Source organism: Cervus elaphus, chromosome 14 (genome assembly GCF_910594005.1).
Source record: "Cervus elaphus chromosome 14, mCerEla1.1, whole genome shotgun sequence".
Classification (NCBI taxonomy): Eukaryota; Metazoa; Chordata; class Mammalia; order Artiodactyla; family Cervidae; genus Cervus; species Cervus elaphus.
This window is the reverse complement of record NC_057828.1, coordinates 51183508-51299514: the sequence shown is the minus strand read 5'-3', so window position 1 is coordinate 51299514 and position 116007 is coordinate 51183508. Positions and strand designations below refer to the sequence as shown.

Sequence of the window (116007 nt, the reverse complement as noted above, 5' to 3'; positions counted from 1 at the left end):
TAAAAAGGAAGGGAAGTCTGATCACAACTTGAACATTAGCAGACCCTCTCTATTTAAAGAGCTCTCTGGAAAGTGAATGACTACTTTTGCATGGCTGGGAAATGTCTTAGCAGGGTTAATCCCTGCCAGGCTTAAAACCAGGGATCTGTTTACAGAAAGAAAGGAATATTGGATAAGCAGCTGCCCCATTGGTGATCAGCTCCTATTTCTAGATTCTGAATGAAGGATACATTCATGGGTCACAGTTGAGTAAAATAAAGGTGAAGACAAAATATTTCAGGCCAGGGGCTAATCTCCAAGGGAACAGATGTCTCATTTTCACCTTACTATCCCTGGCACCAGAACAAGCCTGCTGTTTTTTACTGGTTGGCCTTAAGTATTTACTGACTTAAAGTTTGAAAACAAGCTGGAATGTCATCAGCTTTTAACTGCATTTTTCATCAGAAATTCTCATAAGACAAAACTGATCATTCGTGCATTCTATCAAATACTGCTACATGCCAGACACGTTTCAGGTGGCCCGAGGCTGGGGAATCTGGACTGGAGAGCACTCTGCACTTAACATTACTGATGGGGGGAGTTGTTATGGGTTGAATCTTGTCTCCTAAAAAATTCATGTGTTGAGGTCCTAACCCCCAGGACCTGTGAATGTGACCTTATTAGGAAACAGGGTCATTGCAGATGGTAAATGGTTGGGTTAAGGTGAAGTCACGCTGGAGTCAGGCCCTTAGTCCAATAGGACTGGTGTCCTTATAAACAGGGGACATGTGTACACAGGCACACCACATGGGGAGGTGTCATGTGAAGACGAAGCAGAAGACGGGGTGATGCTTCTAACAAGCTGTCAGCTACACACTGGCACTTGCCATTGACCTCTGCAAGGACTGGGCCATATGCTGCTGCAACTGCTGACCTTCAACAGGCCCTGAAGGGATTTCAGGGTGGAGAGCAGGAATGAGGCACTCAGGGCTCTGGGAAAAACTGGCAGAACAGGTCTTTGGATAGTTAGGTATTTTGTGAGCCCTATCCTCATAACCAGCAAAGCACTACATCCCTTCATGGTGACATCAGCTCCCTGTGACTCACAGAAAACCTTTTTGCAAAGATAAGTGCTTGATAACATGAACTCCCCCTTCATCAAAATCACATATATATTGACCTTCCCCTCCCTCAGCCTCTTTGGAGCAGTTTCTCAGAGCTCTCTGAGGTGCTGTCTCCTAGGCTGCAGTCCTCATCTCACCCCAAATATAACTTAACTCATAGCTCTCACGTTGTGCAATTTTCTTCTAAATTGACAAAGCCAAGGAGCCCCAGGGGACTGGAGGCTCAGTGAGAGGCCTGGAGGCACCTCCTCCACAGCCTGAGAAGGAACCAGCCCTGCCAACATCTTGGTCTTGGACTCCTGGCTTTCAGAACTGGGGAAGTGACTCTGCTGTGTGAGGCCAGCACCTGGGAGACCAGGGCAGTAGTAGCTGCCACTGGGGGTTCTGGCTCTGTTAGGGGAAACACTGACTTGAACCGGCCACCCTGGCCGGGCACCATGTAGTAGTAACCATCTACATGAGTTATGTTACGACAGGAGGTCCTGGTAAGGAACACGGAACTAACAGGCCATCACCAACCGGAAGAGTTCAGGAAAGGTTAAGAGGAGACACCACGTGTCCGACCACCTCCTAGAATCCTCCTCACTGGCACCCTTCTTGGCTGAGCAATGCATGCGCCACCAGGAAGGACTCTGAATCAGAGTGATTGGCCAAAGACAACCCAGAAACTAATCCCATCATCATAAAAACTGGAGACTGTGAGCCCCATGGCAGAGCAGTTCTCCTGGGTTTCCTTACCCTATTGCTCTCCACCCGGGTGCCCCTTCCCAATCAAGTCTCTTGCTTTGTCAGCTTGTGTGTCTCCTAGACAATTCATTTCCAAGTGTTAGGCAAGAGCCCGCTTTCGGTCCCTTGAAGGGGTCTCCCTTCCTGCAACAGCTCCAGCCCAGATCTCTGACATTGTCCTAGTGGTCATTCCGCATCACAAAGAGCACAGGCCCCAAGGATCTAGCCTCTGCTGCTCTTGAATAAGCCCCCCTGGCTTCCACCCCTGATGCCAAGCAGGGCTCTGTGCAGCTCCTGGGCCTTTCTGTCCCCCATTTCTTGTAGGCAAGACTCCAGCCTACATGACCTTCCCTGACTTCCAAAGGGCAGATTCAAACTGTTGCTAATCAATGGAGGAGCAGCAGCTAGGAAACCACCTGAGGCAAGATAAAAGGGACCAGAGGAGCTCATCAAGATTAGGAGACTCTCAGTTCAGTTCTGACTCTATGATTCCCTGGACTATACAGTCCGTGGAATTCTCTAGGCCAGAATACTGGAGTGGGTAGCCTTTCCCTTCTCCAGGAGATTTTTCCAACCCAGGGATTGAACCCAGGTCTCCTGCATTACAGTTGGATCCTTTTCCAGCTGAGCCCCAGTTCAGTTCATTTCAGTCGCTCAGTTGTGTTGCACTCTTTTCCACCTTGTGAACCGCAGCACTCCAGGCTTCCTTGTCCATCAACAACTCCTGGAGCTTACTCAAACTCATGTCCATTGAGTCAGTGATGCTATCCAACCATCTCATCCTCCATCATCCCCTTCTCCTCCTGACTTCAATCTTTCCCAGCATCAGGGTCTTTTCTAGTGAGTCAGTTCTTTGCATCAGGTGGCCAAATTATTGGAGTTTCAGCTTCAGCAACAGTCCTTCCAATGAATATTCAGGACTGATTTCCTTTAGGATTGACTGGTTTGATCTCCTTGCAGTCCAAGGGACTCTCACACCACAGTTCAAAACAAGGTGCTCAACCTTCTTTATAGTCCAACTCTCACATCCATACATGACTGCTGGAAAAACCATTGCTTTGACTAGACAGACCTTTGTCAGCAAAGTAAGGTCTCTGCTTTTTAACATGCTGTGTAGATTTGTCATAGCTTTTCTTCCAAGGAGCAAGCATCTTTTAATTTCATGGCTGCAGTCATCATCTGCAGTGATTTTGGAGCCCAAGAAAATAAAGTCTGTCACAGTTTCCATCATTTCCCCACCTATTTGCCATGAAGTGATGGACCGGATGTCATGATCTTAGTATTTTGAATGTTGAGTTTTAAGCCAATTTTTTTCAGTCTCCTCTTTCACTTTCATCAAGAGGCTCTTTAGTTCCTCTTCATTTTCTGCCATAAGGGTGGTGTCATCTGCACTTCTGAGGTTATTGATATTTCTCCCAGCAATCTTGATTCCAGCTTGCGCTTCATCCAGTCTGGCATTTCGCATAATGTACTCTTCTTATAAGTTAAAGAAGCAGGGTGACAAGATACAGCCTTGATGTACTCCTTTCCCGATTTGGGACCAGTCTGTTGTTCCACGTCCAGTTGTAACTGTTGCTTCTTGATCTGCATACAGATTTCTCAGGAGGCAGGTCAGGTGGTCTAGTATTCCCATCCCTTGAAGAATTTTCCAGCTTGCTGTGATCCACATAGTCAAAGGCTTTGGTGTAGTCAATAACGCAGAAGTAGATGTTTTTCTGGAACTCTCTTGCTAACCATACTCTTTATGAGAGATACACTTTAAATATAAGACACAAATAGATTGAAAATGAATGGATGGGGGGAAATAGAAGCATAAGAAGTTAAGACTATCAGATATCAGATAAAACAGACTTTAAGGCCAAAAAGATAAAAGAGAGAGGTCTTTCATTAAGATAAATAATTGACTCATGAGAAAGAGATGACCATCTTAAATGCATATGTGTCCAGCAATAGATCTCCTGAACACATAAAGCAAAATTTATAGAACTGAAGGGGGAAATAGTTCTGCACCACAGTTGGAAGATTTTGATAACCCTTTCTCAGCAGATGATAGTGGTAAAAATCACCAAGCCAAAGAGGATCTGAGGAACTCCTTGGTGTTAGGACTCAGCACTTTCACGGTTGTAGCCCACATTCAGTCCATGGTTAGGGAAATAAGATCTCACAAGCTGCACAGTGCAGCCAAAAAAAAAAAAGAGAGAGAGAGAAAGATGATCTGAATAAGATCATGGGTTCTCTTTACCAAAGTGCTCTATATAAAACACTACACCCAACAGCAACAAATGAAGCAGGGTGGAATTGGAGGCTGCCCCTACCCCAGGGCTGAACCACTCAACAGACAGACTTAAGACACTAGTACCAGAGAGATACCAAAACAGAAGAAGAAGAAACTAGAAAAGAATTTAATAGATCCCAAAGAAAGCATTGGCTCAGTGGGTAAAGATTCTGCCTGCACTGCTACCAAAAAGTCTACAAACAATAAATGCTGGAGAGCATTTGGAGAAAAGGGACCCCTCTTACACTGTTGGTTTAAATGCAAACTAGTACAGCCACTGTGAAGAACAGTATGGAGAGTCCTTAAAAAACTGGAAATAGAACTTCTATACAACCCAGCAATCCCACTGCTGGGCATACACACAAAGGAAACCAGAATTGAAAAAGACACGTGTACCCCAATGTTCATCACAACATTGTTCACAATGGCTAGTTCATGGAAGTAACCTAGATGTCCATTGGCAGACGAATGGATTAGAAAGTTGTGGTACATATACATGATGGAATATTACTCAGCTATTAAAAAGAATGCATTTGAATCAGTTCTAATGAGGTGGATGATACTGGAGCCTATTAAACAGTGAAGTAAGTCAGAAAGAAAAACACCAATAGAGTATATTAACACATATATATGAAATTTAGAAAGACAGTAACAACGGCCCTATATGCGAGATGGAAAAGAGACACAGATATAAAGAACAGACTTTTGGACTCTGTGGGAGAAGGCGAGGGTGGGATGATTTGACAATAGCATTGAAACGTGTATATTACCATGTTTATAATAGATGACCAGTCCAAGTTCAATGCATGAAACAGGGCACTCAAAGCTGGTTCACTGGGACAACCCAGAGGGATGGGATGGGAAGGGAGGTGGGAGAGGGGTTTGGGATGGGGAACACATGTACACCCATGGCTGATTCATGTCAATGTATGGCAAAAACCACTGCAATATTGTAAAATAATTGGCCTGCAATTAAAATAAATTAATTTTTTAAAAAAGATAAAAAGAGGTAAAAAATCTGGCAAAAACAAATAAAGTCTGGATTTTAGTTAAAAAAAAAAAAAGAATCTGCTTGCAATGCAAGAGACACAGGAAACCCAGGTTCAATCCCTGAGTCAGGAAGATCTCCTGGAGAAAGAAATAGCAACCCACTCCAGTATTCTTGAGAAAGTCCCGTGGACAGAGGACCCTGGCGGGCTACAGTCCATGGGGTCACAAAGAGTCAGGCAGGACTGAGCACACACACACATAAAGAAAGCATTAACATAACCATCTGGGAATGACTGATATTTGATTTTCTTACATTTGTTTCATGATTCAGGATTACCCTTGTACTGTCTGTATCTCTAGTGACATGGGACAGGCACCAAAGCCTTTGCAGTGTTGCCCCTCATGCTCTCATTGACACATTTGTTCCTACAGGTCCCTCCAGGATGGCACACGGGCCCCTGCTGGCTCTCAGAGCCTCTGATTCCAAGAGGGACCCTCTCCTTTTAGACTCAAGATAACAGTCAGGAGTGGGAACCAAAATGGCAGATTCAACCTTCTGTGAAATGCAGAACCCAGAGCTTCATGTCTAGACATGTCCCTCGAGGGGGCCGGAGAAAAAGCAGCAACATGTGACAGTGAAGCAGGCAGGAGACCGCAACTCAAAACAGTGTTCCAGTTTCCTTTGAAAGTCTGAGCTGGGCCAGACCAGCGGATGGTATGGGAGTGAAGACCATGCTGAGCCGTAGGACACATGGGGTGACCCAGAGGGGACTGGACTCTGGGAAGACACCTTGGTTCCCTTGAAAGAGAGTGAGACTGCTTAAAAACACAGCTCTGCCTGCTGCTGGCAGGGGCTGGCATCTTCCAGCTCCCTGAAGGAGGGACTGAAAAAATGTAGCCTCAAACTATTGGCGATTTTTAACTTAATTTTTTAAAAAAACTGTAGTTTGAGCCTACATTCTTTCAACCCATCCTTCAGGGAGTTGGAATATGCCAGTCCCTGCCGGCAGCAGGCAGAGGTGTGGGTTCGATCCCAGGTCTGGGAACTAATGTCCCACATGCCAAGCAGTGTGGCAAAAAAAAAAAAAAAAACTAAAAAATAATATGTCTAAAGTGTGGATTTTAACCGAAAAAGTTAAATTTTCACATCAGAGCCATTGATGTAGTGTCAGATTTTTAAACAAGGGGAAATACTAAAGATGGTGAAAAAAAGGAAATAGGAGAATGGGTGGCTAGTGAGTCAGGGCACTTGCCTGTGATTGTAACATCCTGATATTGTAGTGGAAGCAGCTTCTTCTTCCCCTTCCCAGCAGAAAATTAAGACAGATGACAGGCCCTGTCTCTATGGAGACATCTGTGATGCCACACACTGCTCCCAGGACCCCTTAGGACGTGGAGCTTGGGAAGCTGGTCTTCTGCCCACCTGTGTTTGGACCTGCATGTCCACGCTTGGGGCTGCAAACCCCTCAGCACCCAGCTCCAGACTCAAATCCCACAGGATTGATCCGAGTCATCCTGCAGGTGACCAAACTTGGTCCTTCACTCCACACTCCTGATGTTACCCATCAGAGCCAGCGGGCCCAAGAAAAAAAGTCTGGTGCCCAACTTGATAGAAAAGGGCCTGATTGTCCTCCGGAAGGTGGCCAGCCGGGACGAACAGGCCCCAGAATGGAAATTCAGCCAACAGCAGCGCTCCCACAGCAAGTCGGCTCAGGCCATCTGCCACTACTACAAGAAGCTGGTACGGGGTCTTGGGAGCAGGGACGGCCCTGCCACACACAGTCATCTGGAGATGATGTGCTTCTCCACTGGATCAAAGGCCTTGAGGGTGGAGGGCCGATGGGGCATCCTGAATCAGCTCGGGTGGTGGGTTGTGATGGAGAGATTCTGGGGGTGGATGGGGCCTGGGAGAGAAGATGCTGTGTCTGCGTTGAGCCTTCCTTAGGGGCATTTTTGAGAAGGAGGGAAAGGGGGAAGAGAAAATAAGGAAGAGAATGTGCAGGCAGCAAGTTTCATGTGGGTGCTTTGTGTGGTGGGGGGCGGGGGGAGACTGGGGAGCCAGCCCCACTCCCCAGGGGCCCTCTAAGTGGACAGCAGCTCTAGGCTCAGCTGACTGCAACTTCCCAAGCAGGGCTCCCACGGCCCTCATCGAGTGGCCAGCTTTCGGAGAGGAGACAGCCTGCGTGGTTGGCACACAGAGCCAGGCCCTGGAGCTCCACTGGTGGATGGGGTGGAGGGCTTCCTGGGCCCCTCCTTTCCTGCTGGTCTCATTCTCCCCGCTCCCCAGAGAGACTTCAACCAGGATGCCAGCCCCCAGGACAGCGGCTTCATGTCCGAAATGGAGGAGCTTCGGCGCAAGTTCCTCAAGCGTCCCGGCTGCCCGCAGTTCAGCACCAGGTCCACATCCATAAGCCACTATGGTGAGTGTGTCCGACGGGGCCCTGTGTGCACACCCACCCCCATTCCATCTAGCCCACCTGCTGGAGTCCAGGACAGCCTGCGGGTGTGGCCAGAGGAGGGGGCTTGTGTGGTGGCCGCAGCTGCTGCTTCTGAAACTGGCTCTCAGCTAAGGCTAGGGTTGTGCCTCGGGGAAGGGAAGGAGGGAAGGTCCTTCTTCCTTCCAGTGGGCACATTTGTATCATTGGTCTCATAGCCCACTTGCTCTCTCTGGCTGTCAATCACCAAGATTCAGTAGGGTTGGGACACGGGAGGAGGAGGTAAAGACTCCGGAAGCTTCAGTGACGAGGTCCATAGGTCCAAAGGTGGGTCATTAGGGACCGAGCCCTATAAGGAGCCGCAGAAGCCTCTTGTCTAACCCCACGGTGCTCTGATTCAGTCAAGAGGCTCTGAGAGGGCAGCTAAGGTGCTCAGCCATCACCCGGCGGCACTGATCAGGCCAGGTGCCACCCCAGGCTCCCCCTCCAGGTACTGGGCTGCTTTTGTTCCCTGACACACGACATTATCCTCACAGTGGTGACAGCAAGGCTGAGTGCCTGCAACCAGCAGCTGGGGTCCTTTCTGTGGATCTCAGGTGGCAGTCAGGCAAAAGTGGAGGCTCACCCTACTCGGCAGGCTCTAAGCCTTCCTTTCTCAGTGCCGGGGCCTCAGAGAGTAGCCAGCACTCCAAGACCAGGAGGGTGGGGGTGTCTGGGGAGGGTGGGGGGACCACAGAGCATCCTGGGTGCAGGGCTGAGCCCACATACTGCTCCTAGGGCACTTGCCACCATCTGATTTTTGCCTGCTTAGAGGACGCGGGTCTGACTCTTGGGGTGAAGGGCATTCTGCAAGATTTTGAGGAGGAGACAGTTTTACAGGAGGAACGGGGGTCATCCTCTGGGGAAGAGACGCACTGATTTGCAGTGACTAAGTTGCACCTGGTCCGTTTTGGGGGGGACATGCCAGGCGGGCAGGGGGACAGAACCACGTTTCCATTCGGTCCCGTAGTCCAGTCCCATGCATCCACTAAGCAAAGGCACCTTGAACTCCACCCAGTGTTTCAAAGGAAATACAAGTCCTTGCCCAGTGGTCTTGGGGAGACTTGGCCTCAGCTGTCCTCCACTTGTCATCCTGCAGGTTCAGCCATGACCCTCTCTCTGCCTGAAGACACAGGTGTCAGCCCTGAGACCTGGAAGGGGGCCGAGAACCTGCTCTCCAGCCAGCAAGGCTTGGACGTGAAGGTGGACGGTGAGGGCGGGCCGTGTGGGACACTGGGGTGTGCATGGCCCATGGGGTTCTTTCCTTTGCACCCCAGCTCTGAGGGCCCCTGTTCCCTCCATTCCTATGGTGCCCCGTGGAATTGCCTTCCCAGGACCACTTGCCTGGGCCCATGTTCCTCACACGGGCCCTGGGATGCGCCTGTCCTTGAGTAGAGGGACACCCATGCGCCGTTCCTACAGACACATACTTTTGTTTACCCAGAGATGAAATCCACACCCAGAAGTCTGCCTCACTTCAGAGGTGCCCCCTGTGCACAGGCGGCATCTTGTCCTGACTCCAGCTCTGGGACCCTGAAGGGGGCTCGGATGCCGCTTATGCACACTGGGCTGGGGGTGGTGGGGATGAGTGCGGGAGAACTGGGAGCTGGAGAGGAGCCCAGCCAGGCAGGGAAGGGCTTCCGGCAGAGTCTTAAAAGAGGGACGTTACAGAAGATCCAGGGTCGCTCAGCACAGGAAGAGTCTGACCGCCCCCCACCCCCCACCTCCCCTGTTGACAGGCCGCCTCCTTCCCCTTAGCAAGAGTGCCTGTGAATTCAACTACCTGCAGAAGAAGAGCGAGTCCCAGGTGCTGAGCCCGACCTCCAGCAGCCCCGATCTGGGGCAGAGCTACCCGAGGAAGCGGGTACCCTGGTACATCTCCGTCATCCATGAGAAGGTATGGCCGGGCACGGAGCCTGGGCACAGATCCTGGTCCTCTTGTCCCGGCTCTTCGTCCTGCCAGAGGGGATGCCTGGCCCTCGGGGCTCTTGTTCTAGTCTCTGGTCCCAGACGCAGTCTCAACTGACCTTCAGACCCTCTCTCATGGCTTCTACAGGCCAGGTTCCTATCTGTCTTCTTCCTCATGGGGAGAAGTTTAGGCTGGCCTGAATGTTGCCCCCTCTTACACAGCTTTGCCCCATGTGTCAAGACCTTCAGCATCCATAGGCTTTCAACCCAGTCATTCCACTTGGGAGACTGTATTCCTTAACACAGTAATAACAATCAGCTTGATGGGCAAAGATCTGCCTATGGGTTCATTCATCATGATATCATCTTTTTCATCCTCATTTGTGAGAGAGGCTGGCCCGTAATTTACCAGCCTTGTCACCCCATTGTTTGCTTTTGAGGTCAGAGTCTTCTGGCCGAGCAACAAGAGCAAAAGTTGAGAAGCGTTCCTTCTTTGTCGATTCTCTGGAAGAGTTGACCTAAGGTTGTTGTTGTTTCTTTATTAAATTCTGAAGATTTCATTATTGAAGTCATCTGTGCCTGGTGATTTCTTACAGGGTTGGTTTTTTTTTTTTTAATTAATTCCTTTTAAAAATATTCAGATTTCCTTTTCCTGCTTGTTCCAGGTTTGGAAAGCTATGTTTTTCTAAGAAGGTGTCCAACTCATGTCAGTTTTCAAATCTAGGAGCCTCACTCTGTGCACAAGACTCTCTTAGTATCCTTCCAGTGTCTGGAGAAGATTCTGAAGAAGACTGATTTTTTGTTTCTGACATTGCTAATCTGTGTCTTCTCTCTTTTTCCCTCCACCAGTCTTATCATCAACGTAAAAAGTCTCTTAGAGTCAGTTTCAGGTTTTTTCAAAAAAATTTTTTTAAGTTCATGAAGCACTAACAACTGTGGAAATAAGTCACACAAGATGCTGGATGATTCGTCATGAGCACACAGTGGGGACTCATGAGCCCTGATAATATGGGTCCATGAGTATTCATTTTATCTTTATTCCCAAAACTGTACCTGTAATTTTATGATAGATTTCACAATTTGGTTTTTAAATTTTTTTAATTTTTAGATTTCACAATTTAAAGAGCATTGATACCATTTGACCAACAATTCCACTTTCGGAAAATAGCCTGAGGATATAATTAGATATAGTTACACAGACATACTGTTCATGGGGTTCTCAAGGCAAGAATACTGAAGTGGTTTGCCATTCCTTTCTCCAAAAAACTGTGGAAAATTCTTCAAGAGATGAGAATATCAACTGACCTCACCTGTTTCTTGAGAAATCTGTATGCAGGTCAGGAAGCAACAGTTAGAACTGGACATGGAACAACAGACTAGTTCCAAATAGGGAAAGGAGTATGTCAAGGCTGTATATTGTCACCCTGCTTATTTAACGTATATGCAGAGTACGTCATGGGAAATGCCAGGCTGGATGAAGCACAAGTTGGAATCAAGATTGCCAGGAAAAATATCAATAACCTCAGATATGCAGATGACATCACCCTATGGCAGAAAGCGAAGAACTAAAGATACTCTTGATGAAAGTGAAAGAGGAGACTGAAAAAGTTGGCTTAAAGCTCAACATTCAGAAAACTAAGATCATGGCATCTGGTCCCATCACTTCATGGCAAATAGATGGGGAAACAGTGAAAACAGTGAGGGACTTTATTTTTTGTGTTTCCAAAATCACTGCAGGTGGTGACTGAAACCATGAAATTAAAAGACACTTGCTCCTTGGAAGAAAAGTTATGGCCAACCTAGACAGCTTATTATAAAGCAGAGACATTACTTTGCCAACAAATGTCCATCTAGTCAAAGTGATGGTTTTTCCAGTAGTCATGTATGGATGTGAGAGTTGAACTATACAGAAAGCTGAGTGTTGACGAATTGATGCTTTTGAAGTGTGGTGTTAGAGAAGACTCTTGAGAGCCCCTTGGACTGCAGGGAGATCCAACCAGTCCATCCTAAAAGAAATCAGTCCTGAATATTCATTGGAAGGACTGATGCTGAAGCTGCAATACTTTGGCCACCTGATGTGAAGAACTGACTCATTTGAAAAGACCCTAATGCTGGGAAAGATTGAAGGCAGGAGGAGAAGGGGATGACAGAGGATGAGTTGGTTGGATGGCACTAACGACTCAATGGATATGAGTTTGAGTAAACTACGGGAGTTGGTGATGGATAGGGAGGCCTGGTGTGCTGTAGTCCATGGGATCGGGAAGAGTCAGGCACAACGGAGGAACTGAACTGAACTGAACTGAACATAGACATATGTAAAAGGATGCTCTCTGCAGTTTTGTCAAGAAAGGGAATTCCCGGGGAAGGACTGCAGGCTGGGCTGTCTCCAGGGGCTCACACCGTGTCTTCAGGGTCTTCTTTCTTTCACCTCTGTCTTCGTTGGCCCTGTCGTAGGCAGCATCACTTGCAGCAGCAAGTATGTGCTGTTGCAAAGTTAGCATCCCCACTGGAAACCAGCATCGCCTTCTAGGACCTGCGTCTGCTCTGGACACATTTGTTGTTATTGTTCAGTCACTAAATCGTGTCTGACTCTTCATGATCCTGTGGACTGCAGCACACCAGTCTCCTCTGTTCTTCACTATTTCCCAGAGTTTGCTCAAGTTCATGTCCATTGAGTTCATGATGCTATCTAACCATCTCATCCTCTGTCACCCCCTTCTCCTCCTGCCCTCAATCTTTCCCAGCATCAGGGTCTTTTCTAATGAGTTTGCTCTTTACATCAGGTGGCCAAAGTATTGGGGTTTCAGCATCAGTCCTTTCAATGAATATTCAGGGTCAATTTCCTTTAGGATTGACTGGTTTGACCTCCATGCTGTCCAAGAGAAGACTCTCAAGAGTCTTCTCCAGCACCACATTTCGAAAATATCAATTCTTTGGTGCTCAGCCTTCTTTATGGTCTTACATCCATACACGACTGCTGGAAAAATCATAGCTTTGACTATACAGACCTTTGTTGGCAAAGTGATGTCTTTGCTTTTTAATACGCTGTCTAGGTTTGTCACAGCTTTGCTTCTAAGGACCAAGTGTCTTTAAATTTCTTGGCTGCAGTCACTGTCCGCAGTGATTTGGGAGCCTAAGAAAATAAAATCTGTCACTGCTCCCACTTTTTCCCCTTCTATTTGCTGTAAAGTGATGGGACAAGATGCTGTGATCTTAATTTTTTGAATGTTAAGTTTTAAACCAGTTTGGTTCCCCAACCAGGGATTGAACCGATGTCCTCTGCATTGCAAGGCAGATTCTTAACCATTGGACCACTGGGGCAGTCCCTCTATGACTATTTTAACTTAATAGTGTAAGCAATTCCCATATACCCTCCAGATTCTCCAAATGTTAAAATGTTGCCAATTTGCTCCATCCTCCTCTCCTCCCTCCTTTCTCTGTTTTCCTTTGTCATTCATTCATTAAAAAAAAATTTTTTTTTAAATTTATTTGTCTGCACCTGGTCTTATTTGTGGCACAGGGGATCTAGCTCCCTAATGAGGGATGGAACCTGGGCCCCCTGTATTGGGAGCACAGAGTCTTAGCCATTGGACCACCAGGGAAGTCCCTATGTCACACTTTCTTGCCTTGATTTTTGAAAATTCCCTTTTTGCTATGTTCTTTAAGTGAAGTTTCCAGTTCTTTTTTCTGAATGTTTGAGATAGATACTTAGATCATTGATATTCCATTGCTTCCCCTAATTATTGCATTCGAAGCCTATAAATTTGCCCTTAATCACAGTTTTTGCTACGCCCCATGTCATGCCATGTCCAAGTATTTGTTATTGTTCTGTCTAAAATACCTCATAATTACTTGTGTGGCTTCTTCTTTGACTCGTGGGCTCCATGAAACCCTATCATTTAACTCTTAGATATCTGGACAACCTCCTAGTTATCTTTTCCTCAGACTCTATCTGGGACCATCTCCCTCTTGCCTGAAGAATCCCCTTTGCATTTCTGTCAGTTGTTCAGCTCTGATGATGACAAATTCTCTCAGTGACTGTCCAAAATCACCTTTATTTGGTCTTCAAGTTGGAATGATTGAGGGCTTTGAGACTCTGAGGGGCAGTAGACCCAGCCCAGACAAGCCCCTTGGAAGTGGTCTTAGGAGGGTGGTGCTGTTTATGTGTCCTCGATCACACCTGGGGGCTGACTGGGCCCAGGGCCTGGAGGGGAGGCTGCCAGGAGATCCCGGGCAAGGATGGCCCTTAAGCAGGAGGGGGCTGCAGGTGAGAAGCCCCTCACCTTGGGCTGGGGTCGCGGGGTCCTCCTGGGCCCAGAGCTGCTGCTCTAGGGGGCCAGGGAAGGGTGTTGGCAGGGGCGTCTGAGTGGCTAAGTGGTTCCCCGGGCTACCCCATTTCTCCTCAGAACCAGAGCCTGTTGGCACTGGGGGAGGAAGTCCAACGCCTCTTGGAGATGGAAGCGCAGGTTCAGAAGAGACAGGAAGAGATCCTGGCTCTCCAGGAGGAGAGGGAGGCCCTGAGGAAGCAGCTGAAATGCCTCCTGAAGAGCAAGAGCCTGGAGGCCGTGCCCAGCCATGTCTTGCAGGTGAGCAGCGGCAGGCGCTCCGTGGACTAGCCTGGCCTGCTCTGGTTCTGGGACGGGGCTTTGCCTGTAACGTGGGCATGGCATGCTGATCCCCTCTACCCTAGGTGTAGGGTGGGCACTGGAGGAGGCAGGGTAGGGTGGGGACCCGGGGGCCGTCACCTGGTCTGAGACCTGGTTTCTTTCGCATCTGAGGATACAGCCTGCATTTACGCTGGGTCCACACTTGAAGTGGGGGTAGGGGCTTCAGACCCCTGCTGGATCCTCTGGACGCCTCCAGAAAAAGCTACCCAGACACTGATGGTGGGGGACTGGTGGGCAGGGAGGCAGCAGGAGTCTGGAGAGCCTGGAAGCATGGTCCTGTGTCCCCCGTTCCCCAGCCTCCCAGGGGCTGTCAGCGAGCAGGCAGTTGGGGGCAGTGACCTGTGGGAGTGTTTGAGGTTGGCCCCCCTGGACTCTTCCAAAATAGTATGCTTGTTACTGCTGGGCCGCTCACCAGGGCTACCCCCAGGGCTGTCAGCTACATGGCATGGCCCGCTGCCCGCCGACAGGGCAACCCCACTGGGGGAATGGTGGGCCCCCTTCAGGGAGGACAGGTCTCAGCGACATGGGCCCTGGGGGAGCCGAAAGCCCAGGTTGAAACCCTGAGGCTGCTGTGGGCATCTCTCAGGAGTGGCCGTCAGAGTTTGTGCCGAAGCTGCAGGGGAGACAGAGCACCCTCAGAACCTTCCGAGATGAGGAGGACGCGGAGCACTGGCGGCAGGTGTGGGCTGGCTGGGGCTGGTCCCCCAGGCTGCCTGGGAGATGCCCAGGCCACAGCGTCCCACCAGCTGTCCTAACCTGTTGGCCCTCACCCAGGCTGAGCCCTCAGCCACATCAGGGGATGGGTGGTGGGGTGGATCCTGGAGATGTAACCCGAGAGGAGCTGGCCAATGGCCCTGCAGCACCCTCCTCCCAATGCCCCCATGAAGGTTCAAGCCTCCCTCCCCGGGCTGTCTGCAGCCCTGTCCAGCATCCCCTCCCCTCCCCTCCCCCAGCTGCAGGAAGAGTGCGACAGAGGCAAGGAGCTGGAAGGAGGAGACTACGAGGAGGAAGAGCATCCGGAAGGGCAGGCCAAGAGGGCAGCGGACAAGGGGGCGAGGGCTAGAGCCAGCAGGAGGGAAACTCTACAGGAGAACAGAAGCGAGGAGGAGGCAGTGGCCGTGGTAACCGCGCAGGAGGATGAGGACGAGGACAGGGCCGGGCCCGGGGCCGGGGAAGTGGAGGAAGAGGACAAGGAGGAGGTGATAGAGCTGGATGAGGAGAAGGAGCTGCAGGAGGAGGAGGCCATGGCCAGGAGGCGGGGCGGCTTCGTGGACGACACCTTTGAGGAGGAGCTGATGGCCCAGCTGGAGGAGTACGAGCAGGTGATCCAGGAGTTCCAGTTCCAGCTTGAGATCACCAGGACCAGATACTCCCTGGCAACAGGTGGGGTGCCAGAGGAGGCCGAGGTGGGACCCGCAGCGAGGATGTCCGGGACCACCCACTTTGCCCTGGGTCCCTCTTGGCTGGGACCATGCGGGGGCAGCACTGGACCCCTGGGATGGGAGCAGGCAGCCACTCCTCAGCTTGGAGCTCTGCGGAGCCCTAGGGATGGTACAGTGACTGGCCCCCTCCTTCCTTCTTGCTCTCGCCTCATGCAGGAGCCATCAAGTCTTTACAGCGACAGGTGGAATTCCAAGAGTCGCAATTGCTGAAAATCAACACGGAGAATGAGATGCTGCAGAAGGAGCTGCGAGAGCGGAAGAAACAGCTGCAGGCCATGTCTGACAAGGTGACGGCGTCCTCTGTCGTGCTGGGACACATGCCATCCATCCCCGCCCCCACCCCCTGACAGAGACGCTGGACTCAGGAGCTGAGAGTGGTGGGCCTGGGGTTCACAGCACATCATGCTCTACGCTGGGCTGCCCTCTGGCCCCAGTGGTCATCTCTGTCTCCTGGACCACTAGGCTTCTGGCCATTTCTCAAGCATCTCCCAGTCCATGGTCCCAGGACTGAGAACACCACGACCTTAAGTCCTTGTGAAGTACTTTTATTATTTTATTTTTGGTCATGCTGAGTGTCCTGTGAGTTCTTAGGTTTCCCGATCAGAGATTGAACTGGCATCCTGGGCAGCGAGTCCTAACTACTGGTTGGCCAGGGAATTCCCTGAAGCACTTTTAGTTTTCATTTTTATCCAAGTTTTCCATGCACAAAGCTACATAGTTTAAGGAACCAAGCAATTCCATAAGCTTATTATGTAAGACAGGAGTCCAACCCTTTTCTTTCTCATTTGCCCATTCCCCAAGACAAATGCTTTCAACTCTTCTAGCTAATTCTTGACAACTGGCTCTCCATGTTTCTAGACAGCATGCTTATAAGACATTCTAGATATTTCTCCATCTTGGCATTATCTAATGCTTCCCTCTTTCCTCCCCTGCCTCCCCACCCCCAGGAACTCAGCTCTCAATACTATTTCCTCACAGCATTAGTAAGTGGACACAGCATTTATATCACTGAGACAGTTATTGGGCCTGTGATATATGACAGAAACACAAATCTTGTGAAACAGTATTAAGATCCATAAACCACTTTTTTAAAGCTGCTGCCATCAACATCTTTGTTTCTTGGTCTACCGTCACATTTCCACTGGAGCACATCCTTCAGTAGTTTTTTGAGAAAGAGGAGTGGAGGTAAAATTTGGGAGATACCATATTCTGCAAATGTCCTTACACATTAACAGAAGTTGGTTGGAACAGAATTCTGGTTTGGCAACTGCTTTTCCTTGGCAGTGTGAAGGCATCACTTCATGTCTCTGAGCTTCCAGAGTTCCTAGAGGGAAGCACAAACTCAACCTGATTCTTGAGCTTTCTTATGACATAGTTCTTGGTGGTGGTTGGTTCCTCTCTGCGAAGTTGCAAGATCCCATGTTTATCCCTCATGTTCAGAAGCTTCCATGAAAGTATTAGTCGCTCAGTTGTGCCCAACTCTTTGCGACCCCATGGACTGTAGCCCGCCAGCCTCCTCTGTCCATAGAATTCTTCTCCAGGCAAAAGTACTGGGTTGCCATTCCCTTCATTCAGGGAATCTTCCCGACCCAGGGATGAAATTCAGGTCTCCTGCATTGCAGGCAGATTCTTTACCATCTGAACCACCAGGGAAGCTGCCATAGGTGGACCTTATTAAGGGTCTGTTCTCATTTGTCCTGGGCACTCAGTTGCCAGCTAGAAACTTGTATCCTTCTGTTCTGAAACTGTTCTCTGTTTACATAGTTTTTAGTCCCTGTCTCTGTTTTCTCTGAACTCTCCTTCTAGCAACCCCATCAATCAGCCAGCAGACCTCCTCTTTGGGGCTCTTTCTCCTTCCTGTCTGTTCCTTTCACTGTCTTGTCATTTTGTTCTACTTTTAGATTTCCTTACCTTTATCAGCAGTCCTCTTCCTGAGGTTTTTTTTTTAAATAATTTTATTTTATTTGTTTGTTTAATTTTTGGCTGCACTGAGTCTTCATTGCTATACAGGCTTTCTCTAGTTGCAGTGAGCAGGGGCTACTCGCTAATTGCAGTGAGCAGGTTTCTCATTGTGGTTGTGGAGCCACAGGCTCTAGGGCCCGTGAGTTTCATAAACATGTTTACTGAAACATGAGTTTCAGTAGTTGCAGCTCCCAAGCTCCAGAGCACAGGCTCAATAGTTGTGGTGTGCAGGCTTAATTATTCCCCAGCATGTGGGATCTTCCTAGAGCAGGGATCGAACCCACGTCTCCTGCATGTAGGCAGATTCTTTGCCACTGAGCCAGCAGGTAAGCCCTCCTCTTGAGTTTTAACTTTGTTTCATTTAGTTTCTAAGATGCTGCTTTTGTTCTCTGAATTTTCCTTCCCCACTCCTTTTATTTAGAAGCACACTCATGTTTTATTTCTTAATGGCCATATGTCTCTGACCTCCTTAACAACTTAAGTGATAGTTATGGGAGATGCCAAAGGGATTTGACTTCTTGTGCTGTTTCTATTTCCTATAAGCTCCTTTTGTAAGTCTGCTTTCAGTTTCTGTTACTCCTTCAAGAATTTTGCTCCAAGGTCAGAGCTGCCTGGAGTCTCTCAAACTGTGGGTGATCATTTTGGGTTTCACGGCAGAGAACTGTGCTTGGGTACATCAATGGAGAGTTAGTTCAATGGTCCTGCCGTTGGCGCCTTCCCCTTGGTTTGCTCAGATTCTCCTGGAATCTGGGAAACTGGAAGAATTCCTTGCCCAAGTGTAATGGTCCAGCTCCTGGTGTTTCAGGACAAAGTAGGGCAGAGGCTGTAGTCTCCACGTTCAGCCCCACATCCTGCATCTGTCGCCAGGGGTCTCCACCGCATGGCCTGGCATCTCCCAGGCCAGAGATCCTCTCCCCACCCACCCCCACCCCCGCTTCCAGTCTCCTGACAGATGGAAAAGGGGGCAGGTGCCTGGCAGCTCCTGGTAAGGGCTGAGCCTGCGGCTCCTGATTTCTGATATGATGTTCCTCCTCGTGTCGGCCTCCACGTCCAGAAGAGCCTGGCACCATCCCCCACTTCTGAGATTTCCAGGGACTCTGAACTGTGAACTGGGCTTGTTTGCAGCTCTCCCCGCTGCTGGCTTGGGAGTCTGCTTCCTTGGGTCTGCCTCCCAGCTTCCGAAGTGTGTTTGATACCTTCCCCTCCTCCCTTCCCACTTCATCAGAAATTCCGATGCTTCCCTTCATCTTACTGAGGTTCAGGGAGGAACGTTCAAGGAGGCAGTCATCTATCTCCCCCCACCAGCCCCTGAGCGAACCCCTGTTGCCTTGCAGTTCTCCAACCTCCGGGAAGACAAGAAGTACCAGGAGACGATGGGCCTCATCGAGAACGACAACCTCCTCCTCAGACAGGTGCCCTTGGGGTGGCTGGGGGGGGGGGGCGGGCAGCCAGAAGTCCTGATGGTGGCAGGGAGAGAGGCAGCTGGGTGGGGGCCCCTCATTTCAGATGGTACCCTGTTCAGTAAATCTGGAGCCCCGGACACCCACTGGGAAGCTGGCCACAGCCGGAGCCAGGCTGGTTGGAGGAACTCAGGGAAAGGTGGCTGCCTCTGGGGGAAGGAGGGGTGGGCAAGTGGACCTACTGCTCCCTGCCCCCCCAGCAAGTGTCGGAGCTGGAGAGTGAACTGGCCAAGAGGGAAAAGACCATCTTGGAGCTGGAGGCCAAGGTCAACCAGCTGCAGGACCAGGTGAATCAGAGCCAGAACCACCTGCAGAGGTGGAAGCAGCTCCAGGAGGAGATGCAGAACAAGAATGAGATGATCCAGCATGCAGAGCAGCAGGCCCACGAGGCCCTGGAATATACCCAGGCCAGGGTACGCCCGACTCTTGCCTCCTAAGGGCCTGCACTGGGGCCCTTGCCCACCACTGCCATCCCTGGGAATCGCCACCCTGGGGACTGTGCACCAAGTGCTCTGAGCACCCCTCTCGCTGTGTCCAGAAATGCTGGTGGAGGAGGGGGTGAGGGTGTGATGTGGCCATCTTGGTCAGCTGAAGTGGCCGGAACGAGCTGAATGCAGGGGCTTCATTTATGGAGGAGCCCCTTGAGTTGTGCTGTGAAAGAGACCCAGGGATGTGGTGGCCAGCCAGGGAGGGTCTGAGGTGGGAGGGATGTAGTAGTAATAATGCCATCTATTTATAACTTAGAGAACATTTGCTGTGGGTCAGGTGCTGTTCTGAGCATTTATTAAAGTCATTCAACACTGTTAACAAAGCCATGACGTGGGTACCGCTGGTGTTCTGGCACCTGCAGCACAGAGAATGAACAGCCCATCTGAGGTTCCAGAGCTGCGTGGAGGCGGTGCTGGGGTGTGAGGTCTCGGGTCCTCACTCTGAGCCCCTGATAGATGTGAGCAAAGGTACAGCAGGAAACCATCAGTCAAGAGCTGACTTGCTTTAGAATCTAAAACCAGCAAAGGCAGAGGCCCTGAGTGCGTAGGCTTTTGAAATGACATTTTCCCCTCTGGCCAACCAAGAGTGCTGGCTCTAACCAGCTGTGTTCTCCCTCCTGCTGGGGCCAGCCTCCTGCTATGCACGAGGCTGCCGATGGCCGCCAAAGACTAGACAGGCTCGGTGGCTCAAGCTGCTTAACTCCTGGCTAATGCCTGGTTAGTGCGGATGTCCACAGCATGGAGTGCTTCTAGGTCACTTAGAGAAGGAGGATGGGCTGGGAGTATAATGCCCATCACAGGGCTGGCCAAGTCTGCAGGTTGTCTGCTGTGGGTCATTGGGAGACTGTGGCTAAAGATCCTCTGGGGGATGGAGTATGGCCTGGGGGGGTCATTCAGAGTTTTGTTTTGACCATGTGCAGGTTTTGCTTTTTCAATTAAGAAACAAGCAAACAAATATGGTGTAGTAGAGAGTGTTTGGGTTTTGGTGTTAGGCCTCCTGGGTCTGGGTTTTGATCAGGTCCCTTCCAGCTCGCAGGAGACCATGCTGACCACTCGCACGCTGTTTCCAGCTCCTGAAGCAGGAGAATTGAAGCCAGGTCCAACTCTCCTGGAACCTCAGAGAGGCGGCAGGTGTGGAGAACACTGTCTCCCCGCTCAAGGCGAGCTTGACTGTTTCTCCTCTGTGCTCACAGCTTGAAAGACTGAGGAACAAGATCATCCAGGCCACCTTCAACACCATAGGGATCAAGAACTTGGCCACTGAGATCTCTGACAATGACATCCTGGAAGGCTTGCAGGTATAAACAGTGCTCAGAGGCCTCCTTGTGCCTGGGGCCCCATCTCTAGGCCAGAGCTCCTGAATCTGCAGCTGGGAGCAGAAGGGAGAAGACTGGATGGGAGGTTAGGAGCCCCCATTCTTGTCCTGGTGGTGTCTTGCTTTCACCATAACCCCAGCATGGCCCTTTCTCTCTGCTCAGGCAGAGGGGACTAGATTTCCCTAAGGGGTTAGGGAACAACATCCTGGAGCTGTTGTCAGCGTTCAGCAACCATCAGCAGCTGCCGAAAACCCACCTGGTGTGGTAGGGAGGGAGCCAAACAGCTGGGTCCTGGGTTTTCCTGCAGTGGGAGCCCAGCCCTAGGCTCTGCCCAGCCCAGCTCCCCCAAGGATGCTTCTTTGCATCTCAGCATAGCCTCAGCTGGAATCATTGCTGAGCTGGGAGCCTGGTATGGACCCCCTCCCCGGCCTCAGCCCACACCAGCTCCTCACCAACAAACAGAGGTTTCAGAGGGGCAGGGAGGTTTAGGAGAAATAATATGGCTTTGGGGCTGGCAGGAGTGTCACCACCCCGGGACCTTGGCTTCACAGCTGTGGGCTGGTCACTTGACTTGCTGAGCCCTAGAGCACCCCCTCTGTACCAGGGAGAGGGCGCCTGCCTTCCAAGCCTCCTCCAACAGCATGGCCCTTGACCCCAGCAGCTACCTGTGACCTGCCACTGGCCCATTTGTCCCTGGGGCCTGGTTCCTTTCTTTTGTGAGGCTGGGTGGGCTCCTGGTTAATAGCACTCTTGTAGGGTGGCCAGTCCTCAGGGCAGAGGGGGACCCCTGCATGGAGACCTGGGGAGAGGTCTCTGTGACTACTATTGTTTGGGGCAAGGGAAGGAGGTGGGGGGTGGGAAGGAGAAAGAGGAAGGGGAGGGATGGGAGTAGGAAGGAGGAGAGAGATTATGAGAGGGAGGGAGGGACAGGGGATGATGGGGGTGGCAGAAAGAGAGTGAGGGAGAGGATTATGAGGAAGGGAGGGAGGGAGGGAGATAGGAGGAGTCATCACCACCCACCAGTAGCCAGGGAAGAACTCCTTCCCTTGCCAACACCTGCCCCTCCCCACCCCGCACAAACCAGCAAAAGGCCAGAGAGAAAGAAGGAGGCTAAGGAGGGTGCAGGGCAGCTTTCCTGCACAGAGGGTAGAAGAGACTTTGCCCTGAGGGTCAGACTTGACAGCCTCTGATGTCTCTGGGAGTCTAGGCTCCTGGTAATTCCCAGAGGACGAAGAAGTGGATCTGGCCCAGGCTCCAGGAGTGAGCTGGCCTGGATGGTGGGCATCTCTACCCAGCTCTGAGTTCTCTGGCTTCACCCTGTAGCTGGATCAGCCTTGGTGGGAGTAGTTTCAGCACAAAAATTGGCAAATGCTACAAACCAGAGCTTTTTTTCCCCTCCTGGAAAGGTTGTAAATATTCCCCAGCACAGCACTGTGGCAGCAGGCCCTTTTCGGGGAGAACAGGGTAGTGTCCCAGGAGCTGGCAAGGCCTGTGTGGACACTGCTGGGTGTCTTTTCTAGAGGATCATCTCAGACAGAATAGACTACTACAACCAGCTGAAACAGAAGGGGGTCAAGGTGCCCCCCCTGCAGCAGATGGAGATCTTATCCTCACCCAACAAGTCCAAGAAGATAAGCTCCAAGGAGGCCCAGCTCAGACCCTAGGTGCAGCCAGCACAGCAGAGGCCAGGGCCCAGCCTGGGTGCACCCTGGGTGTCCCCTTTCCCTCCATCACCCCCTCCCCCACCTGTGGCCCCACCCTGGCCCTCTGATTCAGAATTACACTTGCTGCTGGCCGTGGTCTCACCTTCTCCTTCACTAGGACACAGAGGGGAGGTTGGGTTACATGAACACCCCTTCCCACTCCACAGCTCACTGGGGGTCAGCACAGCAGCTTGCACCCATGGCTCCTCCCTGGGGACACCCCACACTGAACAAAGTGCCCTCTGGTGGTCCCAGGTGTAGGAGGCCTGAACTGGGCTCCTGTCCACCGCATTTGGTTCACACCCCCACAGGGGTCCTTTTCTGACGCCAGCTGCACACACCTGCGGGGCTCTCCCGCTGGGGTGCCCCGCCGGGGCACTGCTCTGCTGTTGCGACCCTGCGGAAGGAGGAGGGTCGGCCTGCGCACTCCTCTGACCGTCCATCGCTCTGGTGATGACAGCTCTGCAGAGCACCGGCTCGCCTGTCTGTGCTGTACACAGAGGTCTGTGTCCCGCACACAAACACGTGCTGAGCGGACTGGGTCCTCTGCCTCTTCTCTTTGCTCTCCACCCCCACCTGTCCACGCATCTTTTCGTTCCTGCAGCGCCCGCCCGCTGAGGGCGTCAGGTGCGTGGCCGTCGGGCCCAGGCCTCTAGCCTCTCTGAGAGAGCAGAAGGCCCCCGAAGACCGGCGCCTAACTGCACACGCCCCGGGAGCCTCCTCGAACCGCCTAGTGCCTCGGTTCTAGCCCGGCAGGTGCGCCCGGGACCCGCTTTTGCGCTTGAGCCCGGCTCCCGGCAGGGAAACTGCGACAGTGGGGAGACGGTCCGGAAATCCCGGCCGCGTCTAGGCACCGCCAAGGGGTGCGCTCAGGCCCCTGCAGCCCGAGGAACGCGACTCCTCGAAGGCCTGGGGCTCTGGCTTGCTCCGCCCCCGCCACGCCCCCGGGAGGCGCCCCGCTCCTCCTCCAGGCCCATCCGAGGTTTAAGAGTCCTGCGGCCACACCCACTCACCCACGGCCCCAGGTACTTCCCCGATTAGGCACCGCCCAGCGAGCCAACGCCCCGCCCCCTGTCCAGATCCCACCACCCACCGCCTCCCCCAAGGCCCCGCCCCAGCTCAGGCCCCGCCCCGCCCCCCGCTCAGGCCCCACCGCCCACCCGACCACGCCCCCTCTAAGCCCCGCCCGACTCCGGCCCGGGACACGTCTGCGGCGCGGAGCGGCTGGGGGCTGTCGAGCCAGGTGAGACGCGGGGTCGGAGTGCAGCTTCCTCGAGTAGCCAGTGGGAGGAGGTGGTGGGCTTGGTTTCTGCAGCCCCCCGCGCTCGGGGCCGCGGTCTCCCTGGCCTGCGAGCGGCCGGCCCGGAAAAGTGGAGCTGCTGGGTGGGGGCGGGGTTGAATGGTCCCCCGGCCCACAGACCCCCGAGGCCAACTGCCGGGCGAGCTCCTGCTTGCCACTTGGGACACCCCAGCATCCCAGAGCCCCTTTCCCTTCCTTACTCTTGCTCCTCTTCACTTTTTCTTTATTTTCTCTTTCTTTAAGGTTGGAGAATTCTCAGACTCCCCAGACCCGGAACTGCGAGCTGGGAGGTGAGATTCACTGACCCGAGCTCTGACCATCTTCCTGGATCGCAGAGGCCTCAATCCCCGACGTCAGGACTCTCCCCTTGTAAGTCGTGGGCTCCTTGGAGGTGCATTGGGGTGAGGGGGTCTTAATGTATGTACAGTCCCTGTGTGCCCAGAGCTCTGTCCCCACACACTCCCAAGAGGCAGTGGTACCCCTGGGAGTGAGGCTTCCAGGGTTCAGCAGGTGTCCCTGCCAGGCAGCACAGCCCCAGGGTCCTGTGACACTGTGGCCATCAGGTGTGGGTTGGTCAGGTTGCTACAGATGAGTGAGCAAAGCCTTCAGACCTTGGCTCCAGCACATCAGCAACTTCTGGTGTCTTTGTCCAGCCAGGTTGACTTGAGGGCCACAGTCCACATCAGTCAGGAACCCGTTCTATCACAAACACCAGGACCCCACTATCCCAGGCTGGAGCAGATTGGGCTGGCCCTCCTCACACCAAGAAACCCACAGGTGGGCAGTGGGTGTGCATTTGAAGACTCAGCACCACCAGGTAGTGTTGCAGGATATCCATACTGCAAAGTGGCTGCTCAGTTCCAGCCATCACATCAAGGAAGAGAGAAGGAGGTGGCTATTCTCTTTCACAAAAGCAAAGCCTCATGCTCCTGCTGCTCCCCAGCACCTTGCTCATATATAGGTGTCATGGGAAGTTCAGTTAAGTTCAGTCACTCAGTCATATCCAACTCTTTTCAACCCCATGGACTGCAGCACGCCAGGCTTCCTTGTTCATCACCAACTTCCAGAGCGTGCTCGAACTGATGTCGGTGATGCCATCCAAAGCAGCAATCAAAGCTTGTCTTAGCCCATGAGCATCACTTGGGGCTGGGACACTGCAGCCTGGAACAAGACAGGGGCCCTGGTCACAGGAGGGAGGGGTGGACATTAGGTAGCTCACAGAGCCGGCTCAAAGCCCCTTTGCTGGACACACTGTGGGAAAGCAGAACCCACAGTCAACAAATGTTTGGCCTCCCTGGGGCCTGAGACCTGGCCTGCATGGCTGCCCCCAGAGCACAGGCTCCCACGGGAAGGACAGGCTTTGTGGCTTTGAGACAAGCTCCCTTCCTTCATCCTCTGAGTCTGAGATTTGGGAAAGGGCAACTTGGAGGGGGTTGAAGGGGGTTCAGAACTGCCTGGTTTCGTGAATTTCTGGGTTGGCTTCTTGCTAAGTGGCTCACTGTGCCTTTAAGCCTCTGTCCCAGATTACCTGGAAGACAGGTCAGGTTTTCGCAGCAAAGTCTCAGGCCTCTAAAAGTGAGGGGCCTTTCAAGCCCCTTGACCACCAGCAGGGCATAGCAGCAGGTGAGGGAGGGGTTGCAACTGTGACAGGCCAGAATTCACAGCTACTGCCACTGCTGCCAAGACCTACCAGCTGCCTGCAGGCCTGCCGCTCTGCAGGCCCCAGCCCTTTGCCTCCCAGCCTCCAGGGAAGGCCCTGGGGTCTTATCTGGCAGGAATGGGAGGAGGTCAGGCTGTTATCAGGCTTGGTGACCTGACCCCAGCCAAGGGCCCTGCAGGGTTGCAGCAGCTGTGTCTGCCTGACCCCCAGGAGGGAGCAGCCTGGTGGAAACACAGCCTCTCACATTCCTGAGGGCAGGGTTTGGCAGACTTTCAGACTCTATTGGAATTCCCTCTTTGCCTCCTCCCACGTGACCCTGGGCAAGTGGCCTAACCACTCTGCACCCCTAAAGCCAGATGAAAGGATGTGGGAAGAAATTCTCAGGTGGCACAGTGGTAAAGAATCCACCTGCCAATGCAGGAGATGCAGATGTGTGTTTGATCCCTGGGTTGGAAAGATCCCCTGGAGGAGGAAATGGCAGCCCACTCCAGTATTTTTGCCTGGAAAGTCCCATGGACAGAGGAGCCTGTTCATGGGGTCGCCAAGAATTGGACATGACTGAGTGAGCACACAAAGGAGCCAGCCCACCTCAGTGCCTCTCTGCCCTGGCCCCACCCACAGGCAGACCCTCACCCTAAAAGCAATGGCACATGGAATCGGACCACTGGCCCCCTGGGGGTAGAACAGGCCTCAGGAGGCCTCAGCCCACCCTCTGTCTCTCCTACCAGAACCCTGTGCCCCCATGATGGAGCCCCAGGAGAGTAGCATCAGGTACAGCAGGTGGGAGAATAGCCGCCCGGATGAAGTCCATGTGGCCAGCGGGCCCAGCACAGAGGAGGCCTCAGGCTGGCAGAGGTGAGGGGCCAGGAAGGAGGGGCCCCGCCTCTCCCTATGCAGACCCCTCCTGTCCTTCCTGGCAGCCACCACATCCGCAGACCCGGGCCCCACACTTTCCCTGACTTGTTCCTTCACTTGCTCCCTCCTGTCTTCCGAGTTCAGAGTGCCCAGGCTGCCCTGCTGCCCGGGGCCTGCTCCTCCTCCTCCCCCAGCTCCCATCCCTACTCCAGTCAGGGCTGCCTGGGGGTCATGTGCCTGTGGTTCTCACCCTAGGGTCTCCCAGAAGCTGTGCTCGGGCAAGCTGGGCATCGCCATGAAGGTGCTGGGGGGCGTGGCCCTCTTCTGGGTCGTGTTCATCCTGGGCTACATCACCGGCTACTACGTGCACAAGTGCAAGTAAACGCTGCCCAGACACGCCCCCAGGAGCAGGGCTGGAGGGACACCCTGTGTGCGAGAACCCTTCCATGTGCATGGACCCACCTGCCTACACAGACCACAGTGTACTCCAAGTCCTGTATAACAGCCCTGCTGTCTATACACAGCCCCCGTGTTTATACACAGCCCCCACCATGTATACACAGCCCCCCCATGTATACACAGCACCCCCGTGTATACACAGCACCCCGTGTATACACAGCCCCCCCGTGTATACCCAGCACCCCCGTGTATACACAGCCCCTCCGTGTATACCCAGCACCCCCATGTATACACAGCCCCTCTGTGTATACACAGCCCCCCCCGTGTATACCCAGCACCCCCGTGTATACACAGCCCCCCTGTGTATACACAGCCCCCCCGTGTATACCCAGCACTCCCGTGTATACACAGCCCCCGTGTATACCCAGCCCCTCACCATGTATAGAGGTATTCCTTGCACCAATGCACAGATTCCAGGGACTTGCATGGACACCAGTGTGCACAGCAGTCACAGGCACCCACAGACATACAGCCAAACAGGGACACGGGTACATGGGGGCGCACACATGCACGCTTGGCACATACCCACCCAGGGGCCCACGTGACTGGGAGACCAGTCCCAACCTGACTGCAGGACACGCCCAGGCTAGGCCTGCAGCCCAGGGCCCCCAAACCTCCCTTCTCTCCCTACTGGGGTCCTCCCTGGGTGGGCTCTGTCCCGCCTGGCAGGCTCCTCCCCTCTCTAGCCCTTCTGACTCCCACTGTGGAAGGATGCCTCTAAGGGCAGGGGTATGTATGCCTCTCTGTCCATCCACCCTCCCCAGGGACTGAGTCTTTTCCTGGGAAGAGGGGGGAGAGGGGCCTCAGCCCTTGTCCAAGACCCACTGCTGTGTCTTCCCTCCAGGACGTGAGCGTGTTCCCCGGGGCTGTCCACCCTGCCCCGGGGGGCTCTGCAGGAGCCTGGCCCTTCCGCCTGCACCCTGTGGGAGGCCCGAGACCCTGCACTCGGAGGTGGTCATTAAATGTCTGTTGAACAAAAGCATGGATGATGGTGTCTCCTGTGGGCCTCCCCAGTGAGGCATGACTGATGTGAAACTGGCTGGAGGGCATATGGACAGCGGCTGGGAGGCCTCTCACTGAGCTCTGGCCTTGGGATGCACCTAGTCCTGGCCAGGCCCTCTGGCGGGAGGTGAGAACACGGGGCAGGGCGAGTTTCTGTATGTGGCCAGGCCTACTCCTGTGTCTCCTGACCATGGATAGCATCTCCCTGCCTTCAGGCCCTCCTGTTCCGGGCACCCTTGTGAGAAACACCGTCTTAGGACAAAGTCCTCACTCTAGAGTTGAGGGCAGGAGATGAAGGACAGTCAGGACCCTCATGAGCTCCACAGACCTGGGTATCAGAGACTGAGCAGCCAGGGAGGGCTGAGACCCCATAGGACTGGCTGCGGGCCTGGGTCAGGTGAGCATGAGGTGGGGCTGCACCACCCAGGTGACCCCTCGGCTTTGAGTTCCCTGCTGGGCTGGGGTTCCCCCAGCAGTGATGCTTCAATAGGGCCTGCTGCTGGGAGGGTAGGAAGGCAGGGTAAGGGGCCATGGTGGAGGGCCTGTCCAGCACCCTGGCCTCTGGGGCCTCAGCATCCACCTCCAGAGAGACACCCCCACCCCCAGCCCCCACTCAGGGAGGGGGCACCAGCTGACCCACACCTGTCTGGCCTCTTTCTGATGCTCCCTCCGGGAGTCCCTTCTGGCCATCTCAGGACTAGCACTGGGGTGGGGACTGCGGGGAGGTGGGCAGGGGGCCACCAGCCTGGCAGGTTTAGACTGGGTGGCCTCCCTGGGCTCTAAGTGGTCAGCAGTCCAGTCCAGCGGTGCAGGGGCTGGGCCTCCCCAAGGCTTGCTGTAGCCTTGGCCAGGAGCGGGGCAACGGTGCAGGACCGAAGGGAGGAGTGACCCTGGCTGTCCCCTGCCCCCCACTCTCTCTCTCTGAGGCCGGCTTGGCCTCCCTGGCTTCTGAGATGGCCTGCAGCCTCCAGGGCCACATTCCTCTGGTAGCCCCCTCCCTCCACCACAGAAGCAGGTCTGCCGATGCACAGGTCAGGAGTGTCTTGCCTGGGGCAAGGCAGGGAGGTGGGCAGGGGCTGCCAGCAGGCAGCTGTACACAGTGCTGGGGTCTGGCCAACCGTACCCCATGTGCCACCATGACCCAACGGGTCCCAGAATGGAGAGCTGGGGGCACCAGCTCACGCCCTGGTGGATGCTCTGTGCCATTGGCCCCTGGGCTCTGCTGGCACTGCGTGCCTGGCCCATGGTGGGGGTTGCAGGCAGGGGCCCACGGGGCACCCCCCCCCCACACACACACAGGAGCCACCTGAGACCCCTCCCCCTAACCCCACCCCTCCGCCCAGGGCCCCAGCTGGACCCTGTAGCCAGGGTGGAGGCCATGTCCCGGCAGCCCTGGGGGAGTAGGGAGAAGAGGGGAAGGGCTTGGCCCCTCCCTCAGCAGGTCAGGATTGGTGTGGTCTGCTGGGGTCCCAGCAACTTGACTCCTTCGTGTTTGCCCCTGGGTGGAGGTCCTCTGGGCACTGCCACAGGAGCTGGTTCCCAGGACCAGGATGGGGTCGAGGGCAGCAGCCTCTCTGGGCCAGGCCCCTGTGACAGGAGGTACTGCGTCTTGTTTTTCGTGGCCAGGGGGCCCCTTGTCCTCAGTTCTCCCACCGACACTCCCCACACCCTCCTCCAAAAACCCTGGGAAGGATTCACCAGGAAGGAGCCCTGATGTTCTTATCGAACGTTTTTTATTAGAGGACTGGACCGACAAAAACATCAGAGAGTTTTCCTGCTGTACATTAAATATGTTTCCAAACCTCACACGCAATCAAGCTGCCCCAGAAAAAAGCGGAGGGCTGGCAGCCTCCCCCTCATCAGGGAGATCTGATGACATGTGGCCGCTGAAGCCAGCTGGGAGCCAAGGGAGCAGCTTGGCTGTTGCCCCGGCCTAGAGCTCCCTGCAGGGCTCTGCTGTGACGTCTGCGCCCATCCCAGCCACGGCGTCAGCGGCCTTGACGGCCAGAGGGTCAGAGTGACAACGTGGAGGCACAACGCAGATGTCCGGTAGGTTTGGGGAACACTGTCATGGGCGCCCTCTTCTGCCTGGCCAAGTGTGGCTGCCCCAGGGCTGATGACCGGCAGTCATGCTGGTGACTGCAGAGCTGGGTCGGGCGTCAGGGCAGCCTGCCACATCCTTCCAGGTGGGCTGGCCGGGCCCTGGGAAACCCACGTGGCTGTGCAGCAGGCCGTGTGCACGGGGTGTGGGCCTCTGCTGCGGACGGCTGCACACTGGGGTCTGGTGGGGCTCTTGCTAATGCTTCCCCCAAACTGTCATTCTGATAAAACACACTAACTGTCCTTCACAGGTCAAACAGCACAGAAGCCACAGTCACTCCACGATGGGGAAGCTGGCGGGTCCCACTGTCCCGTCCTGGCTGCTCCTGGAACAGTGAAGCCTGAGAACTGCTGGCCTGGAGCTGGAATCACCTAGAAGGCTGGACGATGCTGAGCCTCTGAGGGCACATGCCCCGTGGTTCCAGGTGTCAGACTCCTCACGTCTCTTCCAGGTACCATCAGCTCGTCCTGGTTCGAGCTGACCACAGCTGACCATCCTGTCCACGCCGGGAAGCCCGTTTTGTGGTGGGAAACCTGCACACTGTCCTCCAGACTCAGGCATGACACCTGGTGGTGCTGGTTTACAAAAGAGTGAGCGCCCCCTGCCCCCCCCACCCCGCCCCCGGGTCTGGCCAGTGCAATGGGCGGGGTGGGCTGTCACCCTCCGTAGGCTCTGCAGCCCACCCCCAAACCATCCCGCAGCACTAGTAAGAAAAATGATTTGACCAATTCTAAGGTCACATTAAAAAAATGTTTTTATAAAAAGATGATGGTTTACGGCACCTGGAGACCCTGACGTCATCCCTTGTCTGTAAGCTGCAGTGCTGGCGCCAGAGGACTTTAAAAGACCCTGAATTGTAGAAAAATAACTGTGCAGTTCAGTAAAACACACATGGTTCAGTTTCTCCACCTAGAGCTGAACATTCACACCAATTACGGTGTCCTTTTCCCCCTGAATACAGTGATGCGCTGTGTGTCTACATGACTGCAGAACCCTGTGAGCAGTTAATTCCAACATTTGAGTGACTTCATAAAGAGCACTGGCAGTCACTCCGGCTGTGAAGGTGGAGTGACTTGAGCACACAACACCGTGGCCTCCCCCCACGGCAGGTGGATGGAGAACTGAACAGAGGGTGCATATATCCTAAAAACACCGAGGTGAAGAACTGTTTAATATCACCCCACGGAAGCCCTGAGGAGTGGCGCAGCAGATGGCACAACCCGGGAGCCTCGGGTGGCAGCCTGGCCGTCAGCGCAGCACGGTCACATGGGCAGCGGCGAAGTCCAAGTCTGTCTTGGATGGGTACACCACCTTCAGGTGCCCATCCTCGTCCACCACCCGGACCTGCTCCACCACCAGCGGGGTGCCCCCTGCCACTTCAGCACCCGGAGTCGCCTTGGGATCCAAGCCATGTCCAGAGACGGCGTCAGACTCAGGGTCTGAGAGAGAGCCTTCCTCTCTGTTTTCCAGAGTGTACTTGTTGATTTCTGCCATTTTCTGCAAATGAAAAAGATCTTCTTAATCGAGAGACAAGAGCCAACCCAGGGAAGTCATGGTAAAGGGCCATGGATGGGCCACCAGTCCTGCGGGGCCAGCACCTTGGTGGGCAGCGTGTGCAGGGTGGGGCAGGGCTGGCTCACCAGAATGAGTGCGTCCATGATATCCTTGCAAATCTGCAGGCTGGAGGCGCTCGTCACTTCCAGGAACAGATCACTTGTGGTTTTCTTAATCTTAAAAAGAAATTGGGAAGAGTTCAGGAAAGAACCAAGTTATCACAAGCAGACACCATCAACGCTGATGTCCCTTCTGCAGAAAACCCCATGGTGGCACACGGACCCAGACGTGGCCTCCCCGAGGGGTGCAGCGCACACGGTGGGTTGTGGGTGGCCACGAACGCCAGCAGCGACGTAGGTGAACAAGACCCATGACACGGCCTCACATACACTCAGACGCTGACAGCAGCCCCCACCTTGGTCTTCTCGCTGTTCGTGACCGGGGGGAAGGAGATCACGTCGCCATCTGCATCCACGAGGCAGGGGTAGTGCTCCTTCCCGTCCAGCAAGTGCAGGTACCTGGTGGGAGCACACAGTCTCAGGCTCAGCAGTAAACACGGGCTGGGGGGCTCTCTGTCAGGGCAAGGGCACGTTCCCTGGGCCTCCAGGGGCCCGATCCCAGCCGCGGGCCTCTGTCCCCAGGCACTGAGTGGATGTGCCAGTGGCCACCCTCCCCCAGACGTGCCTGCCAGGCACTGACTCTCTGAAGCCAGGAGACGCAGTGCTGACAGTGTGAGCGCCCCGAGCAGAGTGAGTCCCCCGCCGACCTGTGCAGGCCCGACACGTTCTGCCGCTTTTTCTGCTTCCTGTGCTCCTCGGCCTCCAGCTGCAGCTGTCGCACCAGGTCCTTGGCCTTGACCTCCCGGCGCCCCAGGGGAATGATCTACACGGGGGAGAACTTCACATTGGCCTGGTGCTGTGGGTCCTAGCGAGAGGGCCAGCTGGCCAAGGAGAGCCCACCCCCCACGTGCAGACACATGCCTTCCGAGGTCACCCAGGGGCTGAACCTGAAACCCCTTAAGGCACAGCTGCATCCCCACGATGTGGCTCTGAGGCGGCCATAGGAGGAGACGGGGCCGGCAGTGCCTCGTGTAGGAACTGATACTAGGAGCAGGACCTTGACAGGACAACGCACACTGCAGTCAGCCCCAGATCAGGGGGTTTGCAACCGGGATGTAAATGGCAGTTTTCAGTTAAGTTAATGGGCAGGTGAGGGAATCACTTTCAAATCACACCTCCTTTGATGAATTTGCTTTTGAAAGTAACTGTGGACACAGCCTGCCTTATCGTCTTGCAGCACAGCAGGGTCACATTCTGACCAGGGTGTTCTGACAATCGCCCACATGTACACTTCTCTAAAAGCACAGACGGAACACTGAGGCTGCAGACACGGCTGTGAGCCTCACCTTGAAGTCCTGGGGCGGGCGGGCGGTGTAGAGCAGGGGCCCCCGGACAGCTCCGAGGTCGTGGGTCGCGATGGTGGCCACCGTCCTCTTCTCACAGAGGTCCTCGTGCAGCTTTGTCTGCAGTAGGGGATTCAGGGCGGGAGCTCAGCGTGAGGCCCCCCATCACCCTGGCCTCCAGAGCGGCCTGCCTGCTGCCTCCTTTCTCTGCCTCCCCAGCCACCTGTTTCTCTTGTGGAGCCTTCCTCAGCGAACTGTTATCTGCTTATTAGCAGGATTTCCTCTTTCCCCAACTCTTACTACACGATGCTCAACACTCCCAAGGACCCATCCCCAGCTAAGTTTCTGAGTGAATGAGTACAAGGGTGACTTCACAAGAAAAAACAGCCCAGATCTCAGGTCCTGGCTCGGCTCCCTCCCTGAACGCACGGCCTTCCACAGGCGGCTTCAGCCACGCAACCATACTTGGGGTTTCCCATGGGCAAGGATGTGCTGTTTATTTTAAAACCTGGGCAGCTGTCACATAAAGACAACAAATTCCTCGTCTAGCTTAAGTTTCACAGAAACTCAACAGCTCACCTAAGAACGTGCTGGCGAGAGCTGACAGTCCTAATACCAGCTCATGTGAGACCAAGTGTGTCATTTACTACACAAGTGTAGTAGTGACATTTCAGGACTCAGGATGGAGGCCCCTCCCTACCTACCCAGGCCCAGGCCAGGTCTGGGAGGCGGGGGGAAGCCCAGGCACTTTGCAGGAGTGACGCCCAAGGTCTCCCGGCGCACAGCCCATCCTCCCCGCTCCACGCGTACAGCTGTGGGCACCCACCTGGCAGGACAGGAACCGCTTAAGCGCGTTCCCGGGCCGCAGATCCATGCCCCGCACGACAGCGCCCACGAAGAACGGCCGTACATCCCTGACCTCAGGGCTTGCCCGGATGGTCAGCAGGGCGGGGTTCTCTGACACGTGCAGGACGCGGAGCAGCAGCCGGCTGGCCTCGTCCACTACTGCGTCCGCACCCTCGCCGCTCTCCCTCTTCTTCCGCTCCCGCCTCTTCCGCCGGCCCTCCTCCTTGTCGGGGCCCTCGGCCTTGCCCCGACACCTGCCACGGCCCCCAGCACGCAGGTACTCCAGGATGGACCTGGTCTGGCAGCCGCTGACCATCTTCTCCAGGCGCTTGTCTCGCAGCCTGTTCCCCCGGAAGTTGATGTCCTTGAGCTTTGGGCAGTCAGCCAGCTCCGCTGGGATCTCGCTCAGCTGGTTGTTGGACAGGTCCAGCGTCTGTGAGGGAGACCAGGACACATCAGACCTCCAGCTCTGGTCTGTTGCTGGGCCAGGAGAGGCCCCCAAGGCCCACCTTCCTTGACCGTCTGCCCTGTATCAGCAACACAACACATGCCACGCTAGCTCCTGCCCCAGTGCCCAGTATGGACACATGGACTGTCCACGGAGGGGAGGTGTGGATGGCCTGCCAGTCACCTCTCTAAAGTGCTGCTTGACCACTGTGTCCTCCTGGTAACAACTACAGCACAATTTCAGGTCGATGGTTAGGTTGAGGAAAAAAAGACAGCAAGGAAGGAGGGGAATGTTTGGTTAAGAACAAGCAGGAACTTCACACGAGAAACAAATTCCCACAAAATAATGATAAAGTGTTTTTACCGTTTTCAATATTTATTTGGTGGCCTTAGTTGCCCTATGGCATGTGTGATCTTAATTTCCAGACCAAGGATCAACCTCACATCCCCTGCATTGCAAGGCAGATTCTTAACCAATGGACCGCCAGGGATGTCCCAAGATGTTTTAAAATTTTTAAGTAAATGAGCAGAAGAGAAAGAACAGAGCATGAATAACAGTGTTACGCTCCATGCTGAGATGTGACCTTTCCAGCACACAGGGGATTCTCCTGTATCCTGCATGCATGATGGATGGTAGAGTTTGCGTCAACGCTGGGAGGGCTCTGGACCCTTTGCTGTGATGTGGGAGGAGGGAGTGGGGGTCACTGCTGTCTGTGCATCAGGAGGCCCGTGAGAAGGGACAGGAAGATGAAGCAGTCATGAGTGTCGCTGACCTGGGCTAAGAGGTGGTGGGTGGAGGGCAGGGTCCTGTGCCCTGGGCAGGGGGAGGGGGAGGTGGGGAACAACTCAGTTGGTGGTAAAGAGGACAGCCCCTCGCAGGAGACTGGCCACACCACTGTCCCAGGGGCCATCCAGCCCTGCAAGTAAACGGCTTCTTGTGGGGAACTCTGGCGAGACCTTGCACAGCTCTGCTTACACCTGACTCGGGCTTAGGGACTTGACAGGGTGGCCTGGGGAGAAGCCTGCTGGCCTGGTTTAGCTGGAGCAAGCACAGGGGCCTGGCCTTTGAAAAGTGAGGCAGTGATGGGTGGCAGGGGCCTCCTGAGGACTGAGGATCAGGGAGTGCTTGGGTGAGGCCACTGTGGAGCCCCAGTCACAACCGAGTAGGCAGGCTCCTCTGGACTCTCCTGGAGCAGCACTCACACCAGCGTGGCCTGCGAGGAGCGCGGTCCTGACTGGGACACAATGGTCTCAAGAGACCCACAGCCGGGGGCAGGGTTGTCACCAGCTGGCACAGTGGGCAGGGGCTCTGATGATGCCGTCTACTGTGGTTACACAGAGGGCACCCCCAAGTTACAAAGGGACCGTTCTTTATCACTCCTGGCTGGGGCCCTCTGGCTCGGCAGTCAGGCTACAGTGAGGCTGGGACAGCAGTGTGGAGGGGCATGGCAAAGGGTGTGCAACAGAAGAGCCTCCGCCTGGCAGGACCAGAGGCCTGGGGAGAAGGGAGCAACTGCCAAGCAGGCTCTGATCCTGCACTCAACCTGGAAACAGAAAGAAAAGGTGAGCCCGATGCAGTCTCCAAGTGTCACCGGGCTGCAGGTTAACTCAGCAGTCACAGTGTCGCCTCTCTTGGCCTGCCCCTCTAGGCGGGTGAGACTGGGCAGGTGGGCAGATGGGCTGAAACGTGGCCCTTCCAGGCCACCCTGTGACACCCCGCCCCCCCCCAATAGGACATGGCGGTGCCCCCGTCCCGCAGGTGGGCAGTGCTGAGCCCACGTGTCCTGCATCAGAAGACGCCTGCTCTGGAGGACTGGCCAGGGCCACCTAGACTGATGTCTGCGTGTGCACACTCAGCCAGGCTGGGGCCAGACGAGTTGGGTCCCGCGCCCGCAGGGAGGCTGTGAGCAGGGACAAAGGGCTGCTGTGTCACCGTCAGGTCTGACCTGCACACCCAGCCTTGGGGTCTCCTGCACCATCCAGAGGCGCTTTGGCCAAACAGCTTGGACTCCACTGGCACCTCTGTGGCGTGTAAGCACAGCCGCCGATGGTGGAGTGCGTCTGCCTCCGTGCTAAGACCCCGAGACAGCAGCAGGGGAGGCGCCAGCAAGGAATGGGGGCAGGAGGGATCCCCAGTCCTAACAGAGCCGTGCCAGGCCAGCAGCCTGGTGAAGGGGTCTCCACAGGGCAGGTGCAGGGGTATCGGGGCGGGGTCGTACAGGGCAACGATCACTAACACTGGGTGTTTCTGAGCAGCGAGTGGTGGCAGCTCAGGACCTGCCCTGAGGCTCCGGGCAGAGGAGGGGGCTGGGCAGCTGCCTGGTCTCTGGGGGCCATGCCCAGCAGAAACAGGAGACCACTAACAAGCAAAGACTGCCCCCAGCAGCACCATGTGCCACAACCAGCCCCACCTAAACTGCAGATTTGATGTGGAGTGGAGTCCACAGGTTTCCCAAGTGGACCAGGAGCGCTGGGGAGGCAGGGGGGGGAATGGGGGGCGGTGTTGGGGTTCCAGGAGATGGGAGAAACCTGGACATAACATCCACACAGGGAGTTCAACTGCACAGGAGGACAGGAGAGAGGAAATGCATAATCACCAAGGGGAGAATTAAGTGCACTTGGAGGCACCTCCTTCAAGGCACCTTCCCAGGACACCCACCTATTCCCTCCCTCCTGTAGGTGACACTGGCTGGGCACGGCCAGTCTCCGCCCTAGACGACAACTTGACCACTGCCGGGCCACGCTGCAGGGGAAGGACCCTAACTTCCTGGCTGAGACCACAGACATACACTATCTCTGGGGGTGTGGAAGAACCCCTCTGCTCCAGGACCCACCATCTCCGGCAGCAACTGAGAAAATACAAAGCCAGCACTTCTCTGTGGAAGCTGATTCTGGGAGGGGTCCTGCTAGGTGAGTGACACTGAGCCTGGCACTGGCACGGCTGGGACAGCACTCCTTCCGCTGACGGATGTGCTGCCCCAGGGCAGCTGGGGGCGCGCCTGTCCTGCCCGTCCCTCCAGCAGTCCCCAGCGGGAGCGCCACGGGTCTGGGGAGTGGTCACTGACAGTGAAGGCAGAGTGCTGTGTGGGGGCCCATCTCTGGCTTATCACAGTCCAGCGGCTGAGTCCATGGGTAATGGAACCCGGTGGGGAGAAGCCTGGCTGGGGGCCCTGAGGCTGGGCCGATGAGGAAGCTGGGCTCTCCAGGCAGCGTGGGCCAGGAAGGGGAGGACAGCTCTCTGTGCAGCCTCCTTGCCCCCGGGCTGCAGTGGAGACGAGGGTCCAGCCTTCACGACTCCCAGGTGAGTGGACACCAAGGCACTCACATGGGCCCTCTGTGGACTGGGGGGGTGAGCGGGACAAGCAGAGGCTGTGTGCTGTCACTCTGGCGGCCCCTCCCGGTGTCCACATCCACATGCTGCGTCTCCCACGACTCTCGACTGAGCTCTGCTTACAGAATCAGCAGGATGCAGTGGACCCAGTGGGCTGCGGGGTCTAGGTCTGCTTCCTGAGAGGGCCTGGCTCCGGAGCCCTGAGCCACCACGTGAGGGCAGACCATCTGGCTGAGGCGGGAGATGTCCCGAGATGACACAGAGGAGTCAGCCGTGTCAGCTGAACCCAGCCCGAGCCCACAGCAGCTGACTGCGGCCACACGAGCCATCAACAGCCAGGCGGCGTTGGTCCAGCTGGGCCGGCCCAGAGTGGATGACCGGGAGCAAAGAAAACCGCTGTTGTTGTGTTAAGTCACAACCTTGGTACGGCTATAAAGCCCCAGAGGACACACACCAGCGCTGTCACCACACTTTCTTCATGACACCACGGTCACCCTCACAGTTCTCACGGGGGGGGGGACGGGCAGGAGCCTAGGACACTGCTACAAGACGCTGAACTGAACCCACACTTTCCTGTTCTGAGCTCAGCTGTCCCCCACAGTGTAGGAAGAACAGAGAACACTGGTGTCCTTGCAGCTCCAGCAGGTGGAGGGACTCTGCTTCACCCAGTTTGAGCAGCCGTTCCCCAAGGAGGCATCACTTTAGAAAAGGCCCCCAAAGGACATCCAAGTCCAAGCAGATTCCCTGCAGCTCTGACGTGATGATCTCCAAGAAATGGCCTCTTCATGTAACAGAGATGGATGAGAGTCTAGAAATAGGAACAAGGTGGGCCAGGAAACTGGGGGCTGAGCAGTGAGACATTCTTTCTGATCTGAGTGAGGGCATTCTGGGCACAAGAAAGACGACTTTACTGAGCAGGTATGCAGAGGTACACAGAACATGCAGAGGTAAACAAACACAAACTTTCACCTTCTGTAAAATCAAGAGAGTAGGAGAAGGGTGACGGAACAGAAACGGCTTATGCCATGTGTCACACCAGCCTCTTAGGAAAGCTATGAAGCTACAGCCCTGGGGACCAGTGCCCGGGAGTCATTCCAGGAGCTTCCTGGGCGCCTTCCTGGAAACACCAGCAAGTAAGCGTCACTCTGTTCTCATGACCACACACACGCACTTCTACCCTGACACAATGTTGTTGTTGTTTAGTCACTAAGTCGTGGCGTGTCACTCTGTTCTTGTGACCACACACACACACACACACACACACACACTTCTATCCTGACACAATGTTGTTGTTGTTTAGAAACTAAGTCATGTCCAACTCTTTGCAATGCCATGGACCAAGGCACGCCAGGCTCCTCTGTCCTCCACTATCTCATGTCTATCGAGTTGGTGATGCCATCCAACCATCTCATCTTCTGTCACCCCCTTCTCCTGCCCTCAATTCTGCCCAGCATCAGAATCTTTTCCCATGAGTTGACTCTTTACATCAGGTGGCCAAAGTATTGGAGCTTCAGCATCAGTCCTTCCAATGAATATTCAGGGTTGATTTCCTTTAGGATTAACTGGTTTGATCTCCTTGGTGTCCAAGGGACTCTCAAGAGTCGTTTCCAGCACCACAATTTGAAAGCATCAATTCTTCGGCCTTCTTTATGATCCAACTCTCACATCCCTACATGACTACCGGGAAAACCACAGATTTGTCTATACCGACCTTTGTTGGCAAGCGATGTCTCTGCTTTTTAATCCTGACACATAGACATTTATAAAATGAGTTGGCAATATCTCAAGAGCAATTCCCACTGCAAAAAGGTCAGTTGCTAAACTGCATACACATTTGATTGTTTAAAAAAAGTCTGCACAAAAGGGATGGAAAACAAGTGAAAGAAACAGAGGCCTGCCTCTTTAAGGACAAGAGCCTCTAGACTGGACTTAGGCCGTGGTGCCAGCAACCTCTGCCCTTCCGTCTCTTCCTCAATAGATTTACTAGGCCCTTGTTATGAGCCCAGCATTGTTTGACCTGGGGTCCCCGGATAAATAAAACAAGCAAGCAGTCCCTAGACAGAACAGTATAGATAGAGAATACTGCAAGCTATTCGCTGTGTACTCTGGGCAATCCTTCCCGCCTCCTCTAAGATAGGAATAACCACCCCTGCCTTGAAAAGTCGCTGCTGGGGTCAAGTGAACTATCCTGTGAGATCACACGAGGGGCCTTAAGCAAATTCCAGTCACTTCACAGCTTCCTGCCCTGTCTGGGAGGCCCCGCGCACAAAGCTCACTGTCCTTTCGCAAATATTTGGAAAGAAAAACATTTAGCAATGAGTCCCTGCTGCTGATCTGCTTCCGACCTGAGCGGGAAGCCCATCCAGTTGGCAATCAAGAAACACAATCACTTGTGTTAAGTGTTAGAAGTCCAGTTGTGAGCAGAATGTGATGCGAGCCGCGAGACCGCCAGAGGATGGAGGTCAGGTGAGTGGGAAGGGACCTGGGGGTGAACCTGCTTTCCAGCGGTGCCGACGCTGCGGTGGCCATTCCCTGCCGAGGAGGAACGGCTCAGCACTGGGAGAAGTTCGCCCACCGCGGCTACCAGAGGGCCCGCCCCGCTCGCCCGCCCTCCCCGCTGACCTTGAGCGACGCCAGGTGGGCGATGTCAGGGCTGAGCTCCCGGAGGCAGTTGTCGGCCGCCGCCAGTTCGCTGAGCAACGGCAGCGCGCCGGGGAGGAAAAGCGCGGCGGGGAAGGCGTCCAGGCGGTTGCCGGTGAGGTTGAGGGTCTGCAGCCGCGGCGCGCAGCGTGCCAGGTCGGCCGGCAGCTCGCGCAGCCGGTTGCCGCTAAGGTTGAGGCTCTGCAGCTGCGGGAGGCCCGGCGGCTCGGCGGGACCTAGGCCCTGGCCCGGCGGCAGCGCCTCCAGCGCGTTGCCCGACAGGTCGAGCACACGCAGAGCGGGCAGCGGACCGAGCTCGGGACTCAGGCCGGGCCCCAGCGCGTTGCGCCGCAGCACGAGGCTGTGCAGCTGCGGGAGGCCTTGAGCCAGGCCTGGGCCCGGCTCGCGCAGGCTCCCGCAGCCGCTCACCTCCAGGTAATGCAGCAGCGGTAGGGTGAAGAGCCGCGGCGGCAGCCGCCCGCCCGCAGCGCGCACCCGCTCCTCCAGTCCGGGCCCGGTCAGCAGCAGCTCCCGCCGCCGCTCCCGCTCCGCCAGGTCCAGCTCGGGCCAGGCCTCCGACACCGCAGCCGCCGCCGCCATCGCGCCGCCGCACCCGCAGCCCCTACAGGCGCACTTCCGGGGCACGCGGCGTAACTTCCGGTCTGAGCCGGAAGGCGCCATCGAGAGCGGCGCGGACGCTAGAGCGCCACCGCGAGCGTCTTAAAGGAGCCGGGTAGGGTGGGGGGCGTTGATCCCTTCAGCGCCTTGGACCGGGTTCTCGCTGTGGGCATGGGACTTTGGAGCGTCAGGCCGCCGGTCGAGCCCTCCCACCCGCGAGGCTGTCGGGAAGCAGCGGGGACGACCGAGTCCCTAAGAAAGACCGGAGAGCGAATCTGCGGACTCGTCGGCCTCACGGCCCGGGGGAGGTGCCCGGGAACGTCGTGACTCCTCGGGCTAAAGGCCATCTACAGGGCGAAGGGGGAGGAGATGAGTGGCTTTTAGGGGAGATGAACGGGCCTTAGAATGACAGACGGGTGGGAGGACCGTGTAACACCGGCTATGTTGTCCTTCCTAGTCCCACGGGGGTCTCGGACGACTGAGTTTCTTTGGGAGGCTGTGTTTAGGCAAGAAGGGGAGTTCAGACAAGGCTCTCCCTGCGTTGACTGATTTTCAGGGGCACACAGCTCAGAATAGCCAACGTACCGAGGTACACGTTTCCGGGTGGCATAGTCCGCCACCCTTCAAGCTCAACCAAGTTCATCTCGGTTGTTTCCCATCTGTTGGCTCTCTTTCCCTGCCCTGTGGCCATAATCACCTCCGTGCGTGCCTACTCAGTCGTGTCTGACTCTGCAACCCCATGGACTGTAGCCAGTCAGGCTCCTCTGTCCATGGGATTCTCCAGGCAAGAACAGTGCAGTGGGTTGCCATTTCCTCCTCCAGGGAATCTTCCCGACCCGAGGATCAAACCCGCGTCTCCAACTTCTCCTGCATTGGCAGGCGCGTTCTTTACCACTGCGCCACCCAGGAAACCCTATAAAGCCTCAGCCGTCCTGTAATCCGAGTTGAGATGACTTTGCCTTGTCGCAATCGTCAAATAAGTCTTCTTTGCTGTTTTTAACAAGCACCTTGTGCACTTTTTTTCTTTATAGGTTAGTGGTTTGTGTATTGGAGTCACCAGGAAATTACAAATGAACGATGCCCCAGCCCCTTGTCCAGAGATGCTGGCCTAGCAGTCTGGGCTGCAGCTCGGGTGTGGGGATTTACACGCTCCACAGGCATTTCTGTTGGGCAGGCAAGTTTGTGAGGCTGCTTGGGAGCAGACAGTTTCCCTGTGTTAGGACGCGCCAGCGGAAGTGTTTGGAGGAGGGGGTGAGAGGAATAGTGCTGAGGTCGACTGTACTATTCTCTGCTCCTGTTTTTGTTAACCCCTCACCCCAGCAGAATTGCCAGTTTCATTTTGTTTTGAAATTTCTGAACATTGTATTGAAGGGTGATGGACTTCCAGAAAAGTGTGCACAAAGTGTAAGTGGATTTAGTCCAGACCGAACACATCTGTGAAGCCATCATGAAGCTCAAGAAAACAGTGATCACCAGTCCCTACAAAACCCCCTTGTACCCTGACACTGTAGTTTTGCTGCTTTTTTTGCGCTTCCTGTATATGGTGCAGGGCCAGGCCTAGGTCTGCGGGAGTCATCTGTATGTGGGTAACACTTGTGCATTGTCTAATGTTTCAGTACGTTTGAATGAGTGTGTGTATGCTCAGTTTTATCTGACTCTGAACCCGATGGACTGTAGCCCGCCAGCCTCCTCTGTCCATGGGGATTTTCCAGGCTAGAATACTGGAGTGGGTTGTCATTTCCTCCTCCAGGGGATCTTTAGGACACGGATTGGCATCTCCTTCACTGGCAGGCACGTTCTTTACCATGGTGCCACCTGGGAAGTCTTGTGAATATACCATGTTTATTTCTAGCAGAGCCTTTGTGCTGCGCTGATTTCACCCTTGTCACCTTGTGACCCCACACAGGAAAGACACGTTTTTGTCTTGGTCACTGCTGTGACCAGTTCCATCTGTGAAGGACAGGCAGTGACTGTCCCAAGGTCAGGAGAGGTGAGGGTAGGCCCCTAAGATCTCATCCACCCTTGTACTTCCCTCCGCGTGCTGCTGCAGCCACATCCAGAAGAGCTTTCAGTCTGCTCAGTGATTTCTTGGAAGATTGTACATACATACTTAGTATCCGTGGCTTTCAGTTCCTGGGACCTGCATGTCCTCTTGCCTGCTTAGTTTCCTAGAGTAGGTTTCTGGGTGGCTGTGTGACAGCTTGTGCTAACACATGCCATCTTGATAGGCAATGCGGGTAGTAACAGTTGTATGGGAGCTGACACTGGACACCACCAACCACCATCACCAGGAGGGAGGATAGTCCCTCGTGAGACAAGCTGAAAGCAGATGGCCATGTGGAGAACACGCGCTGAGCTGCACATGGCGGCATGAGTGACAGATCACGGAAGGACGGTTCTGTGTGCACAGATTAAACGTGTCAGACTCGGGATTCCATCATGAAGGGATCCCCGCCTCTGTGGTGAGTCCATGAAGACAGCTGAGGTGGATCCTGGGGATGGTGCGAGCAGACCCCAGCGCTATGGCTGCTCCTTCCCCAGCCTGGCCCAGCTGCTGGGTCGGCCTATGGGGGCAGCCAGTCCAGCCAGACCCCTCTCCATCCCCTTCCCTACCTGAGTCCTGGTTCCATCACTGTCCATACCCTGGTTCCTGCCCATGTCCCTGCCCTGGTTGACGCTGGGGGCTGGAGGCCCTAGGCGCCAGCCTCACTTGCCCTCCTGCCTCTGGCCCAGCTTTAGGATCCCCGAATTTGGTGAACAGCACTCCCAAGTGTTGTCTCCTTACCCCTGGGGGAAGGAAGATCTTGATCCAGAACCCTCGCAGTGGTGCCAGCGGTCACCCCACAGCATCAGACGGGATGCTGCTCCCCTCCATTTCCAGGACTGGTCCCCGGACGCCAGGAGGCACTAATAGTGAAGGCATGGCCAGATGACTGGTGCAGAGGTGGCCGTGGGCCAGTCCTGGGGAGCCCTCAACCTTCAGGATAAGGGTCGTGAAAGGGGGCCATGGGGATGAGCCAGACCCAGGCTGCCTGCTCACAAGACCACCCCTTTGAGAATCTGACTCCGCTCACCACTTGCCCTGTGGGATACCTCTTGATGGGGAGGGGCCTGCACACTGCCCCTGCACTTGAGCGCTCAGACTTGGGTGGGGGTGGGGTAGGGGCTGTGGTGTCCTTCATCCTAAAGCTGGGGGGGGGGGGGCTTGCTCCTGCCCCACTGGGAGGCATCCCCAGGTGCCTTGGGCCAGAAGGAAGCCTGGAGCAATTTCAAGGCCATTTGGGCAGGTGGATGGACCCACGCCTTCAGTCTCCCCCATCCCCACCATGGGCTCAGCACCTTCCCCACCTGAGCTGAAGGAGTGGAGGCTGCCTGGGCGGATCTGCTGTGTGCATAGGGGTAGGTGGGGGCCTTGTTAGCACCTTCCTCTCAGCTCCATTCCAGGTGGGGACTGAGGCAGAGACAAGCAAGTCTGGACTCCACTACCTGGAACCTGTGCCCGCACCCCTGTTCCAGGGTGCAGAGAGGTGCAGGGCATAGCGTTGACGTCTGGGTGAGGGTTTGGGCACTGAGCCGGTCTCCCTGCCTACAGTGGAGGTGAGAACAGCTGCCCCGCAGGTCCTCAGAGGGTTCCAGAACACCCACGCGGGGGCGCAGGACCTGCATAGAATTGCTCCCAACGCAGCAGCTCAGGAGGTCGTTGCCTTAAGCCCTGACCCCAGACCCAGGAGCTGCAACCCCCACCCAGGGCTTCCCTGCCCCCAGTGGTGGCAGCAGTGGGGGAGGGATGGCTGCAGGCCCCAGGGCTCCCAGGACTCGGCGCACGTTGCTCTGCAGGCTCTTGTTTTCAGTGCTGATCTAGTTTTTAAGAGCAGATGAGAAATGGCACAGATGGACACCTAGCTGAGAGCAGGTGGAACCACTCTGCCAGAGTTCACACCAGCTCCCCCTCCCTCCTGTGCACAGGCTCGCTCACACACCCTGCCTACGCAGGTAAGAACTGATTTTTGCTGTTTAAAAGTGTAATGCCCCTAAATTTCAAGTTTGTGTGTATGTGCACTCGTGTCCAACTCTTTGTTACCCTATGGAGTATAGCCCGCCAGGTTCCTCTGTCCATGGGGATTCTCCAGGCAAGAATACTGGAGTGGGTTGCCATGCCCTCCTCCAGGGGATATTCTTGACCCAGGAATTTAACCCAAGTCTCCTGCATTGCAGGCGGATTCTTTACCTGCTGGGCCACATGTGGAAGGCTTCCCCTTCCACATATAAGGGGAAGCCTTATATGTGTGTGTGTGTGTATACATATATATATATATTTATGGAAATATAAACATATATATGTATATATATTTATGGAAATGTATACATATATATGTATATATATTTATGGAAATGTATACATACATATGTATATACATATATGGAAAAAACTAACTTCAAAATGGAAACAGTCATAAAACTAGTAAAAGCTTAAAACCAGTCTACAGCAGAGAAAATACTGTTTTACTTACTTGAAAAGCAAAATAGCCTTGTTGGCTGGTAAAAATCCCCTCTTTCAAAAGGAATAAAAAAATACAGGAAGTGATAAAGAGGTATGAACCTCTGATGGGAGCACAACTGGGGTGTTTATAAAATGTTCTCTTTATCCTGTAGGATAAAATTGGTCACTATTTCTAATTTATGTGCAGCTTAAAATCTTTTAGCTTCTTCAGCAGTAAACCCACAAATAACTTATTTTAGGAACTAGACCCCCTCCTGGCAGCTTAGCGCCCCCCGCCCCTTGCCCAGCGAACCTGGGCGACTCAGTGGCGTCTCGGGGCTGCATCACGCCTGCATGTTTACAGAAGATGTAACTTAACCATAAGCTTTTCAAGTATAGTCTTAAAAGGGACAGAACATTTAGTAATCTTTTTATTATATTCACATGCTCAGGGTGAATGAACCCCTAAGCCCTGAAACAACAACAAAAATATATTACTTAGATGTTTTATAATTTTGGTACCCGAAATAAAGACAAATAGAAAACTATGTCAAAACATTAAAAAGTTGCAAATTTTCATTAAAAGTATTTACATTTGTATTCTAATGCCAAATTTATAGATAATTCTTTTAAATTAGAATACTCTGAAATATGAAAATAATAAAATAAATATTGTTAAATAGCCAAAACATATTCATGAATGAAGTTTCAGTTATTAATTACTGTTCCAAGTTTAGATATTTATGAATGGCCAAGACAGCTTACAGTTCCTTTTTACTTTTTTATCCTTTATTCTTGGTTCCTTAATAGCATATAACTCTGTAAACCTTTTAAATGGCCACTGATCACTGCCAGGAATCATTTGAACATAAACACATGATTCTTCTGTAATCAGCAAGATCGACCTGTTTTAAATGCAATTAATTTTGTCAATCACTAAAAATTAAGTATTTTTATAAACATTTTCATTACAATATATAGAAAACATTATATGTATGTTTCTTACAAGTTTTGATTGGCAAGAAAAGGATAATTTCTTGGTTAACTTTTCTCGTTCTGTTTAACGGAGTGTTTTATGTGTACCTTAGCAATGGGTTAGAAGGTCATGGCCACACTTTTTTGAAGCAGGAAAAATCATTTTATAATTACCTTGGCATCCATACTCTATCTAGTAAAGTTTTATGTTATTTCTCCCCCCATACTTTTACATTTTTTAATAGAGTATATTTTTGAAGGTAATTCTCTTTGTCAGTCAGCCACATGAGACAGTATCAGTTCACCAGAGACTGACTTGTATAGGTTCACTGTCACTAACTTACCCAGGGAGTACCTTGCTCAAATAGCTATTAGTTTTTTTTATTATTATATATTTTGTTATTTTACATGGTTTGGAATTAAAATTTCTCACATTAACTGTGCAGTACAAATTCCATCAGTTTGTAGGTTTCTCGTGGGCATCCTAGAAGCCTGTCTGTCACACACTCAGGAGGAAGGCGTACCCCTGGGCACACGGCTGGGCAGGGAGGGTAGGGTACCATCTTTGGGTCTCTAGTGGGCTGGGCACCTGGGGACCATAGGCCTGGACATGAAGACGGTTTTTCCAAGCATGCTTTGGACAAACGCTGGCTTTCCATACAGCTACCTGGCTCTGAAGCAGAGCAAGCCACTTCCACAGGCTGAGGGGGTTGGGTTGGTTGGGGGCTGGTGAGGAGAGGTTTGTTTGGTTTCATCATTTTACTTGGCTTTTATTAAAGTATGGTATAATGCGTTGGAGAAAAGAACATACAGTTCCAGTTTCCACAGATCCCAGTGGGTCAGGGTGATGGGCTGGGCAGAGGCTCGGAGGCTCCTCTGAAAGTTAACACGGGGTGGGGGTCGCTCCATCTGCCCCAGACGCTTAAGGAAGGGCCTTGACTGGCACACCTGCTCAGGTGAGTGCAGGAGCATCAGGGAACGTCTCATATATTTTTAGGGGTCCATGCATGTAAAGAACTTGAAGCCGCCTGAGGCAGGGCCTGCTGTGCAGCCATCAGCATTACCCTCTGATCCCCTGGGGATGGGGGCCTGCATGGGGTGGCGGTGTCAGGTGGGCTGCGCTCAGAGCACTGGCAGGTGAGAACTGAGGGGGCTGGGCAGCGACCTTCCTTCTCCACCTTGACCTTACTTGATGCTGCTGCGGACGTGCAGGCTCTGCAGGCTGATGGCGCCCCGACCTTGAGGGGAGGAGTCATAGCCGGGGAGGAGGGGCTCAGGGTGACTGGCAGGCACCAGCCCACCTTGTCCCCCATGCTGAGAGAGACCCATGTGCAAGAGGTTTGGAGGAAGCGAGGACTTCATGGAAATCACTCCCAGCGAATGTGGAGAGGTCGCCCTGCACGAGCCTGCCCGGTGCCGCTCTTTCGGCAGAACCATCTCTCTCTGTGACCCTGGGCCGGGAGGGCAGAGACCCAACCGTGGAGCCACGGGGAGACAGGGCCGCACTTGGGACGGGCACAGCCAGGAGCCCGGGGCAGCAGGGGCGGAGCGGGGGTCAGCACGCCCAGGGATGCTCTGAGGAGACATGGCCATGTCATGGGAGGGGCGTGGCCCTTCTGGAGGCGGGGAGGCGGCGCTGCGTCGTGTCACCGCTTCGTGTACGTCCTGCTGGAGCTTTTACTCAGGCCCCCCTTCGGGGTGGGGATCTTGCTTCCCACCTTGGATCCTGAGGTCCCTGCCCTGGTGGCGGCTGGGCCTTTACCTGCAGTGGACATGCAGACACAGCACGGGGGACACATGTGAGCCAGCATGCAGAGCCCAGTGACGGTGTGAGTGGCAGGTGTCACTGGGCACTGGGAGGAGGGGCCGAGTACGAGGGGCCTGGATGCACGTACCAGGGGGTCGGCACCGCACACGGTGGTCACCCAGCCCACAGGCGGCCGGGCCACCCACGAGGACGCATGTGTGACGGCAGAAGAGGAAGAAAAAAGAGCCAGAGGAGAAGCCTGACGCATGCTCGGAAGGAAGAACCAAGCCATACACCTCATTTTCAACTTCAAAAACTCGGCTCCCAAGTGAAAAACCAGAAGCCACGTGGCCAGGGCCCCGCTTCCTGGCTGAGAGGCTGAGGCGGCTCCCCCAGCGTCCACAGTCCTCACTCACGGTGTGGGGCGGGGGAGGCACAGCATCGCATCAGCCGTACAGCCACCCCGCCTGGCACTGACGGAGATGGTTCCTCATGTTCTCATTGTTCACGTGCCCCCAAAATAAAAGTCCGGTATCCAATACTCTCTCAGGTCAAGAATAACCTTCTAATGAAAAATACTAACTTTTCTGTAGAGCATTCTAAATCTGACATAAAGTAGCCAAAACTGATTTGGAATCAGGTTGTGGCGCCATCTGTGGCCTGCTACTGCAGTTCCTGTTTCTGGACACTGGTGTGGGTGGTCTGGAGGGACACCAAGACTTGAGTGTGCCTGTGAATACCGCGGTTTGGTTTGGATTGTCAACTCCCTGAGCACCACCACGGAGCCTCGGGGAAGCAGGGTCACACGGAGGGCCTTCAGCCAGAGCTGGTGCTGCAACATGATGACCCTGCCTGCCAGGGACCCAGGGATGGGGCCAAGACCGTGCAGACACTTACCTGGTGGCAGCATGGGCGTCTTGTGCAGCACGTGCGTCCGGCGCAGGTTCATGGTGCAGCCGGCGGGGCCCATGAGGTGAGCCTTCCACGCCTGAAATGAGAGGCATGCAGTGTGGCAACCAGGCCACCAGAGGGGCCACCAAGATGACCAAGCCAGAGGCAGTTACTACGCATGGCAGTCTCAGGGGGTTCCCGAGCTTTGTGTGTGTCCTGCCTTGAGCCCCGAGGACAGTGATCCCAGAGCACCTGTGGCTTGTGAGCCTATGAGACATCAGCCCACACATCACGTGCCTCCCGACTCTTGCACAGCTGACTGAGCACCACGTGCTGAGGCCACTGTCACATGTGTGTGATGATGCAGGGGGCAGGGGCCAAGGGAGGCCCTGCCAGCAAGGAAGCAGGGACCGCAGTCCTACAACCGCTAAGAAAAGGGTGCTGCCATTGCCTGCAACAGGCCAGGAAGCGTCTCCTCCCCTAGTCGGGCCCACAGATGACAGCGTGGCCTGGCCGACACTGGAAGTGCAGCGCTTTGAGACCTTGAGCAGAGGACCCAGCCAGGCCACGCCTGGACTTCTGACCCACAGAAACTGTGACAGAATAATGAGTGTTCAAGCTTCTTGGTGGGTGGAGACTGGTTAAGAAAATACACAGGAAACAGAGGGAAAAGGAGCATAGCCTGCTGCTGCCTCACCACGTGGCCTGAGGCACCACGTGGCCTGAGGCAGGTGCTGTCCCCTCCAGGCCGGAGCTGGGGCGGGGGCAGGAGGGGCAGAGGCCACTGCAGACGCCAGCACTGCTCAGAGCAGGGGGTCAGCTGGTCTCCACAAGGAGGGGGCTGGTCACATATGACAGTGACAGTGCAAGGTGATGACAACTACGCGCAGAGGCACCTAACCTCTAAAACTGAACAGGGACAGAGAAAAGTGTACACATTTGAGAGCTGCCTACATTTAAGGAAAAAATTAAGCCATTAAAAAACCCTTGTCCTGTAAGAGGAGGAATAGGGAGCAAGGGCAGGCCGGCAGATTCTGCCTGGTCTTCTCTGAATTGGCCTCATTTTACAGACTTCAGAGCCATCTAAATACCTTACATAATTGCAGAACTTGATTTTGAAAACTGCCAGGACCTGAACATAAACTGAAACAATGAGGCTGAACTGTTACCAGCCAGCAGTAGAGCAAGTGTAGCGACCCCAGCGCCCTGAAGCAGACGCCGGAGCCCACGTCTCCAGGGGGACGAGAGGGACAAGAGGAGCTGGGATTGCCAGCAGCATTGCCCTGCCCGTAATGCCCGGGGACCCTGGGGCCAAGAAGAGCCCACCGTGTGATGGTCTGATGGGCATCTCTGGGGGCTCTGGGAACTGATTCTCGGGAGGATGGAGACTCTGTCCTGAGACCCATGGGGTTAAAGCAACCCCTGCAGCTCAGATTCTGAATCAGCAATGTCAGTGTGAACTTTACATGGATTTATCTCCATGTTTTCCTGGCTCTGTCTGCAGAGAGGCCCAGAACGGTACTGGTCCACAAGCAGAGAGCGCCCGAGGGGGTCACGGAATGTCATTTCCAGTGAAGGGAACCAGGAAGGGAAGGCTCGGTCGGAGCCAGGAGGTTCTGCGTCCCCAGGGCCTGCTCACACTGCCAGGCGCCCATTTGCAGAGGCCCCACTGGCCAGAGGCTGGCTCATCCACACACCACTAAGCACTGTGATGCCCACAGCTGAACGTATCACATAGCCTAAAGCTGTGGGTTCACAATGATGCTAAGATCCAGACAAACAAATAAGCTACCGCCAGAAGATGCTGGGCACACAGCTAGTTATTCTGAAAACTAGCTGACAATGGAAAGGGAAGGAACTAAGCCTTCACGTACCTTGCACACACAGCCAGACCCATGGCCGGGAGGGCAGAGCCACCTCCCTGAGAGCTCACAGATGTTCTGGGGTTGGGGGCGCGGCATAGAAACCTGGAGACAGAGCTCCAGAACCACCTCTTCCTGACACCCTGTCTCTGTGCTGGCCCAGCACTATAGCAGCCTCGATACTGACCCTCGAGGTGCCTGGTCGCCATCCCCACTTCAGCCCCTCCCCCAGTCCTAATCCCACATCAACCCCCTCCCCCACACCAGTCCCCACCCCACGTCAGCCCCCTCCCGGTCACCCCTCACCTCTTCTCCGGGGCTGAAGTTCTCATGGCACAGAGGACACCGGTTTGCCAGCTTCTCTGACTTGGCAGCTGAATGGTTTGAATGAGACAAGGATTTCTGGTCACTCCTACAGGTTGTGGCTGGGGCACCAGCAGCACTGGCAGACACGGGACCTGACCCCCAGCCCCACAGCTGGGCCCCCGGGGATGACACAATTTGGGGTCTCGAGGTCCGCGGGCACTCACGGTTACAGTCTCTGGTTTTGACGTGTCTGGGCAGCTCCTCCTTTGAAATAGCCTCGCTGCAGCGGTAACACCTCCCAAAGCCGTCCTTCTGGTCACACTCGGTCAGTAGGTGCTCCGTCAGGCTGGAAATCTCCACCACCTGCAGACAGAGAGGACACAGCACGTGGCTGAGCGCAGGGTGGTGCTGTCCCAGCATTTGCATGAGCGCTGCTTCCTGGGGCAGACGCCTGCCTGTCACATCCATGGTCATTTAGGATACTTTGCTGAAGACCCCCTCGCTGCCCCTGTGCTTGTCATGTGACGCCAGGAGCATCTAGAGGCCATGGCTGGCGGGGAGGGAACGTGAGGGTTCACCCCACAACCCTAACCCTAACTTGAACCTGAAGAGCTCAGAGGCTCTACGTGAGGCCTGGGGTTTCATCCTGGCTCCCAGCCATTTCTAAGAATACGCTGGAAACACAGGAAGAGTCCCTCACACCACTGGGACACCTTTGCCAGGAGCAGCTGGTATGCACCCGAGAGCTTCACCCCACAGACTGGCATACTGCCCAGGAGAGAGGAGCTATCAGAGTGGGATCTGTCCTCTGTGTTCCCCTCTGTAGGCTGGAGAGCCCTGAGGACAGACAGGGGAGGGGTTCTCTCCTGCTTTTCCTCCTCTGTCTGAGCAGGGTTGGCTCCATCACAGGAGATGAACATCGGGGGTGGGGGAAGCCTGCCTGAACAGGATGTGAAAAGCATTAGCCCTGAAAGGGACCAACAGGGAGGACAACATTAAAACAAAAAGTCCCGCACATCAGTAAAAACGCTGGACACAGCGGGCACAGCCCATTCAAGTGTGTTGGGGATGCCTACACATCAGTGATGATGAGCCAGCCAATTCAAAAGCCCAGTGCGACACCGGAAGTGCTTCGCAAAGAGGGGAGCAGCAGGCCAACAGGGGATGCGGCTCCCCCTCAGTGTCATCAGGAAAGCGAGACGGGGCACACGGTGGGTGGCATGGCTCTGCAGGAGGGCTCACTGGACGTGGGCCCACTCCGTAACCCCATGAGGTGTGCACCCAGAAAGGTGCATCCACATGCACAGAAGATGCACACAAGAGTGGCTGCAGCAATGCTCTTCCTCACAGTCTCAACCCCACCACACGCAGGAGAAAGGACGGGTGAATTGTACATTTAGACAGTGGAATGCCGTAAACAAACCCCAAACCCAGCATAGGAGTCCACTTCTATAAAACACAGCAAGTAAGAAGCAGGAATGAGGACAGTGAGGAGAGGAGGGTGGGGTCCGTGGGGTATGTGTCCTGGTGGTGATTACACTGAGGTGTCTGCTGCTGCTGCTAAGTCACTTCAGTCGTGTCCGACTCTGTGCGACCCCATAAACGGCAACCCACCAGGCTCCCCCGTCCTTGGGATTCTCCAGGCAAGAATACAGAGTGGGTTGCCATTTCCTTCTCCAACTGAGGTGTCTACTGTGTGCTAATTCAGGAGCTGTAATACCTGTAACTTGTATACACTTATACATGTGTTACACTTTAAAAAGAAAAATCAATCCCAACTAAACAGGGTGATTTACATTCAGTGATTTTCCCCACAGCTTTCCTCTGAAACACTAAGGCCCCTGAGCCTGACCTGTCTGCAGTGCTCGCATCTCGTCAGCATGAGGCAGTGCTTCCAGTAATGGAGGTCCAGGCCTTCCTCGGTGAAGGAATCGTTCCTCTCCCCGCAAAAAATACATAAACTGAAACAAGACAGAATGGTCAGAAGTGAGGCCCAGGTTTACGCTGGCCGTCCCCATTCTGCCGGCTCGCAGGAGCTTCGTGATCTCCAGACCGCAGCCAGTAGCCACAGTCATGGTCCCGAGTGGGCCGCAACTGGACCTGGAGGCAGGGCCACACCACCAGAGGGTCCTCAGGGAGGGCTGGATGGCTCCCTATTACAGATGTAAAAAAAAGTCTTCACCATGTGGGTGTCTGAGATAAACTAGCTTAGGATCCCTTTGAATTCTGTCAATGTCATCAAGTAGAAAGGATATTTTAAGTCACAAAAGGAGACTCTGTGTGTGTGAGCGCTCAGTAGTGTTTGACTCTGCAACCCCATGGACTGTAGCCTGCCAGGCTCCTGTCCATGGGATTCTCCAGGCAAGAATACTGGAGTGGCTTGCCATTTCCTATTCCAGGGGATCTTCCTGACTCCGGGGTTGAACCTGCATCTCCTCCATGGCAGGCAAGTTCTTCACCACTGCGCCACCAGGGAAGCCCTGAGTAGACCAAGACCTTTTCCTTAAATTCCTTGTAGATTTGTCTTGGCCACTGCACAGGAGAAAGCATTTTGCTACTGTAAAATTGAGCCTGACTATATTCAATACCCTGTGATAAACCATAATAGAACAGAATTTGAAAAAGAATGTATTACATGCATAACTGAGTCACTATGCCATACAACAGAAATTCATATATCATAAATCAATAGTACTTCCATAAAACATCAAAAAAATTTTTGAGTATGTAATAGGTCTTTTGACAAATAGGCTGCTCACTTCTGTCAGGGAAGAGAGAGAAGGTTATCCTGACCAGAGCTGATGCTGCCTGCTTTGGAGGGCCCTTCCCAAGTTTCTGAAGTCACTGAAAAGAGCCAGTCAGTTCACGGAACCCTAATGAGCCAGGGAGGGTATTATCTGTCTCACAGTGTTTTCATGTGGTTGGTCCCTCTAACCACCCCACAGTGGGTTAGAGGTGGCTCTACTCACTTGTCTAAATAGTGGTTATCTGGAATTTCTGGAGCGTTTGGTGGGGCTGCTTTCCTTTCTTGAGTGTCTAAAGAAATTAGAAAACTATTTAAGTAATTTTTTGTAGAAAACTACTTTCACAGTTTTAGTAACCAGCTGGATATGAAATTCAGTTTAAAAGTACAAGTTAGTAACCGGCAATGTTTTACACTTCGCTCTGCAGCGTCTGAGACGAAGACGTTTGCTGAATACACAGAGGTAGTTTCCATGCAGGGTTTTCACGATGTGCATTCTACGTACCCTGGTTCTTGGCCTTCGTAGCTTCACTCTCTTTTTCCTAAAACACAAACACAGAAGGCTCAGGTCAGGTGGCTGCAGTGCCTATAAGAGTCTATCCAGGATTCAGTGTGATCCTCAAAGTGTGACCTCAGGGTCTGAGGCAGAATTTCCATCCACAAACAACACACTTGTCTGAAAGTGTCACTCACACTTGACCTTACATCATCTCCTTCGTCCTGCTCCTCCATGGCCCCTCCCTCGAGGCTCCTGCCCTGTCTCCATGGAAACTAGTCTTTGTCAAGGCCACGTAACTCTCCTCTGGGTCACCTGCTCACCACTGGTGTCCCCTGTGGGACATTCCGTGGGCTCCTGGAGGCATGTGGCTCCCCACCCCGCTCCTCTAGGCTCTTCTTAGTTGGGCTCCCAGGGTGCCCCCCGCTCCTCTGGGACTCACTCCACCCCCCGTCTGTCTGTTCAGATCCTGAAGGTGCCCTTGTTCAGTTCCAGGCTGGACGCCCACCTCTGTGCTCATGACCTGGATGTCTGTCCTGTCAGCTGGCCTCTCTGCTGCTCAGAACGTACTCGGGTCTCTGATGTCACGTGAACGTGACTTAACCAGACCAAACTCCTGCTCCCACCCCCCTGCCCTGTGCTACGCCCATGCCCGTGCCCTTGCAGCCTCTGGCGTGGAGCCCTGCACAGTCAGGAAACCTGGACACGTCACTCCTCCTTCCGCTCCCCATGTGGCCTGGCCCCAGCCTATCAGCCAGCCTGCAGGCTCTGCTTTCACACACCCAGAGGCCTGCCCTTGTCACCATCTCAAGTACATGGGCCAGAGGGACCCATCATACCCTAGTAAGGGATTCACTTCCGCTCAAAAGCCCTGGTGGCTTCTGCATCAGCCTCCAGGAGCTCCTCCCGCCCCAGGCTTTCCTCTCGCACCGGCCAGTCTGCTCGACCTGAGCTGCTAGACCTGCCAGCCTGGGCTGCTTGCTGCCCTGGCCCAGGGGAAGGGTGTCTCACAAGGGCTTGCAGTTTCACAGAACAGAGACAAGCCAGTCCCCTATCGATAGCCTTAAGTGCGCTGTATAGACACTGTCTATCGTGATAGTAGAAAATCACAGTTTACATGACAGTAAGGAACTTCTTTCAAACTTAATTTCTGAACATAAAAACCACACAAAAAATACTATTTTAGGGCTAGGGACAGACTTAATAGATTGATATTGAACTTGCAAATGGGGTTCACATGATTTATACACATATCTAGAGAACGTAAACTTATATAGATGGGTTCTAGGTAATGACGGGTTAGTACATTTTGCAGGGAAACAAATTATGACCAAAGTGAAATTTTAGTTATAAATTTTACCTTAATCTATGCTTTGAACAGATTAGAAAACTGATTAGTAATTTACATCTTTTCCCTAAAACTCATGAGCAATCAGGTGGTTTAAAAATATTCTGCCATTCTCAAAAGTTTTGGAGACGGGTGGTGGTGGTGGTTACACAATGAGGTGAATGTGCTTAAAGGCACAAAACTGTAACCTTAAAAATGGTTAAAATGGTAAATTTTATATATATTTTACAATAATAAAAACTAAAAAAAAAAATTGTCATTCTCCTGTGAGACGCCATTAGCAGTCATCTCAGGACAAGGATAGGGGCCCGTGCGGTGTGGTCCTGGGGCACCTCTGGAGCCCAAGAAGGGTGGGTGCATTGCAAGTGCTCAGCAAACACTGAAGCACACAGAGGAGCCAGTGAGGGTGCTCCGGGGGAGGTGGGGGATGGGCACCCTCGTGCCGTGACCACAGACACTGCGGGGACACAGCCTGTGACCTCAGCAAGCCCCCAAGGCACTGTGACGGGGGCCACGGTGGCTGGACCCCCGCTATTGTAAGATGGAAGGGGCGGAGCTCAGCCACCTCCAGCTCCTGACCTCGTGTGAGCACTTAGCTCTCTGCGCGGTTTCCGCATCTGTATCAGTATCGTGCTGGGAAGAAGCAGCAGCAGCCTGGCCTGCTCCAGGAGGCCTCAGGGGCCGCTGACTGTCCAGGAAGGTCCCTTGTGGGCACGGGCCTCCTCCCTGTTCCGGCCAGGGGGCTGTGTTCCTGCTCTTCTCATGGATTCTGACGCGCTAGCGTCACTGTCACCCTCTGTCACAGGCACTTCGACACGTATTCTGCCATGCTTCCTTTCCTTTTCACCATTCTTAGCCACTTATTATTCTTTTTTACAAAGCAGTGGTCAGAACACTTCTCAGGAGACCCGCTGTGGACACAACTGGGAACTCCTCGGCTGTGTAGCCAGCTTAGATGCCCATGCCCTTGCCCTCTTACTGTCACCTGAAGGACGTAACCACGAAAGCCAGAGTGAAGACACGCGTGTATATGTGCTGCCGAAGGGAGCACATGACAACACGTGTGTAAATCACAGAGGCAGGCCCTTCAGAAGGGACACACTTCCACGGGACCAAATGCTGTCTGATCCCCTGTGCATGGGGACTAGGGCTTCCTGATGGAAGTGTCTGCCTGAAACCTTCTGTTTCCTGCACAAGGAAGGTAGACCTTCGAGTCAAGCTTATTTTCCTCCTTAGCCTCTGAAGGAGGCAAGGACCTGTGGGTGGGGGACCTGTCCTCGCCCGTCCACCCCCCGCCCGCCCACAAGTTCCTGCAGGCCCAAGTGTCCTGTCTTCTCTAAACACAGCCAGGCCAGCAGTGCGTTTCATCCCCGACAGGAATGAAGAGCAGATGATTCAGCAGGGGATTCCTTTTATTTCCCCCTGAACTCACTGAAGAAACAACAAAGAATAAAGATGTCTGTTACAGAATCCCACGAAAAGCAGACCAAGCTCGCTGTTCATTTATCTAAGGAAATAACCGCTCACAGGATTTTGACCAAGAGCACAAGGGTGAGAGACAGAGACTCCTGCCAACCTGGACTTCAGCCTGCATCTCCTTTAGGGCCGCCAACTGCCCTTGCAAAGCCTTGATTTCTTCTTTCTTTCGTTTTTCCGCTTCTTCGGCAGCAGCTCTTTTCTGTGCCTGGTATGGAAAGATTTTCCATTAGAAATGATTTTTAGGGTAGCCTTCGAAATTGAGTGATAAGCTATAGCATATATATTATGTCTCTCATACATTACAATCCTCACTAAGACGTTCGAAATATATAACTAGGATTAAGAGAAAGATCCACCAGGTTCATCTAATAAATGTTTACTGTTTTTTTTTTTTAATTAAATATAAAATTTATATTTTATACTGAGCCTAGTTGGTGAACAAGTGGTGCTAAATGTCTACTATGGATAAACCTGAGGATGCCCTCATATGAGGCCACCACCACCCCTGTTCACAGACACAGTGGAGGAACAAGGACCTCCGTGTCCCCCGTGTCCATGCAGCTTCTTGAAACATGCGTCAGTTTACTCTGGCACCAGATCACTTCTTAAACATGGAGTCAAATCATAACTCTGGGAAAGTTAGCTCACCCTCATCTCGGCATCTGTGGGTCTGCCGTCTATTTTGGCAAACCCCTCAAAGATCGTTTTGTAGAGGACGTTCCTGCGAGTGGCGCTGTCGTCGTGCGGGAGGTACTCTAGGACTAGGGCCCGGTGCTGCGCGTACAGGTCCAGGATCATCCCCACGGCCGCCTCACGCACCTCTCGCACCCTGTGCTCCAGGGCCTGCACTGAAAACTGAGAAGAGGGCCAGGACGCGCTCGTGTGGCTCAGTTGTAAAACAGCCACGTTTAGTTCTTCTGGCGTAGAAGAAACATAGTGTTAAGTCGCTCAGTCATGTCCAACTCTTTGCGACCCCGTGGACTGTAGCACACTAGGTTCCTCTGTGCATGGGATTCTTCAGGCAAGAATAGTGGCGTGAGTAGCCATTTCCTTCTCCACCAGATCTTCCCAACCCAGGGATCGGACCCAGGTGTCCCACACTGCAGATTCTTTACCATCTGAGCCACCAAGAAAGCCCAAACATAGGGGCAATATAAACACTTGAAAAACAAAGAAGACATTGCCCACAGAATTCCAGCTACTAAGATGCAGAGTTTCCCTCACTTATTTTATACTGGAACTTGTGTATACAATTATTGTTTTGCTCTCTCCTACTTCAGACAATAAATGGCAGTTTTAGAGTTATATCCTCCCATAAACTAAGTATTACAAGGCGTGTCTGTTTCAGCTCTTTCTAAGAAACAGAACGCTAGGACCACTGCACAAGACCCCTTGGAAGTCTCCCCAGCTCCCTGCCGCTTCCACCTGCCCCCTCCCCCTCACAGGCATCAGTCCCTGAAGCTGGAGGACACGCAAGGCCCAGACATTCTCATTAGCTGCACAGCCTACGTGCTGTGTGTGTGTGTGTGTGTGTGTGTGGTGGTGCACACAGGCTTTTGTTTGGTATCATAAATAGGCTTCCCAGGTGGCTCAGTAAAGGATCTGTCTGCCAACACAGGAGACACAAGAGATGTGGGTTTGATCTCTGGGTTGGGAAGACCCTTTGGAGGAGGAAATGGTAACTCGCTCCTGTATTCTTACCTGGAGAGTTCCCATGAACAGAGGAGCCTGGTGGGCTACAGTCCACAGGGTTGCAAAGAGTGGGACATGACTGAGCACACACATACATAAATGGCTCACTATGCTTAACATTCTGACACTTATTACTTATTCAATGTTCCTTTTTCAGGATCTGTACGTGACCTTGAAGTAGATGAAGGATCCGATCCATCCATCCTAAGTGCTTTAGGGTCACGTGAACCTATCACAACACACCAACGTTCCCACACATAATGGCCTTTCAGGCACTGGTCTCTCTTCCTCACTTCCTGTCCCCACCAGCCCAGCCAGGTTTTACCCTGGACCTTGTCATCCTCAATCCCTGTAAGAACCTTGAGACGTTCTGACTGCAAGGAACCTGCCACCCCCTACCTGGGATGGTGACCTCCCACCTCCCCAGCCCACTCATCTATGCTTCCTCCCATCTGTCACCTCCCATGAGGTCCTCCCGCCCTGGGGGCGTCTGTCACTGAGTCACCCCGGCATTCCTGCCCACTCTTAAATCTGGGGTCCCCCTCCTGTTCTGTGTTCACCAGGCGAAGCAGAAGTGCAGCAGGCTCCAGTGCCCACATGTGTCAGAGGAAGCAGGGACGTTCTGAAATCACGCCTCCCCACCCCACCCGCCACTGACTTGCAGCTAGCACTCCCCAGACACCCACGCGCTCCAGCCACCAGCGCGGGCCTGGCTGTGGTGGCCACCCCAGGGCGCTCACCCGCATCACACTGTCCACGGTGAAGCCCGCGCCCTCCGTGCCCAGGTCCCGCAGCAGTCGCGCCAGCAGTGCCATCTGGCTCATGGCCAGGTGAGTTGAGGAGTTGGCTTTCAGTGGCTGGACCAGGTAAGATGGGATGACCTGGAGAGACTTCACTTCCTTAAACAAGGCTATCTCCTAGAGAGACCAACAGCATCTGCTAAGTTTTACCGGAAAATGTGAGGTGTAACTTATTGCCAGCCGTAAAGTAAACACTGAGGAAAAAAATGGGAAATAAAAAATGACAGTGACAAACGACAGTAAAGTCATTCGTCTGTAAGCTCCTATTTCTATTTAAGATATGATAACAATTAAGAATAAAAGCCTGAATCATCAGAAATAAGAACCATGATCACTTGGAGATGAATTAAAGCTTTACAGAAAGTGTGATTAAAACCTTAGTTCTCTTCTCAGGATCTCACAACCTCAAGAAAAATATTTTCTAATTTCCAAAATGCTAAAAGAAATTAGTCTTGCTGTAAGAACCTCCATTTCAGTATTTTTAAACTATAGCCAAGCGTGTAACAGGCATATACTCAGATGAACTGATCCCTGATGGGTTGAGATGAAAGAGGGTAAGTGCCTCCACACGCTCTGTTGTCTCCACACAAGTCTTTCTATAATTAAGATATTCATCACTTAACTAGCCAAATGCAGAAAAAGAAAAAATGATAAAATATTAAAGGAAAAGACTGAAGAAATGATAAAATGTTGATGAAACATGAGCTGTAATAGACAGAAGTCTGTTTTTAGCAGGTATGTGGCCACAGACCCAAACACCTTCTCATTCTGGCAGCACTGTTAGCTCTGGCTCTGGGCCCACGAGTGGTTGGTCTCCCTTCCCACCAATGGGAAGGAGGAGGAGGGAGGGGAGCCCCCGAGAGCAGCAGGAACATTGACCTTCCTGGGACACACAGATGCCGCGCACGTGGGGACGCACATGGCAACCTGGCATAGGCCGTCGGAGGCTGGTGCAGGATGGGAATGCCCGCATGCGGAGGACACTCAGCACCACTGCCGTCCCAGAGGTGAACGTGGCTTTAAAATAATTAGGGGCATGTTCAATGCATCCTTTGAAAGAGTTCCCCCAAATAATACCACTCACTCATTTTCCCTGAATGTTTTAGTTCGTTAAATAAAACAAGATCGGTGGTTCTTCCTGGTGGAGGAATTATGGAAGATTTGGCTTCCTTCCCTAGAAAACCGGCCTGCTCATGGCACTGGGTTCACGTTCGGAGGGGCTCACAGATAGCTGCACCTTAACCTGAGGCCCCCTGGCCCAGATGGATTCCTGACAAGAGAGGAAAGCACAGTCCTGTGCTGCTTGGCTCAGCGTGGGCCCCAGACTCCCAGCGGCTCACTTCTGCCTCGGCTCCCCCAGGGCCCAGGCCAGAGGAGGCGTGTTGGTGGAAATAAAACACTTCATCAAGACTGTGACATGATTATTATTTTTTTTAACTCCACTTTTCTATCCTGGTCTGGCTCTCTATATATTTTTATTTATTAAAAAAATTAAAAGCCTATGTTAAATAAGAGAAACAAAGAAAAACTGTATACTGTAGCCATGTTTAAGGCAGCATTTCGCTGGGTCAGAGGAGAAGGAAGTTATGATGGTGAATCACACGGCATAACCTATGGTCGGCTTGAGCAGACGGGACCTTGTAAGGTATTATACTAAGAAAGTCAAGTATCTCCGGTTATGTGTTTATTATTGACGACTTCAAACATCCCGGGGAAATCTGTACCTGAATAAAATTAGAAGCCATAACACGGAGGCGAGCAGAAGAGTCTCCAGTTCTCGTGAGCAAGACAGGAATCGTCCTTTCCACACAGTGAGCCGTCTCAAGCCTGCCCAGTTTGTGTTTAGGAATATACTGTGTAATTATCATTTTCAACAGTTTCAAAGATGCCTGAAAGACCTAAGAAAAAAGTGATAAACATGGATGAGTCACTCTTAACTCAATTCCACTGAAAGGAAATATGAAATTTACTCTCAGTAATCAACAGGAACATTATGCTGAAAACTACACGCTGTCTGAAGGACAGAAAACGGCCAACTGCCAACTGCCAACTGTGAGCACAGTTGCCTGCACACAGAGGGCACGGGCTCAACTCCGTGTGATACGAGGTCTCCGACACCTCCCCGTGAGACCGAGGGGATGACGTTTCTGCTGAACTGCATAGGGTCTTGTGTGAATGCAGACAATGGTGTGACTGGGGATGTTCATTCTTATGGCCCTGTCAGCGTTAGGAAAATTCACCGGTAACTCCAAGCTCCTCAGGTGTCAGGAAGATCAAACATGTGAACATAGCGTGAACAGTATGGTGGCCAGGCCTCTGCGTACACAAGGCCAGAGGGCACGGCCCATGGGAACAGAGCGACTGGGTTTCTTACTCAAGGTCTTCATCCCAAGTGACCTCGTGCTTGGTGATGACAGTGAGGGGACCAGGCTGCTTCCCGGGCTACCCTGACCTCCAGGGGACGGCCCGGCAGCTCTCGGCAGACATGGGGGCCCCCGCGGGGTGGCGGAACTCACTGGGGTCACGATGTCGCGGATGGCTCTCCTGACGAGGAAGACGGCAGCCCTCAGCGTGCTCTTCAGGTCCTCTTTTGGGGTCCCCAGGGGCGTGTCTGTCAGCTGCTTATGCAGGGTGAGGAGCGCATCCTCCCGGTGCGACCACGTCCTGGAGTAGGCTCCGGCCACCTGGGAGGGCAGGGGCAGCCTTCAGGTGGGCGGTCAGTCCTGTCCCCACCCCAGCACCCCTGGCTTTGGTCTGTTTCAACAAGACACAGCTTTTCTAAACACAGGACCTCCACCCTCCGGGTACATGGGTTTGGAGAAAGACTGCTCCTAGCGTGGAAAGTTTTAAGTCTGTGTCCATTAAAACATGGACAGCATTAAAAGCTCCAGCAGGAGAACTTTTCTAGGCCAATGATGCATTGGTATTTTCTGTACTCTGCTGTCCTTGACCCTGGAGCCAGCAGGGCTCTGCGCAGGAGCTGGGGCCGGGCCCCAGACCTGTGAGCACCACAAGGAAAGGCCCTGACTGGGATGTCCATGGTGGTCCAGTGGTTAAGAGTCTACCTGCCAGTGCAGAGGATGCAGGTTCAATCCCTGGCTGGGGAGCTAGGATCCTCCACAGTGTAGTGTGTGAGCAAATAATTAAAACAGAAAAATATATAGAAACAAAGGCCAGGCTCAAAGGGATGCCATCAGGAGACCTGAAATCCTAGCTGATGCTTGTGCTGTCCCATGTGATGACTGATCATTAGGACTTTCCCACTGGACAGTGAGGACACAGGTGGGACCGGCAGAGGGCCGGGAGCCCTGCGGAGCCGCCCGCCCCGCCCGCCGTCGGCCTCCTTCCTTACCAGGGCCTCTCCCAGCACGTCCACAGCAGAGCTGGCTTCCCGCAAGGCTTTCTCTGTCAGGGGCTCTGGCTCGCCTGTGGTGTCTGCCCTGCAAGCCTCATCGCCAAGCGCGTCCCTCTTCTCTGCCTCGGAGACTGCCACCCCAAGCTGCTTGCGGGTCACGGGGAGAGGCCGTTCATCGTAGGGCAGGGACTCGGGCTGTGGGAGGACAGGGCAGCTGCAGGGCCTGGCGTGGGGTCCCTCCTCGCATGCTGATCCCCACCTACACCCACAGGCTGACTGCTTGGGACGTGTCCGGTCTGAACGATGGTATTTTGCTGAAGTATCAGTTTCATCAGGTTAGAATAATTAATGAATAGGGTGTAACTGAAAAAAATCAGACAGGAGTTTCTACTCCCTTCTAAGCTTGTTACAGACTTAATCAAGAAGCTATCTAGATTCTGCTGCAATTACTGCTTAACCACTAGAGATTTCAACTGCCAGCAGACCACTAGAGTAAAAGTTATTATATTCTTCCTCTGGAAAGATCTCTGGTATTTTCTCAGTTCGTTAGTTTACTTCTAATTATCAAGCCTCCTCTGAACGCATCCATTGTCCAGCAGCCCTGCACTAACACAGGTGGCAGAAGCCGTGGGTCCTTCTGTCACTTCTGTTCAGAGCCTGCAAACCTATAGCCCTCAGAAGGCCTCCTGGGGCCTGTCCTTGGTGACCCACATGAGCAATGAGGTTGGCAGGTGATGAGGCTGGTCTAACCAGGGTAAACCTGGGGCCTGGGGATGGGCTCAGAGTGGGACAGGTGCCACCCACCCTCCCCCACCTCCCCGATGGCATAATGTACAGACCGGAAGCTGAGGCCCCCGGGACAGGTCCAGGCCACTGAGAGGGCATCTGGAACCAAGAAAATGGACCCGCAAGATAGGAATCAAACCAACCCTGAAACCCACGTGGACTCTTAAGACTCCCAGTTATAAACGCCAGTAACCCACTGGAAACAGGCATTCTGCCATCTGTCACACAGGCAGCTCGAACAGGGACGGCCTCGTACATGACTTGTCCTGAGGCTCTGCTGAGGTCCAGTCAGGGTGGGAACCTCACTCATTCCCAGAAACACCCTCTCCCACACATCAGGTCTTTGCAAAGAGAGTAGCAGAGGCTCAGAGGAGGCAGTCTCAGTCACTGGTGGTATTCCTGGATGCAGGGCGGGAAAGGGGCCCCCCCCGCCACTTTTGTTCCCGAATACACTCGTTTCCTAGGAAAGCCCCCACAGGACACAGGGCCTCCATGCCTGCCCACGGCGGGAACCTGAGTTACCTACGTGGGTCTTGGGAGGGGGCTCAGTAGCGGGAGGTGGCCGGTCCACTGTAAGACGCTGAGGAGACATGTCCAGGCGGTGTGATGAAGGCTTCTCCTGAAGGAAAGGGTCCGCACGCCGGTTTTCTGTCACCCTCTCCTCTGGCTGTGGCAGGGATCGCATGGGTGGCTGGTGGTGGGGGCTGCTGGGACAGGCCAGGGGCTGCAGGGGCAGGTCGAGAGGCCTTCTCATCTGGGGGAAAATGGGCCATTCAGCTCCCAGGGTCCCCGCCACACAGAGCCCGCCTTGTTCTCCAGGGGAGCACTGGCTTGGGAAGACACAAGGTGGAAGCTGCACTAACAAGGCCCACGTCATGGCCCCCAACTGCCTGAAGTTACCGTGTGGACCACTCAAGTGACAGCACCAGAAGAGGGTGGCTGCCCACACAGTGGGCGCTGCAGCACGGAGGCTGCAGGTGGGCAGGGGGCACCTGGGCTGGACCCACACGGCCGGTGCTGGTCCCTATGTGTCTGCAGAGCAGACTACTTCATGTCACTCTAACCAGTGCAGTGGACTCAGCTGTGGTCAAGTGCTGGGCTGGTGGAAAGTGCTTTGGGCAAACGACCACCTCTCAGGTTCCTTGCTCTCACAGCCGTGGAAACAATGGGGAAATTGAGGCCAAGGGAGGCTGAGGAATGAGTCTGAGACCACAGAGCGGGGCGGGTGGAGTGGGGCCAGGGGCCAGCAGGGACAGCCAGAGCCTGCACTCCCCGTGCTGTCCCCTGGGCGCCGGGCCTGTCTCCTGGCCTGGAACACGGGTCTGGACACAGGACCCTCCCCTACTGGCCCAAGCTGTTGGGGGCCCCTCTTCTTGTGCTCCCCAGGACCACACGGGCGGGGCTGCCAACAGGAGACACAGCCAGCTGCAGGGAGGCTTCTCTGCTGACCTGCCCCATGTGCACAGCTGCAGTCCTCTGTCAAGGCTGAGCCCGACGCCTACCACGTGGATCCCGAGAACAGCGCTCCCAGCCCCTGACCCTGGGCCCCGCTGCAGGCCCTGCCTACCGGCTCAGCGTCCACCAGTTCATGCAGCTGCAGCTGCTCGTACACGCGGCTGCGGAAGCGCTCCATCTGCTGCTTCTTCTCCTTGGCCAGGTCGTAGTCTTCCTTCTCCACAGCACAGCGCTTCTCCACCTCGTACCTGCCCAGGCGCTCCCCCACCTGGAGCATACAGCATCAGCTCTTGTTTCACAGACTTGTGCCCAGCGCAGAGACCGTTTCAAAGTTAATGCTTCAAGGACGGTGTGGGTGACCACCCTCACATCCGGGAGACAGGGGAAGGACACAGGGAATGGAGGGAACTGGCCATGGTCACCTGCAACGCTCGGGGCACCTGCAAACTCACAGCCGTTTAAGCATCTCAGCTTCCTGCTGCCTCAGATGGCACGCGGTCCTGAGGAGGGCTCTGCAGGACTATGTGCTCGTGGTCTCTCTCATCTGCTTACACCCCTGAATCCACGCTAACCCCGTGGCCTTCGGAGGCCTGGCCCCTTCTCTGGGCAGGCGCCAGGGTAATCAGACACAAAGCCTATCGTGGGTGACAGAGGAGCTCTGTTCCCCAGAGGCAGTACCTTCTGCAAGTCAGCGATGGCTTGTTTCAGCTTCTTGGCATAGTCGTAGCGCTCCTTCTGCACGGCCTCGCGCTTCCGTTCGTCTAACCGGCGGATGATCTGTGCCACTTCTGGGTCCTGGTACATGTCAAAGGCTAAGTCGTCTAGTGGAGAGATATAATCAGACTTCCTACAGGAAAGAATAGAGTATTTTAGAGCCAGTTTTAATCTATGTGATTCTGCGGGGGAGGTGCTCCCCCCACACTCAGGGCTAAAGATGGACAGCTCCTGCCCCTATGGCATTTCCTGAGGACAAACCTCATTCACTCACTCACTCTCTCATCTATCACTCGCTCATTCAGTCTCATTCACTCACTCCTTCACGTTCACTCATGCACTTACTCACTCACTCACTCGTCCATCCATCACCCGCTCATTCATTCTCATTCACTCACTCGTTCACGTTACTCATGCACTCATTCACTCACTCACTCATCCATCACCCGCTCATTCATTCTCATTCACTCACTCCTTCACGTCACTCATGCACTCATTCACTCACTCACTCATCCATCACCCGCTCATTTATTCTCATTCACTCACTTACTCATTTACTCAACTCTTTCCCCACACATTCACTCTCTCACTCATGCACTCATTAATATTCACTCATTTCATTCACTCACTCACTCATTCAACAGGTATCTCAAATGCAGACTGTGCCCAGCTCTGCTCTGGGTGCTGGGACAGGACAGTGCACGAGAATCGGCTCATGAATCATTTGGAGCCTTGGGAAACCAACATCAGAGCCAGCCATGACTAGGCCCTGGCCCTGCAGAGGCTGATTTGGGGGGACCCAGGCTGAGTCCACGCTTCCATTTCATGCCACAGTAACAGTGACAAGCATTAATGATGCTGCCACTGGGCTTGTACTTCAAAGTGTCTAACTGTACAACACCATCCGGTTCTGCAGAACAGAAAGATCCTTTCTGGAATAAATGACCTAAATGTGATCTGAATGACCTGTTTCTCATGAACTCTTACCTCCATTCCTTCCTCCTAGTTCTATGATAGGACAGCAGATCCTGGGCCTGATGTCCAGAGCCATGACACCGATCTAACTCCTCAACAGAAGAGTTAGGGACATGGTTCAGAACCTCCCCATCTGTGGCATCAGATGCAGAAAGACACTGCCTGTTAACTTTGACTTGGGGGTCCTTGTGCACTGGGAAATTTATTAAAGATGTTATCTGTCATAAGTTTAGTTGATTAATGATAAATTCAAGCAGGACAGAGGACCATGTCCTACCTGTCCTACATCATCCTACTTCCACATGCCTTGACTCAGGTAGTGGTGGGCACAGCAGCAGGCATGGTGGCTGTGGCACCTCTGTTAACCTCAGTGAGGACGGACCAGCAGCATGTCTCCATGTCCCCAAGGTCATGGTGATTATTTTTACCTAAATACACACCATATTCTCAAATCTAACTTGCTCTGCCCTGAAGTTCCAGAGATGAAACCAACACTTCATTCCACTATAGAACCCTACAAAGGACGAGATGATGTTGGAACACCCAGCGTCAGCAGAGCCCACCACCCACTATGCCCCAGCGGTGCCGGTGGACTCAGCCTCAGGTGCAGCCTGTGACCTGTCAAGACCTCACTTCACCTTCAGGAAAACCCTGGGTGGGGGTGTAGCAGGACAGGAAGCCGCAGTCTGCTGTCCCCCATGGCTAACTTGAAGAAGAACTGATTTAAACAGAAGCCACCATTCCCCAGAGGGCTTTTATCAGAGATACTAAGCCATCAGTGGGCTTGGTCATCTCTGTTCACGAGGGCAGAGCCGCAGGTGGGGCCACCGCGACGCTGAAGGGAGCGGAGATGGTACCTGCTGTCAGGGCCCGCCGCCCCCCCCCGGTGCTCCTCGTGCCCACCTGACAAGGGGAGGCGTCCAGCAGACTGGGAACCGAGGCGTGGCCTGTGTGGGTGGGATGGGTCGCTCTGTACTGTGCCTTCTTACACACTGAGCTGTAAGCGTGGCCTCCACTCCAAGGTCCCACACGCACCACCACCTGAGGCGATCCCTGGCCCGCCTCTCACTTGGGCTGCGGGGCCCGGGAGGCCTAGGCCTGCAGGGGCTGGGTTCACGGTCTGCCGGGAGCATGACTGGTATCGCCATGGCTCCGAGCGACAGGGCAGAGAATCGTTCCCACATTTGGTGCATAAAGAAGAGCCGGCTGCTCTGACCATGTGCACATGAGCATGGAACCACCCACACCAAGGTCATGGGCAGATAGCATCTACTAATATCTAGGCACTTTATCTTTTCTAAGCATCTTATCCTTTCACTCTGGGGGAGCTGCTGTCAGAGATGGGGTCCTGGGTGTCATCTTGAATTCCTTTCTCTTTAGGCCAGGTGGTGTTAGGCAGGGTGCTGAGGACTCGGTCCCAGAGATGTGCCGGGACGTAGGGAGGAAAGAGCTGTATCCTCAGCTCTGCCCTCCTGACCTGCTAAAGAGGCAGCGGGATGGCTAAGTCTGCACAACTGTGTGCATGCAGAGTGTGGAGAGGCGCTCAGGAGAACCTAATGAGATGGGCAGGTCTCACTCCCTTAAGGACTGAAGCTGAGTAGAGGGAAGGTGAAGCTCAGTAACTGACCATCTTGGCCAATTATTCCGTCTATGAATTTACCTGTGCCACTAAAACATCAAAGGATGGCTGATGGCTCTTTTGTTTGGTGATACTGAACCACACAGGAAATGAAGTCCTCTCTGAAGGGTGCCGAATGAAGATGTGCTAAACAGAAGGGTGACCTTAATCTGCAGTGTATTTACAACAATCCCATCAGTGGCTTATTCAGCTCCAGACTGCACTTTGGGGCCCCTGAGTCCAGGGTCCTTTAGAGCTGGCTTCAAGGGAGGAAGTCACAGAAGTTTACAGCCTGGGGCGGGCGGGGCTCTTACCCAGAGCAAGTTCCTTCAAGAGCTGGGTCCTCTGCATTGTGCCCCAGGTAGTGATCAATCAGCTTCTCTCTGGAGGTCTGTGGGGAAGTTCTGCTTAGTATCTCAGAGGAAAAAGGAACAACATAAAACAAACAGATGATATGATATGAAGGGGCTTCGGTGATCCCGTTTGCTGGAGGGACAACTAAACTTCTCGAGTAAAGGAAAGTTAAAAACAACAGCTGCTGAAAAATCACCTGCGAGCTGGTCACCAGACACTTCTGTGAAAATTTATAGGATGACACTTTTGTGACAAAAATGAATGACCCTTCCTTGTTAGAAATAAATGTCTCTCTTTAGGAATGAAACTTCCCAAACTTACAATATTGCTTTCATCGCCAAAGTCTGCAGGGTCTCCAATGATATTTACTGCAACCAAAGCAACCTAAGAGAGAATTCACCAACGGAAATTAAGTGTAAATGTTACACAGGACTTAGCCCCTTTATAACACTCTGATTCATCAATATTCATGCATCAAATGGGATGATGCACATGTAAATGCACTAACTGCAAAATCCCATGCTAACATAGAATTACTAATGATTTTCAAATTATATAATATTCTAATGTTAAACCAAGTAACTATTTTAATGTTTGAAGGGTGTTAAAACATTAACAAAGTTTTAATGCAGCCTTATATTGAAACATCCACCTGAGTTAAGAATGGGATCATATCTTCATATCTACCTGATGGTGGTAAGTTAGACAATGAATGAAAACCGACATTAACATAGCTCAGTTTGTCCGAGGCTGTGATTCTCCTGTGACATGCCCCAGCAAAGACTCACTGAGGCTGAGCTAAAACCCAAGGAACTCCTGGTGAACAAAGAGATGAAGTGGAGGAAAGAGATGGTTCAGGACTCTGCTGTCATGTATGGACAAGGCACCTGACTCTGTCTCAGACCCCCCTCCAGCTCATCTGCTCAGCATAAACTCTGACTGGCTGGAACACTTGCATGCCTCTGGAAGGGGCAAGGAGTGTTATAAATATCTGCTTCAATTAACAAGACTGCTCTGACACCTCTGATTTCCACTGTGTTAATTATGCCAAAGCAACAGAAAGGGAACCAGAGAGATTCTGAACTGCATGCCACATGAAACCACCTTCCCAATTTCCATCAGGGGATTTACCTTACAAAAGTCTACCTAGAACAGTGTCGTCCAATAGAAATATGATGCCACATAGATAATTTTAAGTTTTCTAGTTGGCAGGGTAAAAAAAAGTTTAAAAGAAACAGATAAAATCGATTGTAACAATATATTTAAACTTAATACATCCAAAATGTCTCATCTTGTTACAGAGTCTGGGTGACACACACAGCCCATGCCCGTGGACCAGTCACGCCCCCAGTGTACACGGCCACAGGTGACTGGTGGCTCTGAATTGGAGGAACAGCTCCAGAGAGCCTAGCACTGTCCCACAGACACCACCTTGAAGGAAGAGTCCAGGTGCTTTTATGAAGGGTGACACCACTGAGGGGCAGGCCCATGCGTCTCACCTGGTTATACACATTGTACTTGTTGACGTGGTTTTGGTGAAAGATGAGCTTCAGAAACTGCCCCACTGCATCCACATACACCGACTTCAGTTCCCGGGCTTTGCAGCCTGTCTTCTCATTGTCACAGAGAGACACATAGCTGAAAGAAAGAACACAACTGTGGAACCACGTCAGTGTAGAAATGTGCTGCCCTTGGCTCCCACTGAACTCCACAGGTTTCAAGGAAAGTTAGGCTTGGAATGAAAAAACAAAACAAAACAAAAAACCTTGGGCAAAGTCCAGAAGTCAAATGCTAAACAGCGTTTGCCAGACAAGTTCTGCATCTGAAAAGCAGCCTGAACACCACCGATCAGTGGGAACGCTGCTCAGCAAAGAAGACGCTCGGCATGCGGCAGGTGTGCAGAAGTGTGTGAGCAAGCGCCACGGCAAGGGGCGATGCTGCAGTGTTTACCCACTTTGAGCCAGAATTGTTCAGGCTAGACATCCCCACCATACATGCTAAATTCCACCCTTACCCAAGCCTCCGGAACCGCTCTGCTTGATACGGGGTGAAGTACTCGGGCAGGCTCTCACTGATGTAGAACTCAACTTTGCTGGGGATCATGTACTGATGCGCGAGCAGCTGCAGCTTCCTTATTCGACATCGCTCCACCATCTGAAGAACAATTTCTTGTGGGAACTGGCAAAACCTGAAAGCAAGCACAGTCCTGTTTTTCCTGCAGGATCACCATGGAGGGTTTCAGGCAGTACCCGCCCACGTGTCCAGGTAACGGGGCAGCTCTGTGGGTTCTGATGCTGTAAGGGTCCCGGTCCTGGCCCTTTCAAAGCCTTCTAGTCACAGCTGGAACTCAGAGTGGGGTCTGCTGGGCCGCCAGAGTGAATCAAACTTGGAGCAGCTAGTTTGTGGTTTGAAATGAAACCCAAAGTTTATCATGAGATAAACACAAGAGATAAACAAGAGGCTGTCCAAGTGAGCCAGAGGATTTCCCGCTGGAACCACACACTTGAAGAAACCCCTCGCTTTACAGAATCCTGAGTGGAGTGAGCAACGAGCAATACGTCGTGAGTGCCTCTCACGCTCACTCAGCAGCCTGGAGGAGAAGCCTATGGCTGTCCCCATTGGAGCATCAGTTTTGCTCAGAAGGTACACAGCCATCAGAAACCTCATGCTATCTTCCAGCAAACAAAAGCCCAGGACCTGATGGCTTCACAGCTGAATTCTACCAAAAATTCAGAGAAGAGCTAACACCTATCTTACTCAAACTCTTCCAGAAAATTGCAGAAGAAGGTAAACTTCCAAACTTACTCTATGAGGCCACCATCACCCTAATTCCAAAACCAGACAAAGATGCCACAAAAAAAGAAAACTACAGGCCAATATCACTGATGAACATAGATGCAAAAATCCTTAACAAAATTCTAGCAAACAGAATCCAACAGCATATTAAAAAAATCATACACCATGACCAAGTGGGCTTTATCCCAGGAATGCAAAGATTCTTTAATATCCGCAAATCAATCAATGTAATACACCACAATAACAAATTGAAAGATAAAAACCATATGATTATCTCAATAGATGCAGAGAAAGCCTTTGACAAAATTCAACACTCATTTATGATTAAAACTCTCCAGAAAGCAGGAATAGAAGGAACATACCTCAACATAATAAAAGCTATATGTGACAAACCCACAGCAAGCATCACCCTCAATGGTGAAAAATTGAAAGCATTTCCCCTGAAATCAGGAACAAGACAAGGGTGCCCACTCTCACCACTACTATTCAACATAGTGTTGGAAGTTTTGGCCACAGCAATCAGAGCAGAAAAAGAAGTAAAAGGAATCCAGATAGGAAAAGAAGAAGTGAAACTCTTGCTGTTTGCAGATGACATGATCCTCTACGTAGAAAACCCTAAAGACTCTACCAGAAAATTACTAGAGCTAATCAATGAATATAGTAAAGTTGCAGGGTATAAAATCAACACACAGACATCCCTTGCATTCCTATACACTAACAATGTAAAAACAGAAAGGGAAATTAAGGAAACAATACCATTCACCATTGCAACAAAAAGAATAAAATACTTAGGAGTACATCTACCTAAAGAAACAAAAGACCTATACATAGAAAACTATAAAACACTGATGAAAGAAATCAAAGAGGACACAAACAGATGGAGAAACATACCGTGTTCATGGATTGGAAGAATCAATATTGTCAAAATGGCTAGTCTACCCAAAGCAATCTATAGATTCAATGCAATCCCTATCAAGCTACCAACGGTATTTTTCACAGAACTAGACCAAAGAATTTCACAATTTGTATGGAAATACAAAAAACCTCGAATAGCCAAAGTAATCTTGAGAAAGAAGAATGGAACTGGAGGAATCAACCTGCCTGACTTCACTCTACTACAAAGCCACAGTCATCAAGACAGTATGGTACTGGCACAAAGACAGAAATATAGATCAATGGAACAGAATAGAAAGCCCAGAGATAAATCCACGAACCTATGGACACCTTATCTTTGACAAAGGAGGCAAGGATATACAATGGAAAAAGACAACCTCTTTAACAAGTGGTGCTGGGAAAACTGGTCAACCACTTGTAAAAGAATGAAACTAGAACACTTTCTAACACCATACACAAAAATAAACTCAAAATGGATTAAAGATCTAAATGTAAGACCAGACACTATAAAACTCCTAGAGGAGAATATAGGCAAAACACTCTCTGACATGAATCACAGCAGGATCCTCTATGACCCACCTCCCAGAATATTGGAAATAAAAGCAAAAATAAACAAATGGGACCTAATGAAACTTAAAAGCTTTTGCACAACAAAAGAAACTGTAAGTAAGGTAAAAAGACAGCCCTCAGATTGGGAGAAAATAATAGCAAACGAAGCAACAAAGGATTAATCTCAAAAATATACAAGCAACTCCTGCAGCTCAATTCCAGAAAAATAAATGACCCAATCAAAAAATGGGCCAAAGAACTAAACAGACATTTCTCCAAAGAAGACATACAGATGGCTAACAAACACATGAAAAGATGCTCAACATCACTCATTATCAGAGAAATGCAAATCAAAACCACAATGAGGTACCATTACATGCCAGTCAGGATGGCTGCTATCCAAAAGTCTACAAGCAATAAATGCTGGTGAGGGTGTGGAGAAAAGGGAACCCTCTTACACTGCTGGTGGGAATGCAAACTAGTACAGCCACTATGGAAAACAGTGTGGAGATCTCTTAAAAAACTGGAAATAGAACTGCCATTATGACCCAGCAATCCCACTTCTGGGCATACACACTGAGGAAACCAGATCTGAAAGAGACACGTGCACCCCAGTGTTCATCGCAGCACTGTTTATAATAGCCAGGACATGGAAGCAACCTAGATGCCCATCAGCAGACAAATCGATAAGGAAGCTGTGGTACATATACACCATGGAATATTACTCAGCCATTAAAAAGAATTCATTTGAATCAGTTCTAATGAGATGGATGAAACTGGAGCCCATTATAACAGAGTGAAGTAAGCCAGAAAGATAAAGATCATTACAACATACTAACACATATATATGGAATTTAGAAAGATGGTAATGATAACCGTATATGCAAAACTGAAAAAGAGACACAGATGTACAGAACAGACTTTTGGACTCTGTGGGAGAAGGCGAGGGTGGGATGTTTTCGAGAGAACAGCATGTATATTTTCTAGGGTGAAACAGATCACCAGCCCAGGTTGGATGCATGAGACAAGTGCTCGGGCCTGGTGCACTGGGAAGTCCCAGAGGAATCGGGTGGAGAGGGAGGTGGGAGGGGGGATCGGGATGGGGAATACATGTAACTCCATGGCTGATTCATGTCAGTGTATAACAAAACCCACTGCAATGTTGTGAAGTAATTAGCCTCCAACTAATAAAAATAAATGGAAAAAAAAAAAAAGAAACCTCATGCTGCAGTACAAGGTCATGACCAGGGAGACGACACAAGGCTCTGACAGTGGGCGGGGCATGTGCCGAGCAAGCCAGGCTGGGTGTGCCTAGCAGCAGGTGTCCAGGGGCTACTGCAGCCAGGGAAGTCCCGAGGATGGGGCAGTAGGCAAGGCCCCTCCAGCACATGTCATGATGCCTGAGAGCACAGCGGTGACCTGGCTGCTGGCCAGCCTGGCGGTCTCCCGCCTCTCCTCTCAGCCGCCCCACTACACCCCTCCAGACAGCTACACACACACTCCAGACAGCCCGGGGAGTGACCCCTCCTGTGACCCATCCCCCATCTCCAGGCCCCACCTCATTTCTTAGCTGCCTACTCAGCCAACATCACAGGTCACCACTGACCTCCATGAGGCTGAATGTGACATGCACCTGCTGGTACTGATCTGGCCCTTCCTGCCCTGTCTATGCCCTGGGTAGGGTTCCAGGCTCCCTTCCCTATGCAGACTCACTATGCATGGGGCATGCCCCTGACCCCATGGCTTTGAAAACTTCTCCTCGGGGAGGAACCCCAAGCACACACCACCCTAAGCCTGAACTTGCGCATCTCATAGGTGACCTGACGCTGCACACAGGAATCTGAGAGGCGTGAGACACCACACAGACAAACATGCTCCCCAGCTCCCCGACCCGCCTGCCAGCCTCCTGCCCATCCTGACAGAAGGAGAGCACAGGGAGGAACAGTAGGCTGAGCAGATGGGGCTGTGGGCATCTCTGCGTTTGACTGACAAAGTGCGGCCAGTGATGACGGACAGAACACTCTCATTCTGGGGTGAGATCCCTGGGGTTTCCTGAGTTTTCAAAATTGCCACTGTTGTTAACAGAGACACACGTGGGGCAGGACAGCCAGGAAGTGGGGAACCTAGAAACCTGAGCTTCACATACCCTTCGGTCAAGCACTGCTATAGACATTTAAGATGTTTACTGTTTCTCAATGCAGGGCACAGACACTGTTAATTGGTGGTGAGACCACTCTAGACACAGGGACACAGTAATCTGTGTGAAACAAAATCCTTTATTATTATAAAAAAACAACAACAAAATTGTTTAAGGAAAACTAAGACTACTGACAAAATTTTGAAGTTGTGTATTTTAAAACCCTTCCAAAAAAAAAAAAAAAAAAAAAAAGCTATGGGAATTCCCTGGTGGTACAGTGGTTAGGATGCGATGCTTTTACTGCTGTGGCCAGAGTTTGATGCCTGTCCATGCCTGTTGGGAAACAAAGATCCTGCAAGCCATGCAGTGTGACCAAAAAAAAAAAAGGCTATGATTTAGCTATTCAAAGGTAGCTTATTGAGAGTTTATAGATGAATCAACACTACCCCTCAAACTGATTAAAAAAAAGGACAACACACTGAAAAGCAATGAAGGGAAACCCCATGCAAAATGCAGCCAGAGAAGACTTGAACAGACGTTTCTCCAAAGAGGACATACAGATGGACAACAGGCACAAGAAAAGATGTTCAACATCACTAATCATTAGAGCTATGCAAATCAAATCTACAGTGAGACATCACCTCATCTCAGCCAGAATGGTTATCATAAAAAAAAATCCATGAACAATAAATGCTGGGGAAGGTGTGGCGAGAAGGGAACCCTCCTACACAGTAGGTGGGAATGTAAACTGGTATGGACACTATGGAGAACAGCATGGAGGTTCCTTAAAAAACTAAAACTAGAGCTACCATATGAACCTGAAATCCCACTCCTGGGCATGTACCTAGAGAAAAACATGATCCAAAAGGATACATGCACCCCAGTGTTCACTGCAGCACTGTTTACAATAGCCAAGACACAGGAATGGATAAAGAAGATATGGTACATATATACAATGGAATATTACTCAGTCATTAAAAAGAATGAAATAATGTCATTTGCAGGACATGGATGGACCTACAGAGAGTCATACTGAGTGAAGTAAGTTAGACAAAGAGGAAGAAATATCATATGACATACCTTATATGTGGACTCTAAAAAGAAATGATACAAATGAACTTACTTACAAAATAGAAAGAAACTCACAGACTTAGAGCATGAACTATGGTTGCTGGGGAGGTGCGGGGGAGGCATAGTTAGGCAGCCTGGGATGGACCTGTACACATCGCTATATTTGAAACAGATAATCAACAAGGACCTACTGTAAGGTACAGGGAACTCTACTCAATGTTATGCGGCAGCCTGGAAGGGAGGGGAGTTTGGGGAGAATGGACATCTGTATATGTATGGCTGAGGCCCTTTGCTGTTCACCTGAAATTCTCACAACATTGTTAATCAGCTATAACTCAACACAAAACAAAAAGGTCTAAAAAGTTTTTAAAATTTACATACAAAAAATAAAATGGAGCCGGGTCCCTGAGGGGGCCCTTAGGCACGCCCTCCCTTCACCCCAGCCACAGAGACACTGTCACCACCCTGAACCCCCTCTCTCCTCCAGTGGACTGTGGTTCAGAGCAGCCCCCCTCTTCCCTATAAAGTGAGGTTCTTCTCTCTCCTTCGTCCTGACTCACCCATGCTCTCCCCAGCGTCCCTGTCCCAAAAGCAATTCCTCTGCCATCCCGCAATCAGCTCATTCCACAGGTAAAACAACTGACTGCTTTATTTAAGGCTGACGTCACATGGTGTTCAGAAGTGGGGTCTGCACCTCCCAGAATATTGGAAATAAAAGCAAAAATAAACAAATGGGACCTAATTAAATTTAAAAGTTTTTGCACAAAGGAAACTATAAGCAAGGTGAAAAGACAGCCTTCAGAATGGGAGAAAATAATAGCAAACGAAGCAACTGACAAAGAATTGATCTCAAAAATATATAAGCAACTCCTGCAGCTCAATTCCAGAAAAATAAAAGACCCAATCAAAAAATGGGCCAAAGAACTAAATAGACATTTTTCTAAAGAAGACATACAGATGGCTAACAAACACATGAAAAGATGCTCAACATCACTCATTATCAGAGAAATGCAAATCAAAACCACAATGAGGTACCATTTCATGCCAGTCAGGATGGCTGCTATCCAGAAGTCTACAAGCAATAAATGCTGGTGAGGGTGTGGAGAAAAGGGAACCCTCTTACACTGTTGGTGGGAATGCAAACTAGTACAGCCACTATGGAGAACAGCATGGAGATTCCTTAAAAAACTGGAAATAGGACTGCCACATGACCCAGCAATCCCACTACTGGGCATACACATGGAGGAAACCAGAATTGCAAGAGACACATCTACCCCAATGTTCATTGCAGCACTGTTTATAATAGCCAGGACATGGAAGCAACCTAGATGTCCATCAGCAGACAAATGGATAAGAAAGCTATGGTACATATACACAATGGAATATTACTCAGCCATTAAAAAGAATACATTTGAATCAGTTCTAGTGAGGTGGATGAAACTGGAGCCTATTATACAGAGTGAAGTAAGCCAGAAAGAAAAACACCAATACAGCATACTAATGCATATACATGGAATTTACAAAGATGGTAATGATAACCCTATAAGGGAGACAGCAAGAGACACACATGTATCGAACAGTCTTTTGGACTCTGTGGGAGAGGGCGAGGGTGGGATGATTTGGGAGAATGGCCTTGAAGCATGTATATTATCATATGTGAAACTAATCACCAGTCCAGGTTGGATGCATGAGACAGGGTGCTCGGGGCTGGTGCACTGGGATGACCCAGAGGGATGGAATGGGGAGGGAGGTGGGGGGGTGGTTCTGGATGGGGAACAAACACATGTGTACCTGTGGCTGATTCATGTCAATGTATGGCAAAAACCACTACAATACTGTAAAGTAATTATCCTCCAATTAAAATAAATAAATTAATATTAAAAAAAAAAAAGAAGTGGGATCTGGCAGAGATGAACCTTGGAACTGCGGGGGGCAGCTGCCCTTGCCCCATGCTCCCCTCCTTCAAGTCCTCCTCCTTGCAGGCCAGCCAGCAAGTCTCCTCTCAGGTCAAGCTCCTCCTTCTGGTTAGGTTCTTGACTTTACCCGGGACATCCTTTTTTTTCTTTTTGGGATGGCTTTGTCCTTCTGGTGGGTTGTTGTTGTTTAGTCACTAAGCCTGCCCGATTCTTTTTGACCCCACAGGCTCCCACCAGGTTCCCCTTTGGCTGGTACTCCCCCATTTGTCCTCCCTGCTGGAAGTGTGCTGGAATTTTGGTAAAATTCCATTGAAATCAGAATATTTAGGGATTTTTCTTTTGCTTTTGAAAAAAGCTGAGAAATGGGACCCCAGTCACCTAAATACTTCAAGGACAGCCTTCCTTTCAGGGATCCTGGTTGGTTTTATGTTTAAAAACTATGGTCCTTCGTCCGGCACATTTTTAACTATATGGACTGACTTTACCCCCACGTAATTCAGAATATCAACAGCCATTTTGGGCAACTTTCAACCGCCCCAATCCTGTTTCTCTCAGAACCAAATGAAAAAATCTTATTGGGATGCTTATTCTAATTGATACCTTGGAGCTTCCAAACACATTCCAGATTCAAAAATTGCTTCTTTATAAAATGCCACTCCTAGGCTAGTGGGGACAAACAAACAATTGAAAGAAGACAGGACGTCTTCTGAGGCCCCTCCCCCCATCCTGTGCTACCTTCCCTCCCCCTCTGCTCATCGTCTGCTCCTCTGCACCCCCAACCCCCACCTCTCTGGCTGAACTTCCCTTTTTCTCCAAACCCCTCCCCATTTCCCCCTTCCCTGAACTTAAATCCTGCCCCTTGAAAGCTAAGCCTTCTAGGGGTCCGATACTAAATCCCTAGGTTCTTATCGGTCCCTGGACTAAAGGTGAACTTTGAGTTACAGTCAGAGATTCTCCCAAAGGAACTGAGGAACCCCATGAGTTTGCTGAAGAGTCCAGTACACTTCTGAACTTAGCGACCTAGCTTCTCAGGTTTATGTCCATCAGGCCTGACATTGCGTGAAACTAGCCTGATGGGAAAACCCTGAAAAGGATTTGGAGAAACCGACACTGACTGACAGCAGGAAACCCAAGAACTTGCTAGAAATTTTCACTGAGCAGTTTCCAAAGGTTTTCTTAATCCTGATGATTGGAACAAAATTCAGGCTTGCATGCAGAAACTTATGAACCCTGCTCATGACCACTATAGTTGACTTGAGAATGTCGGGTCTTCTTTTGGATATTGAATCCACTTGGGTTGCCTCAAACTCTGTGTTCATGAACGGGCTGAATGGGGATTCTCTTTCAGTTAAAAAGACCAGGATGGAATGGAAAACCATGTCCACTCCAGGTCTGGGTTACTTTGGTAGATCAGCTTGTTTGAACCCTGGATGACTCAACCAAAAGGAAAGCCACTAAGATCCTTAATCTTCAACAAATAGAGCCCCCATCACACCTCCAAACAGAAACAAAACCCCTGGTCTCTGCTATTACTGCAAAAAGCCAAGGACATTGGGGGGAAAAAAAAAGACCTTTAGGGCTTAAACACTGCAGGTGCCTTCCACCCTCCAAACAACCTTTCCATGTCCTCCTAATGCAAGAACCAGGCTCCGAGGAACCACAGGGATTCTTCCCAAACCCCCTTCTAATTGGCTTGGAGAAACTACCCTCCGGACTGGGAAGGAATCTGTGTCCTCACTGACACCAGAGCCACACTCTCGGTGCTCAGCCCACTGCTCTCAGGCAGCTCCTGCCTCATAGTGCTGAAAGCTGAAAGAGCGGGGGATCTCTAACGGACACCAGAAGGTCCCCATCTTGGAACCCGCTCCCTTTTGTTCAGGCCATTTGAGAGACACACACTCTTCTCCTTCAGCTCTTTCACCCCTATTTGAGCAGGGGCAGAGATTTCATAGGAAAGTGCCGTGCTGGAATTTCTTTCTCCTGAAGGCAGAAACAGTTCTAGAATTTGAACTGTTGGCCATCAAAATAGCCAACCAGGTGAACTGAATGACCTCCACTATCTTTTACTTGCTCGGTCTCAGATGCATTAGAGCTGACTTCAAGGACACTAATCACTGGTCACCACTGGATCAGCTACCGCTCTCCTTATATGAAAAACCTCCAAATGAAATTCACAGAATTTAGTGTTCTCCTAAAAACCAACAAACTTGGTCCTTTTATTTGGGGAGATCAGGATGATATTATCTTTGGAGCCTTAAAGAGAAGTTTAACAAGGGCCCTGCCCTCGGACATCCCAGTTATCAGTTTCCTTTCTTCCTCTCTGACATGAGGAGGAGGGGAACGCCCTTGGAGTACTCGCCCCAAAACACAGGGACCATCATCGACCTATCGGGTATCACGGCTGACAGCTGAACCTTGTGCCATGGGGACAGCCCCCTCGTCTCAGGGCTACTCCAGGCACCAAAAACTAATCCCCGGGTTCCCTCTACCCATCTCTGTAGCCTGTGCAGCTGAAGCTCTCCCGAATTCTCACCATGCTGGCCCTCCAGCCGTCTCACTTCCTGGGAAACCCTCCTTCTGACTGCTCCTGAATAACTCACTCTTGCTGAAATAACCTCACCCCTGCTACTCCTCTCCTGCTTCACCGACAAAACTCCTTCAGACAGCTCACACCGACATCCCCTTTGACTCTCTGTAGTAACTTACAGGAGACTCCTCTGACCAACACAGATCTTCCATGGCTTACTGATGGTTCTTATTCACAGGACGAAAAGGTAAACACCATGTGGGGTTGCTGTCGCAGTGCCTCTTTAAACTGTCAAGGCAGCACCTATACCCTTGGCTGCTTCAGCCCAACAGGAGGAAGCACACCCTCTCACTAGAGCTCGCAGTGCAGCCACGGGCAAAACCACTGGCATTTATACTCAGAGCCTACATGCCTGTGCAGTTGCCCATGACTTTGGGACGATATGGAAACAGCAAGGTTGACTTACCTCTGATGGGAATAAAGTTTAAAATGGCTCTTATGTCTGAGATTTATTAGCTGTCATACTCATGCCACCTGCTCTGGCTACTGTCAAGGTCCCTGGGCATTCCTGACTCGACTCCCTGGAAGTGAAAGGAAATGACCTTGCTGGCGTTTCTGCCAAAACGCTGCTCTCAAAGGAACCTCTGGGTAAACCTCTATCATGGTCCAAAGTGACAGTCCCATGTGCCCCAGAGAACAATTTGGGAACATTGACTAGATATGCCCAACAACTGGCCCCAGAAAAGGAAAAAAAAAAATATTGGGAACTGAATAACTGTTGGCTTGACAAAAAGAGAACTCTTCATGGTTTGGGCCAAACCACAGTCTGGTCTGAGCAGAAGCTCCAGAGTCCCCATCACTGCCCACTGTACACGCATGATGCCACTAGTCTATTGGCAAAAACGACACAGCTCACGAGCCAGTATTGGAGGGACGATACTAATAAGGCTGTGAAAAGCACTCCCCTTACTTGTTCATCTGTCTGAAACTTAATCCAGGAAAGCCTGTCTGCACTGAATTAAACTGCTCACGGACCATTTGAGGCCTGGCAAAGGGATTTTATTCAGCTGTTCCCATCTCAGGGGACATAGGACATAACTCAGGACATAAACATATTTAGTTATGAGCTGCATGTTTTTTCACTGGACTGAAACTTTCCCCTGTAGACAGGCTACTGCTTCTTCTGTGGCTGAGATCCTATTAGAAAAGACCACTGATACCTGGTGAACCCCTTGAACTTCAGTAGCTGAACACTTGGACAGGTGGGTCTGTGCTGTCTGGTTGGCTTTACACTTTTACTGTCTTACCATCCTCAATCCATAGGGCTAATATAATGCATTAATGACATTATTAAGACTCAACTGGCAACATTTGTAGAGACCTTCCAAATACCTTGGCCAAAAGCATCGCTGCTGGTCCCTATAAACCCCCAGATCCACCCCTTTGGGAACTCAAACACTCACCCATTGAGATGGTCAGAGGATGCCCAGGACAGCCAGTCCTGCCTCTTCTGACATACAGCTGATAAACAGAGATGTGCTTCAATACTGCAAGGGCCTTACTGTTTCCACTGACAGTAATCGTGCTTTAATAGCATAACCTTCTCACAGTGGGCTCCCGGGAGATGAATGCTGTGAGCATCACACCTTGCAACTAGAGATTTCACCTACTGGAAAAGACACCTCCAGAAGGACTCCCTTCAACCTCACTGGAAAGGCCCCATCAGGTACTTGCTAACCAACCCTTGTGCTGCTAAGCTCCTGGATTCATGTCATATCTAGAGAGAGCACCAAGCCCCAAGTGGATGGCCCTGCACGCCAACAAGTGGTGATGTGAAAGCATCGATTTCCAGGAACGAACGCAGACAGCATCTGACGAGACAGATGACCAAGACTGACCAGGCCCACATGCCCTTTTCTCACCACTGCTTCTTACCTTATTTCCCCCTCTCTTCCTTGGACAGACACCACTTTTGTACACATTTCCCAATCTACTGTGAAAGAGGGATGCCTCTCTGATTGCTGGATTTGTCACCAGAAACCTTGACCTGTCCATGACAGCAGTGACCCCTTACTCCCCCTGTAAGGAACTTCTCTGGAATCCCAATGCCACTCTGTACCTAACTGTTCTGTAGGTCCCTCTTATAAGGTGAGAATAGTAAATCCATGTGCCCTCGTTCTGTGGCTTAATTCAAGCTCTCTTGGATGTACACGCAGAAGACACTGGAGCGGCTGACGTGAGTCAGACCGTGTGTAAGCTGGCTGTCATATTCCTGTATTTAGGAAGACTCTCAGTATATGGTAACATCATACTTGAGGCTTGGCTGAATGACGCTAATGACTCCTTGATATGGACAAACGAGTCCACAAACGCTGCTCCTGAGGAGGCGTCCTATGTCTCCTCCTGGCTACTCTTCCACATGTGGAGGTCCTGGGAATGGCCCCATGCTTGGTCACCTCGTCGTCTCCACAGCTGGAGTGTAAAAGAACAGCGTGTTTTGCTATATTCGCTGTTCTACTTTCTCTTCATAACAAAACAGAAACCCCCATGGGTCCACCCCATTAAACCTCCTTAGCTGCCTTACATGGAGCTTCTTGGAGGCACAGTATATGACCCTGGGTTTGCCTCTGTAGGGAGAGTCCTTCTCCTCCCATCAGAGTAGGTGTCAACGAACATGATTAGAAACCTCTTCCCACCATTAGAAGAGCTGGTCGATTCCACAGCCAAAGGAGTAGCCACCCAATGGTGATCACTTAACTTACTGGCTAAAGAGTGCATAGCCCCCAGTTACCTGTTTGCTGAGTAAGGAGGTGTTGGAACAACAGCAAATACCGCCTGTTGCACATGGGTAAATGTTCCAGGAGAGGTAGAAACCCAATTACGCAAAATCAGGGAGCAAGTGCACCGGTTGAAAAAAATTTCACTTGATATTCCATGGTCCTTTCATTTGTCCAGGTGGCTACCTTCAGGCCCACAGTCATGGGTCAGAACCATTATACAATTTGGAACTGTAACATTATTTTAAATTTTGTTTTTATAATCATTTCTCAAAAATTCCAGAAGGAAAATGCATCTGAATTTTAAATAGGATTTGCATCCAATTTTTCAGCAACATACCTCCTGAGTAAATGTAAGTCACGGGTACATGACTGAGTGTAAATGTCATACAGATTCACACGCTCATGACGTAGGAGCAACAGTCAGCCTTCTACTGGAACCTGGAATACAAGGCATGAGGAGCGAGGACCCCAGAGGTGAGTGGCCTCAGGCAGCCAACACTGACAACACCCGGGAAACCCGATCAAGCCCTGGGGCAGCTCAATAACCAACTCTGCCCCACCTTTGGGGAAGAAAGAAGGCTTCTCAGGAAAACGTTTCTGAAAAACACTCACTAGTGTTAACATCACTCAAGTAACGAGCATTTTTAAAGGTGTACAAATAAACATTCCAGACAAATCTGAAAGAGACTTTCTGGGTTGAGGTCCTGTGTTACATGACAGTGGTGAGATGCAAAATCCTTACCAGCCAGCACGGAGAATGCAGACTGGCTCTCAATCAGGGAACTGCGGGGGCGGGATGCAGGCAGTTCTCCTTCTACTTTTCTGTATGTGCACACTTAAGTGAATGTGGGTTAAAGTTACAGAGGAAAAGTTTCAACAGATTTTCATTAAAAACAGAAAGAAAACAGTCCAGCATGTACCTAGATGGGTGAGGCGGCAGCACAACCCCATCCTTGCGTGGTCCTGCATCTGAGTTGTAACAACATTAGCACTTAGACCAAGAGAGTCCACGTGCCCCTGAAGACCCACCCTCCACGGCCCCTCATCCCGCCCACCTCGGTGACCTCCACCCGCTGACGGTTGGTGCGTGGATCATCAGCTCCCGGGCACTGAAGCCGTCTTCGTGTCCAGATGAGCTGACAACGACGAATCCAATCTTGTGGGGCATTCTGCGAGCTGGGCTGTGTACGAGAGCGGGAGAGATGGCTTCAAAATCGAGGGACTCAGTGGCACATAGTGATACTGTCACAAGTGTCACTTATGTGTTAGTTCTCGCCTCGCTAACACCCAAGTAATTCATAGCCCAGTCAGACTGTCCCATTGCTTTCAAACAGTCTAGTTCCGACTATGTAATTTCTAAGGCGCCTCTGATACTACTTAAGAGTGTCATTCAAGTTACTGTGACTTTTCCCAAATACACTAACATGTCCAAAGAGCCTGAGCAGCATCGCGGGCTGCACTGTGCCCCCAAAGCACTCTGAAGCCCTCACTCCCGGGACCACTGACAGGACGTGGAGGAACAGTGTGGACGTTAGCAAGTTAAGAGGAGGTCACATGGGAGTAGGGAGGGCCCTGCTCCAACACGACTGTGTCCTTATCAGTAAAGAGACAGGGACACACACTGACAGGAGCCAAGTGACAAGGGCCAAGCAGCTGCAGCAACACACCTACAAGCCAAGGCCATCAAGGCCCCCTGGCCACCTAAGCTGGGAGGGGCCAGGACAGGTTCTGCAGAGGGGGCGTGGCCCTGCTGGACACCAGAGCTGGGAGGGGCCAGGAGCGGTAGGCAGAGGGGGCGTGGCCCTGCACATGTGCACCACAACCACCTGGACACAGACCTGGGAGGGGCCAAGAGGGGTCGGCAGAGGGGGTGTGGCCCTGCTGGACACCAGAGCTGGGAAGGGTCAGCAGAGGGGGCATGGCCCTACTGGACACCAGAGCCGGGAGGGGCCAGGAGGGGTCAGCAGAGGGGGCGTGGCCCTACTGGACACCAGAGCTGGGAGGGGCCAGGAGGGGTCAGCAGAGGGGGCGTGGCCCTACTGGACACCAGAGCTGGGAGGGGCCAGGAGGGGTCAGCAAAGGGGGCGTGGCCCTGCTGGACACCAGAGCTGGGAAGGGTCAGCAGAGGGGGCATGGCCCTACTGGACACCAGAGCCGGGAGGGGCCAGGAGGGGTCAGCAGAGGGGGCGTGGCCCTACTGGACACCAGAGCTGGGAGGGGCCAGGAGGGGTCAGCAGAGGGGGCGTGGCCCTACTGGACACCAGAGCTGGGAGGGGCCAGGAGGGGTCAGCAAAGGGGGCGTGGCCCTGCTGGACACCAGAGCTGGGAGGGGCCAGGAGGGGTCCTGGCCCTGCACATGTGCACCACAACCACCTGGACACAGAGCTGGGAGGGGCCAAGAGGGGCTAGCAGAGGGGGCACGGCCCTGTACAAGTGCACCTTGATTTTGGACTTCTAGCCTCCAGAATATATTTCTATGGCTTTAATTCATCCAGTTCGTGTTACTCTGTTATGGCAAAAACAACGTCTTTTGCTAAGATATGAATACAAAGTTGTTAAAATTAGTTGTGAGTGAAGTGAAGTGGCTCAGTCGTGTCTGACTTTTTGCAACCCCATGGAGAGTAGCCTATCACGCTTCTCCGTCCATGGGATTTTCCAGGCAACAGTACTGGAGTGGGTTGCCATTTCCTTCTCCAGGGAATCTTCCCGTCCCAGGGATCGAACCAGGGTCTCCCGCATTGTAGGCAGACACTTTACCGTCTGAGCCACCAGGGAAGTCCAGGAAACTAATAAACCAGCATGTCAAAGAGCTATACAAAGATAAGGGGAAAGGGGGCAGTTTAATCAATAGCATAATCATTGCTACATGAAAACACTGACCAGCAGAGGGAGAGCAGAACCATAGACAGAACCTTCCATGCACAACCGTGCTCCTGGAGCCAGGCTGCGTGGCCAACGGTGGGGAGATGGGTAAGTATTGCCTAGATGATTTTTTCTCTCAGGATGTTTTAGTGTACCCGGCTTGGCTCACAACTACCTACCATTGTGTTAAGAGTGGCTGTAATGATGTCCAGCTCTGCCCACTCCTTTAAAAACAGCACCTCAATCCTGATTTCCCTCCATGATTCTGCCCTCCCCACACCCTGCACCCCTCAGCCCCCACCTGTGGGGCACATTTCCTGGCTTGGTCAGTTCAAGACTTCCACGTTCTCCTCAGGAACTGACTCAGGGATGGAGTCATGAGAACGGGACCAAGCTGCTCAGTCCCAGGACTCCGCTACGGGGGCTGAGCTGCAGCACAGCGTCAGGGGTAGGGAGTGAGGGTTTGGAGGAGGGTGGCTGCTAGAGCAGGGGGAGCTCTGGGCAAGGGGCGGGGCTGACATGGGGAAGCAGTGCTGAGAGAGGCAGGGACCCCCACCTTGTGAGCATCAGGACTTAAAGCCCAGAGGACTCACAGACTCCCACTGACTCCCCAGTTACTAAGGCGTCGATGCTCTGCAGTTGGCCAATTTGGATGAAGGGTCAGTATGCAACCAAGAGTCCTCAAAAACAGAGGATAAAGGCTTCTCCAGAAGGTTCTCTGAGGTGGGACACACTATTAACTGAGATTTTCAGGAGGCGGTAACGCACGAGCACACTCCACGTAAGACACGCTTGTTTTAATGTGCTCGGGATGGATCTGGATCCTCCTCTGACTGTTATTGAGACCCTGAAAAGGACTATGTCGACAAATTAATTACTGGCCGGCACTTGCCAAGGTTTCTTGGACTATATGAACAAACGCATTAAAAATAGAGAAACCACTATTAAAGATCCCAGTCATTCGGTATACAAAGCTCACTGAGGGACGTCACAGGATAGTAGAGGAACACCAAACTAACCCAGAAACTGATGAAATGCAGGCACAGAAAACGGACAAGTGTGTGATTTAACCCACAGCAACTGCAGAGCCTGGCCTGTGTTCCAGCTCCCACGGCAGACAGGCACCAGCCTCACCCAGCCTGCGGCTCCTCCCACACGCTGGGATTCAGGCTCACAGCCAGGGCTGACTTTCCCCTTGGTCTCCATACCTCCCCCAGCCCATCCACTTCTAACCCCCACCCCTCTGTGCCAAGTGTCACTGGCCCCACTTTGGAACGATGACTGAACACATCCCCTCTTACGGATCCCACTGTCTTCTTTAAAAGACAGTAGCCAGGCCTCCCGACCTGGAGCACTGCCCTGCCTGAGCGACCCTGCTCAAGCCCAATCTGCCGTTCTAACCCTCGCTTCATGTGGTCGATTCTAAAGTCCAGCCAAACTTATTGAAGCTCAGGGTGAGAGCCCTGTGCTGGGGATTCCCCACATCCTTCCAGCACCTTTAAAGGTGCTGTTACTGTCTATCCCACCGTGAACAAAAGAGGTTATCTATTCAATATTCTCACCTGAGTGTGACCATGTACCCTCAAATTCTGCAGGTCTGAAATGCTATCTATTCATCTTGCTATGTGCGTACAGATCGACTTCCTCTCACTCTGTGTTTGCACGCAGATACACGTGTTTACACCCTCATGACAGTTCTGACAGTCCTGATGTAGAGGTGATGAAACTGAGGCACAGTGAGGCCTGGCCCAGGGTCATCAGCTATGAAGCCAGGCAGGCAGGGTTTGTCCTAAGGCTGCTCAGGCTCCAGAGTCTCTGATCTTGACCAATACCTTCGGCCAAGGCGCTAAGACTCAAAAATGGGGCCCTTTAAATTGGAATAAAGGATGTGTCCACTATACAATGCGGCTTCAATAAATCCCAAACACAACCCTGGCATCTAGGAGCCAGGTAGGAGAAGTGCCGAGGAACGGCAGAGGCAACGTTATTACCTCGGTTTGGGTATTTGAAAAGGATTCTTTCTCGGCCACCTCCTTCCACCCTGTACCCTAGGATCTCTTCCGCATAATCCTTCAAGTCTTCTATAAGAGACTTGGGGTGTCACTGAGGACACTAGTATCATGCACCACAAAATTCACCGTTAACATTTTCGGGAGAACCGGAGCTCTGTCGGGCCTCAGCTGGCCGGGTGCACAGACGTCCTCTCCCTCCCCGCAACGAGCGCCGGCTCCATCTCCGGCATCCCTGCGGAGTCAGCTTTTCACTCTGCATCAGGGAAACTGGATAGCTACGTTACACTGAAACAATTCAGCAACTTCCGAACGTCTTGCTACAAGGTTTAGGAGACGAAACTTGTACTCACTTTTCTTCTTAGGAAAATATAAGTAGTACACAGTTAAACGGTTTATGGTCAATGGCACACAGTTAAATGGCTTTTGGTGCAGCAACCTCAAGTTTCGCAAGTGCCCCAGGGAGTCCTCGGAGCAGACGAGGTTCAAGGGCCGGCTCCTTCCCACCTCGCCCGCACGGAGTCGGGGTCGCCGGGCTCGCGCAGCCGCCCAACGCAGGGACCGAGCGCAGGCGCGGCGGGCCGCCCGGGCGGTGACGCAGCGCGCCAGCCGCGCCCACGGAGGCCCGTGTGGATCCGACCCCGCAGCTCCGAACCCCGCACGTTGGTCCCGCCCCGGCCCGCTCAGGTACCTGTCAGGACACTCGCACGACTCGGGCTCTCCGCCGGCCCTCGGCAGCGCCGCACCCTCTGCGGAGCTCAGGCAGCGCCTCCGCCGCCGCCCCGGGGCAGCCCGCACCCCCGAGCAGCAGCGGCGGTGGCAGTCGAGGAGCAGCTCCGGCGGCCAGCGCCCATTGCCCGGGCCGCGGCCACCGCTCTCATGACAACCAGGCCGGCCCTCCCAGGCCTCCGCGCGCGCGCGCGACCCCGCCCCGTAGCGCTGCGCCTGCGCACAAGGCGGGGGTGCGCCGCCGCTTTCCTGGCCTTCTGGGTAATGAAGTTTCCGGCGGCGACGCCTGCGCACAAGGCAGGGGCGCGCCGCCGCTTTCCTGGCCTTCTGGGTAATGTAGTTTCCGAGGGCGGCGCGCGGCCTTGGTTCTCCCAGTGGAGACCACCCAGAGTGGACACCACTGCGATCCGCCGAACAGGTGCCGCCCGCGGGACCAGAGTCTCTGAGGATGTCGGCGGTGCTCCGGAAACCCAAGACGTTCAAGATGCGGTCCCTGCATAGTGAGAAGAAGTTTGGGGTGGCGGGCAGGAGCTACGAGGAAGTGCTGCGGAAGGGGTGCCAACACTTGCAGGTGCTCCTGGGGCCGCCGGGTGGGAGCCTCCACTTGCAGGATGGGACCTTGTTGACCCGTCGTCCTGTGGCGTCGGGATTGCCCGAGCTCAGGCTGCCCCGAGCCACACAGTAGGCCCCCGAGTCCTGACAGTGGGAGGGGACGCTGTCCACAATCTCTGGGCAGAGAGCCTGAGCCTGACCACTGCCGATGGCCACGTGCCCGACCCTGGGCTCTGTCCGGGCTCTTTACATGGCTTTGGTGGAGTTCAGGTGCTCTGCTCTGAATTGGGTGCTAACACCCCCATTTCACAAATGAGGAAATTGAGGCACTGAGGGACTGAGTAATCTGCTGTAGCCACAAGGAAAGGCCGGTGTTTAAACCCAACCCAGTACTAGATCCACCCAAAGCCTCTTAGCTGAGCCTCTGATGGTGTGGGCACTGCGGGGAGGGTTGTGTGTGTTTAAGGGGGTGGGCTGTGATTGGGGTCCTTCCAGGCTTCTGGGTCCTGGTGCCATGTCTCAGCAGACGGCCTAAGTGAGTGAAGCGTCTACCCCTGCACTCAGGAGCCCACCTGCTTGGGAGATATCTGGGGAGAATAAGAGGCACTGCTTTTGTACTTCCAAACCAGGGATGTGGGAGACGTCTGGGCTGCAGAGATCCTCATTTCCTGTGCTGGGGTGAAGTCCCCAATGCCCTGTCTGGCTCAGGGGCCAGGTCAGAGCAGGGGGACTTTGTAGAGAACTAGGATGGCTCTCCTGCCTTCTGACTGCCAGGCTCGGGACAGCTCTGGCCTGAGGCCCAGGGACCCGGTTCTGAGACCCAGGTGCCCATCGGCTCATGGCTCACATGCTACCTGCTTTGGTTTCCCTGGTATAACATGAAGGGTCAGGCTCCGAGGCCTCTCATGGCCCTTAGGCACTACTGTTCTATGGATTTCAGCCATCCTTCCTACCCTTGTTGTTAACTTTCTCCACTGGGCCTAGACCAGCGCTGGGGGTGTGTGTACTTGCATGGCATGGGGGGAGGGAGGGAATTAGGTATAAAAACTTATGAAATGGATCAGTGTGGCATGGCAAAGGAGTAAACCTCAGCAGGTTCACAGTCCCATGAGCTGGTCACACTTCCGTAGACAGAACAGAGTCCTGTTCAGTAAGTTTCTCCTTAAATGATCAGTGCCAGGGAGAGACTTGAGCCGTAGGTACTGCATGCTGACACCTGTCAGGCTGTGTGCCTCGTTGATGGGGATGCATTTACAGGCTTAGTGCAAGCAGTCAAGCGTCATTTTTGGAAACAGGCTTGGATTTATTTATTTATTTATTTTTTTCAGGCTTGGATTTTAAAGTGCCTTAGGGGAGCTCTGTTTGAAAGGGTCTGAGTGGTGAATCCTGCAAAGCGGTCACCAGTGTATATTCATCTCTGTGACTTTCCAAGTCTTAGAACGACCTATAGTAGGGGCCCTTGATGGACCTGCTCCATACGCGCAGACTGCATCTCTGGCAGGATTCTTTACAATGTGGTTCCTTCTTGTTCTCTGTGAGAACTGCAGATGGGAAGACTTCAGCTGGCCACCCAAAGATTGGGCCCCCCTGAGGCCCAGGAAATGAGCATCCCGCCCCGATCTCACCTCCCTCTTCTCCCCAGCTCCCCATCCCTGGTTCCCGCCTGTGTCTCTATGAGGATGGCACAGAATTGACTGGAGATTACTTCTGGAGTGCCCCCGACAACTCGGAGCTCATGCTTCTCACTGCCGGCCAGACCTGGCAGGGCTGTAAGTGTTGGGGATCTTGGAGACTGATGGGGAAGTGGGTGTGGTTGTGGAGGTGCAGAGGGTCTGCTAGCGGATGCCAGCCCTGGGAGGGAGGGTCCCCATGCTCTGGACCCTAAAGGAAAAAGTCCCCGGAGGAAGACTCACATGGCAGAATTGTCCATCCTCTTGGCCAGGAGCACACCTCTCCAGTTGGTTGTTGTATGTGTCTCTTTAGGAAATTCCTTTAGTTTTATTTATGTTCATTTGAGGTGTCCTAGTAACTCCTAAGGGCAGAGGGTGGGCTTTGGGGTTCAGGGGCTGCCCAGTTTTACAGGAGAAGCAGAGCCTGAGAGCAAGGTTGTCCTGTTTGCTGGGCTTTGTTGACGAAAATAATCAATAAACAGTCGATAATAAGAATAGAAAAGTTTTATTTGAGCCAAACTGAGGACTGTAGCCCAGAAGACAGTCTCTCAGATCACTCTGAGGATCTGCTCCGGAGAAGCAGGGTTTTCAGCACAGTTTGTGTCTTCAGAACAAAGACTGTTAAGCAAGTCAGGGATGCCTTCCTTTAAGGGTTCAGAAACAGCAGATCAGCATGTGCACGGAGAGTCAGCGTGGCCTTGGTACCGGCAGAGAGTTTTGACCATCGAAGGAGTAACCATCATTGGCGTCCCAGGAACAGGGGCATTTAATCTTTATATACTTACTTTGCTGCATTGCACAGCTTGCGGGATCTTAGTTTCCCAACCAGGAATTAAACCACGGTCCTTGGCAGTGAGAGCTGAGTCCTAACCACGAGATCATTAGGGGATTCCCCAATCTTTACTTTTAACCTGGACTTTCTTTACTTCTGGTCAGTGCACCCTTTTCTTTAATAATTAAGGCAGATGCACACCGTATGTATGATCTACCACAGACAGGCTGTTGTAGTTGGCATCAAATTCAAGTTAACTCATGTAGAAGTCTGAACGACTCCCTGTGTCTCAGTCAGTAAACATTTCCTTAATCCACTTTCTAAGGGACGGGCAGGTGACTGACTGTACGCTCAGCGTCTGACCTCGGTCGGGTTGGTGGACACCCATCCATCCTCAGGTTCCTGTTGGCGCTGCCTTACTGGAGCCAGTGCCCTTGGAGGTGGGTCTTAGTGGTGTCTCTGCTGGGTGACAAGTGCTACTATGGAGCCATAGGCCACTGGCCAGGCATGTGCATGTCCCCCAAGAGGGTTGTCTGGCCCCTGTAGAAAGGGGCTTCCGATTCAGGTCCTGTGGGAAAGCCGTGGAACTCCGAGCACTGAGATTATCCTGCCTCCTCTGCTGAAAGGGTGGGGAGAGAGAGAGGCCCGGCAGGAGCATGGATGTGGCCTCAGCCCTTGGTTGGGACTCTGCTGTCAGCAGTGACGGTGATATGTATGGTGTGGTGAGCATCCTTCCTCTGTTGAGCCTAATCCTTCTAGAGAATTAAATCTGAATAATGTTGTTACCAAGAAAAGGAAGGAACACTCCCCGCCTCTCCCGCCCCGCCCCTGGCCACGCTGCTTTCCAGAGCTGTGGTCCTGGCTTATTTCTGCAGCAAGGACAGGAGCAGGCACCTGTGGCCTCATCAGCCCTTGGCCTTGTCGCTGTTTCTGCTTTGGCCACTCCAGCATGCGTGTGGTGGTGTCTGGATTCACATGTCCCTCCCAGCTGATGGTGTTTGCCATCTTCTCCTGGGCCGATTTACCATCTGTAAACCTTCTCGCCAAGCATCTTTTGTCCGCTGTGTAGTTGGGTATTTTTCCTGCTTGAGTCTTGCGGGTTCCCCTGGTCCATTCTGGACATGAGCCTTTGTCAGATGTGTGGTTGGCAGATAGTTTCTCTGCAGCTCATCTTTTTGTTTTCTTAACCAGGTCCTATACATGGAGTAGAAGTTTTTACTTTTGATGAAGTCCTACTTGTCCCTTTTTATCTTTCTTCGTTCTTATTTTAGTCGCTAAGGCATGTCCAGCTCTTGGTGACCCCATGGACTATATAGCCCACCAGGCTCCTCTGTCCATGGACTTTTCCAGTCAAGAATACTGGAGTGTGTTGCCATTTCCTTCTTCAGGGGATCTTCCCAACCCAGGCATTGAACCTGCATCTCCTGTATTGCAGGTTGATTTTTTATCACTGAGCCATCAGGGAAGCCCCTTTATGTTTCTGTAAGTATACTTTTGCGGTTCAGTCTGAGACTGCTTTGACAAGCTCTAGGTCTTGAAGATTTTTTCTGTCTTTCTGCACCAGTTGCTGTGATCACATGGCTTTTCTTCCTTAGCCTGTGGAGGGTGGATCACACTGATGTTTGAACTCCGAGCAGCCCCAAGTCCCTGAAATGACCCAAGCAGCTGTGGGGCTTGTTCCTCATGTGTCTTGATTTCTGCTTATAGGATGAAGATCTTAGTTTCTCATGCTTTCCTGGAGGGCTTGCTGCTTTCGGGTGCGTGTGGAAAGCTGGGGAGTCAGCCGGATAGTGAAGGGATGAGCTGGAGCCGTAGGTCTCGAGTGAGGGCACAAGACCAGGTGGTTTCACTTGGAGGAGGGGAGGCTGAGGGGGAAGGGCAGCAACTCTCTTTGGTGTGTTTCATTTCCCGTGTCCTCCCCTCTGCCCTCCCCACTGCCACCTTAAGTGTGGGGGGCCAGGCCCCAGGCCTGGAGCACTGGGCTGGTGGCTCTCGGGCAGGGGAAAGAGGCAGTTTCCCAGAGGCTGTGCTCCAAGGCCTGGTGGCCTCTTTGTTTGTCCCCTTCGGTGGCAGTCGTGAGTGACATCAGCCGCTTCCTGAGCGTGTTCCAGGAGCCGCACGCAGGCGTCATCCAGGCTGCCCGGCAGCTGCTCTCGGACGAGAAGGCCCCACTGCGGCAGAAGCTGCTGGCCGACCTGCTGGGCACCGTCAGCGAGAACATCACGGCCGAGACCAGGGCCGAGGACCCGCCGTGGTTTGAAGGTACCTCATGGATTCTGGCCTGGAGGGAGTGGGCGCGGAGGGCTTCCCTGGGACCGACTCTCTGAGACCCGGGATCTCCATCAGTCCCCAAATCCAGGGGTTTCCCAAGCACGGGGCCAGGGTCCAGGCAGCCCTGGGGTTGGCCATTTTATTTTTCAATCGTGGAGAAGTAAAATTCACCATCTTTACCATTTTTGGGCACATAGTTCTTTGGGGGTATTGAATATATTCCAGTGTTGTGTAGCAGCCCCACCACCTGTTCTCAGAGGTTTTCATCCTCCCAAACTGAGTCTCTGTCCCCAGTAGGCATCACTCCCCACCTCTCCCCTGCCCCTGGTCCCCCACCTTCCTGTCCCTGGAATCTGACTCCTCAGGGACCTCGTATGAGTGAGCTCATGCATCTTCCTTCTTTACTCAGCATAACCTCTTCGTGGTTCATCGTGTGGAAGCAGGTGTCAGGATTCCCTTCCACTTTAAGGCTGAATGATACTTCATCTCATGGGTGGACTATATCTTCTTTATCCAGTCACCTGGACCTATCTCACCTTTTGGACTGGCCTTCTGAGCCAGGAGGAGCAGCCCCCTTGGGAAAGGGGCTCCCCAGTGGCATTTGAGGTGCTCTGTGCTGGTGGACTGGAGATGACTTCCTTTGCAGAAGGAACAGGTCCCCATCAGTATGTTTCTAGATGGAGATGAGTCAAGAACCCTCCTGTCTGCCCTCCCAGGAGATAACAGCCCCAGGCTCCAGGCATCTTGTCTCTCCTTCCGGCAGGCTTGGAGTCCCGGTTTAGGAGCAAGTCTGGCTATTTGAGATACAGCTGCGAGAGCCGGATCCGGAGCTACCTGAGAGAGGTAGGTCCCGGTGTGCTGGGCAGGTTTAGGAAACCGGTTCTGCCGCTGGGACTTGGCTCCCAGGACCGGCGTGGATGTCGGAGGAGTGAGGGCTGGTGTGGGTGTGGGTGCAGGTGAACATGAGCCAGCAATGAGTTGCTTGCCCTTGGAGCCCCCTGCCGTTGCTCCTATACTTCATGGTCAGATGTCAGCCAGGGGGTGTCATGTTCTGTTCTTTGCAGGCCACCCGCTACCCCCACACCGTGACCTTGCTCCCGGTTGTGTGTTCTGGACTAGAGTTTATCATTGGTGGTGCAGAACTGCCCACATGTGCTCTGCTGAGAGCACAAAGGAAACCTCAGGGCTGGGGTATCTGAGGCCCTGGGGCCTGACCCAGCTCCCCCTTGTCCCTGCTCCCACCCCTGCTGACCGTGGTCACCCTCAGGCTCCTGCTGGTGTAGTGCTCTTCCCATGCTGGCTGACGGGTGTCTCCAGGGCGTATTCACAGACCCCGCTGGGTGCCAGCCCCATTCTGTGATGACCCGTCTGCTGTCCTGCTGTCATTCCCACTGGGCCGGGCGGTCCCCTTGCCTCTGCCCGGTGCTCAGTGTGGGCCCATGGGTGCAAGTCCTCACCTGCACTCCAGTGGGTGGTGATGTGGTGTTCGCTTTTCACCTGCACCCTTCTTCTCTGGTTTCTTGCTGCAAAACACTGGGTAGTGCTCGGGAAATGGAGCGGCCAGTGAGCCTGGAGCTTGAGCTTCTTTTCTGATTGTGACCAAAGCTCTGTCTCATGGGCCCAGAGGAACTTCCCAGAGTCAGACAGTTATGGTGAGTGTGAGCTCTGACCCCCTGACCTCAGGGCCCTGCTGGGACTCCAGGGGGCAGGATCCAGAACTCCTAATCTCAGGGCCTTGCTGGGACTCCAGGGGGCAGGATCCAGACCCTCTAACCTCAGGGCCCTGCTGGGACCCCAGGGGGCAGGGTTCAGACCCCCCAACCTCAGGGCCCTGCTGGGACCCCAGGGGCAGGGTCTTTGAGGGCCGTGGCATTCAGTGGACTGGGAGCCAGGCAGTGGTGGGTTTTAGGGTGTGTGGCCAGTGCTCTGTGATGCCCCTGCCTCTCCAGGTAACCTCTGGCGCCTCCCTGCTGGGCGCAGAGGCTCGTGAGGAGTACCTGCAGCTCGTGGGCTCCATGCAGCAGAAGCTCCAGGCCGCCCAGTACAACAGCAGCTACTTCGACCGAGGGGCAAAGGCTGGCCGCCGGCTCTGCACCCCTGAAGGCTGGTTCTCCTGCCAGGTGAGCTGCAGGCGTCTCCTGGGCCACCCTGGCCGAGGCCTGGTGAGCTGGGGCAACCCTCGGGTGCCAGCTTGCACACAGTGAGGAATGGTCAGCCCCACCAGTGGTTCCCAGATTTCAGTGGCATCAGAACCCCTGGAGGGCTCGTGAGGACGGCTGGGCCCTTCCTGGGGTTGTTGTTCAGCAGCTCCGTGGGGCCTGAGAACCTACCTTCCTGACGAATTCCCACGAAGCTCGTGCAGGGAGGGGTCAGGACACGACTACTTGTGAGCAGAGACCTTGTCCTGGCCTCAGAGAAGGGAAGCATTTGTTTGGGTGGTAGCTGATGCGTGGTCTGCCCTGTGGGAAAGCCCAGATGAGAGATCCTGCCTGGATTCAGGGTTGTGGCCAGACGTGACATCTCGTCACTGGTACAGCTTGGTGCCCTGGCGGGGTGGTGTCAGCCGGCAGCAGCGTTCTGAGCTGTGGGGACAATGCAGAAGCACCGCTTTCTTTGTACAGCTGTTTGCAGGCCAGGTGTGGGTGGACGTGAGCTGCATGTAGCATTTCCAGTGAAAGCCCCTCCCTGCCACTGGCAGTGGGCCAGTCTCTCCCCCATAGCCCCCCATGCCTCTGTCTCCTGCCAGTCAGCCCCTTCCAAGGGTGATGTCCCAAGCACCCAGACACTGCTCCTTCCCACCTGGCTTCACGTCACTCTCATTTGACCACTTCCTCCCGGGTAGTGTGACCTGAGCCTGGCAGTATGTGTGGCGGGGACAGCGACCAGAACCTCCACCCCGGCCTGGGCAGGCTCTGGGTCGAAGGCCTGAGAGCGAGTCGGGTGGTGGGTTTCTTGCAGAGAGGCTGTGAGGGCCCTCAGGGTGCCGACCGGGTCTCTGGGTGGGGTGCAGCTGGGGCTTTAGGAGGAGGTGACGCTTTAGTGCGTCTGCATGGCCCAGCCTGTGCAGGCAACAGGGAAATGCTGGGACGCCGTGGAGGAGGCAGAAAGGGAGCAGCTGTGTGATGGAGCGGTGTGGGGAGGGCTGGAGGCACACGGCAGGGAGCCTGGCGTTCCTGGCGGCTCTCGGGTTAACTGGTCCCCTCTGCAGACGCACTGCATCACTGGGGTCACCAGGGAGCGGGGTGCCATGCCAGGACAGAGTGTCTGCCTCCTGAGCACAGACTGTGTATAGGGCCTGACCCCCGACTGGGGCGCCTCCGACTTGGGGGAGTGGCTCTTTGGCCTCGGGGCCATCACCTCTTCTTTTCTGTCCAGGGTCCTTTTGATGTGGATGACTGTACCTCCAGACACTCCATCAACCCCTACAGTAACCGGGAGAGCCGTGTCCTCTTCAGCACTTGGAACCTGGACCACGTGTGAGTATGCGGCATGGCGGGTGTGGGCACAGACTGCAGAGCGCCTGCTGGCCTGGCCCTGTCCGGCCTCCGGGGCTGATGGCTGCCTGGTGTTCCACACACCTAGCTTCTGGATCACAGACTCACGGATGTCCACCGCTCACCTGCGTGGTAGTGTCTTTCAGTGCGGTGGCTCAGGTCCCCATCCATACCAGTGCACCTCGCCGTGTCCCCTTGCCCACCCCCAGCTCCCACCGTGGGCCAAGCCGGTGGTCGGCAGCTGAGGGCCCAGTCAGTTTGGCACCGGTGGGATCCCTGCCTGTCCCAGGGCAGGGGGTGAGGGGACTGGGCGGTGATGTGCAGGGTGTTTCCCGCTTTAGCCAGTGTGAGTGCGTCTTGGGTGGCTAGATCGCTTTTATGTGTACATTAGCTCATTCAAAAAAGAAATGGAAAATTTTACTATTTTAACCAAGACGCTTTTCTTGTTGACTCTTGAACAGCATGGGGTTTGAACCATGCAGGTGCACTCACACACAAGGTTTTTCAGTAGGAAATCCTACAGTTCTCCATCCACGTTGGTTGAATCCACGGATATGAAGGAGGCACAGATATGGAGGAACCTGCAGGGAGAGCCCCCCCATAAAGATGTCCTTGGGTTCTTGCCTGTGCGGGGCGCTGGCTCCTAGTGTCCCCGTCTGCCCCCACGAGTCTCGGGGTTGCTCTGCAGGGTGGAGAGTCCTCTGGCCCTAGCACCCCCCACCCTTGGTGTCTGGATCTTCTGCATGCTCCCCGTCTGCTGGGTGGGGAACAGCTTCTCCGGTCATAGGTCATTTGCCTGGTTACTAGGAAGGTGGACTGACCATTTGTTTGTTGGCCATTCATGTTCTGTGAAGTGGCTGTCGCTGCCTCTGCTCGTTTTCTGTCTGGCTTTGGTCTCCTAATTAATTTGTGGGGATTCTTTCTACATCCTGGACACTGGTTCTTTGAGGGTATGTTTTTACTGTTTGGGCTTGTACACTGGACCCAGGGTCACGTCTCCTGAAACACATTGGTTACATTTCCGCTCTTTCTCTAAATGTATGTATATCCACATAGATACACATACTGGCTTTTAATTTAAAATGTGGTTTTGACCAGGAGGCAGCCAGGGTCTGAAAACATCGGCTTCTTTTCCTGAGATATGGCTCCAGGCCCACCCTGACTCTGGTGGGGCTGAAGCCACGAGCCACATGTTTAAATAGTGAAACACAGAGGAGTATGCTCTCAATGCAGCATACATCATCCGCCCTCCTAGACAGTGTCGCCACAGCCCAGGCCGGGTTCCTTGTCCCAGTTGGTGGCCTTTTCAGGGCTCTGGGACGTTTCTGCGGTGGCCAGCTTCCAGAGTCTGCCCTCCTTCCCCACCATCAGGCCCCCTCACACCACGAGGGTGTGCACACCAGGTTGCAGTCTGTCCCGGGAGTGATGGCTGGGTGGCAGGGCAGGGGTCCAGGTGGGCTTCAGGTGGGCAGGGCTTCTGGGCCCAGAGGCCTGCTCCCTGCAGCAGGGGCATCGGGAGCATGGGGCCAGTCCTACAAGGGCACCCCATCAGGGCCCTATGTTGTGATGGGTCTTCCTTCTGGAACCAGCACTTCCCTTCCTCCCTTCAGAGCCATCCTTGGCCTCTTCTTTAACTTCATTCATTTGGCTTTTAGTTTTCATTTGTTCTTTCTATTTTGGAGGTTTTTTCTTGCTTATCAGTTACTTTGCAGCTCTCTTGTCTTCTAACATACACATTTCAGGTCGGTGTCCGCTTTAGCCACTTCCTGTGAGTTGGTAACTGTATTGTTATTTGGGTCTAAGGACTCTGTCATTTCCGTCGCGATTTTATTGCTGCTCTGTGAACTGTTTGGTGTTAGTGTTAGCTGCTCAGTTGTGTCTGACTCTTTGCAACCCTGTGGACTGTATGTAGCCCACCAGTCTCCACTAGCCCACCAGGCTCATCTGCCCGTGGGATTCTCCAGGCCAGAATACTGGAGTGGGTAGTCGTTTCCTCCTCTGGGGATCTTCCTGACCCAGGGATTGAACCCGCGTCTCCCGCATTGCAGGTGGATTCTTTGCCGTCTGAGCCACCAGGTGTATAGGCAGGCATGTGTCTTCAGTCGCTGCCGGATTCCTGGCTGCCTCTCCTGGTGCCTGTTCACTGCTGCAGTCACTCACGACTCCTCCGAGCCTGCATGGTGTGAGTGTTTGTGGACTCAGATCCACATGGCCTCAGATATGCACGGCTGGATTTAACCTGATCTGCTACTCCCAGCCCGTCCTGTCAACCTTGACATGTCGTTTGGTCTGAGGGCTGTCCCACTGGCCATGTTATTGCTCTTATTCCCATGGGTTTGAGACGGTGTCATCTGAGCTGATAGCTGCCAGCTTTGCCCATGTGGTGAGGCTCAGTTAGAGGCTCTCAGATAACTGTGTGTTGATGCCTTGCTGGCGGCTTCCATACCACCTGCAGCGGTATGTGGTTGGATGTGTGTCTGCGCGAGAGGTGGGCTGAGGGGCCTGGTTTTCCACATGACTGGAGGTTCACAGGGTGCAGATGGCGCCCTGAGCACAACAGTTGCAATCCTTACCTCCAGCCTCCTTCCCACCCTCACGTTGCATCTCCTTGGCCAGCTGCTCCAGCAGACGGAGCCAGGGAGGCCTGGTGCGGGCTCACACATGGGTACGTCCTCTTTGAATGCCATCATCACCACTCGAGGAAGCCCAACTCGACCTGCAGGGAGGATGAAAGACCCTGTGGGGAGAAGGGCCAGCCCCCAGCCAGCCCAGCCGCAGAGCACAGCCCTGAGAGTGGCCCACCCCCAGAACCACTAAGGGCGGGTTGGTAATTCATACAGAGGCTTTTCCTTCCTCCTCCCGAAGACCCAGACCCTTGACAGCTTTTCTGTGCCTCCTCTAATGTCCAGGGTGGGGGTCTCAGCCCTACCTCTCCTGGCTTTTGGGGCCCCTGGGGCCCCAGCAGGACTGGAACCCTGGTGGGCTATGGAGTGCAGTGCAGTCCTATGGTCCAGCCATGGTTTCTGTGTCTACAGAGGGAGCCACCTTCTTTCTTTTATTCCCAGATACTTACTCATTGTTGCTCAGCATTTCTGTGTCGTGGGGACAGGGCCCTCTGTGCCAGTTTGGTGGCCCCCAGCCCCCAGCTTCGCAGTTTCTGGTCCCATCTCTTCAGTGTACAAGCTTCTCCACTGGGTCTGTGAGGTCTTTTGAACTGTTATTTATACGTGAAATTGGGTCACATAAAGCGATGTCATAGTTGTTTTAAATGGACACACGTGTCTGCAGATAAGATTATAGGATGACGTCTGGAAAGGCAGATGTCAGACCCTTAACAGGGATTGTCTCTGGGAAGTGAGATTAAAGGCTGTAGTTGGAGGTGGCTGTAGCTTTGTTTGTAAGGTTCTATTTAAAAAATGTTCATATATCATCCTGTAATTTTTTTAGTGAATTTGCACACAGATAAAGTGTGAGCTAAGGAAGTCAGAGTGTTGTTGTTCATGTGATGGGACTATGCTTGACTCTCATTTTTTCCAGTGTACTTCTCAGTATTTTAACTAGGCACCATCTATTTTTACAACGTGAGATGGCTGGGTGGCTGGCCCAGTGGGCGGGGGCCATGTAGAGCGATGGTGCCCCTGTCATTCTGTGAAGGGGTGTCCCCAGCGTATGTCGGTGGCTGGCGGGTGAGCCCGTTCCCAGCGCCCACCCACCTCCGGCTGTGATGGTCCAAGGGCGGCTCCTCTGCAGAGCTTCACCCTCCCCACCTGTCTCTCCTGGAAGCAGCCAAATCTTGTTTGATGGCTCAGCCGAGTTGACACCTTGTCCACCCATCTCTGTGGTTTAGCAGAAGATGAGGAGCTCACTAAACGGGGGCAGGTGGCGGGGGCATTGTGACAACAGAAGATGATGTCCCTAACCTTGCTTTACAGAATAGAAAAGAAGCGTGCGGTTGTGCCTGCGCTGGCCGCGGCCGTCCACAACGCGGAGGGGAGAGAGGTGGACTGGGAGTACTTCTACCGCCTGCTCTTCACCTTGGAGAACCTCAAGTTAGTCCACATTGCCTGCCACAAGAAGACCACCCACAAACTCCACTGCGATCCCAGCAGGGTCTACCGCGCCCCAGCGGCACCGCGGAGGAAGCGGCCTGCGCGCCAGCGCCCGTGAGGCGGCCTGCGAGTGTGTGCAGCCTTCCAACAGGTGCTACTTCACGCAGCGTGTAGGTTGAATCCGTGCACCGCTGGACCACCAGGGAAGTCTCAGGGGCTCGGTTTTTTTTGGCCACTCCAATATTCTTGGAAAAAACTTGAAAACATTGTCCTACAGACTCTGGTTGGAGCACATTTCTGAAGCTGTTTTCTGACCTCTGTGAGCTCAGCTGCCAGAGGACAAGTCTGGGGGCTCCCGGGATGCCCGGGGTCAGGAGCGGCAGCCCTGAGGCTTCACCTGTGTGAGTGCAGTGTCCCCCATCGGGTAGATTCCCCCCTTGCCCGGCCACTTGGGCGGACTTTGGGGAACTTGTGAGTTTAGACTACAGCTCCATGGGCCTCCACTCCCCAGGCAATGCAGCGCCCCTTCCTCAGGCCTCTTCTGAATGCTTTAAAGAGGTGTGACTCTTTTGAGGTAAAATACAAGGATATTTTTCACTGCTGTACTGTTCCCAACAGCAAACAGTGGGAAATCCTCCAAATGTCTGGAGAGCTGATTGTGGCATGACACTGGACCATCGGAAATTGCTGTTTTTATGGGTCAGAAACAGTCAGATTAATTTCATGATTCAACCTGATACCTCTACCGAACACAAAACGCTGTAGCAGTTTTAGGCATTTTGTGAGATGTGGGAAGCTGCCTGTTAAGCGTACAGGCGAGGAAGGTGGCTTGGCCATGTCCAGTGTGACATGCGTGTGTATCACATGCCTGTGCTGGTCATGCAGAGACTGTCACAAAGGGACACACAGCATGTGAACAGCAGGAATCCTGGGGGGTGGAGTGGGGTGCTGTTGAATCACAAAGGACCAATTTTCTAAACCATGCATTTTATGATACTTGAAGATTCTGAAATGATTTCATAATTTTTTAAAATTTACTTTTTAAAGTCACATTTTGTAATACTTGAATTTTTATACTTACTGTATAATCACAAAAGCAATAAAGATTTAAAAAAAATAAGACATGTAAAAAAGTTTGCCCTCATTGAGAATGACAAAAATAAGGAGAAAAATAAGGGCTTGATGACTTAAAAAACTGACCCAAATCTTTCTATTTATGTCACTGAAATACATACACATTTAATTTTTTTATTATTTTTTAAAGAACTTTAAAAATTATTTATTTGGCTGCCCCGGGTCTTAGTTGCGGCATGTGGGATCTAGTTCCCTGACCAGGGCTGGAACCTGGGCCCCCTGCATTGGGAACTCGGAGTCTCCATGGGTCACCAGGAAAGTCCCTCCACACACTTTACGAAGTGCCAGTCCTGTGTGGGATTTGAGTGCTGTGTCAGCTCATAGTATTGACCTGGTCTGATGGGAAGTGGGGACGTGGGAGGGGCTGGACGCCCCGGAGTGCGGCGGTCCTGTCTGTGCAGCGGAGTCACAACCACACCCGGGGGCCCTGGTCCCTCCAGCTCCACTGATCGCCCTCACCCCCCAATACCCTGTGCTGCGGGGGTGCATCCATTCCAGCCTCTTCCTGACGTTTCTGGAAAGCGGCTCCACAGAGCTTCCTTAGGACCCGCCTCCTTATTCTACCCACCCCAGACACCCTGGGCAGGATGCACCCTCAGATTACTCACAATTAGAGCAATTTAACACGCACAGTGATATGCTTTTTGAAACTTTAATTAGTCCTGGGCCTGATCCGTGTTCCTCTGGTCTTGCTTGTCACCCTGGGCTGGCCTGTTGGGGTGTTTTCTCTGTGCTGTTCAGAAGTGTGAGTACAGAGCAGGTTCCCCAGATGCGTCACACTGGTCCCAGCTCCTCTTCACAGGGATACCTGGGGTTTTCTTCTGGTGACATCTTACTGGGGAGTGACTGTCAGGGACACAGACTTGCCAGCTGCCACCTCCAACACCCAGCAGAGTCCATAGGGCATTCCCAGCGCTCAGTGTGACCCTGCAGTCTCCACAAGAGACCACAGCTGCGACTTAGGGGAGCCAGCTGGTGCCGGGGAGGTGGGCGGGACAACCCAACGTACCATCTATCATGGGTTAGAGACAGAAAGGCTCAGAACATGTAAGAAGCTGCCCAGAGCCAGGGCTTGGGCTTCCAGGACTGAAGGTGACATTTTGCATTTTGGTGGGAACACGAGGAGGCACATGTCCTGCAGGGTTGACGCTTCTCCCGGGAGCCAGTGTGCGTGAAACATAAAATCCCCTGAAATCTGAAGCAGGTTGGTCGACCCCCAGGCATTCCAGCGCTGCAGTCACAACCGTCATTCTTGCATAATCTCTGTAAATTACTGTCCCTGGCTGCTGCCAAAGTGCTTCACAAGCAGTATTGTCACATCATTAAAGCAGTCTGTTGTCAGTAAATCACAGAGCAGGGGCCGTCACGGCTGCCGACAGGACAGTGGTCACACGGATGTGGTGACTGTGGCTACAGGCATCTCGGGGCAGTACTGTGGACTGTCAAAGGACAGCGTGGAGCCTCACTGGGCACTTCAACTACACTTTGCTCCCAAACCTGGTTCACAGGACGTCTGAGGGGGATGGGGCCTAGCGGCCATCATGACTGAACCAGAAGTGTCTACCAGCCCAGAAACAGCGAGACTGCTACTCGCGCATGAAAACCTAGCTCGGCCTCTGGGACTGCAGGCCGCTCCCCTCCCGTGCCGGTCACTCAGGACAGGCTTCCTCCTGGATGTCCTCCTTGTCCCTAGCCTTGGTGTCCTCTGCAAGCAGCCAGTGACAGGAGGTGGTGGCAGACAAGCAGGCCCCTGTCCCTCTCCAGAACCCACTGGGAGGGATGTGACCCAGGTGGCCTGTGACACCGGGACTCTGGTGGTTTAGCTCAGCTGGGCAGCGGTGCCCGGCAACCCCACGGCACAGAGAGCATGGCCTCACCAGACAGCAGCCCCCGCCACATGGGCGAGGGATGCACCAACGCCTGCCGCCTTAGAGACCCCATGGCCTCACCAGAGGGGCCATGTCCTCTCCAGTCCACAGCCCTGTGCTCACAGCTCGGGGGACTGTACCCAGGGGCCCCCCACTCTGGCTGCTGAATGGACCCATGGGCCAAGCCAGCCTTGAGCAGAGAAGACAGGATGGAATGAGCTTTCTCACTGAAGGAATACAGCTCAAGGGACAGAAAACTTCCTTAAAAACATTTTCAAAATATATTTTATTTCTTTTTCATATGGATGTTGCTAAATGTCCAAGGTAAACATAAACTTTGTGTACAGAAATAAAGGAGAGTTCTTTAAGAACTGGCATTGAATCAGTCATAAGAATGATCAAATTTTGATTATGGAAAATAAACCTGCATGTTATCAAAACTAGAGAGCTTGAGTGAAGAGTTTTCTTGACAGAGATGTCTCTCATTTATGAGAGAAGTTGGCTCAACCCACCACCACGTGTAGAGATGGGAGAAAACACATCACTGTGGAAACAGCAGCTTTATCCCCGAGGTCATTTAGCCCCTGTGCACCAGCCTCCCACAGGGACTGCCCACCTCTGTGGGTCAGTGCCGATTACCAGCACGTCCTCTTGGAGATGTATTTTGAATAAACCCCATAATCTGCAAAAGAATCACTGTCAACAGTACTAGACGTGCAGAAATCAGCCTGTGCCTCTCACCCTCTACGTTTCCGCATCATCGGCGTCATCCTCATCGTCGTCTTTGGCTCTGAAATGCATTTTCCGAAATTCGCGTCTGCTCATGGAAGGGCAGGATGAAGACACTGGCGGGAGGTCCTTGGAGGGCAGAAAACACCTGGCATAAGTCCCCTGGCTCCAGCCCCCACTGTGGGCTCCATTCCCCACTGCATGATGGAGGGAAGGAGAGGGACTGGGTTAAAGGCAGAAGCCAGCCCGGCAAGTGTGGGGAGCTGCCCAGAGAACCACAGGCCACGGCCACGACCGCCCACTGCACAGCGGGGCCCAGACTCACCCGGCGCCAGGCCTGCCTACACCTGTGCTCACCAGGGCATCAGTTCTCAGACTTAGGGGGTGGGGCCCCAAGTCGGCACCTGTTTTGCTCTCTCCTCCCCCGTGACAGTCTTACTGTGTGTGATCCGCACCGAGCAGCATGCACACGTGTGGACCGAGGTCAGGACTGAGTGTGTGGTCTGCTGGGGATGCCCGTCCTGGGTCGGGAGAGAGGCACCGGCTTACCTGCATGAGCTCCACGTTTCCAAAGAAGCGGCTCACAGGCATTGGCTGGTTGCTGTCGTCGTCCAGTAGGGCGCTGCCGTCCATGAGCAGTGGGGCCGCGGGGCCCTGCTCCAGGTCCAGCACCGCCCCGTCCCTAGCGGGACAGCCACCGTTGGACTCTCCTCCCACAGGGGCCGCATGTCTCGGTGGGGGCGGCTCGTCCTCAGTCTCTGCCGGGCTGGCATCGCTCTCGGTTCCGCAGCGCCCTGGGAGGGGACCAGCTGTCCCCCGAGGAGCGGAGCTGCCAGCTTCCTTTCCCAGAAGCGATGCCCCATCCTCGGTCGACACCAAAGATTCGTGTGTACCCGGGGTCTCGGAGGGCGTGGCAGCGCTGTCACTCCCGTGTTTTTGGAGTTCTGACTTCACAAGGTGACCTTTGTCATACTTGAACTTCTTGGACGTCCGCCTGTCGGTGGCTTTGTGTGATGAGGGAGTCTGTCAGGAGAGAACATGCAAGGGGACACCAGACGTGTCTTGGGGTATGAAGCAGATGGCATATAATTAACACGCCTCAACCCTGGAGGCTGGTCGTCCTGCTCCTGGCCAACAGCGTCCCTGCTGGAACCAGAGCTTCGAGGACAGGGTCCTTTCACTGCTCCCAGTGAAGGGGCAGTGTCCAGATGGATGGCTGGGAGAAAGTCCAGACACGCCCAGTGCTGTCCCCTGAAGGGTGTTGTGACAAGTGAAACGACAACCCAAGAACCAGTTTCTGTTTGTCTCTGCTGGGATGTGGGCTCCCAGGAGACAGAGCTCTGTATCCCGGCGCAGGAATGGGACTTGACTCAGGGCAGCTTTAGGGGGCAGTGCCCTGGGAGATACGGGCCGGTGCAGCTGAACCCCAAGCTGTGGCTCAGGGAGCAGCTCCAGGAGCTGGGGCTGCCTGGCTGCCAGACCTGCAAGACCCTGGACGGCAGACATGGGTCTGCCCGCAGTGGGGAGCAGCACAGCCCGTGCCCACGCCACCCAGGCTGCCTGGCGAGGCCGCTGAGCCCACTGCCCTCAGAGGGCAGCACAAGCCCTGAGGTGGGTCCTCCCACGGTCCCAGCACCATGACCTTCATGCTGGTCTGTTGGCCTCGCCCCGGGCTTTCTAATGCAACACGTCCTGTGGGAAGGTGGACACTCCGTCCAGCCCTGTCTCCGAGGGGTGAGGCTCACCTGACATGCTGTCCGGGCAGACGTGGCGACGTGCGTGTCCTGGGCTGAGGCTGACGCAGCTGAGCAGCTCCGGGCTCGGAGGCGCGCAGAGGACCGCACTCCACCTGCCAGCTGGGCCAGACCAGAGGCCAGTCAGAGACCGAGACGGCCCCTCCCGCCCCTAGGTTTTTATTGACCGTGGCAAGACAGCAGCCTGTGTCCTTGCTCAGAAAGTTCTCAAACTTTTACAGGGTGTCTGAGTTCTTGGTAAACAGTGAAAAAAGCAAAAGACACCCCTCCATGCCCCCTCCTTGAAATCTCAGGGGAGGGGTCCCAATCCCATCATCTTGAAGGGGCTCCAGCTGCTGGTGGACAGACCTCAAAGCCGACAAACCACCCCACCGCCATCTCGCTTAGAAAGCAAATTAAGTCTTCTAGTAACAAGGAAGGGATTAATTAAAACAACAAAGCTTACAATCATTTTATTTAAGAGTAACTTTAGGTTTTCAGAAAAGCAGCGAAGATGACAAGGGAGTTCCCGCCCAGGCCTCCCTCAGCTTCCCTTGAGCCAACAACCCACACATCTATCAAAATGAAGATGAGACCGGGCTTTATGCGAGTCTCACCTGCTTCTTCACTAACTGCTTTCTCTGTTCCAGAATGGGGACACTTAAGACACTTAGCAAATACCACACAAAAGCTCAGGTGAGAACGTGAAAGTGAGAGAGGTGGGTGACAGGGAGGAGGGAGTTGTGGAGGGCAAACTAGACAGCCCCCGGTCACAGTGGCCTAGAGTTGGAAGTCACAGACCTGCTGGATGGGGGGCAGCACGTGCCAAAGTGGAGAAGAGAGATCAGAAATCACACAAGCTCCTTGAGAAACCTTTAACAGCAACTTCTCACCCATTCCTGCCCCGCCCCACCACTGCCCCCATCCGCAGAGCCTTAGATATAAGAGATACAGGTTCGATCCCTGGGTTGGGGAGATCCCCTGGAGGAAGGCATGGCAACCCAGTTCAGTATCCTTGCCTGGAGAATCCCACTAGGGGATTGTAAATAGAAAAAATATTGGAGACCCCCATTAAGTTAGCGATTACTCAAGAAAGTGGGCTTGCTTAGCAACAAAAGCATGAGACAGAAGTATAAGACATGTCCCCAAACAATAGTGGTGGCGTGAGCCCCACGTCCTGCCCAGTGAGCTCAGTAAGGTAACGATCCCTAGGATGTGCTCTCTGCACACACAAAACAATAATTTATGGACCTTGCTTGACCATGTAGGGACAAGAAAACCCCCCTGCCCAACCTGGAGAAGGAGCTGATGATGGAAGCATGATGCCTACTCAAGAAAGACCAAGTTCTTCTCCCCGTCCACTTTTCCTTTGATTATGAAACTGTAGCCCACTAAGTTCTCAGGGGGCAGCACCCTTTTCCACCCACTTGTAAACCACACAAGCATCCATTCTAATAATCACTTCTTATCTATCACTTTGCTCTTGCTGAATTCTTTTCTGCACTGAGACATAAAGGACAGCGGTACCAGAGCTCTTTTGAGCCCCAGACACGACACCAATGGGTCTCGCCCTTAAGAATCCAACCTCAAATATATCGATACCGGGTCACGCCGGCTTTCTCAAGGTGAGGTGGGGGGGAAATGGACTGGCCCTCGTGACAGCTGCCATCACCCAAGTGTTGACGCTCAGGTTCTGCTCATGCTGAACAGCCTTAAAGCAGCAACCCCACTTCAGACTCGGGAGAGGACCCTGCTGGGGTCACACACTCATAGGAGCCCCTCTCCCTGCCCTACCACCAGAGTTCCCACATGAAAGCTCTGGCGGCTTGTGGGGGCACTGAGCCAAGACTCTGCGGTCGGTTCTGGGGCATGTTGCTGCGTAGGCTTTCCAGTAGCAGCAAGGCACGTCTAAGTGCTTTCTACATAGTCCTTAAAAATCTTGGGGTGCAACCGCTCCTCAGAGGGCTTGTTACCACTCAGGGTGGGGGTGGGGGAACACAGCACCCAGAGTTGCTATAGTATTTCAAATGTCCAGTTTTCAACAGAAAATTAGGAAGCATGCAAAGAAACAGGAACGCAGACCCAAACACTAGAATAATAGCAGGTAACAGAAACTGCCTGTGACAGTGATCAGATGCAGGATTTATCAGAAAAGAATGTCAAACCAGCCATTTTAAACATATTCAAGAACTAAGAGAAACCATGATTAAAGAAGATTTAATGACATATCAAATAGTTTATCAATAAAAAAATGGACATTATAAAAAAGCCAGATGGGAACTCAAGAGTTGAAAATTACAATAGCTGAAATTAAAAATTCACTGGTGGGTTTGGGGTGGGCGGTGCTCAAGAAGAGATATGGACCAGAAGAATAAGAGAACTTGAAGATAGATTGCTAGGTTACACAAACCAAAAAACAAAGAGAAATAAGGATGAAATAGAATGAAGAGAGCCTCAGAGACCACTAAATGCACCATCATACATGTAACGGGAGTACCCGGAAGAAAAGAATAGAAAAAATATTGGAAAAAATAAGGGCTGAAAACTTCCTAAATTTATTGAAGAACAATGTACAAACCCAGCAATCTCAAATAACTGAATTTCAAGTAGGACAACTACAAAGAGATCTATAATCAGATGCAACACTACAAACGCTTCAAGTCAAGGACTATGGAAGATCTTGCAAGCAGCAAGAGCTCACTCAGTCGTGTCCGACTCTTTCCAGGCTCCTCTTGTCCATGGGATTCTCCAGGCAATGATACTGGAGTGTGTTGCCATTTCCTCCTCTAGGGGATCTTACCCACTCAGGGATGGAACCTGCACCTCCTGCACTGCAGGAGGATTCATGGGAATACCCAAGCGGCGGAGCTAAACAATCCATCACAAGTCAGGGAAGTCAGACTGGGAAAGTGCCATCCACATGGGGTCTTCAGGAGACCCACTTTTGAGTCAAAGGTACAAACAATAAAAACGAGCGCCGACCAGGAGAGCCCAGGTGCGGCTCCCACCCCAGGAGGCCCACCTCCCCAGGCAGGGTGTATCCAGTACCGGGCCCTAGACCGCCCGACGGCAACCAGTACCAGGAGCTAGCGCCCCTCAATTCTCTCCACCCTCCGGGTTGGACCCCTCGTCGTGTGCCCCAACTTGGGCTGACAGACGCCGGGCCGGGCAGCGTCAGAGTATCGGGGGTTTAGACTAGCTCTGGAGAGGGAGCCCCCCCATCTCAGACTTGGTCTGGGAACATCCTTCTCAAAGTCCCCCAGCCGGGGGGGGGGGGGGGTAGGGTACGTGCGTCTGTGTGTCTGGTGTGTGCTTGTGTATAAGGGGAGTCCAAGGGCGTGGCCTGGGAGAACCCCCCCTCCCGGGGGGCGTGGCCTGGAAGACCCCTTCCGGGGGTCGAGACGCAGGCGGAGACCCCTCCCCCTCTCCATCCGAGGCGTCCTGTGGCTCAGCCTCAGCTCCCACGCGGCCTCCGCCCCCCTCACCTTCCGGCTCCTCATGAGTGTGAGCGGCGCGCTGCCGCTCCTAGACCCGCCGCCAAGGCCCCGCGCCCAGACTAATCCTTTCCAGCGGAGAAGAGATCCGGCGGCCCTTGACTCGCGCCGCGCCGTGTGACGCCACCAGAAGACTGGCCAATCACAGCTCGGCGTCCCCAGGTATGTGACCCAACAGAGTCGGCGTTTTACGTATGGGCGGGGAGACGGCCATGTTTGTGAGGGGCTCCTCCCTTGCGGATTCTCCAGCGTCCATGTTTAAATGGGGCGGCGGCCATGATTATAAGGGCCGCCTCCTAGGTAGTTTCTGCGGTCCCCATGTTTAAGTGGGGCGGTGGCGACCAGGTTTGGGGACCCTGGTTGCTGTCCCTAGCCACGTGCGTGGAGGTGGGCGGGAAGGTCCTGCGCGGTGGTCTCTTCCACCCGAGTCGGGCAGCTGATTTTCCCCGGTGCCGGCCCTGTCTTCTGGGCTCCGGGCGCGATGCTACAGTCCCTGGAAGTGGGCCCGCGAGGCCGTCCTCGGCCGTGTTCGCAGTGCCCGCCACCGGGTGCGGGGCGGGCCGGGCCCGGGCTGCACAGCGAGCCCGACCGCGGGGGTTCGGAAGGGGACGGCCTCTCCCGTCGCGAGCGCCGTGGCGGCACCCTCGGGTGGAGCCCCCGGCGCTGGCCCGCACCTCCTGGCGGCGGCCGACAGGCGGAAACCTGCCTTCTGGGTCCCGGGTCTCGGGCGCGGGCGTCGGCGCCACGGGGCCAGGTCCACGGACGAGGCTGAAGTCCGCCGGGTTCTCGGGCTTCAGAGCCGGGAGACACCAGCCTCTGTGCCCGCGGGAGGCTCCTTCCGAGAACCATCCACCTCTTAGGGACGCAGAATAAACGACAGTGCTGTGTACTTTTGTTATTACTCTTTTAACAGGTGAGAACATTTACATCAGGCAGTTTTATCAGAAACATTAGATTTTCCACTTAAAGTGTAAATGTTGAAGTGTGTGCCGCTCGAGGGACCCTCACTCATATGGTTTCCTGGCTCTTCCAAAGGTTTCATGCTGTGCTCTGACGGAATGACCCTCGAAGCCTGGAAATACAGTCGATGCCCGTTTTCAGTACATGAAAAGCAGGGTCCCTCAGGATCCTCCAAAAAGCCGTGCAGACTGTCCCGACTTTAGAAATCTGCCTTTTGTTAATTAGGGAGCCCCTTCCCATAGACTGTAGGTGGAGCTTTGCTTTCGGCAGTGCATCCAGTCCTAGGGTACACACCGCACACACCTGCACAAGCGAACCCACCTGGCCTGTCCATCTTCCTTCCCAGTCCCCTGCTTCTCACTGAGTTGTTCCCCATGGTGCACAGGGAAGGGAAAAAAGACTAATGCAGAGTGGCAGGAAATCCATTTGAAGAGGAAGCTAACATAATCACTGTCAGCTGCTAAGAAAGAAGCAAAGCGATACAGTGTCAAATACCTAACCTGTCCTATTTTCCAGCTTCCCAGATGTCACAGTGGTAGAAATTCCTCCTGCCAATGCAGGAGACACAAGAGATGGGGGTTTGATCCCTAGGTGGGGAAGATCCCTTGGAGAGGGAAATGGCAACCCACTTCAGTGTTCTTGCCTGGGAAATCCCATGGAGTTGCAAAGAGTCAAACAGGACTGAGCATGAATGTCCCATTTTCACTGGAGTGGGTTTCATAATAAGCTAAGTTCTATGGTTTTATTTCGGGCTCCTTAAGCGCTCTGAGTTCTCATTAACCTGGGGTTGATGGTCACAAGCCAGTGTTCGGCTCCAGGTGGTTTATGGTTAATGTCAGTTGAGATGAGCTGTACCACATCCTCTGAGTGTCACCCTGGTTTAACCTCCCAAAGGTGCTCTTGGGCTCTTGTTGCTGACACATTCAGCTCTTCCCTCACCATGCCCCTGCCCCCAGTCTATGAGTGGTACTTCCAGCCACCCAGCAGCAGCTCAGGCCTGACCCTGAGGCCCTTACTGCCCGAGTCCCTCAGTGACCGTTCCTGGTCTCCCTTCTCCTCTTGCCTTGGCAGCCAGAATGGTCATTGATCCATGGTGACCTGCCCCTCAGCTAATGCTCTTCAGCTCTTCCTCGTCGCTTCTAGGATGAAGACCAACAGTCCTAATTGACCTGCATGGCCCAGCACAGTGCCTGGCTCAGTGGCTACTCAATGAGTGTTGGTTGAATAAGTGCACAGAAGGCCCCAGAAGTGGAGGTTGCCCACCGCTGCCCCTCATCTGGATTCATCCAGCTCTGCTGCCCCGTCCCCTCCCACTCTGCTGTGCATCCCACTCCCCTGTCTGACCCTGTCCTGCATGCTCTGTTCTTTCCATCTGGAAAAATTTCTCCCCAGCCCCCACCCATTTGGTCCAGCAAATTCATTCCTTAAATTTCAACTCAGATTCATTATCATGGTTGGGGGACATTACTAAATGTTCCCCTCACACCCCCAAATTAAGTCTGCCAATCAGGTTTTTTTTTTTGGCATGCCATGTGGGCATGTGAGATCTTAGTTCCCCGACCAGGGATTGAACCTGTGCCCTTTGCTTTGGGAACTTGGTGTCTTAACCACTGGACTACCAAGGAAGTCAGTCTGCCAGTTGTTTTTTAGTGTCATGCACTCTTGCTCCAGGACATGGTGCCAGCTGGCTCTGCCCTCTCTTTTGGAGCACCACATGGCACACCGCTGCATTTGCTCACTCCGTGCCTGCTGAGCTCCCGTCGTGGCACCAAGCTGGGCCTGGGGTGGCAGTGATGCGCTCATAAGGAGCCTACCTTTTAGTGTCTTGGCCCCGCAGGGGGTTGGGCACTGGTGGAGTAATCACCCAAGGACCCATAAGTCTGTGTTGGAGCAAGAGGCCACGGGGAGAAGCCACACAGGGGCAGCAGCTGGGATGTCAGACCCACAAGGGGTCAGATAAGGTTCCTTGGAGAGTGGGAGTGGACCAGGAGTCACCTCTTTCTCCAGGACCCAAGCCCCTTTCAGGTTCCCGAGGAGTCATGTAGGAGCTGTCTCCTGGGCAGAGGGTCACCCTTCCTGAGGTTCTGCCCTGGCGGAGGAGCAGTGCTTGGACTCTGCTCTCCCCATCGCCCCAGCTGCCATCTCAGGATGTTATCCGTCCTGGAGGGCACACACAACACAGAACCAAAATCGTGCCTCAGAGCCGCCTCCTGGGCTCCTCGGTGGTCTTGGTCTCTCCTTTTCTTGCTCAACAGCTGTACCCACTGCCCTTTCGGGGTTAGGGGCCCTGAGAGGCGTGCCTTAAGATGGCAGGATGCTGGTGGTTGGTCCCCCAGGTGGATTGCAAGCTCCCTGCAGGCAGGGACTGTGTCCTGCTCACAACGACATCCTAGGACCCTGGCCTGTGGCTGGGACGTGCTCTCGGGGACTCGGGAAGCACTGGACAAAAGATGGATGGTGGTGATGACACATCAGAAGAAGCTGAGGATGGAAGATTCCAAGGAAGCTTTGTCTCCTGACCGAAGACAGAGTCTCACTGCTGAGACACCTCTGTGTCCACAGCTCAGTGTCTGCATTTTATGAACACCACAGGGCAGGCGAGAAATCAGAAGAGAATTTTCCACCGATTAGCAGTCCGTCGGTTCATTAACTGAGGCCACCCCTAATCTGGAGTGTGTCTAGTTACTCCCAGCAGATGCTGGCCTATATGATGAGTGATTGACTCTGATACCCTGACCCTTTATATTTAAAAGAAGGATGAAAAAAAAAAAGCTCTCCGTAGGTCGTGGAGCAGCAAGAATTCATTCGTTCCTGGAGGGATTGAAGCACAGTGCAGCCACTGGAAAACAGCTGGGCAGGTTCCAACAAACCCAGACAGAGTCTTAGCATCCAACCCAGCAACCATGCTCCTTGGTAGTTATCCAAAGGAGCTGAAAGCCTGTGTCCACACTCAGCCTGCACACGATGTTTATGTTAGCTTTATTCACAATCGCTAAAACCGGGAAGCAACCAAGATGTCCTTCGAGAGGTGAATGGATAATAAACTACAGTGCATCCAGACAATGGAGTATTATTTAGTGTTTAAAAAGAAATGCGCTCCCAAGCCTTGAAAAGACAAGGAGTACCCTTAAATGCATTTTACCAAGTGAAAGAAGCCAATCTGAAAAGGCTGCATACTGTGTGGTTCCAACAATATAACATTTTTCTGGAAAAGGCAAAACTATGGAGACAGTAAAAAGATGAGTGGTTGCCAGGGGCTTGGGGAGGGGACAGATGAGTAGGCAGAGCATAGAGTATTTTTAGAATTCTGAAAATACTCTGTACAATATCATCATGATGGCTGCATGTCATTATGAAAAAAAAGTGAAAAATGTTAGTTGCTCAGTCGTGTCTGACTCTTTGTGACCCCATGGACTTTGTAGCCTGCAGGCTCTGCTGTCCATGGAATTCTCCAGGCTAGAATATTGACTGGGTAACCATTTCCTTCTCCAGGGGATCTTTTTGACCCAGGGATTGAATCCACATTTCCTGCTTTGCAGGCAGATTCTTTACCATCTGAGCCACCAGGGCAGCCTGTATCATTATGAAAGTGGAAGTCGCTCAGTCATGTACGACTCTATGACCACATGAACTCTGTAGCCCGTCAGGCTCCTCTGTCCATGGAATTCTCCAGGCCAGAATACTGGAGTGGCTTGCTGTTCCCTTCTCCAGAGGATCTTCCTAACCCAGGGATTGAACCCAGGTCTCCTGCACTGGAGGTAGATTTTTTTTTTTTTTTTTACCATCTGAGACACCAGGAAGCCCAAGAATACTGGAGTGGGTAACCTGTCTCTTCTCCAGGGGATCTTTCTGACCCAGGGATTGAATCCTTGTCTCCTGCATTGCAGGCTGATTCTTTACCAGCTGAACCACTAGGGAACCCCGTTATCATTATAAACTTGCCCAAATCCGTAGAATGTACAGCACTGAGAGTGAGGCCTAATGTAAACTGTAGACTTTGGGTGATAATGACATGTCAGCCCAGCTTCATGTATTGTAAAAAATGCATCCCTCAGGTGGGGATGCTGATGGTGGGAGGTACGTGGAAAATCTCTGTGCTTTCCCCTCAATTTTTCTGTGAGCCTAAAACTTCTGTTTTAAAAGCCTACAAAGGAAAAAAAATGTGATAAATTTCAGCAGTGATTAGAAAAAAGAAAAAGCTCACAG

The 116007-nt window shown here is 53.0% G+C and overlaps 6 protein-coding genes and 1 long non-coding RNA gene across 14 annotated transcripts in view; 4 read left to right on the top strand and 3 right to left on the bottom strand.

Moving 5' to 3' along the window:
* Nucleotides 1–6649: 6649 nt before the first annotated feature.
* On the top strand, nucleotides 6650–22475 carry CCDC27 (coiled-coil domain containing 27). Its single transcript, XM_043922904.1, has 13 exons — nucleotides 6650–6835; nucleotides 7382–7514; nucleotides 8668–8778; nucleotides 9308–9465; nucleotides 13910–14062; nucleotides 14730–14822; nucleotides 15097–15252; nucleotides 15325–15526; nucleotides 15742–15872; nucleotides 18882–18959; nucleotides 19208–19420; nucleotides 20689–20793; nucleotides 22332–22475. Exons 1-13 carry the CDS (start codon nucleotides 6650–6652, stop codon nucleotides 22473–22475), a joined length of 1863 nt encoding a protein of 620 aa, XP_043778839.1.
* A 1133-nt stretch (nucleotides 22476–23608) lies between these two features.
* SMIM1 (small integral membrane protein 1 (Vel blood group)) lies at nucleotides 23609–27767 on the top strand. Its single transcript, XM_043923381.1, has 4 exons — nucleotides 23609–23757; nucleotides 24058–24183; nucleotides 26203–26329; nucleotides 26585–27767. The coding sequence occupies exons 3-4, from the start codon at nucleotides 26217–26219 to the stop codon at nucleotides 26709–26711; spliced, it is 240 nt and encodes a 79-aa protein (XP_043779316.1). The 5' UTR covers nucleotides 23609–23757; nucleotides 24058–24183; nucleotides 26203–26216; the 3' UTR covers nucleotides 26712–27767.
* Nucleotides 27768–29499: 1732 nt separating this feature from the next.
* Nucleotides 29500–40807, bottom strand: LRRC47 (leucine rich repeat containing 47). The gene is made up of 7 exons (XM_043923380.1): nucleotides 40094–40807; nucleotides 33674–34126; nucleotides 32851–32967; nucleotides 32212–32327; nucleotides 31861–31963; nucleotides 31532–31621; nucleotides 29500–31388 (listed from the first exon to the last, which is right to left on the bottom strand). The coding sequence occupies exons 1-7, from the start codon at nucleotides 40790–40792 to the stop codon at nucleotides 31140–31142; spliced, it is 1827 nt and encodes a 608-aa protein (XP_043779315.1). The 5' UTR covers nucleotides 40793–40807; the 3' UTR covers nucleotides 29500–31139.
* A 4820-nt stretch (nucleotides 40808–45627) lies between these two features.
* On the bottom strand, nucleotides 45628–89242 carry CEP104 (centrosomal protein 104). 4 transcript variants are annotated; one of them, XM_043923017.1, is made up of 22 exons: nucleotides 89038–89242; nucleotides 84531–84656; nucleotides 70820–70993; nucleotides 70305–70443; nucleotides 69127–69189; nucleotides 68766–68842; nucleotides 65823–65991; nucleotides 65257–65412; nucleotides 64216–64413; nucleotides 62901–63098; nucleotides 62065–62232; nucleotides 61273–61446; nucleotides 59489–59665; nucleotides 57705–57911; nucleotides 57154–57261; nucleotides 54239–54275; nucleotides 53960–54026; nucleotides 52843–52951; nucleotides 51215–51353; nucleotides 50991–51058; nucleotides 48829–48919; nucleotides 45628–47946 (listed from the first exon to the last, which is right to left on the bottom strand). In XM_043923017.1, the coding sequence occupies exons 2-22, from the start codon at nucleotides 84641–84643 to the stop codon at nucleotides 47831–47833; spliced, it is 2748 nt and encodes a 915-aa protein (XP_043778952.1). In that variant the 5' UTR covers nucleotides 84644–84656; nucleotides 89038–89242; the 3' UTR covers nucleotides 45628–47830. The 4 variants fall into 4 exon arrangements, with proteins under 4 accessions (XP_043778952.1, XP_043778950.1, XP_043778951.1 ...); XM_043923015.1 differs by having other exon boundaries at nucleotides 64216–64443; nucleotides 89038–89241; XM_043923016.1 differs by lacking the exon at nucleotides 89038–89242 and adding an exon at nucleotides 88700–88842 and having other exon boundaries at nucleotides 64216–64443.
* On the top strand, nucleotides 88841–103017 carry DFFB (DNA fragmentation factor subunit beta). 5 transcript variants are annotated; one of them, XM_043923020.1, is made up of 8 exons: nucleotides 89264–89646; nucleotides 91270–91396; nucleotides 94143–94331; nucleotides 95104–95183; nucleotides 96290–96460; nucleotides 97716–97816; nucleotides 99883–100016; nucleotides 101767–101903. In XM_043923020.1, coding segments are annotated over exons 1-8 (927 nt in total). In that variant the 5' UTR covers nucleotides 89264–89523; the 3' UTR covers nucleotides 101769–101903. The 5 variants fall into 5 exon arrangements, with proteins under 5 accessions (XP_043778959.1, XP_043778955.1, XP_043778958.1 ...); XM_043923024.1 differs by lacking the exons at nucleotides 89264–89646; nucleotides 99883–100016 and adding an exon at nucleotides 88841–89033 and having other exon boundaries at nucleotides 101767–103017; XM_043923023.1 differs by lacking the exon at nucleotides 99883–100016 and having other exon boundaries at nucleotides 89264–89575; nucleotides 101767–103015.
* Nucleotides 103018–105152: 2135 nt separating this feature from the next.
* C14H1orf174 (chromosome 14 C1orf174 homolog) lies at nucleotides 105153–111000 on the bottom strand. Its single transcript, XM_043923025.1, has 4 exons — nucleotides 110833–111000; nucleotides 107360–107470; nucleotides 106164–106637; nucleotides 105153–105743 (listed from the first exon to the last, which is right to left on the bottom strand). The coding sequence occupies exons 1-4, from the start codon at nucleotides 110845–110847 to the stop codon at nucleotides 105630–105632; spliced, it is 714 nt and encodes a 237-aa protein (XP_043778960.1). The 5' UTR covers nucleotides 110848–111000; the 3' UTR covers nucleotides 105153–105629.
* The window catches only part of LOC122707514, a 10200-nt gene continuing 5064 nt past the window's right edge, over nucleotides 110872–116007 (top strand). Inside the window, exon 1 of the long non-coding RNA XR_006344832.1 lies at nucleotides 110872–111003. This is a non-coding gene — a long non-coding RNA (uncharacterized LOC122707514). The remainder of the gene's footprint in view (nucleotides 111004–116007) is intronic.

Bases quoted from the DNA above. Each gene is read 5' to 3' on its own strand.
- CCDC27 (XM_043922904.1), top strand. From the start codon at position 6,650: ATGTTACCCATCAGAGCCAGCGGGCCCAAGAAAAAAAGTCTGGTGCCC. The intron at 14,063-14,729 runs GTGAGCAGCGGC...GGCATCTCTCAG, and splicing joins TGCCCAGCCATGTCTTGCAG to GAGTGGCCGTCAGAGTTTGT. The intron at 15,873-18,881 runs GTGACGGCGTCC...GTTGCCTTGCAG, and splicing joins TGCAGGCCATGTCTGACAAG to TTCTCCAACCTCCGGGAAGA.
- SMIM1 (XM_043923381.1), top strand. From the start codon at position 26,217: ATGATGGAGCCCCAGGAGAGTAGCATCAGGTACAGCAGGTGGGAGAAT. The intron at 26,330-26,584 runs GTGAGGGGCCAG...TTCTCACCCTAG, and splicing joins GAGGCCTCAGGCTGGCAGAG to GGTCTCCCAGAAGCTGTGCT.
- LRRC47 (XM_043923380.1), bottom strand. From the start codon at position 40,792: ATGGCGCCTTCCGGCTCAGACCGGAAGTTACGCCGCGTGCCCCGGAAG. The intron at 32,328-32,850 runs GTGAGGCTCACA...TCCCCCGTGTAG, and splicing joins GCCCGCCCCAGGACTTCAAG to ATCATTCCCCTGGGGCGCCG. The intron at 31,389-31,531 runs GTGAGCCAGCCC...TTTCATTTGCAG, and splicing joins TCATGGACGCACTCATTCTG to AAAATGGCAGAAATCAACAA.
- CEP104 (XM_043923015.1), bottom strand. From the start codon at position 84,643: ATGCCCCACAAGATTGGATTCGTCGTTGTCAGCTCATCTGGACACGAA. The intron at 68,843-69,126 runs GTAAGTTTGGGA...ACTTCCCCACAG, and splicing joins TTGGCGATGAAAGCAATATT to ACCTCCAGAGAGAAGCTGAT. The intron at 51,059-51,214 runs GTGAGTGCCCGC...CAAACCATTCAG, and splicing joins CAAAACCAGAGACTGTAACC to CTGCCAAGTCAGAGAAGCTG.
- DFFB (XM_043923019.1), top strand. From the start codon at position 89,524: ATGTCGGCGGTGCTCCGGAAACCCAAGACGTTCAAGATGCGGTCCCTG. The intron at 94,332-95,103 runs GTACCTCATGGA...TCCTTCCGGCAG, and splicing joins GGACCCGCCGTGGTTTGAAG to GCTTGGAGTCCCGGTTTAGG. The intron at 95,184-96,289 runs GTAGGTCCCGGT...CTGCCTCTCCAG, and splicing joins TCCGGAGCTACCTGAGAGAG to GTAACCTCTGGCGCCTCCCT.
- C14H1orf174 (XM_043923025.1), bottom strand. The intron at 106,638-107,359 runs GTGAGCCTCACC...CTCTCCTGACAG, and splicing joins CTGCCCGGACAGCATGTCAG to ACTCCCTCATCACACAAAGC. The intron at 105,744-106,163 runs GTAAGCCGGTGC...CTGCCCTCCAAG, and splicing joins GAAACGTGGAGCTCATGCAG to GACCTCCCGCCAGTGTCTTC.